The following is a 144,179-nucleotide window of genomic DNA, read 5'->3' on the forward strand; positions in this document are numbered from 1 at the left end:
TCTTTGTTGCGTGGGGCTGTCTTGTGTGTTGGGAAGTAACATCGCTGGCCTCCACCCACTATCCGACAGTAGCACTCCCCTACCCCGAAAGTTGTGACAACCATTCATTGTTAAATGTCTCCTGGGGGCAAAATTACCCGAAGTTGAGAACCACAGGGCTAGCGGAAGACCCTGGGAGGGAGTGTGGTGGGTGAGGGCAGTTGTGGGGAACTTGGACTACTCAGATCCTACAAAGTACAAGGTAGGGGAATTAACTCCAGGTTACTGTGAGTTGTAGATGAGATTCTTTTCGTTTTTATGAAAGGTGCTACAGGGGACTGTTGAATCACCATCTCCCAAAGGCAAATATTACTTTTTATAGAGAATACAGCCTAACCACAATGTGGAAAATATATACTTTTTCATCTGCCCTATAATTTTCAAGGCCACATCTCTTAAAATGAGGTTGCTTTACATTACATAGTATTACATATTATTCAGAGTGGATTTAACCCACCTACCTTGCTTCCAAATGTATCTTTTTTGCATCATCGCTGAGTGATATTCCTTTTAATTCTCTTAACTACCCAAGCATTTGACCAAAAGATTGAAATTTATTAGTTCGATACATAGATATTTTGGGTTACCTGATACATAGGTATTAAAAAGCTATATTGTCGTTTTAGGTACATTTTATTTTTCTGGACAATTTTATTCTTTAGCATTATGAAGTGTCCTTAATCATATTTAAATCTTGTTTTTTGGCTTTAATTGTCTGATATCAAGAAAAGAACTTTTGCATTCTTATTGTTTTCATGTGGCTGGTGTATCTTTGCCTATTTCTATTTATCCTTTCTGAACCACTTTGTTTTAGGTGTAGCTTGTATGTGGCATGTTGGTGTATCAGTTAGCTTTTGCTGCACAACAAACTGTAACGAAACTTGGTGGCTTAAAACAAGAGTCATTTGTCATGGTTCTGTGGGTTGGGCATTTGCTGTCTAGGCTGGCTCAGCAAAACTGATGGGCTTGGTCAGTAACTAACCAAATGATCTAAAAATACCCTAATTCACCAGGTGGTGCTAATTGTAAAGAACCCGACTGCCAATGCAGGAAATGAAAGAAACTCCGGTAAGATCCCTGGGTGGGAAAGATCCCCTGGAGGAGGAAATGGTAACTCACTTCAGTATTCTTGCCTGGAGAATCCCATGGACAGAGGAGTTTGGCAGGCTACAGCCCATGGGGTAGCAGAGTCAGCCACAACTGAAGTGACTTAGCATACCACACGTGATGATTAGCACACCATTGGTGAGGGCTAGGGGGATGACTGGGCCAATCTTTCATAATGCAGCAGGTTAGCCTACACACAGGGAGGACATGATTCTAGCTCAGTCAGAAAGGACAAGCTCCGAGGACTGAAGTGTCTGTTTGTGTCACAATTACTAATGCTCTATTGGCCGAAGCAATTTATATCAACAACCCGGACTTAAGGATAGAGAAGCGAAGTGAAGTGAAAGTTGCTCAGTTGTGTCTGACTCTTTGCGACCCCATGGACTATACAGTCCATGGAATTCTCCAGGCCAGAATGCTGGAGTGGGTAGCCTTTTCCTTCTCCAGAAGGATGGAGAAACAGACTCCAGTTCTTGATGAGATGATCTCTAACACCACGCTGCAGTCATAGTTGAAGGGAGAAGTCGTAGCCAGTTTTTACAATCTATCACATTCGGATTTTCCTTTTGATTCAATCTAAATATTTTTTCTTTTGATGTTGCTTTAAACCCAGTTACATTTATTACATGACTGTTAGGTTTGATCTCAATTTGCCATATCATTCTGTGCTATATTTATTCTGTTGTTATTTTTATTATGTTTCTGCCTGTGTGGCTGATTTGCTCTTCTATTAATTTTTTTGGTTTCAGGAAAAAAAAAAATATATTTTGGTCATGCCATGGGGCTTGTGGGATCTTAGTTCCCTGACCAGGGATCAAACTCATGTCCCCTGAAGTGGAAGTGATGAGTCTTTACCTCCGGACTGCCAGGGAAGTTCCCTCCATCCTTAACGTTATTGCTTTCAGCAAGTCTATTTGAACATTTCTATTCCATGCCTCCTTCCCTCTAAGTCACCTCCTGTGACCCCCTGCAACACTTTAAAAGTTTACCCTGAGAGTGTTGAATAAGGAAGTGAGGACACCTCCTTTACCTTCTGTCCTTCACTTTCTTAGACTCCTCTTCTCAGCAACAAAAAGGGCTTTCTCTTTCTTGCATTGCATGGACTTTCCTTACATCAAATCCTTGCCCTATTTACTCGCTCATTTACTATAAAAACTCTTTCTTACAGTCTTCTGGGCTTGGCTTTTATAAGCTTCTTTTCTCCTCCACAAGGCTTCCACTTCTTCCAAAAACCACAAGCACTTACTTTCAGGCTATTGTTTCAACATGGACTTGAAAGACTCTATTTTGAAACTTAAAAGGTTTTTTCAGCAGGATTCTGTCTATCCAAAGAGGATGATTTCCATTAGTTCAGCAGTGGGGGTAATGATGGGCCAGACCAGAACCAGGGATCAACAGGCAGGAAAAATTTATTGATTTAATATTCCCCAAAATGTTACACTTTGGATACACTGTAAGAAATTGTATGGAGTTTCATTACACAGAGGGCTTCCCAGGTGGCACTAGTGGTAAGAACCTGCCTGCCAATGCAGGCAACATTAGAGACGACGGGCTCGATCCCTGGGTCGGGAAGAACCCCTGGAGGAGGGCATGGCAACCCACTCCAGTATTCTTGCCTGGAGAATCCCATGGGCAGAGGAGCCTGGCGGGCTACAGACCAGTGGGTTGCCAAGAGTTGGACATGACTGAAGTGACCTAGCATTACACACATGGAAAATCAATGTTATTGTAAGTGAGTTTGGAAGCAGTGAAACATCTTCAGAAAGGATCACTAGGGCTCCCTAACATCCTGTTTTCTGGGCCCTCGTGGGCATACAAAAGACCACCGCTCCTGGTGTGATGGAGTCATGTGAGGCGTTCTAGCCAATGAAAGGTAATGGAAGTGAAAGGGCTGAGGCAGTGGACAGCTGCTGGTGTGACAAGTCCCCTCTGCCCCTTTGAAACGAGTTTCATGGTGAGACGGATGAACTGCAGGATCAAACTAGTCTGAACTATACAGACACTGCTTAGAGGACAGCTACCTACCCTGGAGAGTTGCTGGTCCACAGGAGACTCTGCGTGAGCAAGGAACAAATGTTTGTTATGTTAAGATGCTGAGATTTTTGAAATTATTTATTATCAGACCATTAGCTGGCCTATGCTTATATACCCTCCTTCTTTGGCCATTGGCCTAATGCCTAATAAATGAGGGTACAGGCTATTGAGGGCAAAGAGAGTGTGTGTGTGTGTGTGTGTGTTTAATATGGGCCATTTTCTAAGTCTTTATTGAATTTGTTAAAATATTGTTTCTGTTTTATGTTCTGGTTCTTTGGCCAAGAGGCATGTGAGAATCTTAGTTCCCAGATCAGGATCAAACTCGCACCCCCTCCATTGGAAGATGAAGTCCCAACCACTGAAGGGAAGTCCATGGAAAGTGTGTTATTTTGATAGTTGACTTTTTTTTTCTTTCTTTTTTGCAAGTAGTGAAACTCTTTCACTCATTCAAAAATATTCACTGAGTTGCCTACCAAGTGCTAAGAGCTGGAGATTAATAGTACACAAACACACACAAAAATTTTTGGCCCTTAAAGAGCTTATATAATGGTCAGAAAAAATCAAATCAAGTAACAAAATACTTGCTATGAGATAAGTGTTATGAAGTGAATAAACAATGGCTGAGTTGGACCTTAACAAGGGGTGGGGGTTCTAATTTAGATGGTGTGCTGGAGAGGAGGCATTTCTTCCAGCATATGAAGAAAGGGGTCAAGTATTCCAGGTCACATGAGGACAGAAAGATCTTAGAGTTTGAGGAACTAAGACCAATGTGACTGGACAGGAATAAATGAGGAACAAGCAGAAAACACAAAGTTGGAGAGACATATGGACATAGATCAGGTTCTGTCAGATACGATCAACTTCCCGGGATCAATGCCAGACAACCACACCAATGTTCATTTCCTTTTTCCCTCCATCTGCCTCAACAAAGGACACATCCCTCATCTTTCTGACAGTTAATCCCTCTTCTTAGACCCTCCCTGCTCTGGTCACACTTTCTGCTCCTCTTTCCATGCACTTGGCTCCTTTGATCGTCCTCAGCTCTTCTGATTCTTCATCCTCTCCCCAGTGCATCAGTCCTGTCAGCCAGTGTACAAAATACTCTATTTCTGTCTTAAGAAAAACATAATCTGGTATTATATTTCCTGACAGCTTCTGATCTATTTTGATTTGTGTTCCTTCTTGGGCTTGCCTGGTGGCACAGACAGTAAAGATGCTGGAGAGCTGGGTTCAGTCCCTGGGCTGGAGAGATCCCCTGGAGGAGGGCATAGCAACCCACTCCAGTATTCTTGGCTGGAGAATTCCCATGGACAGAGGAGCGTATTGAGCTACAGTTCATGGGGTCTCAAAGAGTCGGACACGACTGAGTGACGAAGCAGAGCCCAGCACAGCTTCTGATCTATTTCAGTTTCTTTGTGTTCCTTTCTAGTCCCAGAGGTTTACAATTAATTTGTATGCTCACTGTTGATTCCCAAATAAGATGTCTTCTTGGAGCTCGAATCTCATATACCCAATTGTCAGTTTAGGGACTCCATTTGAAGGCTTGGTAGAAACACTTTCCATCTTCTGAGCCCATCAGTGGATTATCCATCAGTTTTTTGTTTTTCTTTTTGGTCACGTCATGGGGCTTCTGGGATCTTCCTTCCCTGACCAGGGAAAAAACCTGGGACCTAGGCAGTGAGAGCGGAGTCCTAACCACGGACTGCCAAGAAATTCCTCATTTGTTTTTTGTTTTTTAATATATCAGGCAATGATCCCACTGACAGCTCAGAGGTTCAGGCCCCAAATCTGGGAGCCTGGCTCACTACCGTTAATGCTAGTTTTCATCATCTCGTGCCTGAATTTCTGAAATGGTCTTATGATTTGGCTCTCTGCTTCTACCGCGCCTTCCTCTAATACATTCTCTACATGATTATTTTATTTATTTTAACCCAGAACATTTTAACTGAAATAAATTCTAAAAAATTAAAGAAATTGTGGCCAAACTTCTATAACAAAAGCAGTATATATACTGTAAAACTTACACAAAAAGGGGACTTCCCTGGTGGTACAGTGACTGGAAGGAAAATTTCCTTGGAAGCAAAGTTATGACCAACCTAGACAGCATATTGAAAAGCAGAGTCATTACTTTGCTAACAAAGGTCTACCTAGTCAAGGCTATGGTTTTTCCAGTGGTCATGTATGGATGTGAGAGTTGGACTATAAAGAAGGCTGAGCACCAAAAAGTTGATGCTTTTGAACTGTGATGTTGGAGAAGACTCTTGAGAGTCCCTTGGACTGCAAGGAGATCAACCAGCCCATCCTAAAGGAAATCAGTCCTGAAATATTCATTGGAAGGACTGATGTTGAAGGTGAAACTCCAATACTTTGGCCACCTGATGCAAAAGCTGACTCATTTAAAAGACCCTGATGCTGGGAAAGACTGAGAGCAGGAGGAGAAGGGGATGACAGAGGATGAGATGATTGGGTAGCATCACCGACTCAATGGACATAAGTCTGGGTAAACTCTGGGAGCTGGTGATGGACAGGGAGGCCTGGCGTGCTGCGGTTCATGGGGTTGCAAACAGTCAGACACGACTGAGCAACTGAACTGAACTGAACAGTGACTGGAGCTCTGTGCTTCCAGTGCATCCCGCCCAGGTTTGATCCCTGGTCAGGGAACTAGATCCCGCATGTCACAACTGAAACTGTGCATGCCACAACTAAAGATCCCCAAACTAAGACCCAGCACAGTCAGATAAATCAATGAATTTAAAAATATTACACAAAAAGACAGCAAAAATGAAGAAAATAAAAAATAAACAAAAATATGTAAACATTTTCACTTCCAAAGAATACAGCTGCTAATGAAATTGTGTACAAGCCCCTGCATCGTTTTCTTTTGAAGTAAAAGGCTGACTCAAGAGTTAATGATTGGGAGATGTGAAGATGTAGAAACAAAGAATAGCTATTGGGCTGGGGAACTGGTAACAATTTAGACTATAATGCAGCCACATGGCAGAATCACTGAACTCACAGTTTCCTGAAAGATATAGATAAAGGCCTGACACATATTCCTAAATTTTGTAACAGGAAGCAGACTCTCTCCAGATGAAAACTGCTGACCATAAGAACATGGGCTCTAGACTGGACTGATGATGCTTGAAATTTCACCTTGATGTCAACTAGTCCAAGAACTGTCCATGAGCTGATCACACCCTGCTCCCTAGCCGTGGTAAAACTCTTCACTGTGGCCCCTCCACAGTGGGCCACACAGTCTTGATGGCAGAAACCCACTGTGGCTCCCTCTGCCTGGCAAAGCAATAAAAGCTACTCTTTCTACTTCACCCAAAACTCTTGTCTCCCTGTCTCTATGAAGAGTTGGCCAAGTTTTGGCAACACTAACAACTTACATAAAATCCTTCTAGATCTTTTTTCATACTACATAAATATACATATGTGCATTTTGTAATCAAAATGAGATATTGTAACATACGTATTGTTTTGTGACCTGCCCTTTTCAGTTAACCAACTCCACCTTTCCATGGCACTGTGTTTCCAGCTCATATTCAGTCCATCTATATTCACATTTCTTCAGTTGTCCTGAAATTTCATAGGTAGTCTGTTGAAATCAGGATTCAATCTGGACCCTATGTCCCTCATATTTCTTTTTATAGAGCAGGGGCTTTTTCCCCTCAACTCTAAATTTTTAAAGAGACAGGACCAGTTTTTCTGCACAATGTTCCACCTTCTAGATTTGCTTGGTTACTTTGTATGGTATCATTTAGTTTGCTCTTTTATCCCCTGCATTTCTCATAAATTGTGTTAGATGCAAAGAACTGAGAGAGTCAAGTTAAACATTTTTGACTGGACTAGATCAGAGATGAGGATATCGTATACTTCATATGACACCCCACGAGGTTGATGCACAGGGTGGTCTTTTAAACATGAATGGTATCATGTCACCATTGTTAAATGCCATTTATAGCTTCCTACTTATTCTACATTACAACTCTTCAACTTGGCTCACGATGGTCTGAAAGATTTGGTGCCTTACTTTTCCACTTTAATTTCCTCCAGTCTCTGCTTGCTTTTTAAAATTGCTGCTATGCTGTTTCCACTCCCTGAACATGGGAAGCGGAAGTACTTGCCTTCTAGGACCTTTGCCCCATGGTCTGGGAGACTCTCCCCCGCCACTACTTTCTCCGTTTCTCTTCCTTTCTCCTAATGTCAAGCATCTTATCAAACTGTACGCCCTTTTTCTTTTCTTTTTTTTTAAAATATATATACTTCATATAACTATTATTAACTTCTTTTGCCACTTAACTTGGCATCTTCCATCCAACCTGAGCCCCCTACAGTGGAAGCATGCAGTCTTAACCACTGGAACACCAGGGAAGTCCCTCAAACTGCAGGTCTTTTAAAGTTCACTTCCTTAAAAAGCTGTCTCTAATTACTTAATAATTGTAATTATTTAAACTAGCGTCGTTGGCGGGACCTTCATACCCTACATCCCAAGCACCTTGCTTTTCGTACCAAGATACTTTTGTCACATTGGCAGGTGACTCTTTACCAGTAGCGCCATCTGGGAAGACCCCCAAGATACTTTTTTGGTCCTCCTTAGTATCTGCGTCCATACCTGACAGTAAGCTGCACAAGTGCAAGGGCCTTGCCTGTTCGACTCACTGTGAACACAGCATCTGTGCACAGCACGCCGCCGACTGAATCACCATAGGTCACAATAACCCTGAAGCAGCGGGGTCTTGGGCAGGTGGCCGCAAACTCGCGTCAGTGCCCGTAATAGGAGTACTTCCCTGGGAAATCGTTCTAGTGCAGGAAATCATTTTTACGCAAGTAATTTTTCGGCCCAATTACCGAAGCAGTAGAAGGAAAGAGAAAATTCCACAGGTGGGGCAGGCTGGCACCTTCAGCCCAGGACGAGTGGGGCCCAGGTGAGCAGCCGGCTCCCCGACTCCCTCACGTGACCGCGGGCGGCGCGCCGAGTGCGCCTGCGCCGGAGCTCCCGGAAGTGGCCGGACCCGAAGCGCGAGCGGAGCGCACGTCCGTCAGCCGCTCAGTCCGCCCGGCCGCCGGCCCGGTACTCTGCGCGCCTCGACCCTCGTCGCCGTCCCGTGGTGTCTTTGGCCCGAAGGGCGGCCGAGGCGCTCGCCATGGCGGCGTTCATCTCAGTACAGCTGAAAAAGACCTCGGAGGTGGACCTGGCCAAGCCGCTGGTGAAGTTCATCCAGCAGACGTACCCGAGCGGCGGGGAGGAGCAGGCCCAGTACTGCCGCGCGGCCGAGGAGCTCAGCAAGCTGCGGCGCGCCGCGCTCGGCCGCCCGCTGGACAAGCACGAGGGCGCGCTCGAGACGCTGCTGAGGTGGGCCTGGGGCCGGGTAGGGGGAGGCTGTCGGCCGCCCGCCGCTTGCCTTACTTCCTCCGCCCTTCCTGACTCCTTGACACCCACGGCCGGGCCGGCCGCCCCACCCCGGCTCGGCCCGGCGCGTAGGTGTGGTCTGCATTCCTTCCTGCTGCAGGCCCCGGTGACCCTACCCGCTTCCCCTGGCTGTCCGCCGCGGGCCTCGGTCCTCCGGGGCCCGGCCCACCGGCCACCCGCGAGGAACGGTCCACCACGTATTCACTCTCTCTCGCCACATTTACTCAGAACTAGTTTTCTTCACTTTTTTTTTTTTTGGGGGGGGGGGTTGTCTGTGAGACACCTCCCTTCCTCCATTTTTGCCTCACCGGAAAACTTTGTTGGCCAGGTTGGAATTTCATAATAGTAATTGGCTTGAGGGAAGTGGCAGAATTGGGGCTCTGGAACTCACGTTTGTTACTTACTCCATACTGTCCACTTTGAAATGAGCCCTCTTCCTAAGTTCATCGCAGCCTAACGACAGATGGAGAATTCCATTGGTTAGGAGCTGCCATTATTTAAAATTTAAACTTGAATGACAGAACGGTCCAGATAGGTTCCTTTTAATCAGTTTGTTCACAAACAGGTATGCACATAATGGAGTAAATTTGTTATCTTAGTAAATATTTATTGAACTCAGGATGTATTTAATGAGAGTTTTTTTCTGTAGAACTTTGCAGTTAGAATGGCAGGACATTTTTATAGCACTTTATAGTTAAAAAAAATTATTTCGCCCACCTTTTAATCACATTTCCTGTGTCTAATGTAGTCTCAGTTCACAGGAAAAACACAGCTATGTTAGGACGCAAGTAGGAGCCGCTCAGGTTAAACTCACTAACTGAAAAGGCGACGGATATTGCTTCCTTAGTTTTAGGCATTCCTGGAGATGATTCTGCTTCCAGGATGTTTTCCTCTTAGGAGAGCTTTGTTCCTGTAATCCGGAGAGATGGCCACTGGCTCTCCTGTAATTACGGTGGTCTTAACAGTCAGGATCTTACACAAGAGTGCTTTTCTCCTGCGCCCTGGCAAAAGTCCACGGAAGCCTCTGATTGGATTGGCTTGTGCCCATGTGCAATGGTGGGAAATGGCCTAATCGCCCTCCTCTGAGTCACTCTGCTGGTTTAACTTCTCCGTGCAGCATGGATTAAAGTAGCATTATTATGGAGTCAGTTTTACAGAAGGAGGGTACTGAATAGATTACGACCCCTTGGTGGTAAATTTTAAATGATGAGACTTGGGTTTCAAAGATCATTAGCTTGATACTTAGTATAAGCTTTTTAAAAAGTTAACCTATGAATGCTTAGACATTCTTTATATTAACATACGTAAGAATATTTCCAAAGCAGTTCTTACCTAGACCTGAGTAGCGTTCAGTGAGGATTTTTCACTAGTAGTATTTAAAGTGGAGAAGGCAGTGGCACCCTACTCCAGTACTCTTGCCTGGAGAATCCCCATGGACAGAGGAGCCTGGTGGACTGCAGTCCACCACTCCAATGTTCTTGCCTGGAGAATCCCGGGGATGGCGGAGCCTGGTGGGCTGCCATCTCTGGGGTCGCACAGAGTCGGACACGACTGAAGCGACTTAGCAGCAGCAGTATTTAAAAAGCATGGGTCATGGTATAATGAAAACAAGAATGCATCAGGTTTGGTCTCAACACTTAAGGAGCAGTGGAGTCTTCAGAGACTTGACAGACAAGAAAGGATAGTGAATATTGGTAATGTGAGGTTTAAAACTTATTTCATTTGTGCATTCTCTTAGTATTTTCCCAGGCGTGAATGTGACAACTGTTCCTATGTTTTAGGGCTCTTGCAGAGATAGTTTGTTTGAAACTGTTTCTTTAGTCATCTCTGCATTATCCTCACGTTAGCACATTCTTGCTTTTCCAGTGGCGTTAGGGTAAGCTGATAGATATTAATACAGTGTATTATATTTTATAACGGAGCTATGTACAAAAGTAGCTTTGGTATGCATCCTGTTATTGGCGGGGTTCATCCAATTAGCAGAATGTTTTGCTTTTAATAATTATATTTTGATAATCGTATAAACTGAGCATTAATTTACATATTTTAACTTAATAAACTTTTTGAAAAAGAAGATTTAAGTTAATTCCTAAAGAACAGAAACCAGCTTGGTAAGTACTGGCACACAGCTCTACATGTATAGGTCCAGTGATGGACTTGTCTTTTTGTTTTTAGACGAACTCTTAAAATTTCCTAAAATACATGTTTATGTGTTGTAATATTAAAAGTGAATGTTATCCTTTGTAAAGTGACTTTAAGTACAAATTGGTTAGGAGTGCCTCAGTAAATATTGAATCTTATACTAGGTGATCAGATGGGATGGTTTTTTGGGCAGGGAAGCTCCAGATAACCAGCTTATACCAGTCTTTTGTGGTGATTAATTTCTTTGTAGAGAAAGCTTACAGTCTCCTTCCATGAAAAAGCCTGGTTGTCAGCTTTCTGAAATTTGATTGAAAAGATGGAGGGTGAGCAGCATTCATGTATGGAGTTTTCTCTGTCAGCCTATTTTAGTTTTATATCATATATGTTGCTGTATGAGGGTTGAATTCAACTGTATGTGGGAGATCTCAGATTATCAGTGAGTTAAATTATGATTTTAGTCTTGTGTAAAAAGTTGGTAGAGGGGTAGTTTAGATAGCTTAGGGATGGTATGGGCTTCCTGGGTAGCTCAGCAATGCAGGAGACCCCGGTTTGATTCCTGGCAGGAAGATCCCCTGGAGAAGGGATCGGCCACCCACTCCAGTATTCTTGGGCTTCCTTGGTGGCTCAGACTGTACAGAATCCGCCTGCAATGCAGGAGACTTGGTTTTGATCCCTGGGTTGGGAAGATCCCGTGGAGGAGGGCGTGGCAGCCTGCTCCAGTATTCTTGCCTGGAGAATCCCCAGAAGAGCCTGGCAGGCTACAGTCCATGGGGTCACAAGGAGTGAGACATGATTGAACGACTAAGTACAGCACAGCCATCAGGCTCAGGCTCCTTTCAGGCAGCCACTCTGTAAAAGCTAGAGTCCTCATTCCCAGGGTCCAGATAGCAGTTATACTCAACTCTTAGACAAGAGAATGGAGGAAGAGGGGGGAGGCAGAAGGCTCAGCCTTTAGAATGTTACCTGAAAACTGCCCCACAACACCCTCCTCTTATGTTATTAGCCATTATGTATGTCCACATCTCAGAAGGGTAGGAGAAGTAGAGGGATTTTTATTAAGGCCATGCATATGCTTCTGCTAAGTCGCTTCAGTCGTGTCCGACTCTGTGCGACCCCATAGACGGCAGCCCACCAGGCTCCCCCGTCCCTGGGATTCTCCAGGCAAGAACACTGGAGCGGGTTGCCATTTCCTTCTCCAATGCGTGAAAGTGAAAAGTGAAAGTGAAGTTGCTCAGTCGTGTCCGACCCTCAGTGACCCCATGGACTGCAGCCCACCAGGCTCCTCCATCCAGGCAAGAGTACTGGAGTGGGGTGCTATTGCCTTCTCCAAGGGCATGCATATACCCAGCTAAAATATGTGATTTTATTAGGAAGGAAGGATAGGTAATGATGTAGATGATTAGCACCATCAGTAGGCTCTGGTGGCTTAGCCAGTAAACAGTCTGCTTGCAACATGGGAGACCTGGGTCAGGAAGATCCCTTGGAGAAGGGAATGGCAACCCATTCCTGTATTCTTGCCTGGAGAATCCCATGGACAGAGAACCTGAGAGAACATATCTGAGAAACTCACACTTTGGCTTCACTTTCAATAGGCTCTCAGTTACCTTTGTCCCCACTTAGCTGCGCTTGGTGCCCACCTGAGCTGTGCTTGGTGTCCTGAACATTTTCCTGAGAGTGAGCCTGTCCTCGTAGTGGAGGGTCTGGGAGCCTCAAGATTTCTTCCAAAGGTCTTCAAATGACCAGGGATGGAACTCATGTCCCCTGCAGTGGAGGCAAATCTTAACCACTGGGCCACCAGGAAAGTCCCCTCAAGTTTCCTGTCTGGCTTCTTTGCACAGTTTTCCTGCTTTCTCTCCAGGCAGTTAGATTTTTCCGCTTTGTCTGCTTCATTTACTCACTTTCCTTCCACCTTTTAGGAAATGCCCTTGGAGCTTCCTGTATGCTGTTGTGCCCTTTGCCATTCTTTCTGTCCTAGTGCAGTCACATCTTTTTAATTTTTATTGCCTTTCCAGTGGAAGTTTGAGAGAGGGAGCAGAGAAGGTTGTTTATTCAGATCTCTTTGTTTAGCAAATAGCATATTTGCATTTTCAGCTTTCTTCTGTATTTATATCAGTTTGCATTCTCCTTGGCAAGTAAGTAATTTTTTTCCCTCCACATCCTCAGGAATACTTGCTGATTAATAATTTAAATAAGTTGCTTTTTGCTGAATTGATGGTGCGAGATGGTACCCAGTTTTAGGTTGCATTGCCTTGATATCTCTGAGATCCAGCATTTTCTGTTTGCTGGCTGGCCACTTTTCTTTTTCTGTAAATTGCATGTCCTTCTTTTTGCCCATTTTCTACATTGTGTTTTCCTTACTGATTTTTAAGAGTTCTGTACATTTTCTGGCAATTTATCCTTTTTCTGTTATTTATAGTACAAATATCATCTTTAAATCTGTGTTTTGTCTCTTATGTTTATGGTATCTTTTGTCACACAGAAGTCCTTGCAGTTTTTTTCATTGGTCTTGCCTCCTGTTATGTGGGATGTTAGTTCCCCAAACGGGGATCAACCCTCATACACTGCAGTGGAAGCTCAGAGTTATAACGAGTAATGAATCCTGAAAAGTGTTTTATTCTCCTCAAAACCTGTTGTTACAATTTTTTTCTTATTTCTGATGTTGCATATGATTACCCCCCACCCCCCAATCAGATCTCTTGAAAGTTCAGAGCCATCTTTTTTTTTTAAACCAAGTCTGCTTAATTTTTGGTTTTCTGCTGTTGTTCACTTCTTTTTCCTCTTTTTGTATAGAATGATTAGCTTCTCATCTTTTTTTGTTTTTCTAATACATCTATTTTAGGACTGTATGTTTTTTCTGAATCTGATCCAACTGGTTTTGGTATGTAGTATTCTTGTGGACATTTTAAAAATAATTTGTAATTTTAGTTTTCTTTAATGTGAGTCTTTTATATAGATTTTGTAAAATTTCTAAATTTGTGTGTCACTTTTTTGTGGGTTAATATGTAGTTTGCTGCATTATGGTACTGTGTTTTTCTTTGTAAAATAAAGTTGATGGAACTAGTTTCATAATTTCTGGAAATTTTCCCAAGCACTAGTGTTTTATAAATCAAGAAAGAAAATATTGCTGTTCCATTTTACTTCTCAGCTGTTGCTTACATTCTGATTGGTGGTGAAGGTATTGAGATAATATTAGCCCTAATGACATTGCTACAATTTGTTAATCAAATCGAGTATGGTGGATATAAAGATAAATAATACTTGACCTTTGATCTCAAGGAGTACCTGTAGTTGCCAGACCTTAGTTTGGCTGAGTTAATTTTATTTATGCTACATAAATGAATAAACACAAATTTAACAGGAAGAGTTAAAATCTTTGTTTGATAAATAAAATGGCTTGTCAGGACTGTCTTCATTATTTGTAAACCTGGAGGGAATTTGCTGCCATACTCCACTGCAGCAGTGCTTCTGTGAGTGATTCTTCATGAGGTAGGTTGGGCAAAGAAGGAAGTGTGAAAATAAGGTGCAGGAGGCATCCACTGACTCTAATCAATGTCTGGCTCAGCTCTCTGGTCTTCGGAATCTGGTTAGTGGGCTTGGAGTTGCCCAGCCCTCAGTACTGTCTGGAACTGAATGGCTTACGTGAGTTTGTGTTGCGGTATCACTTTCCTAATGTGGATTGGTTGTTCTTGGTCTCCATACCATCCCCCTAAAAAGTTTTTTTTAATTAGGATTTTTGGAGAAGACTCTTGAGAATCCCTTGGACTGCAAGGAGATCCAACCAGTCCATCCTAAAGGAGATCAGTCCTGGGTGTTCATTGGAACGACTGATGTTGAAGCTGAAACTCCAATACTTTGGCCACCTGATGGGAAGAGCTGACTCATTTGAAAAGACCCTGATGCTGGGAAAGATTGAGGGCAGGAGGAGAAGGGGATAACAGATGAGATGGTTGGATGGCATCACCGACTCAATGGACATGAGTTTGAGTAAACTCTGGGAGTTGGTGAAGGACAGGGAGGCCTGGTGTGCTGCAGTCCACGGGGTCACAAAGCGTTGGCCATGACTGAGCAACTGAACTGAATGGAAATTTGTTTTATCTTTGGTATATTAAAAGAAATATATTCGTTTGCTATTTTTTTTTCCCATGAGATTTAAAAAGTTGAGTTCTTAGATATTTGCTCTAGAGCCATTGAGTTTTTAAAGTACTAGAGAATATAAAAAACACTCTGCATATTTGCAAAATTAGAATCTGTAGCTCCTGTTTTTCCAACACGTGCTGTGTGTCTGAAACCGTCTCAGGTTGGGACTAGAACCCATGTGCTGGGCCTTGAACCCAGCTAAAACCCACACTACCTGGTTTTAGTGCTGAATGAAGTTGAGGTTCTTGACGCCTTGTGGCAGAAAGAACACAGTGAGAGACAAAGTGATAGGTAAGAAATGGATTTACTGGGATTCAGAGAGAAACATGCTCCACAGACAGAGTGTGGGCCATTAAGAGAGCAAGGGCTGCAAAATGTGGTGTGGTTAGTTTTTACAGGCTGGGTAATCTCATATACTAATGAGTAATTTCATTGCCTAAAAGATGATGCTGTGAAAGTACTGCACTCAACATGCCAGCAAATTTGGAAAACTCAACAGTGGCCACAGGACTGGAAAAGGTCAGTTTTCATTCCAATCCCAAAGAAAGGCAATGCCAAAGAATGCTCAAACTAACACACATTTGCACTCATCTCACACGCTAGCAAAGTAACACTCAAAATTCTCCAAGCAAGGCTCCAACAGTATGTGAACTGAGAACTTCCAGATGTTCAAGTTGGATTTAGAAAAGGCACAGGAACCAGAGATCAAATTGCCAACATCCATTGGATCATAGAAGAAGCAAAGGAATTCCAAAAAAACACGTACTTCTGTGTTATTGACTACACCAAAACCTTTGACTGTGTGGATCACAACAAATTGTGGAAAATTCTTCAAAAGATGGGAATACCAGACCACATTACCTGCCTCCTGAGAAATCTGTATGCAGGTCAAGAAGCAACAGTTAGAACCAGACATGGAACAACAGACTGGTTCCAAGTTGGGAAAGGAGTACGTCAAGGCTGTATACTTTCACCCTGCTTATATAACTTAAATGCAGAGTACATCATGAGAAATGCTGGACTGAATGAAGCACAAGCTGGAATCAAGATTGCTGGGAGAAATCAGTAACCTCAGATATGCAGATGACACCACCCTTATGGCAGAAAGTGAAGAGGAACTAAAAAGCCTCTTGATGAAAGTGAAAGGGGAGAGTGAAAAAGTTGGCTTGAAACTCAGCATTTAGAAAACTAAGATCATGGCATCTGGTCCCATGATTTCATGGCAAATAGATGGGGAAACAATGGAAACAGATTTTATTTTTGGGGGCTCCCAAATCACTGCAGATGGTGACTGCAGCCATGAAATTAAAAGACACTTGCACCTTGGAAGAAAAGTTATGACGAACCTAGACAGCACATTAAAAAGCAGAGACATTACTTTGCCAACAAAGGTCTGTCTAGTCAAAGCTATGGTTTTTCCAGTAGTCATGCATGAATGTGAGAGTTGGATTATAAAGAAAGCTGAGCGCCGAAGAATTGATGCTTTTGAACTGTGTTGTTGGAGAAGACTCTTGAGAGTCCCTTGGACAGTGAGGAGATCCAACCAGTCCATCCTAAAGGAAATCAGTCCTGAATATTCATTTGAAGGACTGATGTTGAAGCCGAAACTCTAATAGTTTGGCCACCTGATGGGAAGAACTGACTGATTTGAATAGACCCTGATGTTGGAGAAGATTGAAGGCTGGAGGAGAAGGGGACGATAGAGGGTGAGATGGTTGAATCGCATCACCAACTTAATGGACATGAGTTTGAGTGAGCTCCGGGCTTTGGTGATGGACAGGGAAGCCTGGCGTGCTGCAGCCCATGAGGTCCCAAAGAGTCGGACACAACTTAGCGACTGAACTGAACCTGTGGTTAGCAATGTCTCCTTTCTTTTGAAAAGAGTTGTTTCTTTGTGGAGTTTACTCCATACTATAAAATCAGGTATTAATGATTTCCAGTGACTACTGAACTTACATTTCTTTTTTTTTGTACTTAAATTTCATGTTACATAACCTATCCTAAAATGAAAGTTGCTCAGTCATGTCCGACTCTTTGTGACCCCATGGACTATACAGTCCATGGAATTCTCTGCACCAGAATACTGAAGTGGGTAGATCTCCAGAGTATCTCCCCAACCCAGGGATTGAACCCAGGTCTCCTGCATTACAGGCAGATTCTTTATCAGCTGAGCCCCCAGGGAAGCCATTCCTCCCTTGCCAGAGAGTCCAGCCATCTCAGCCTGGACAGCTGGCAGGAGATAAGGCAACTTTATGAGTCACCAGTTCCTGGTTCATGTCAGAGTCATGTCCCCTTTGCGACACCATGGAGTCAGCATGGAGTTCTCTAAGCAAGAATACTGGAGTGGATTGCCATTTCCTTCTTCAGGGCATCTTCCTGGCCCAAGGATCGAACCTGAGTCTCCTGTATTGCAGGCAGATTCTTTACCATCTGAACCACAAAGGAAGCCAACCTATCCTAAGACACTTATTTTACTTTGAGAATTCCATCACGTAGCTTTTAGGCGTTTAAATGTAGGATATAAATGCACTGTTACCCACACAAGTCAAATTTTGAGAGTTAACCCCAAAAGCTTTGGAGTAAATAGATATAAAGAAATTTGGTATGTTTGTGTAGCCTTTCTTTTTTCTTTGATCCATTTGCAGAGCGAGTATTTTCATCTCCTGCTGCTTCCAGTTTAGAGCGGAGGGCAGCAAATGAAGGCCTGCCCAGCTGCTTTTGTATGGTCTGGGGCACTCTCTAGCGGGTTGGCACTGGGAACCTTGGAGAGCTGGGTAGGGTGCTCCCCTCTGCCCCGTCCTCCCTTTTATTTTCAGTGTCCGCCTCCCTGGCCAGTAGCCAGGTCTCACTGCTGCTCAGGACTTGCTTAGGTGTCACTGCACATTGGGTGTTCTGCTTGGCAGTGAGTGATGTAATCTCGAACCAGGAATTGGTGACTCAGCAAGTCGCCTTATCTCTTGCCAGCTGTCCAGGTTGAGATGGCTGGACTCTGGCAAGGGAGGGAAGGCTTGCCATAATTTGAGTGTCACTGGGGCAGAGATAAAAACTGACTGCATTGACCACTACCCACCTCTGTCTCCTGGGCTTCTCACCGCCTGACTGAATACTCTTCCTTCAGAGAATTTCAGCTGATGGTAGTTAGATACCTGTCCCTAGAGATCCCATCATCTGAGGTGGCCCAAGGAGGTAGAAAGGGTGCAGGGCAGGGCAGATGTTTTCTCTTTTGTTATGTGGTAAAGGTACCTGCATATTAGCCTTGATTTTTGCCTTTGTTCTGGCAAGGCCTAGGATGTGCTCAGTCATGTCCAACTCTTTGCAACCCCGTGGACTGTAGCCCGTCACGCTCCTCTGTCTGTGGAATTCTCCAGGCAAGAATACCTGAGAGGGTTGCCATTTCCTCCGCCATGGGGTCTTCCCGACCCAGGGATCGAACCCACGTCTGCTGCACTGGCAGGTGGATTCTTTACCGCTGAGCCACCTGGGAAGTGCAAAGACCAAGCGTGGGGTCCCTGCTCTGTAGCCCTGCTGGCCACCGTGCTGTGCTGGCTCGCCCTTAGGGGCTCTGTGGCCTCAGAGTCTCTGTATTTGCTTGTCTCTTTATGGACACATTCTTCAGTAGTTCCTATTTGTTCTCAAAACAGAATCTCAGGTTTTACTTTTCAGAGATAAAAAAGTTGCTTTTTGAAAACTTTGTATTTTGCTGATTCTTTTGTTTGGAGCTAGCGATCAAGCTTAGCAAATAAGATCCAGTTCCTGCTCTCAGGGAGTTTAGAACTGATTAATACATAACTGACTGTGGTAAATTGTGAAGGGAAAATTTCGGGCCCTAAGTGATTGTCGGATTTCGGTGTTGACCATCTGGTGATGTCCATGTGTAGAGTCTTCTCCTGTGTTGTTGGAAAAGGGTGTTTGCTATGACCAGTGCGTTCTCTTGGCAAAACTCTATTAGCCTTTGCCCTGCTTCATTCCGTACTCCAAGGCCAAATTTGCCTGTTACTCCAGGTGTTCCTTGACTTCCTACTTTTGCATTCCAGTCTCCTGTAATGGAAAGGACATCTTTTTTTGGGTGTTAGTTCTAAAAGGTCTTGTAGGTCTTCATAAACTGTTCAACTCCTGAGAAATCTGTATGCAGGTCAGGAAGCAACAGTTAGAACTGGACATGGAGCAACAGACTGGTTCCAAATAGGAAAAGGAGTACGTCAAGGCTGTATATTGTCACCCTGCTTATTTAACTTCTATGCAGAGTACATAATGAGAAATGCTGGGCTGGAAGAAGCACAAGCTGGAATCAAGATTGCCGGGAGAAATATCAATAACCTCAGACATGCAGACGACACCACCCTTAAGGCAGAAAGTGAAGAGGAACTAAAAAGCCTCTTGATGAAAGTGAAAGAGGAGAGTGAAAAAGTTGGCTTAAAGCTCAACATTCAGAAAACGAAGATCATGGCATCCGGTCCCATCACTCCATGGGAAATAGATGAGGAAACAGTGGAAACAATGTCAGACTTTATTTTTTTGGGCTCCAAAATTACTGCAGATGGTGACTGCAGCCATGAAATTAAAAGACCCTTACTCCTTGGAAGGAAAGTTATGACCAACCTAGATAGCATATTCAAAAGCAGAGACATTACTTTGCCAACAAAGGTCTGTCTAGTCAAGGCTGTGGTTTTTCCTGTGGTCATGTATGGATGTGAGAGTTGGACTGTGAAGAAAGCTGAGTGCTGAAGAATTGATGCTTTTGAATTGTGGTGCTGGAGAAGACTCTTGAGAGACCCTTGGACTGCAAGGAGATCCAACCAGTCCATTCTGAAGGAGATCAGCCCTGGGATTTCTTTGGAAGGACTGATGCTAAAGCTGAAACTCCAGTACTTTGGCCACCTCATGTGAAGAGTTGACTCATTGGAAAAGACCCTGATGCTGGGAGGGATTGGGGGCAGGAGGAGAAGGAGCTGACAGAGGATGAGATGGCTGGATGGCATCACTGACTCGATGGACGTGAGTTTGAGTGAACTCCGGGTGTTGGTGATGGACAGGGAGGCCTGGCGTGCTGCGATTCATGGGGTTGCAAAGAGTCGAACACGACTCAGCAGCTGAACTGAACTGAAACCTGGGCAGTAGCAACCCGCTCCAGTACTCCTGCCTGGAAAATCCCACGGATGGAGGAGCCTGGTAGGCTGTAGTCCATGGGGTCGCGAAGAGTTGGACATGACTGAGCCGCTTCACTTTTGCTTTTCACTTTCCTGCATTGGGGAAGGACATGGCAACCCATTCCAGTGTTCTTGCCTGGAGAATCCCAGGGACGGGGGAGCCTGGTGAGCTGCTGTCTATGGGGTTGCACAGAGTTGGAAACGACTGAAACGAGTTAGCAGCAGCAGCAGCAAACCTGCTTTTAATCAGTAGTTTACCAGAGGTGTTAATTTGTCCAGTGGATGTAAACAATTACCTGAATAGGAAATAGTATTTTAAGAAATGCATTGGTTACCTAGGCAGAGGTTAGTTTGCTTTTAGACAATAATAGTAGACAAATATTTTTCTTTGGTGCTGAGAGTTTTTTGTTAACAGTTTTTTCAGTGCGTGCATTTTAGCTACAGGTTTACACATTAAAAGAGTATGTTAATTTTAAAATGGCTGACTGAAATGTAATTTGTGGCCCACTCAAAGTAAGCACGCATAATTTTAAGTATACTCTTAAACCAGTTGTGTTTATATAAATGTGTGTCATATTTAGCTTTGGTAGTTTTAGGTTTTGACTGGTTTTTATGTTGATTAATTATTTTTTATCATTCCTTTTTCTTCCTGATTCATGGAGATGTAATTGGCACTTAGCTCTGTGTTTGTTTAAGGTGTAGTACAGCATAAGGATTTGATGTAAGTCATGAACTGGTGAGTACTTTAAGTTTAGTGAATATCCATCATCTTATATAGATACAAAATTAAAGAAATAGAAATCTTTTTCCTTGTGGTGATAACACTTAGGATTTACCTCTTAACAACTTTCATATATAATATAAAGCACTGTTAATTGTATGTATCACACTGTGTTTGACAGCCCTGGTATCAGTAGTTACCCTATGACTAGAAGTTTGTACCTTTTGACTGCCTTTATCCGGTTCTTCCTCCCCTCAAGTCCCCACCTCTGGTAACTGAAAATCGGATCTCTTTTTCTGTGTGTGTGTGTTTTTGAAGTAGAATTGCCCCACAACACTGTGTTAGTTTCTGTCACACAGCATAGTGATTCAGTATTTCTGTACATTTCAAAGTAATCCTAGTATGTCTAGATGCCATTCGCCACCATACAAAGATATTACATAACTATTGACCACATTCCCCACACTGTACGTTCCATATCTGTGGCCCATTTATTTTCTGTTAGACATTTGTATGCCTAATCTCCTATACAATAGGGAAAAGACAGCTTCTAAAGTAAATGGTGTTGGGAAAACTGGACTACTTCTCACACCATGAATAAAAATAAGTTCAAAATGGATTAAAGACTTCTAGATGTAAGAGCTGAAGCCATAAAACTTCTAGAAGAAAACAAAATACACTGTTTGATATGAGTCTTAGTAATATCTTTTTATACCTCCTCAGTCCAGGGAAACAAAAGTAAAAATAAACAAATTTGCTCTCTTTTTCAGATACTATGATCAGATCTGTTCCATTGAACCCAAATTTCCATTTTCTGAAAACCAGGTAAGTCATTAATTTTAATTTGTTTTATTAAAGTTACATGTGATAATGGTAAATCACCCATTTCGTCTTACCCATGGTATTTTATTAAAATAAATGGTGCCTCTTCACTATCTCTAGGTTTTTATAACACTTTTAAAATGAAAAACTTAAAAAAAAAATTAAAAAATAAAATGAAAAACTTTTAAGCCCATCTGTTATGAATCTGTGCTGCTTTGAAGTGTCTCTTGGAAATTCTGTTTATGCTGTTCCTGAGTCACTTCTGTGATTAGGTAGTGCATTGGATTGCATTTTTCATCTGTAGGAAGTATGGACCAGGATAATCTGTGATGTCCTTTGTTTTGGTTTTTACAGAATAAAGTAGGAAACTATATGATTCAGGACGTATTTAATTTCAGTTTATGTGCTTTAAAAATTACTTGCCCAAGTTGCGTTTGTATATAAACTTGCAAATACTGTTATGATTAGGTGTTACACTGTAGGAATGTCAGTCTTTCTCTTTAAAGATAGATACTGAAAGTGCTGATGATTTCTTGCACTTATATTTGGGAGACTTGTTAAAAGTTTTTAATTGTTGTGACATTTCTAAATTTTAAAACAGTTTGTACAAAATACTTTAAGCATAAAGTTTTTACAAGTGAAGTAATGTGGTGAGACTTGCTTTAAAATACCCCAAGAGAAAAAGTATGTGTGTGTTGGTGTTTGGATTGGAAAGTGTGGGTAGGTGAACAGGGAAGGGCAGAAGACTGGTGTGTGTATGGGAGTTCCTTGTGTTCTTGTCTCTCCTTTCAGATGTATTGAAAATTTCTCTCAGCCATAGTTGAAAAATTTTGTATTGGATTGCAATGCATAATTTAAAAGAGGCTAAGTTCTTTTTAACCTTCACACTGTGGAATAGTTTAGAGTGAGATGCAGTTTTTAAGTAAGTAAACTGTTTATTCGTGTATAAAACACACACAGAACAGTTAACAAACAGTGTATAGCCTGAGTTGTCACGAAATGAATATACACGTCTAGCCATCACCCAAATGAAGAAATAAAATTTTATGTCATCCTGGAAATTCTCCTCCTTAAGTGCCTGTTCTGTTCAGGTCATTGTGCATTTGTAAGGACGAGGAAGGCCGTGTTTCCTGGAGAAGATAGTGCGTGTGTGATTACTGCTGGAGAGCGACATTGCAGATATCCTACTGCCCGGATTTTACTTCCAGAAAAGAACATTTCATGGTTCACAAAAAGGAAAAGGAGTTGGGTGGTTAGAGAAGATAGTGTTTTAGACAGATTGAAGCTTTTGTCCTTTTATTCACTGTGGATTTTTTTTTGAAAGAGACTTAATAAGTGAGATTCAGGAAGGTAACATAATTTTCTTTTTTCCCCCTCTTTCTTTCAAGATCTGCTTGACATTTACGTGGAAGGATGCTTTTGATAAAGGTTCACTTTTTGGAGGATCGGTAAAATTGGGTATGTAATCTTTAAATAAAAGTGACAGGAAAGTTGTTCTAACTATTTTGAGTTGTTTTAGTCTCCAAAATTGCTCTCCTAACGACTGTTTGTAAATAATGAAAATTTTTATGTTTTGTTTTCTTTTTAACTTCAACTTTTAATGAAATTTCCAAATACTTGTAGAGAGCCTACGTCTTGCCAGGCATTCTGCTAGTTTTAAAACTGAACAAGATAGTTGTATTCAGTCTGGTTGGAAGATAGCTGATCATTTTAAAGTATAGTGGGAAGTATACTAATCTCTGAAGAAACTTATGGGCATCTAGACAAGGAAGTAGTTAATTCTGCTCTTGAATGCACGTGATGTTTGAATGAATCCTTGAAAGATGAATTTGTTTTTTCCAGGTAGAAAATAATGTTACAGGTAGAATATCATAACCGAAAGTCAGAAGAGTGGAGGCTTTTTTTTATCTGCAAGCTTATCATGTTAATCTTTCTGTGTGTTAATTTTCTCATCTCTGAAGTGGGATTATTAAATGAGTGGAATACATGTAAAGTCCTTAGAACAAGGCTCAATAAATATTAGCTACAATGAATAATATTAATATTACATATAACTATAATATAATGTGTATGCATTGCAGGATATATACTATATAATATTAAATAACAGTGTCATATAGTATGTTACCGTATTAATACATATTAATATAATTATTGCTAAGAGTTGAAACTATGGGGGGTTTGGGGATTTTGGAAGGTGAAGTAGATTGTGAAGAGTTGCAAGTGTGCTATCAATTTGTGTTCTTCCCTCATAGCTTATTACACCTGGGCACTGTGAAAGGCCTTTATACATATTATCTAACTAAATTCCCTCTCAGCACAGTGAGAAAAGGCACTATTCTTACTAAAACTGGTTTAGAAAGATGAATGACTTTCTAAGATTTAATAAAACTAGATATGACTCAAAAAGCCTAAATCCAGAGACGAGAGAGAAACAGACCCATTAAACTGGTAAGGGAGAATTACCAGTTGAAGAGGTTAGAGCAAGTATTGTGTCCATGGGTTGGGGAAAGGATGGTTTTGAGAGAGGGTTCAGAGGTGAGAACTGATGGACCTGCTGGCTCTCTGTCAGAAGGAGTTGATGCTTGACTTCAACTTGACTCCAACTTTGTAACTTGGTTTGACCTATGGATAATTATTCTTTTCAATAGACAGGTCAAGTTTGACTTTTCTGTGTTATATCTGGGTAGAAATTTCTCTTTGGCATTTAGATGTAATGTATTTAACATTCAAAAGAGGTGGAGACGTAGATTTAGGAACAGTTTCCTTAAAAGATAATAAATTTGTTCTCTCTGGTAAACTGTAGGTTGGGAAAAGTATGAAAGCCAAACTAGGGAGTATAGCTTTCAGGGGAAATAAGAGGAAGAGTTTCCTGGGAATGAAGTTGAGAAAAGGCTTTCAGATCTTGGAAGAACCAGGGGAAAATAGAGACAGGATTGAGTTCCAGAAGAGTTTCAGAGGTTGCGCAGTCCGGTGGTTCCCAAACCTGGCTGCATGTTGCAGCTACCTGGGGAAAATGTTAGAAATACTGATTGTATTTACAGACAAAGATACAGTATGCCAGATGTGAAAGGAGGACATTGCAGGGTGGGCCACTGGAATTCATCTCTTTGAAAATGCCTGCATGTGAGTTTCATGTTGAAACATCATTGACAGAGTTGTGGAGGTCAAAGAAGGTTGTAAAATTTTCTAGCTCAGTCGATAAAGAATCCACCTGCAATGCTGGAGACCTGGGTTCAATCCCTGGGTTGGGAAGATCCCCTGGAGGAGGGCATGGCAACCCACTCCAGTATTTCTTGCCTGGAGAATCCCCGTGGACAGAGGAGCCTAGCGGGATACAGTCCATGGGGTTGCAAAGAGTCGGACACGACTGAGCAACTAAGCACAGCACAACACAGGAGGAGAAAGAAGTTTCCCTAGGGCAGGCTGAAGTCAGGTTTTGTTGGGTTGAGGAGTGGACCGGAAGTTAGGAAATGCGAACAACACGTGGGTGCTGAACAGCTCAGTTCAGAAAATGTGCAGTGACGATTTAGGGACAAAGGGATCATTGTGCTGAGAGAGAGGCAAGGTCAAGAAGAGGACTTACAGTGCTGCTGTGACAAGCAGATTATTTGGCTAGGCGTAAGGAGCAGGTATCAGTGGAACTAGGAGACACTTAAGTGAGATAGGTAAAGTTGATGAACCGAGACCCTAGAGGAGCTGGGATGGAAAAGAATTGAGCGCGTGTATAAAACGGGAGGTAGAGATCAAGGCATTTCTAGTAGCAGTTATGGCGGATTAAATGTCCATCAATAATGTTTAGGGTAAATGAAGCATGGGCTGCTCATTCCTTAGAATATTGTGTAATTTAAAGTATTAAGAATGATAGTACAAATATATATTTGTTGACATGGAGACCTGTGTCCCCTGAATATCCAGTAAAAGATATGTTACAGGTGAGAGCTGCTATATAACTCGGGACCCCAGAGTTGGTCTCCTTAGGACACCTTTTATATAAAACCCAAAGTGATTGCTGCTTCCTGGATAAGAAATTGTCAAAATAAAATAGCAGACTACGACGTGGGATGATAATGTTTATGGGAAATATAATAGGCTGGCATATATATTTTGTATGTAAAAGTTTACTTTTATCTGTTGCTTGGAGTATATTTCATTCTTGAAGTCTACTGACGGTCATATATTGGATGAGCTGTTTTCATATTTACACTGTCACTTTCTTGTACGGCTCTGTGTGTACGTTTACAAGTTTTAATTGATCCACCAACACATACATTCTGTGCTTTTATCATAGTCTCAAGAGTCTGCAAACTCTCAGTCTCATTATCTTATCTCTCTCGACTCCCCTCTTGCTGAGCGGCTCCTCTGCTCCCTTTGGTGTCTTCTATTCTTTCTTGAGTGTGAGCCGTTTGCTGTCTAAAGCTGCTCTATAACGATTATCCTTTAGGTTAGAATCATTGTTTTCTGAATATTGTGTGTTCCTCCTTCACTGGACTGTATTCTTTTTTTGTTTTATTTTTAGTTTTGACTGTGCTGGATCCTGCTGTGTGTGGGCTTTTTATAGCTTGGTGAGTGGGGGCTTCTCCTTGCTGTGGCTTCTCTCACTGTGGAGCACTGGCTCTAGGGTGTTCAGGCTGTAGTAGCTGTGGCCCCCAGGCTTAGTTGCCCCGTGGCATGTGGGTGGACCGCCACGGAAGTCCCTGGAATATATTCTTAGATAACTGTCTCAAAAAAGGTCAAAGATCTGCATCTCTCCTTGGGTGAAAATGTGGTTTGTTCTCACATGAATTTGGTTTGAAATACTGGCACCTAGTGCTTAGGTCAAGAAGCTTGGCTTCATTCTTGAAATTGTTTCACTTCGTTCCCCACATTCAGTGAATTCACCAGCAGATCCTATCAGATTTTCTGTGAAAGTTATTCAAACTACAGTCACTTCTCAGCACTTTTGCTGTCCCCTCTGTTTGGAGCCAGTCACCTCTCGTGCCTGCTGCAGCAGCTGACTGTCTTTATTCCTGGCTTCCGCCAGCGCTGCTTCCCTGCCGCCTGCTGTCCCCGGGTGGGCTGAGTGCACCTCTCTTCAAAACCGTTTACTTCCCGCCTCCCTCAGAGTAAGCGCGAAAGCATTGCAGCAAAACCTGACTCTGTTACCTCCTGACAACATTGCCTCCCATTTTGTCCCTTGTCTCCCCTTTTTTCAGCTATACTGGCTTGCATGTATATTAATATTAGTTGAATTAATTAGAATTATGTTTCTTCTTTGATAATTTCTTCATTTTTTCCCTCTCTTCTCTTTGGAATACTGAATTAATTGAGCCTACTTTTCTGAGCTACTCACTCAAAACTCACATTTTCCCTTTCTTTCCCTCTTTATGGGCTGCTTAGATATTTTCTAACCTTTCTTTTGAAAAATCATATTTTCATTTCCAGGGGCCTTTTCTTCTTCATGGATTATTCCTTTTTAATAACATCCTGTACTTGTTTTATGTCTTTGAGTCTCTTTTAAGGATGCTCATGAGGATCTTGGAAATGTTGCTTTCTATTATTGGAATTGTTTCTGTTTATTCTGGGTTCAGATTTTAGTTCACCTTGATCTTAATTTTTGTGTGTGTTCTGCTCCTGGTTATTGTAGATTGTTAATACATTTATCTAAGAAAGTAGGTTAGAGTATTCTTGAGTATTCTTGCCTTGAGAACCCCATGAACAGTTCAGTTCAGTTCAGTCGCTCAGTTGTGTCCGACTCTTTGCGACCCCATTGAATCGCAGCACTCCAGGCCTCCCTGTCCATCACCAACTCCCGGAGTTCACTCAGACTCAGGTCCATCGAGTATGAGAAGGCAAAAAAAATATGACACTGAAAGATGAACTCCTTAGGTCTGCAGGTGCCCAGTATGCTACTGGAGAAGAGTGGAGAAGTAACTCCAGACAGAATGAAGAGACAGAGCCAAAGCGAAAACAATGCCCAGTTGTGGCTGTGACTGGTGATGGAAGTAAAGTCCAGTGGTGTAAAGAACGATATTGCACAGGAAAGTTAGGTCCATGAATCAAGGCAAATTGGCAGTGGTCAAACAGGAAATGGCAGGAGTGAATGTTGATGTTTTCGGAATCAGTGAACTAAAATGGACTGGAATGGGTGAATTTACTTCAAATGGCTATTATATGTCAACAAGAGTCTGAAATGCAGTACTTGGGTGCAATCTCAAAAATGACAGAATGATCTCTGGTCATTTCCAAGGCAAGCTGTACATTATCACAGTAATCCAAGTCTGTGCCCCAACTGCGAATCCCAAAGAAACTGAGGTTGAGTGGTTCTGTGAAGACCTACAAGACCTTCTAGAATTAGCACCCCCAAAAGATGTCCTTTTCATTATAGGGGACTGGAATGCAAAAGTAGAAAGTCAAGAGATACCTGGAGTAACAGGCAGGTTTGATCTTGGAGTGCAAAATGCAGCAGGGAAAGGCTAACAGTTTTGTCAAGAGAACGCCATTGGTCATAGCAAACACCCTCTTCCAACAACACAGGAGACCACTCTACACATGGACATCACCAGATGGTCAATACTGAAATCAGATTGATTATATTCTTTGCAGCCAGAGATGGAGAAGCTCTATATGGTCAGCAAAAACAAGACTGGGAGCTGACTGTGGCTCAGATCATGAACTCCTTATTGCCAAATTCAGACTTAAATTGAAGAAAGTAGGGAAAACCACTAGACCATTCAGATATGACCTAAATCAAATCCCTTACAATTATACAGTGGAAGTGACAAATAGATTCAAGGGATTAGATCTGATAGAGTGCCTGAACTATGGATGGAGGTTCGTAACACTGTACAAGAGGCAGTGATCAAGACCATCCCCATGAAAAAAAAATACAAAAAGGCAAAATGGTCGTCTGAGGGAGGCCTTACAAATAGCTGAGAAAAGAAGAGAAGCGAAAGGCAAAGGAGAAAAGGAAAGATGTACCTATCTGAATGCAGAGTTCCAGAGAACAGCAAGGAGAGATAAGAAAGCCTTCTTAAGTGAACAGTGCAGAGAAATAGAGGAAAGCAATAGAATGGGAAAGACTAGAGATCTCTTCAAGAAAATTAGAGATATCAAGGGAACATTTCATGCAGAGATGGGCACAATAAGGACAGAAGTAGTATGGATCTAACAGAAGCAGAAGATATTAAGAAGAGGTGGTGGCAAGAATACACAGAAGAACTATACAAAAAAGATCTTCATGATCCAGATAATCACGATGGTGTGATCACTCACCTAGAGCCAGGCATCCTGGTACGTGGAGTCAAGTGGGCCTTAGGAAGCATCACTATGAACAAAGCTAGTGGAGATGATGGAATTCCAGTTGAGCTGTTTTGAATCCTAAAAGTTGATGCTGTGAAAGTGCTGCACCAATATGCCAGCAAATTTGGAAAGCTCAGCAGTGACCACAGGACTGGAAAAGGTCAGTTTTCATTCCAGTTCCAAAGAAAGGCATTGCCAAGGATGTTCAAACTACCGCACAATTGCACTCATCTCACACACTTAGTAGAGTAATGCTCAGAATTCTCCGAGCCAGGATTCAACAGAATGTTGAACCGTGAACTTGCAGATGTTCAAGCTGGTTTTAGAAAAGGCTGAGGAACCAGAGATCAAATTGCCAACATCTGTTGAATCATCAAAAGCGAGAGAGTTCCAGAAAAACATCTGCTTTATTGACTATGCCAGAGCCTTTGAATGTGTGAACCACAACAAACTGGAAAATTCTGAAAGAGATGGGAATACTGGACCGCTGTATCTGCCTCCTGAGAAATCTGTATGCAGGTCAAGACGCTTGCTCCTTGGAAGAAAAGCTATGACCAACCTAGACAGCATATTAGAAAGCAGAGACATTACCTTGCTGACAAAGGTCTGTCTAGTCAAAGCTGTGGTTTTTCCAGTAGTCATGTATGGCTGTGAAAGTTGGACCATAAAGAAAGCTGAGTGTCGCAGAAATAATGCTTTTGAACTGTGGTGTTGAAGAAGACTCTTGAGAGTCCCTTGGACTGCACGGTGATCCAACCAGCCCATCCTAAAGGAAATCAGTCCTGAATATTCATTGGAAGGACTGATGCTGAAGCTGAAACTCCAGTGCTTTGGCTACCTGATGCGAAGAACTGACTCATTGGAAAAGACCCTGATGTTGCAAAAGATTGAAGGCTCGAGGAGAATGGGACGACAGAGGATGAGATGGTTGGATGGCGTCACTGACTCAATGGACATGACTTTGAGCAAGCTCCAGGAGTTGGTGATGGACAGGAAAGTCAGGTGTGCTGCAGTCCATGGGGTCCTAAAGAGTCGGCCATGACTGAGTGACTGAACTGAACTGAGGCTAGAGTAGCTGGTGTGTGTGTCTGCTTTATGCTGCAGAGGCTAGAATTAGGTTGGGGGCAAGCTAAAAGCCGGCTGTAATTACAGGGGAGACTACTAAAGTGCTACATAGCAACGACTGTTTTGCTTTATGACACTTCTGTATGGCACAGACACACAGCTGTAATGCTATTCTGATTTTCCTGGGTGGTTTGTTCAGTGGTTTTGTCAGAAGCCTTATGATTATTTTGCTTGGTTTTCAGTATCTGGCACATTATGTGAGATCTTGAATGTGACTATGATTGAATTTGTTCTTCTGTGTGTGTGTGTGTGTATGTGTTTAAAAAAAAAATAACATAAAATATACTATCTTAACCAGTTTTGCCTGGAAAATCCCATGGACGGAGGAGCCTGGTGGGCTGCAGTCCATGGGGTCGCTAGAGTCGGGCACGACTGAGCAACTTCACTTTCACTTTTCACTTTCATGCATTGGAGAAGGAAATGGCAACCCACTCCAGTGTTCTTGCCTGGAGAATCCCAGGGACTGGGGAGCCTGGTGGGCTGCCATCTATGGGGTCGCATAGAGTCAGACATGACTGAAGCGACTTAGCAGCAGCAGCAGCAACCAATTAAAAAACATTTTTCCCCCCTCATTGTGTGGCTTGTGGGCTCTCAGTTCCCTAGCTAGGGGCTGAACCTGGGCCCCAGCAGTGGAAGCACTGAGTCCTCACCACTGGACTACCAGGGAATTCCCGGTCTTAACCAATGTTAAGTGTATAGTTCAGAGGTGTTAGGTGTATTCACAGTGTGAAACATATCTGGAACGCTCTGATCTTGCCAGTCTGAAACTCTGTGCCCTTTAAATAACAGCTTTCCTTTTCACCCTTTCCCCAGTACTTGGTGACCACCATTCTACCTTCTGTTTCTATAAGTTTGACTGCTTTAGACACCTCATGTGGGTGGGAACATAGAGTGTCTTTTTGTTACTAGCATGTTTTGCTTAGTGTAATGTCCTCAAGATTCATCCATCTTATGGTATGTGATCGGATTTCCCTACTTTTTTAAGCTGAATGATACTCCATTGTAAGTTTATACCATGTTTTGCTTCTGTTCATGAATCAGTGAATGCGTGAGTTGCTTCCTCCTTTTGGCTACTGTGAATCATTCTGATATGAACATGGATGTACAGATATCCCTGAGACTAAACCCTGCTTTCATTTCTTCTGGGTTTATACTCAGAAGTCGAATTGTTGGATTATGCAGTAATTTTATTTCTTAACTTTTTGAGGGATCTTTGTATTGTTTTCCACACGGCTGCAACATTTTACATCTCCACCAAAGTACACAATGGTCCTAGTCTCTCCTCATGCCTGCTGACAACTGTCCCACTCAGTTTTGTTTCTCTTTACTCAGTTTTGGTTGTGCTGGGTCTTTGTTGCTACGAGGGGGCTTTCAGTAGTTGGGGTGCACGGGGGCTACTCTCCACTGGGTGAGTGGGCTTCTCATTGCGGGGACCTCTTTTGTGGAGCACAGGCTCCAGGTACGTGGGCTTCAGGAGCTGCAGCCCTCAGGCTTGGTGGTTGTGGCTCATGGGCTCAGTTGCTCTGCGCATGGCATGTGGAATCTTCCCGGACCAGGGATTGAACCTGTGTGTTCTCTGCATTGGCAGGCGGATTCTTATCCACTGTACTGCTAGGGAAGTCCTCTATTTTGTTTGATAGTAGCTATCCCAATTGATGTGAGACGTGTAGAGTCTTAGTCAGAATTGTATTTTAACCAGATAGTCTTCTAGTCCTCTGAGAGATACATTATTAACAAAAGGAAGTGAGATACAGAAGGCCAGGTGGGAGTTTGTACCAAGTGAGAAACTGGTTTGAATGTCATGGGAAGGTATCATTTTGAGAGAGCTGATGGAAAAATGGGAAGAATTTATTTGAATTGAATTTGAAATGATGTGAGAATGACTTTTCATTTTGAATCTAATAGTGTGGATGTAAAGGGAAGGAAAGATGAATTTATTGATCCTTGAGTTTTAGGTGATGAGAATATTGTTGTGGAAATAGATGTCTGGCAGGGCAGCTAGAAATATGGGAGAAGATTATGGGTGAGAAAACAGGTCTGGAAACTTGTTTTTGTGAGAGCCAGTGGGATAGAGGTCATAGTATTTCTCTTTGAAACATTCATTTTCTTTAGAAAAAAAATAATCTGATGAATTTTTCCTTCTCAATCTTTTATAGCTCTTGCAAGCTTAGGATATGAAAAGAGCTGTGTGTTGTTCAATTGTGCAGCCTTAGCTAGCCAGATTGCAGCAGAACAGAACCTGGATAATGATGAAGGATTGAAAATCGCTGCTAAACATTATCAGGTACGCAGAACAGTAGTTACTACCTCACTGTCAATACTGAGTTGGATTGAATTGAAAATCATTTGCGATTAGGGTTTATAAATGTTTCTTTACGTACAGATGCTTCCTTGAAAAATAATGTACTTTTTAATGAATTGATACATTTTTTTGAAGTCCTTAGATAAAAGAACATGCTTGTAAACCCAGCTCTGTTTTTCCTCACTGTTGTACACCCAGCACTGTGCCTGGCACATAATAAAGGCTCAATAAATGTTGGGAGAAAAAATGATTAATCATTTGAGATAAAATCTTTGGCAAGTCCCTTTTAAATGCGTGACCTCATTTAAAATATTTGTACATTATTTTTGCATAATTTTTCTTAGCGAGATATAGTTAAAATTTCACCAGTGTCACAAAAATGAAGATCTCTTGGCAAGAAAATTTTACCTCTGAGACTTGTGGAGAGGTCATAGTTAAATGTGGTCAGACATGTAATGTTCTTAACTAAATGTAGATTTTGCATATGGTCAGTTACTAATATGGCCTCTTATTTGGCGACAGTGTAGTGTTAACTCAGCTTTTTATGCTTCAATTTAAGGAAAAATAAGTGGTTATTGTGAAGTGGTAATCTGTAATCATGTTTTCATGTTTTCTGTGGCTTTATCATTCACAGAGTGCGTTCATGTTCTCTTGCACACTTGGTGATGCACGCTGCATAAGGTCATTCTCGTTTTCCAGACAGGGGACCAGAGGGCAGAAGTGTTAATGCAGTGGTCCCCTGGAGTTTCAGGCGTTCTAAGTTTAGGGAATCCCAAATGGTCCTTGTACTGTCTCTCATGGTTCTGAAGTTTGCTTGTTTCAGAGGTGGAGTTCGGTCTTTTCCATTGTTTAGGGGAGTTGAAGAATGCTGTTCTAAGAAAGTGAGAGCAAAGTGTACTTTAACCACACAACATGCTCCCAGTTTTGGATGGGCACAGACGACAATCCTGATGCAAATAGCTTTCCTTTGTGAGGCTATAAGTGGCAGGTTTTTTAAAATGTGAAAATGAATTAAAATTTTATTTAGTTTTCTGTTCATTGTAAACTCCAGTTGTTGGCACACGAGATCTTAGAGGGGATCCTGGATGACCGAGGGTATATTCCCCTCCTGCTCACAGCAAGGCCCCTAGTGTGAGGGCAGGGGAGGCTAAGTCTCTGTCCAAGCCATTTGCTGCCAAGACTCTCTGCCCTTGGGTAAGTGCTTTAATCTGTAGCTCTCCAGTCCTTACTTGTGAATGGGAGGCCAGATCCCCTGGTTTGTAGTGTGTGATTCTGTTACTTTACTGAGCGTGTCAGCTCCTTGCAGACATCCATCTAGTTTTGTGGTGCTTTCTGACTGCAGCAGATGTGATGTTCCCTTCGGTACAGCTTAACCTTGAGTTAGCTCTGTGTAGCTTAACTGCATAACCCACAGCTCCTTTCAGTCCGAGATTGATGTCTTTCTTTTTCCCAGGGTCAGTTGTTTCATAAATGCAAAGTTATTTCCGTGTTAACCTCAGCGCAGTGCTCAGTTGTGTCTGACTCTTCTGTGACCTCATGGCCTGCAACCCACCAGGCTCCTCTCTCTGTGGGATTCCCAGGCAAGATATACTGGAGTGTAGCCATTTCCTTCTCCAGGGGATCTTCTGACACAGGGATGGGACCCATGTCTCTTGTGCCTCCTACATTGGCAGGTGGATTCTTTACCACTGCCACCTGGGAAGCTAAGCAAAATATAACAGAAGAAAAATCTGAAGGGAAACGTTTTACCAGGGAGCTCTGAAAGCCAAATAAAAGATCCTTAGCCTTGGATCGTCCTGCTGTTCCCCAGAGGACTAGGTATCAGTACTCTTTAATTATTTGAGAGATGAGTTTGGGACCAAAGCAAGAACATTTTAGGACTAAAAACATTTAAATAATATCCCTGCCTCTGTTCACACGTTGGATTTTGAGGAAGTATTTGCAAAAGTTGAATCAGTTTGTCGCATCAGTTTACTTTGTTGCTGTTGAATGTCTAATGCATGTTAAATCTTATTCTGTAGTGTTTTTAGAAAAATATTCTTATTGTTGGTAGGTGAGACGTCTTAGGTCTGTTTTTCATAATATAAGAATTTAAATACAGTAACTGTTGAGCTGAGTTAACATTTGAAGTGGTTTTGTGTCTTGCTGAGTTCTTACAGATTTTAATGAAATTCTCCTTTTCCTTCCTCTAGTTTGCTAGTGGTGCCTTTTTACACATTAAAGAGACCGTTTTATCTGCCTTGAATAGAGAGCCCACTGTGGACATATCTCCAGACACTGTTGGGACCCTCAGCCTTATCATGCTGGCCCAGGCCCAAGAAGTGTTTTTTTTAAAAGCCGCAAGAGGTAATTCCACTTTGTTCTCCATTTTGTTGCATGGAAAAAGAAGTGACAGGCTTTTAAAATAAGGTGATTATAATATGTTCAATGTAGAACTTTCATCTTTGACCCGTGGTTCATCGAAAAATTTCAACTTTCCTTTTCCGACCTGAAGGTGGTACAAACACACAGTTCAGAATGTAGGCTGTTTCTGAAGTCTTTTATGAAATGTGTAGTTATCATCTTAAAACACTGAATCCTGGAGTAGTAATTATATAGGTTTGTAACATTTAAAATTCATTCATTCCTCAGATATTTAATTACTGGGTACAGCTGTATGCCGGTCCCTGTGATAGGTTCTAGATGGAGTCAGCGCACAGAGAAGATTTCTGTTTTTAGGAAGCTTGCAGTTTATCATGGGGGAGATGATAAGCAAGAAGTTAAGTAGCCAAGGTAATTTTAGAGAGAGATAATTGCTATAAACAAAATAAGATGTGGTGATGACTGGTGGTCTGGGTGTGGGATAAGGATATAGGGGGAGTCACGCTGTTTTTAGATTCTTCAGTCAAGAAGAATTTCCTTGTTTAAACTAGACTTCAACTAAGAAGGAGGAGCCATCCCAGCAGAGTCCCTGGCCCTGCGAGTGAGGGAATAAGGAACTTGTTCTAAGGCGTGGAAGTTAGTGTGAGAGGGAAGAACAAGGGCTGAAGGTACAAGTGTGGAGGAGGTGAACATGAGAGCAGTCCAGCAGGTGGAAGCAAATGAACTGGAAAAGGGTTTCTTTTAAGATAACAGCTTATACTGAGGTAGATTCATATGCAGTAACATTCACCCTTTTAGCATATCAGCTCCTTGGTTTTTAGGCATTCAGAGTTTTGCAGCCATCCCTAACTGTCTTACTTTAGAACAGTCCCGCCCCCCGAAGAGATGCCGCAGGCACTGTCAGTCACTCCACTCCTCGTGCACCTTGGCTTCTGACAGCTGCTCATTTATCCCAACTCTGGATCTGCCTAGGGAATAATTAACTTGTACACAGGAGAATCAGTTTCATCAACAAGGATTTTGTAAGACAAATGTATAAACTTGTGATCTCAATGTCCTCACTGAGTTACCATGACATGTCAGATTATTTTACATTTATTTTCATTGAAGTGATCAATTTAATATTTTATTCCAGATAAAATGAAAGATGCCATCATAGCTAAATTGGCTAATCAGGCTGCAGATTATTTTGGTGATGCTTTTAAACAATGTCAGTACAAAGATACTCTCCCCAAGGTCAGTTATTGTTTTTTGTAAATACTTGGTTGTTTTGCATGTGGAACTATTTGGACATTTTTGTGTCTTAAGCAAGTTGAAAGTTACGATTTCTAAAGAGATTTGAAATTTAAGGGGAGGCATTTGAAGAATATGTTTGTAGAAATAGTTTTTAATTTAAGATGCATGACACTTTCTCTTTCATATTTAGCGAATGCCTTTGCTTCTGTTCTTTACAAAATTTATTTTTGCAAGCTAAAACTCTTTCTGAAAAATTGTGAATACCTGTCTCCAGTAATTTTATCAGATCAGGGCATTGTTTTGAATCATCAGTCCTTTGGTACAGCATGATACTTGAGCATGTTGATTATTCACTCTTTTAATTATTGTCCTGTTTTCTTAAAGATGAATCTTAAAGCACACAACAGACATAAAGACAAAAGGAAAAGGAAACTTAACAAATTCACCCCGTACTTTGATTAGAATTGGGTTTTGCCAACAGGGACAGAGAATTGAGCTGCTGTTGTACAGCTCAGGAAACCCGCGGACTAAAACCTCGTGTCACAGGAAGTATTAATTGTTTTAATGTTAATCTTTCTGAAGCAGCATTTGAAGAGACTAGTCAGTGACGAGCATTTGTAAATGATAAAGCAGACAATTAGACTGAGAAGTAAATTCAGTCTGCTTAAAAACAGAAGCTTACAGATTGAAATGTCTTAAGAGTCAACTGCTCTCTTTCAGAAGTGTTCAAGGAATTCATTTTGTCTGTATGCTAGCAAATGATATTTGTTGCATGCTTTTTATTAGGGAAAATGATTTATAAGTCATTCAGGAATCTTTATAAATTATGAAATTACAGACAGTTTTGTGGCAAAATAAAAAAGCACAAAAGTACATCAACATATGAGTGTTGAGAATGAGCAGAATATGAGCATCAAGGAATTTGAAGTGTGCTGGAGATTTAAAATCCACCAAGAGACCAGTAGAAGAATTTGCCTAGGACTCTTGGGTAGTAATAGTGTTGCTGTTAAGAGACTTGGGATCTCCTCTCACCTTTTCTTCATTTGAAAGACCTCGTGATCAGCTGCCCAGTGTACTGTTAAATCCTGTGGGGCCATTAGTTCAGTCCTGTCCTGGCGAGAAGACAGTGTCACCTACAAAGACTTGGAAACTACCTCTGCACCACTCCTGGTATTCCATGAAAAATCTCCTATTTAAGTACCCAGTTGCTCCAGACTTAACCTTGAGAACTGGCATGAGTGCAGTTTGAGATTTTAGATGTCTTTTATTTTTGCCTTTTGACTGATAAAGCTCATCAGGTATTTTCATATTCTAGTTATAAAACTGGAATATCTGCAAGTAGTGACCCAGGAAGCTAGGAAATTATTCACTGGGAGACAGGAAAGCAAACAAGGTAGTAATTCAGTTTTCATTTCTCTTATTATTATTATTATTTTTTGTCTAGACAGTGATTGTCTAGTATATTTCTTGGGTATTAAATGGCATGTACTTCCTAAAAACATTGAGCTTATAGGGTAGGGGTTGATATTTTGGAAGACCCTCTACTGCTTTTTGGTTTATGTTTTTGGATCTTCTAAAATTAGTTTTGGCTGGAACTTTTTTCAAAGCAAATTAGGGCAGAGTAACGCTTCATCATTTCAGTTGTTCGCTCAGTGCCTCTGTCTGCTCTGTGTTTTTGAGTGTATGGTATTGAAATGTTAGTCTTTATGTGATGCTACGTAATTTTTATATGGCTAAAAATCATTGTTATTAAAATTCTCTTAGATTGTGAATTTAAGTGGGAACTTACTTCACTGTCTTTTGTCTTTTAAACATGATGAAACAGTCAGCTATAGAACAGTTTCATTAGTATATGTGAGTAATGGTGTCTTAGTTAACTGAGAGCTGGGTAAGGGCTCACAAGCAAGCTGCTAAAGCCCTGTGCTTGATGTTCCTCTGTGAATGTCCATTCTACTTCTCTTTCTAATGCATGCTTTCCATTTTTCTTTGTAAACAAAATGTTGACTTCATGGCTTAAAGAGAATTGTAAAAACCTAAAGTGGCTACATTTAACAGTTAAAAAACCCAATTGTTAATTCTAATTGGAAGGAAAAAAACCTTGAATTCATTGAATCCAGTCCACACAAAATCATGTGGTCTTCTCTGTTTACACCTAATGACTAACCTATCTCTAAACTATTAACGGGGTGATTCTAATTTCTGTCTCCTTTTCCTTTTTCTTCCTGCATCCCATGTTGTCTGTGGTGGTTTGTGTGGTTGGACTCTCCCTGGTCAGTATTTTTATTTCCAGGAGGTGTTCCCTGTCTTGGCTGCAAAGCACTGTATCATGCAGGCCTATGCTGAGTACCACCAGTCTATCCTGGCAAAACAGCAGAAGAAATTTGGAGAAGAGATTGCACGGCTACAGGTGAGTTTCTTAGAAATAAATATTTAAGTCACTTGAATACTTGAATTTCCTTTTTCTTCTTTTTTAAGTGAGATTCCAAAGTTTGCTCATAAAAAGCTTTCCCACTCATTTCACCTGTCCATGAAGATGGGTGATTGTTTTTATTTTTTAGGCTATGAAGGAAATGGCAACCCACTCCAGTGTTGTTGCCTGGGAAATGCCCTGGGCAGAGGAGCCTGATGGGCTGCAGTACACTGCCTCACAGAGAGTCCGATGTGGCAGAGCAACTGAGCACAGCACAGCATACCTACTGTGTGCTTTTGGAAGTTTCCTATTTTATCTACAAATTTCATGTTAACTTTGCATTCAGTTCTCTTTTATTTACTCATGTTTATTTTAGTATAAAATACTCTAAATTAATTTTCATGCTCCAGAAAGGATGTGGAGTGCTTAACTTGTGGCATAGCCTTTGTCTATAATTGGGTCATACAATTCCATAGTTTGAGAAGTACAGGCGTAGTCTGTGTAAATAGAATCTTGTAATCAGCAGACTACCTTCTATGCTGTATCTGCCCTAGGTGTGTGAGTAACTTGCCATGACATCTGGGGCAGCTTTGCAGCAGGGGCGAGTGGTGTTATACGAATTGTTTGTAGTTTGAGAGTTAGTCAGCAGATGGTAGGAAGATGACTGTTATGGAAATTTAAGTATGGACTAGTATTAGAAGATACAATGCAAATCTTACTTAGGAAATTCAGTGTAATTAGTCTTTTCATGAGAAGAGAAACCCAAGTTTTATGAAAAAAATAAAATATATGCTTGTGTTATACTCCACATTGACAAAATCAGAGAAAGGCACACTCAGATTATCAAACATTTATTTGTCCAGGGATTCACTTTGATTGTAGTAACTTAGCATCATATGAAGCAGATGAAAACATATGCTTCTGAGAAAGGGGTTTCTAGGGAGTGTTTTTTCAGGGTAGTATATTTAAACTGTCAGGAGTATGGACTGAAAGAAAAGCACACAGCATACAAGTCGGAGTGTAAGTTTTATTCAGGGACTTTACGGAGGACTGTGGCCTGGGATCTCCAGTACTCTTGCCTGGAAAATCCCTTGGGCGAGGAGCCTAGTAGGCTGCAGTCCATGGGGTTGCTAAGAGTCAGACATGACTAAGCGACTTCACTTTCACTTTTCACTTTCATGCATTGGACAAGGAAATGGGAACCCACTCCAGTGTTCTTGCCTGGAGAATCCCAGGGATGGGGGAGTCTGGTGGGCTGCTGTTGGGGTCCAGCCCTGGTGGATCCAGGGAATTCGAAGGGTGGACGGAGTTGGCGAGGAGAAATTTATTTAATTAGAGATATAAGATTAGATTAGGAAAGAATAGTGTAGTAGGAAAATTAGTGGAGAAAAGAGGCTGAATAACTTGGTTTACGTGGAGAACTAATAAAACCTCGAGACAAGAGGTTTGCACCATCTACGTTAGGCCATTGGCACCCGTTTGAATAGTGGAGGGTGCCCCGCCTTGGGCTCCCTCTCGCGTGGGTCTTAGAAGCCAGGGCAAGTAAGTAGACATGGTGAGCCTCCACGCCCCAGATGGGAATTCAGCCAGAAAAGAAAGAAGACAAGGGGAGACCAAGCTGCTTCGGTGAGCGAGGCCCCAATAACTTTGTTTTTTAAAAGGACTTTATACCTTTCCCACAAATGATGTTGTGTACATTATCTTCTGGCCTTGGAGGCCTGTGAAACATTCTAAGACCTCTTTTGATGAAGGCTGCTCAACCAGAAAACTTATTTTCCCTTGAAGTGTTTTTCTTTATATTTCTAATCTATGTGAGCCTCAGAAAGTATCAAACAAAGTTACATTTTCAGGAAGCAAAAGTGCAATAAGTTACATCACAGAAAGAACCAATTAGCTCAGAAGTCTAATGTGGTCACTTTCAAGGCTACACTTGTTTTTTCTTACATTCTAACTATGTTAACGAATGTGCTCCCAGTTGCACAGTGGATAAGAGATGGGAACTTAGCAACAAGCATTGGCCCAATAATGAAATCCTGTACCAGCACTACTCTAATAACTTTTAACTCTTTGAAAGACTTTATGTTTGAGGCTTCCCATGCCTCTCACAGTTGGGGGGCTGTAAACAATCATACGCGTAGTTGTAAAAGTCCAGGTAAGGCAAGTTAGAGAGCCATCCGAGGGGTTTGAGCTGAAACACTCCTTTCAAATGCAGAAGACTGAAGCCCTAAGTTAACTTTTTACAGAGAGTGTCAGAAGAGTGGAAAAGCACAGTACAATACAATCAGGCTGACTCTGGTTTTTGGGGGTAGATGTTCAGGAAAACTCAGGGGGAACCCCTGAAGCCAGATCATGCCTTTGCATTTTGTCTGGCTTCCTTCCTTATGACCTTTGCCATGGGTGGGATTCCTCACGCCAGCTCCCAGCAGGCTGCCGTCTATGGGGTTGCACAGAGTCAGACACGACTGAAGCGACTTAGCAGCAGCAGTGGCCTGGGAGATGGCCTCTCAGTAGCTCCGAGGAACCTTTCTGAAGAGGTAGGGGAGAAACCCGCTCATATTTGATTTTGATGAGAGAATACCTCCAGTCAAGCAAACCTTTCAGTAAAAGATTCACAAAGAACAGATATCCCAGGTTAATGATTTTAGTGCTTTTCTGTGTATGGGAAGATACAGGAATCTGGATTCATTAACATTCTTCCTGAGATATACATCTGTCTGAGGGGCCTGTTTTTCCAGAGCGTAAGGAGGGCATCATCTTGTTTTTCATCCTGAATTCCTCTCTCAGGGTCCACTGTTGGTCAGCCACTTCAGTGAGTATTGACTAGATGGTAAACTGGTCTTTGTTTTACAGAAGTATAGCTTCTTTATTTTGGGGAGATTCTGGAACTTTTATATTCAAATGAGGATTCTCTATAAACCAGTTGTGTAAGATCTCCTTTTGAAATTTTAATCTAATTTTTAAAACCTCTTTGGAAAAAGGAAGCTATTTCAGATTCACACAGGAGATAAGGACTTCTTTCACTTTTAGACACTTTTTTCAGCTATACACCTGAAGAGTGTATAGCTTCAGTTACACAGCTTTAGTCATAGGTTAGAAGTTAACAACATAAGTACTTACTGATTCATGTCTCCAGGGGCTGTTCCTCTTTCCATTAGGCATGAGATATAATTTTCTTACTTGATTTGAGCTGAAACATAGGCAAAGAGAACAAAACAGATAAAAAAGATGAACAGTAAGTCACATTCTCTGCAGTCTCCTGCTCAGAACTCCCCATGTACCTGATAGTCGCACCGTTCAGTCAGTTTTGCAGTCATTGTTAACAGTAATGGGGAAAGCTTTTAGTCATGAGCAAGCCAGAAATGAAAAACAAAATTGCAGGACTCAGGAATATCACAGCAGTAGGTAAGATAGCAAAGGGAAAATTGCTGTGGGTGATTCACTTCTGGGGCCAAGAAAAATTGTACCTGGGCTCACACAGCTCGTGAGTGCGCTTCGTGGACAGTGTAGTTCATTAGGCTCCAGGAGATGGGTCTACTTGATCGTCCTGGTGAGTGTCTAAAGCTACCAAGGCCCAATTTTAAAAAAGAAATAAAAATGCAGTTTACCCTTGAACAACACAGATTTGAACTCTCCAAGTCAACTTATATGCAGGTGTATTTCAATGAATAAATAAATATTCTGCTCTCCATACTGGCAGCTTCTGAATTTGTGGAGTCACCCAACTGCTGGTCATGTACTGTGTTTAATCTGCAGACACAGAATCTGTAGGTACAGAGGGCCAGCTATAGGACCTGAGCATTCAGATTTTAGTGCCTATGAAGAGTCCTGAAACCAATCCCCCACAGATACTGAGGGATGCCTCTATATAGATATAAAACTGTGACTCAGATAAAATGGATACATACCAGATATTTATTTAATTCATTAATGAGTCTGATAAGATGATAAAACTGATTTTATGAAACTGTTGTTTTTTCTTTGTTAGATACTACTTTGTAGGTATTAAGGAGAGTGTCCTCCTTAGATACGTGCTGAGATAGTTGGGGATGAAGGGTTTGATGTCTGAAGTTCAGTTTCAGATAGCTATATAAAAAGAAAAAGTCTGTGTGTATGTGGGAAAGAGAGCGAATATGACGAAATTGGTAACAGTTGTTAAACTTGCCAGAGGAGGTGTTTTTTCTCAATTGTTCTGTTCTTTTAATTTTTCTGTGAACTTGAACATTTTCAATATAACAGTTGGGGGAAACAGGCATACAGTTAGCCGATCTCTACTTTTTCCCTTCTGTTTTACTCCCTACAGCCTTTTCCCCCACTGCCTCATAAGTAATTTCATATTTAATCCTTTCAATGTTTTTTTTTTTTAAATTCTCTTTGAAAATATAAGCAGATATGTACACACGTGCATGCACACTTAATGCACAGTCTTAACTCTCCTGTTGTTTATATAAGAGATCATAGGCCATGGGTGGCGCATTGCTAAAGAATCCACCTGCCAGTGCAGGAGACACAGGAATTGTGGGTTTGATCTCTGGGCTGGGAGGATCCCTTGGAGTAGGAAATGCCAACCCACTCCAGTATTCTTGCCTGGGAAATCCCATGGACCGAGGAGCTTGGCAGGCTTCAGTCCTTGTGGTCGTAAAGAGTCAGACATGACTGAGCAGCTGAGCATGTACATGCTGTGTGTAGTGTTGTGCATCTTATTTTTCTCATATAGCATATTGAAGCCCTCTCCATTTCATACAGCAGCAAAGAGACCTTTCTCATTTCTCTTTGGAGCTGCATTGTACTTCACTATATAAACCACATGTTACTGCTGGATACTTGGGTGTTTCCAAGATTTGTAATTACAAACCACACTGCAGTGATTAATTATGTGAATGTGGCATTTTGTATTTCAGTAGTTGTCTTAGCTCAGGCTTCCATAACAAAATACCATGGACTGGTGGTTTAAACAACAGAAATGTATTTTCTCATAGTTCAGGAGGCTGGAAGTCTAAGGGTGTCAGGATGGTGGGCTTACATACTGCTAGCCTGTCTTCTTGCTGTGTACTTTTATGGTAGGGGGAGACAGCATGCTTCTGGTGTCTCTTCTTACAAGGGCACTAATCCTTTCACGAGGGCCTCACCCTCGTGACTTCTCCATGATCTCCCGAAGGCCCCATGTCCAAGTACCATCTCTTGGGAAGTTAGAGCATCAACATACAAATTTTGAGGGGGTGGGGGTGGGGACACAGTTCAGTCCATAGCAGCAGGTATATCTTAAATTCCTGGAAAAGGGATTGCTGACATCAGAGTATAAGTACATCTGTAATTCACTGTATATTATATTCAATTCTTGGATCTTTGATCCACTTGGAGTTTATCCTGATAGGTGATGTGAAGGATGGATGCAATTTTTATTTTTTCAAATGGCTACCCAGTTGTCTTCAGACCGTTTAGTGCAATAACTTTCTTTGCCCCATTGCATTGAGATTTTGACTTTATCACTTACTAAATCCTTCATATGTATTTGGGTCTGTTTTTATTCTGCTATATTGGCCTGTTTTATCTGTTCATGTTCCAGCTACACCATTTGAATCATTGACACTTAAGAATGTTTTAATACCTAATTGGTGGTGATCATCTCTCATTCCCTGAATTTTCTTGATTGTTCCTGCTTATGCATCTGTATAAATTTTATTTAAGTATTTATTATGGAAAGCTTCAAACATATATATATATATATATATAAATAAGAATCATCAAATACCTATTACATAGTTTCAGTGATTATCAGTATTTTCTCTGTGTCTCATCAGTTCCCCCTTCCTCTTATTTTTTTGATGTATTTATAGCTATCTCACGTATCATTTCATCCTTAAGTTGCTTCAGTATATGCCTCTAAGATAGATAAGACTTAAAAAAATTAAAACCACAAAGTCATCCTATCCAGTGCAGTTAGTTCCAGTTCGTAAGCTAGTAACCTAATACTACCCAGACCTGGTTTAGTTTTCTTTGATTTCTTTCTAAAATGTGGTTTTATAGTTTGTTCAAATAAGGATTCATGTGCAGTCCTCACATTGCATTTGGCTGATTCGTCTCTTGAATTTTCAGTTTGTAATGACTTCTGCTCCCCAACTGCCATGTAGAATTGTCTTTACTTTTTCTTGTTTTGTATGTTTCTTACAGTGGTTTCTGTGAAACCTATTATCCCTTTCATGTTCTTTGCATAAATGTTTCAGTCTTTCTTTTCTTAAATGATTTCATATTTGTCTTCACTGAGTACTTTGGGTCTTGTTTCACGTTCTGTTGCTATCAGAGTATCACCCACTGTTACCTGAGTATTACCGACTGTTACCTTGCTATCTGAATAGCATCTCTGTTCATATTTTGTGTTCTTTTGGTACTGCGATTGCATCCTTACGTCTTTTAGCTTATTTTACCTTGTTTAGTAGGCTGTGTTCTTTCATTTGTGGCAACATTTTTTTTTCTTTTTTCTTTTGGCTGTGCTGCATGGCTTGCATGATCTTAGTTCCCTGACCAGGGATTGAACCTGGGGCTACAGCAGTGAAAGTGCAGAGTCCTAACCACTGGATCGCCAGTATTTCCTGTGGCAACATTTTCTTTGGTGAATTTTCCTTGTCTGTTGAAAAGTTACACTGCTCATTTTCACCCTTTTCCTTGTGGTTTCTTTGTGTTGAGGCAGATGGAATGCCTTTTTGGTTACTTGTGTTTGAATGAGCTTGATTTTAGTTGAAGAGGTCCCTGGGTGGGGGAACACTGGGTATCTTTCCAAGCCTTCTTGTATAGGGCCCTTCCCCTCTGGTTCTCAAAGCCTGGTGTAGGAAGGATTCCACTTTTGTGCCTTTGCTTTTCCAGGTGGTTTATCTGCTGTAAGTTTGTATTTTGTGGACGTTTTCTGAGTGCTCATCCCTTTTCCTCTTCCCCTCTTTTCTGCTTACCCAATATCCCTGTTCTTGTCGTTATCTGCCTTGTTTGGAGGAGGCCCCTTAGTATTCCTTTTTTCCTTTGACCCTTGTGTGGCTCCAGGAGGCCATTTGGCTTTTCCTTTATCATCAGCTGGCAGCTGTCACCTCATTGCATTTCATTGTTTTCAGATTTGCTTAACTAAGCACTTTCCCCTCAGGGTGGGCCCTTAGCCTTCCCTTGTTTCTCCTGCTCTGTTGCTCCTAATACCAATTTTGCTATTAAGGAGAGTGTTTGATCACATTTACAAGTCAAATTTGATGTACAGATTTAAAAAGTGGTTTAAATTTGTGTGTTTTCCCATCTCCTAGTTTCCACTAAAGATGTAGCTTTTGTTTGTTTTGGTTATCCTTATTTCTATTTCATATTAATCTTGCACAAATATTTTAAGATTTCTTTGCATTGCTAGTAACTGGATTATTATTTTTTGCTTATCTTTCCAGATTGGTGGTGGTTTATCTGTATTTTCTATGTTGATTTTGTATCTAAACTACCTTTTACTTAGAATAGTTGGTTCTTTTAGATTTTTCTGGCATGCAAATAAATATATCACCTGTAAATAATAAATTATTCCTTTTCTAAATTTTACACTTCTAATTTCATTCTTTTGTCTGGTTATTTTTACATGGTCAATGTTCATGATGATACTTGTGATCTTTGTTTTATTTCAACTCTAGGAATATTTTATTTTTCTGCTAAGCATGATATCAGCATTGAGGGTTAAGATTTTAACATATAAGGAACTGGATATTTATTTTTATTTTACTAAAATTTAAGAAATGTCGAGTGAATATTTTATCAAATGATTTTGCAACATCTGTGAGATAATTTGACTTTTTTAAACTTAAATTTATTATTTGGAGAATTATATAAATAGGTTTTTTAACATTAAACCATTCTTATAATCTTGTAATTTTGATGTTTTTACTTTATCTTTTGGTGTTTTTGCTTTTATGTCTTCATGTGGTCACTACAGATGTTCTTTATAAGCCTGCGACTATTATATATTCTCTAGTTGTGGAGTGCAGGGTTCTCCACGTCTGATAAATCAAACTCATTAATTGTGTTGTTCAGAACTTCTGTAATCTTAACCATTTTTGGTTTACTTGGTCCATTTATTGCTGAAACAAAGAGTGTTAAAATCATCCACTCTAATGATAATAAAATGGATAGATTTATCAGTTTTTTATTATAATTGTTTACATAGATGTCAAGTGAGTGTATGCTCCTTGGTTCTGTCTCGTCACAACAAAGATTTGGAGTGATGGACATTAAAGCCCTCTTTGTGTCACAGCTCTTGGGTCTTGGACAGACTGTGTTACAGCTCTCAAGTCTCAAACGGACTGTGTTACAGCTCTTAGACAAATCAGTGTTACAGCTCCGTGTTACAGCTCTATTTTATTTAGATAATAGCAGGAAAATCCATCCTCGAGACATGAGGGCGTGCGCCCAGCGCGCCGGGGAGAGAGGGCCCTTTCGCTCCTGTTATGTGGTGTTCCCTCCCCTGGGCTGGCCCTGTGTGAACCGGGCCAGCCAGAGGTGCTGTTTGTTCTGCCTGAGGTCCTCACTCCGGTCCTCGGACCTTCCTTTGTTCTGTTTTCACAGGCTTTTCCCTTCCTTGTCTTTTAGCCACCACCATTCTGGACTCCTGTTTCCTATTCTAACTACCTAACATAAAGGCTTTCAAATACAACATTTGTGAGTTTATATCTTTCTGGCAAATTGTCAGTTGTTAAACATTATATTACTGCATTTATCCTCAATAATCTATTATTTAGATTTTAGTTAATTGTTATTATGTATCCTCATTATCTACTGTATTTGGAGTTACTGTGCCCAATACCACCTAAGGAATTTGAGCCCTAAGTTTATGTAAGGCTTATGTTCATCTTTTGTATCACAAGGGCAAGTTTTAAAGAGAAATTCCGATTGTTGCTGGCATGACATGCTGCTTTGTTGTTCTCCTGCATTGCAGAGTTCTTTTCTGACCCACCGTTTTCATCCCACATGTAGCCCTTTGAGGTTTCTGCCTTCATGTGGGGGCAGGGTGGTGAAGGGGATGTTTCTTCTTTCTAGTTTGCTGTCTTAGGTAGTTTCAAGACCCCGTCTAAGTCTCCCTGAGGGCTTTTAATGCATTTTAATTGCTAGTCCTTTGGATACAGAAATACCCAACAGCCAGAGACAGCTTTCCTCAATGTCAGTTTATAGTTTTGATTTCTTTTATTCTCTTGGTAATTCATTCATGTCTTAGAGGGGTGTCTGCTGTGTATTCTTCATTTTTGATATTTTGGTATTTTTTGATAAGAGAATTGCTAGGTTATTCTGTTGCTCACAATGCTAGTAATGCTAGTCTTTAAAGATTTTTTTAAAAAAAACCAAAGCTTGGATATTTGTTGGAAAAAAAGAAAACTTTTTTTTTTCTTTTTTAACATTTTCTTGCTAGCATGCAGCAGAATTGATAAAAACAGTGGCATCTCGCTATGATGAATATGTCAACGTGAAGGAATTTTCTGACAAAATCAACCGTGCCCTTACTGCAGCAAAGAAGGATAATGACTTTATCTATCATGATCGAGTTCCAGACCTTAAAGATCTAGACCCTATTGGCAAAGCCACACTTGTGAAATCTACTCCAGTCAATGTACCCATCAGCCAGAAATTCACCGGTATGTCAGCTATTCAGAGGCACTTTAGTGTTATTTATTTTTTCTCCAGTTTAATCTATTTTTTGTAGCTAAAATCACATAGTTGCAATTGGATGCTTTGAATATAATTTTATTCATATTAAGTGAAATTTTAAGATGGACAGTAAATGGTAGTAAACCATAAAGTATACAACAGAGTCAGAAAACTTGAAACTGAGTAATTATAAAGACTTAAATGAGCACTTGTCTTTTTGTTAACATTTGTTATTTAAGATTCTGATATTAAAAATAAATGTATATAAGTATGACTAAGCATATAAGCTTCTGGAGTCATGGGTGTATCAGATAAGTAAATGTCATCATACCCTTGACTGTTATAGGTCTTTGCAATATATGGTAGCCTCTAGCTAATATTAGATCCCCAGGGATCTAATATTTCTAAGTTATTGGATGGTTATTTTAGAATTGGCCATCTGTATCTGTGGTTCCACAGCCATGAATTCAAAGCAACTGCTAATTGAAAATATTCACAGAGAAAATATCCAGAAAGTTCCAAAAAGAGTAAAACTTGAATTTGCAGTACTCTGGCAACTGTTCACATAGCGTTTACATTGTATTAAGTATTACAAATAAGCTAGAAATGATTTAAAGTGTATGAGAGAATATGTGTAAGCTGTATGCAGACACTGTGCCATTTCATGTAAGAGGCTTGAGCATCCTCAGAGTCTGGTACCCACTGAGGGACCTGGAACCAGTCCCCTGAGGACACCATGGGACTACTGTACTTACTTCTGTTTAACAAGCTCAAAGTGTTTACCATGTGCCAAAAGCTCTCTTAAGCACTTTAAAATATTAGTTCATTTACTTCTCACAGCAGCTATATGAGGCAAGTGTGGTTATTATCCCCGTTTGACTGCTGAGTATACTGAGGCAGAGTGGTGTAGTCATTTGCTCAAGGTTGCAGAGCCAGGAAGTGGTAGAGCTGGAAACCATGGTACTATGGTCAATTTTATCAATGAATGAGTATTATTTTCTCTTGTGTAGATTTTCTTCTCCCAAAGATCCCTTAAACTTAATGATAAACACATCTTTAAGAAAATTAAGTTTGGGGAAAAGCCTTCATTATCATTCCCTGTGAATACAGTGTTCTAAAAATTCTCTTTATCATTGTCCTTTCAATAGATTTAGTTTTGTTCTTTAAATGTTTGAGCACTTTTAAGGTGAATATTGGAAAGGAGATATGAATCGTCACTTTACAGTTTGAGTTTTTGTCTTAAAATTTTATTGAAATTGATTCTTCATTTTAGATCTGTTTGAGAAGATGGTTCCTGTGTCAGTCCAGCAGTCTTTGGCTGCCTATAATCAGAGGAAAGCTGATTTAGTTAACAGATCAATTGCTCAGATGAGAGAAGCCACCACTCTGGCAAATGGGTAAGTAGGGCTTAACTTTCGTAAGTTTATCTAAATTTCTGATGTTTCCTGGTGGGTTATTTATGAACATTGTACTTTTCTGAGCTTAGAACTGAATGTTAAGGGTATTTGAAACAGCAAATATATAGTGTCCCCAAGAAATGGACATTTTGGTTGTTACGAACATTGATGTACACATCTTTGTGTGGACATGTTTTATTTCTCATGAGCAAATAACCTAGAATTACAGAATTGTTGAGTTGTATAGTTAGTGTATGTTTATTTCACAGGAGATGGCCAGATGGTTTTCCAGAGTCATTGTCCCTGCGCCGCTTGAGAAGTGCTGTTTCTCGGCACCTCGTCAGAACTTAGCATTGTCAGTCTCTGATTTTAGCTGTTTTAGTGTGTGTGTAGCAGTGTCTCACTGTGGTTTAGTTTGCATCCCCCTGATGACTAATGATATTGAGCAACTCTTCATGTGCTTATTAGCCCTTCATGTCTTTCATGAAGTGTTGAAATTTATTGCTCATTTTTCTTCTTAATAATCTTAAAAGAGTTCTTTAGATATTCTAGAGGTAAATCTTTTGTCAGATACGTTACTGAGTTGTTTTTCCCCGGTCTTGTTTGCTTTTTCATGTTTTTAGTTTTGATGAATGAGTAAGTTTTGACCTCTATCCTTTTTCCAGCAGGAAGGGAGCATAAGATTTCATTATGTAAATGAAATAATAGAATAATAGTTGCTGTGCCATAAAACATGGAAATTCTGTATTAATATGTATATCAACTGTGTCCTCTTGACATTATGCCTAGATGATGTGAAATTGGGTGTTAGTTCTAGAAGGTCTTGTAGGCCTTCATAGAACCATTCAACTTCAGCTTCTTCAGCATTAGTGGTTGAGGCATAGACTTGGATTACTGTGATGTTGAATGGTTGCCTTGGAAATGAACAGAGATCATTCTCTCGTTTTTGCGATTGCATCCAAGTACTGCATTTCAGACTCTTTTGTTTACTATAGGGGCTACTCCATTTTTTTCTAAAGGATTCTTATCCACAGTAGTAGATAAAATGGTCATCTGAGTTAAATTCACCCATTCCAGTCCATCTTAGTTCACTGGTTCCTAAAATGTTGATGTTCATTCTTGCAATCTCTTGTTTGACCACTTCCAATTTGCCTTGGTTCATGGACCTGACATTTCTGGTTCCTATGCAATATTGTTCTTTATAGCATCGGAATTTACTTCCATCACCAGTCACATCCACAACTGGGTGTTGTTTTTGCTTTGGCGCCCTCTCTTCATTGTTTCTGGAGTTATTTCTCCACTGATCTCCAGTAGCATATTGAGCACCTACTGACCTGGGGAGTTCCTCTTTCAGTATCCTATCATTTTATCTTTTCATACTGTTCATGGGGTTTTCACGGCAAGAATACTGAAGTGGTTTGCCATTCCCTTCTCTAGTGACCACATTTTGTCAAAACTCTCCATCATGACCTGCCCATCTTGGGTGGCTCTACAATGGCAGGGCTCATAGTTTCATTTAGTTAGACAACTGTGGTCCATGTGATCAGTTTTGATAGTTTTCTGTGGTTTTCATTGTGGGTTTCGTTCTGTCTGTCCTCTGATGGAGAAGGATAAGAGGCTTCTGGAAGCTTCCTGATGGGAGAGACTGACTGAGGGGGAAACTGGGTCTTGTTCTGATGGGCAGGGCCATGCTCAGTAAATCTTTAATCCAGTTTTCTGTTGATGAGTGGGGCTGTGTTCCCTCCCTGTTGTTTGACCTGAGGCCAAACTGTGGTGGAGGTAATGAAGATAATGGCGACCTCCTTCAAAAGGTGCCTCTGACCCTGCAGCAGGCCACCGCTGACCCATGCCTCCGCTGGAGACTCCTGGACACTCACGGGGAAGTCTGGGTCAGTCTCTTACGGGCTCACTGGTCCTTTCTCCTGGGTCCTGGTGTGCACAGGTTTTGTTTGTACCCTCCAAGAGTTTGTTTCCCCAGTCCTGTTTAAGTTCTGGTGTAAGTCTCTGGGTCCTGGTGTGTACAAGTTTTGTTTGAGCCCTCTGAGTGTGTCTGGTGAGTATGGGGTTTGATACTAAACACAATTTTGCCCCTCCTACCGTCTTGCTGGGGCTTCTCCTTTGCCCTTGGACGTGGGGTATCTTTTTTTGGTGGGATCCAACATTCTCCTGTCGACGGTTGTTCAGTAGCAAGTTGTAATTGTGGATTTCTTGGGGGACTGGAATATAAAAGTAGGAAGTCAAGAGATACCTGGAGTAACAGGAAAATTTGGCTTTGGAGTACAAAATGAAGCAGGTCAAAGGCTAACAGAGTTTTGCCAAGAGAATGCACTGGTCATAGCAAACACCCTCTTCCAACAACACAAGACTGTACACATGGACATCACCAGATGGTCAATACCAAAATCAAATTGATTATATTCTTTGTAGCCAAAGATGGAGAAGCTCTATACAGTCAGTAAAAACAAGCCTGGGAGCTGACTGTGGCTCAGATCATGAACTCCTTATTGCCAAATTCAGACTTAAATTGAAGAAAGTAGTGAAAACCACCAGACCATTCAGATATGACCTAATCAAATCCCTTATGACTATACAGTAGAAGTGACAAATAGATTCAAGGGATTAGATCTGATAGAGTGCCTAAAGAACTATGGATGGAGGTTCGTGACATTGTACAGGAGGCAGTGATCAAAACCATCCCCACGAAAAAGAAGTGCGAAAAGACAAAATGGTAGTCTGAGGAGGCCTTACAAATAGCTGAGAAAAGAAGAGAAGTGAAAGGCAAAGGAGAAAAGGAAAGATATACCTGTTTGAATGCAGAGTTCCAGAGAATAGCAAGGAGAGATAAGAAAGCCTTCCTCAGTGATCAGTGCAAAGAAATAGAGGAAAACAATAGAATGGGAAAGGCTAGAGATCTCTTCAAGAAAATTAGAGATACCAAAGGACATTTCATGCAAAGATGGGCATAATAAGGACAGAAGTGGCATGGACCTAACAGAAGCAGAAGATATTAAGAAGAGGTGGCAAGAATACACAGAACTATACAAAACAGATCTTCAAGATCTAGATAAGCGCAGTGGTATGATCACTCACCTAGAGCCAGACATCTTGGAACGTGAAGTCAAGTGGGCCTTAGGAAGCATCACTACGAACAAAGCTAGTGGAGGTGATGGAATTCCAGTTGAGCTATTTCAAATCCTAAAACATGATGCTGTGAAAGTGCTGCACTCAATATGCCAGCAAATTTGAAAAGCTCAGCAGTGGCCACAGGACTGGAAAAGGTCAGTTTCCACTCCAGTCTCAAAGAAAGACAATGCCAAAGAATGTTCAAACTGCCACACAATTAATTGCATTTATCTCACATGCTAGCAAAGTAATGCTCAGAATTCTCCAAGCCAGACTTCAACAGTACATGAACTATGAACTTGCAGATGTTCAAGCTGGATTTAGAAAAGGCAGTGGAACCAGAGATCAAATTGCCAACATCCGTTGGATCATTGCAAAAGCAAGAGAGTTCCAGAAAAACATCTATTTCTGCTTTATTGACTATGCCAAAGCCTTTGACTGTGTGGATCACTATAAGTTGTGGAAAATTCTGAGAGAGATGGAAATACAGACCACCTGACCTGCCTCTCGAGAAACCTGTATGCAGGTCAGGAAGCAACAGTTAGAACCAGACATGGAACAACAGACTGGTTCCAAATTGGGAAAGGAGTGCGTCAAGGCTGTATATTGTCACCCTGCTTATTTAACTTATGCAGAGTACATCAGGAGAAAAGCTGGGCTGCATGAAGCACAAGCTGGAATTAAGATTGCTGGGAGAAATATCAGTAATCTCAGTTATGCAGATGACACCACCCTTATGGCAGAAAGCGAAGAAGATCTAAAGATCCTCTGGATGCACGTGAAAGTCGAAAGTGAAAAAACTAGCTTAAAGCTCAACATTCAGAAAGCTAAGATCATGGCATCCAGTCCCATCACTTTATCACAAATAGATGGGGAAACAGTGGAAACAGTGCCTGACTTTATTTTTTAGGGCTCCAAAATCACTGCAGATGGTGACTGCAGCCATGATCTTAAAAGACACTTGCTCCTTGGAAGGAAAGCTGTGACCAATCTAGACAGCATATTAAAAAGCAGAGACATTACTTAGCCAACAAAGATCTGTCTAGTCAAAGCTATAGTTTTTCCAGTAGTCATGTATGGGTGTGAGAGTTGCACTACAGAGAAAGCTGAGCGCCAGAGAATTGATGCTTTTGAACTGTGGTATTGGAGAAGACTTTTAAGAGAATCCCTTGGACTGCTTGGAGATCCAGCCAATCTGTCCTAAAGGAAATTAGTCTTGAATATTAATTGGAAGGACTGATGTTGAAGCTGAAATTCTAAAACTTTGGCCACCGGATGTGAAGAACTGACTCACTGGAAAAGACCCTGATGCTGGCAAAGATTGAAGGCAGGAGGAGACAACACAGGATGAGATGGCTGGATGGCATCACCGACTCGATGGACATGAGTTTGAGTAAGCTATGCAAGTTGGTGATGCACAGGGAGGCCTGATGTGCTGCAGTCCCTGGCATCACAGTCAGACGTGACTGAATGACTGAACTGATGTGAAATTATAACTATTTAGTGTATTATTTCTCTTTTGTCACTGACAGTATATCAATCAGGAGTGTGATAAAAGATCGCATTTTTAAAATAGAGTTTTTGACTTTTAATTGCTTAGGATGAAAGAAGTAAAGTTTAACCAGTGAGCCAAAGGTATCTAGTATATTTTAATGTAACTTTTAAACATTTTTGTGCTCAGTTCTGAATTGTGAATCTAACTTAATTCTCTAATGATGTTTTATTTAATTTTATCAATTCCTGATTTTCTGTTCTTCCTTTGTCTTTGCTTTATGTTTCCATTTACAGGGCTTATCCACTTTTTTGGAGTGATAACTCCACTGCTAGTGTTTGAAAGAAGGATTAGACCTTTAGATGACATAGTATCTCATTTTTTTAGGGTGTTAGCTTCCCTCAATCTTCCAGCAGCAATTGAAGATATATCTGGAGATACCGTACCTCAGTCTATATTGACCAAGTCCACATCTGTGATTGAACAGGGAGGCATCCAGACTGTTGATCAGTTGATCAAAGAGCTACCTGAACTTCTACAAAGAAATAGAGAAATCCTCGACGAGGTATGTTTTAAGAGGTTTGCTTTTCAGGTAAATAAAATACTCTTTGGCCCCTTGGTGTCCAGCAGGGATTGGGAAAGGAGGCTTCTTCCTGTGGTTTCACAGGGTAGCACTCATCATTCAGGTGAATTTATTGGGGCCCATAGTCTGCCCTTCAGCCTCAAGAGGAATTCTGAGTGAGAATGGGTTCATATGTCTTAAGGGTATATAAGTGCGCATTAATAAAACTTACATGACCATTGTGTGAAACTAGTATATTGTGGGAAATTACTATCACACAAACTGTTCAGACTTTTTCATTATTAAGGACTTTTTTTTCTTGTGAAAGATTCAGTCTCTGGTGAACAAGGAATCAGACTAAGGAAGTTAGGCCATCATATGTTTTCCAAGCCCACCATGCTCATCTTCAGATGACAAGGGCATTTTATCAATAGGAATGTAGCACTAACATTTGTTGGCTAAAGTCAACTATTTGCCAGTGCTGTTCTGCTTTTAAGGTGCTTTTGCCTCAGTTCTACTAATTGATACATTTGTTTCTTTAACTATAAATGTGTTCAAACTGGTTATTTTGCTTTTTTGACAGTTGAGGAGTCATGTCTCTTTTAGGTGACTTCTGTTATCAGTGCTTTAATCCATGCTGTTTCAATCTTTCAGTTAACTATCAGAGGAAGTTGTATTTACACTGTTTCCAAATACTTTGGGGCAAAGACAGAGTACTTACATACTATGATAGTGTGAACCTTGGGAATGAGAATATATACCTTCCAGGTTTACTTAAGGGCTTAACTAAAATAAAACAAATATCAATGTGAAAAAAATCTCATCTCATAATTAGGGAAAAACTGGCTTTATTAGTGTGTATGGTATGTGTGTTTTCTGCCTGTCTTATGAGGTATTTTTGTTTATTTTATCTTCTAACAGCCTTATGAGTTAGACTCATTATTATTCTCTTTGTTGTAGTTTCATTTTATAAGTTATTAAGTTGTGAAGCTGATAATGTTTTTGAGTGTTTATGTCTCTGGTAGCAAATTTAATTCTAGTCTTGGTTTTCAGATAATTTGAAGTGTCCACTAATGTATTTTCTAAATGATAAATTTTTCTTGCTTGGGATCTGTTGGATCCTTTCCATCTTAGATTCATGGGTTCTGTTTCTTCAGTTATTCTTTTTTCTCCATTCTCTCCTAATGAATTCCTGTTAGATTGATGGCAGTGCCTCTGAGTCCGTTCTTCACGTCTTCTAACGTTTCTGTTGCTTGTTCTCTGTGGGGGACTGTCTGAGGCTAGCCTCCCAGCTCACTGATTGCCTGTTTAACCCTGCCTTTTGTGTTCTTCAGCCGCTGTATTGCATCCCCCCTCCCCCCCATATTTTTCATTTCCACAATAAGGATATTTAATTGGTTCTTTTCATAAATCACCTACATTTATCTATATGTGTCTTTTTTTCTTTTTTTTTTTTTTTGGTAAAATTCACATAATATAAAATTTCACCATTTTGGTCTCTTTTAAGTGTACGATCCAGTGGTTTTTAAGTACATTCACAATATTGTATGAGCCCCAATACAGTCTAATTCTGGAACATTTTCATCACTTCCAAAAGAAAGCCTGTGCTAGTTAATAGTCACTCCTCTTTCTCCCATTCCCCTTGCTTTTGGCAACTACAGATCTGACTTCTGTTTGTATAGGTTCATTCATTCTGGACATTGCAGATAAGTGGAATCAAGCCTTTAGGCTTGCCCGTTTCACTTGGCATCTTTTCAGGGTTCATTCATGTCACAGCACTTGTCAGTACTTCATTTCTTTTTGTGGCTAAATATTCCATTGTGTGGATGTATCATTAAGTATTTTATTTATCCATTCATCAGGAATAGATCCTTGGGATGTTTCCACTTTTTGGTTATTCAGAATAATGCTGTTACTTGTGAACAGGTTATGTTTGAACACCTGTTTTCAGTTCTCTTGGGTTACATACATAGGAGTGGAATTACTGGGTTGTACAGTAATATTGTGTTTAATTTTTTGAGGAACTGTGAAACTGGTTTGCAAAAGTAGCTGTGCCCTTTTACAGTTTACCAACAGTGTATGAAGGTTCCAAATTTCACATCCCTGCTAACCCTCATAATTGTCTTAAAAGAGAAAGAAGCCATCCTTGTGGCTATGAAGTGGTATCTTACTATGATTTGATTTGACCTTATATGTAGAAAATCCCAAAATTAGTAGGAGTTTAATGAGGATTGTATTGAATGTTTAGATCAGTTTGAAGAATATCACTGATCTTTAACAGTATTACGGCTTCCAGTCCATGGACAGAGGCTGTCTTTCCATTTGATTTCTTTCAGCAGTGTTTTATACTTTTCACTCTCTAAGTATTTTACTTCCTTGATTAAAGTGATTCTTAGTTATTTTATTATTTTTGATGCTGTTATAATGGAATTATCTTAATTTCCTATTTGGATTCTTCATTGCTAGAGTATAGAAATACAGCTGATTTTGTGTGTTGATTTTGTTTTCTGCAACTCTACTAAATTTGTTTATTATCTCTAATAGTTATTTTATGGATTGCTTAGGATTTTTCATATAAAAAGGCATATCATTTGCAACTAGCGATGGTTCTTCCTTTCCACTTTTGGATGCCCTTTATTTCTTACTGTAATTGCGCCAGTTAGTTCAATCCTGATTTAAGCATTGAGAGTCCTCAGACTTGATCAATATCTTCGGGGAAAACATTGCAGTTTTTCACTGTCGAGCTATTAAGTTTTTCATCGATGGCTGTTCTCAGATTGAGGAAGTTGCTTTCCGTTCTTAATTAGTTGAGTGTTTTTATCATAAAAGGGTGTTGGATTTTGTCAAATATTTTTTCTGTGTCTCAAGATAATCACATGGATTTTCTCCCTTCATTCTACTAATATGAAGTATTACATTAACTGATTCTTAAGTGTGAACCACCCTTGCATTCCTAGGTTATGCCACTTTGTCATGGTGTAGAATTCTTTTAATGTGCTGCTAGATCTGGTTTGGTAGTATTTTGTTGAGCATTTTGCAGTTATATTCATAAGGGATACTGGTCTGTAGTTTTCTTGTGTGTGTGACTTTCAACTTGTGTGTTTTTGTGATTGTGTCTTTTGCAAATACCATATGGTAATAAGATTTTTACTTTGAGCTTGACAATCTCTTTCTGGACGGTTAAATTATTCATATATTTAGAACCATATTTTTCTATAACACTTGTCTTTCTCTTTTGATTTCTGTTTTCTTTCTTTGGTTTCTCCTCACCCTCACTTTCTATGGTTTTATTGAGTTCCCTCCATTTTTTCTCACCCCCCCCCCCCCCGCTTTTTAACAGCATGAAAGTTGTATACTTACTTTTCTTTTTTATAGTTTATTATGATGTGTCTGGGCATGGGTTTTCTTTTATTTAAGTTGCTTGATATTCCATGGGATTCAGTGAATTTGAGAAATTGTGTCTTTCATGCATCCTGGAAAGTTCTTAGTTTTCACTTCTTTGAATATTGCTTTTTCCCAGTTGCCATTATTATGTCTTTCTCCATCTCTGATGTTGAATCTTCTCAGTTTACTTTCTGGGTCTTCCAGCCACTTGTGTTTTCTGTTGCTCTGTGCTTCCTTCTGCCTGATTTCTTCTGGAGTGTCTTCCAGTTCACTAGTTCTCTTCAGTTACATTCCAGCAGTTTTTTTAGCTATCAGTTAGCTTCCTAATTTTATAACTTCGTTAATTTCCAGAAATTTTATTTGGCTCTTTTTCAGTTCTTCTCATCTTCTTTCTCCTGTCATACTTTTACTCTAAAACATATTAAATATGTTTAGTTTATATTCTTTATCTTATCTCAGGGTCAGTAGTCTTTGTGGTTTGGTTCTGTGATTTGTTATTTTTTCCTGATTTTTTCTCATACCGGTTTGTTTCCTCTTATTTCAGTGTTTTTGTTTGTGTGTTTCCTGTATTTTAAAACTTTTTTGGGAGGGTTTTGTGTGTGTGTATGTGTGTGTGTGGTTAATCTTTTATTTTGAAATTCATTTTAGGAGTTTGTGTCATACAGGTAGTCATTTCCATCCCTAAGTTCAGGCTTTTGATTAGGAATCTTGAGGTGATACTTCTTTTCTTTTCTATATAGAGCCAGGGTTCAGATGGTCAAATTCCCTTCAGTTGGTCAGTTTTCCTTTAAATACTCATCCACTGAGTGTCATCTATTTGGAAGTCCCCATTTGAGGGAAGAGAGTGCCTTTGATCTGATCTCCTACTCATATTAGCCCCACCTGTGTTTCCTGTCTCCTGTTAAATGTACACTCTGAGCCACTAGAGAATGTGTAGTTGGTGAACTATGGACAGTAGGCCAGCTCCACCTTGTGGCCTGTTTTATATGGTTCACTAGTTAAGAATGATTTTTACCACTTTTAGAAAACAGTTATTAAAAAAAAAAAAAAAGAATATGTGAGACTGTAGTCCCCAGTCCTAAAATATTTACTCTAACGTTTGACAAACAATTTGCAGATCTCTGCTCTAAATGGTCAGGCATTAACAGGTACCATTGACTCTAGCACTTGAGTCCATTGGTGGATTAGCACTTTCTTACGTTTCTGCCTCTACTGTCTTGTTTTCTCAGCTCTGCATTCGAAAGGCTTTTTTTTTAATGTTAATTTTCAGTTTGTTGTATTGGGTTGATGTCTAAATCTTTTATTTGTATGAATTAATCAGTTTTCCCTTTGTTTTGTTTATGGCTTCAAAGTTCTAAAGGCTTTCTGTTTATTTAATCTTAAAAAAATCATTTAAAAGTAGTTTTGGTATATGGATATACATAATCTCTTAGTCCTCTTAATTTCACTGAGTAAGGTAATGGCTAACTTAGCCTTAAGTTTTACAAGATGTTTTGTTCAGTATATTATGACTTGGATTTCTACAGTGAAAATTATTGTACTAATTTATATTCTAACCAGTACTGTAGGAATAGCCCTAGCTCACTAATTCTCACCTATATTGAGTATGATCATTTTAAAAATGTTCTAAAGTTTTTTACACCAGAAATGATATTTCACTGTTGCTTTGCGTCCTTTTTAAAAGTCATTAAGGTTGTTGGATGAAGAAGAAGCGACTGACAATGATTTAAGGGCAAAATTCAAGGAACGTTGGCAAAGAACGCCATCCAATGAACTTTATAAGCCTTTAAGAACAGGTAAAAATGTCCCTAAATGACTTTCACTTGAGTAAGTTCTCATCTTGTATCCACAATTTTTGCTTGATTGAATTAGGCTCCATATGAAAATCCAGGTGTTTTGCTTCAGTTCCATGTAAGATAAAAAATAACAAGGATGTTCACCATGATAAGTTCAGACTCTTAAGAAAGTGAAAATATTAAAATGATCCTGTAACTCTTACTTCCTGTTCCAAGCTTTCTGCATATTATAAAAGAAGATAAATGAGATCTTATATAAGTATATGGTGTTGTGATTTCATTTCATTTAGTAGTGATGCTGCTGCTGCTGCTGCTAAGTCGCTTCAGTTGTGTCCGACTCTGTGCGACCCCATAGACAGCAGCCCACCAGGCTCCCCCATCCCTGGGATTCTCTAGGCAAGAATACCGGAGTGGGTTGCCGTTTCCTTCTCCAGTGCATGAAAGTGAAAAGTGAAAGTGAAGTCACTCAGCCATGTCCGACTCTCAGTGACCCCATGGACTACTGCCTATCAGGGTCCTCCGTCCATGGGATTTTCCAGGCAAGAGCACTGGAGTGGGGAGCCACTGCCTTCTCCAGAGCAGTGATACCACCAGGTAGTAAAAGAGGAGTTTTAAATTAACCTGAGGCCAAATTATTATTTTTAAGACTTTGATTGTGAAGATTTTGTGCTTGTTCAGATAAACGATATCTAGACTTGCTTTATTTCTCTGTAAAAAGTATTTAATACTATTGTGAATTTTCTAAAAATGTATCTGCTTTTCTTATAAGTCAAATTTAAAGAGTGATCCTTTGAGACAGGAACATTTTTGAAATAAGTTGTAACAGTTTTTGGAGTGAATGTTATCTTTCTGTATTCATGAGTTGTAGAAAAAGATTAATGTCAATTGGCTTTTATTTAGTGGATTGTAACCACAAAGGTGTTTTAAGGTTATAAAACACTAGAGATGCAAAGACTGACAGGAGCTCAGTTTCTGTCATCTGGTACTTTCGGGCTGGCAGGGAGACAGGTAAAATTGGGGAACAAAATTGAAAGTACAACCAGCTTATGCACTTCACTGTTAAAACCATTACTGTGCTCTGGTAACATTGTTTTCTTCTTCTACAGAGGGAAACAACTTCAGAACCGTTTTGGATAAAGCTGTGCAAGCAGATGGACAGGTGAAGGAGCGTTACCAGGCTCACCGAGACACCATTGCACTTCTGTGTAAGCCGGAGCCGGAGCTGAATGCCGCCATCCCTTCTGCTAACCCGGCGAAGACAATGCAGGGCAGTGAGGTGAGGATGTGTGCTTTGATATGGGTGGCCGGCCGCTTCTGACAGCTATGTTCAAGCCATTACACACAGTGAATTGCCCAGTTTTCTTCTTACTGACCTTTGAAAAAAAACTGATGTACATGGAGGTGGTTGTGTTTAGAGCGACATGATATATATACACTGTGTAAACGTTATATTACTATCCATTTATTGAATGTTTCCTCTGTGAGCTCAGTGCTGTATATAGTCACAGTGTTTAATTCAAATTTGATAAAAGGGAGCGACTTGGAAGTAAAGGCACTTCTTTGAGGGGGAAGGACTGGATTGGCCAGATCCTCCTCTGGCCACATTCTGTGTTTCTTGCATCTTTCTATATGCCACCTTCTACCATATTTCCCTGGGCCTACCTCTGAAGGGAGGGTTGTCAAGGTGTGTATGTTAAATAGTGGATCACATTGGCATGGTATTTCTGCTGGGTACAGGCTCATGGGAGCGTGATTGGCTGAGACCCTAAGGGGATGGGTGTGACTGATCACTGTGAGGTGAGATAGGGGCCCTGAAGCACACAGGAAAGTAAGCCAAAGGGCAAGAGATACTCCTGAAACCTTGAAGGAGGTGAATTTCCTGTGACAGTAGTTCTCAGAAGTTATCATTGTCATTTCTTATCTGTCTTTGCTCAGAAGCATTTCATGTATTCATTCAGCCAAGAGTTAATGGACAGGCATCTGCTGTGTAAGGCACTGCGCTCGGTACACACGATGGCCAGCCCTCACTCCCCATTCACAAGCAGGCGTAGGAGAGGAGACATACACAGAGATAACCGGGATACAGGTAGAAACTGAGACGTGTGGGGGCTTTAGGTGACGGAATTCTCAACGTTCCAGCATTTGGAGCCCCTTGCCTAGGTGGCTCCTTAGGACATTGGCACATTATGAGAACAGAGGACAGGCAGAAAGGTGAACAGGAGTAGGATCCGAGAGTGAGTGTATGCAGAGCAGCTACCAGAGGTTGAGTGGAAGCCAGCCCCTGAAGTGAAGGGAAAACGGCATCAGGGGATATGCACAGACCCTGGATCTCTGGTTGGGGGCCAGAGAGAATGACCACTGTGAAGTCAGATGCTTTGAGGATGTCGAGGAGAAAAGGAAGGTGGTTGAAATATTAAATTTGTAAAGAAGAGACACCCATAGAACAGCAGCATGTCCTGGCTTCTTTTGATTTTATTAGAACTCTCTTTAATGTCCCCCTTTTTTTCTTTTTAGTGTCACATACACAACTCAGAACTTACATGGCTTTCGTTCTTTGATTCTGCTCTCTATAGAAAAGGAAAAAAAAAATTTTTTTTTAAATTTGTAATAGCTGCTCTGTTAATCCAGAACAGTATTACATAGGGGAAGAAAAGTTTGACAATCAATATGAAGTTATTTTATTGAAACTAGATTTTCTGCATGGAGGTAACCAACAATTTTCAGTGCTGTATATATTCATTCATCATGTATCTTTATCAGAAAAGGCAAGCATCATTTATTTATTAAAGTTCCTTCAGATAGTTGTCACCATAGTTGATGACACATTAGCCAGAGTTCTTATGAGAAACACCCAGCCATTTGAATTGCTGATTATTAACGTGATACAAAGTACCTGTTTTATTAAGAGGTCCAAGCATAATGGGTAGGGCTGTTTTTTCTTTCTTTCTGAAGAGGCCAACTATCTAGTTATTTATCTGTTCTGTTTGGGCAGCTGTTTTTAGGTACTGAGAGGATGTTAGTTTCAATACTATATAAGACAGTCTGTTTCAAGATAGTCCTGACTTTCAGCTTTGTTTACTAGACTATTTTTAAAAAAGTTAATTCTGCATATTCCTATTTCTCCCCTAGCTTTATTTCACTTGACTTCTATAAAATTTTTGAACTTCTGTTAGGCATAACATACGTATAGAAGAAAATGACATTTCTTACTTTCCTAATGGCCAAGCAACCTTCACATAGGGTTAAAGTCAAGGTTGAGATTCCATTATCAATTTAAATTTATCAAGAGGTAAAGCTATCAAAACCTTTTCGAATATATATGCTACTGTATCCCCCAACACAAACTGTGTTACATGATTATAGAAATCCTTATAATTCAGCAGAATAAAGGATACTTTAATTCTTGGTCTGTTCCTCATTTTTCCTCTGTTCTTGTCTGAGTGCTTCTGTGCTTAAGCCTTTTTAGTCCACAGTGCATGCAAATTAGAGAATTAAACCGTGAGACATAACCAACAGTTAATAATAATGGCTCCTACTTATGGAGCACTTAGCCTGTGTTAGAAATTGCATTAAGCACTTATATGGACTTACTTCAGCCTTTCCAACTGTCCTGACATAAAGGTACTATTATTATCCTTGTTTTGCAGATGAATTTTCCAGGTAAACTGTCCTTGGTTATACGGTAACAAAGCCCATGACATTCACTAAGGGAGTATAATCAAAGAGTTGAAATATTGTTTTCTATGTCATCATGTTTCACTTTGCTGGACAGCTAGATTCCTTCGTTTCTGTATTGCAGTTTTGATTTAATTTTGTGTTTTGAATGGGTAGAAGAATGTTCATGGTTCAGAAGGTTCCTGTAGAGAACTCTCAGCCCTGTTCTTTCCACCTTATTCTCATCTGCTCTGTATACGTAACAGTATTCATTAGTGTCTGGTCTGTGTTTAGTGCTTTTGTATTTGTGAAAAATACATATGCACACAGATAAACATAACGTATTATGTGTGTGTATAGCTTTATATTCTGATTTCCCTTCTCATTGAAAATGCGACATACAGTGTATATGCTTTTTTCCTTTTTTCATTTAATAATATGTCCTGGAAGTCATTTGCAAGCAAGACTTTGACCTGCTTGTCTAACGTCAGATTCTACTAGGCCCCTTTAATAGACTTTGCTGTGCCCATCCAGCCGTGATTCTTTGCCCTCTTCTTCCTTTTAGAGTGTCTGTGGTTTGATGCTTCTTAGACCTCTGGGAGTCATGTTAGAACATGTTAAGAGACTCTGCATTTAAGAGAGGACACCTAGGAGATAAATGGTGGTTAACAGAGGCTGAAATGTAGAAGAAACTTGAGGCTTTTCCTCAGGTTTCAGTTTTCACATGGGAAGGTCGCCCTGGACCCTCCTGTCAAGCAGCTGATGACTAAGGGCATGGACTGCAGAGCAGGACAGCTTCTTAGGCAGGGGCAGTAGGTGAGGAGACCTTTGGAGCTGAAATTGCTGCTGGTAAGAAGCGAGTCAGGGGTGGAGATGGGGTTCTTGGACGGTCCCTTCTTTGCCCACTTTCTTGCTCTGAGCATTCTTGGTCAAGCAGAATGGGGGCTTGGGGTTTCCCAGGTGAAGTGTGAAGAGCTGTGAGTGAAAGGGAGCAGCTCACAAGGGCCTTACAGGGCAGGCACTTGAACCCTGAAACACTATTACCACATAGGGGTGTTAGGCATTTATGAATCATGTGGCTGTTAGGCAGAGACCGCCTGGACTGAATGAGAGGCAGAACTCATGATGTGAAGAGAGATAGGACCTACCCCTTCTTTCTCTCCCAGGGTTTAAAATCAGTGTATGACTTAGAGCTTTCTGTCTCTCTTTTTCTCTCCCCCTCTCGAGTGCTGTCTCCATGTATCGTTATCTCTATTTTTATCTCCATGTCTCCCTCTCTCAATCTCACTATGTTGGCAAAATAGGGTATCTCTTGACAAAACACACCTTCCTCTACATCATCGTGAGGACACAGTAAAGTATAAACGTGGTTAGAGAGTGGTTTGGAGTCAGGCAGACTTAGGTCTCAGGTTTCACCTCTGCTGCTTTAGTAACTGTGTAACCTCAGGCCGGTGACTTAATTTTTCTGAGACTCAGTTTCTCCATCTGTGGAATAGAGGTAAGAAATACATACTCTATGGGATTTTGTAGGGAGTGCATTAAATTAAATCTGTGAAGTGTTTAGGATCGTGCCTGGGGCATGATAAATGTTCAGTAAATCTGTTTTCATTATTGCTGCTGCCATTGCAGGCTGAACCACTAAAGGTACAGCAGTGTCTGTATGTAAGTAAACCTGATGTCTGAATTATACTTGGCTCTCTGAGAAATCATCTCTCCCTGACCCTGGTGAACCTTTGTATAATTCCCTTCTGGTAATTGGCTTCTGGTTTTTTTTGGGCAATTCAGCTAAAAGTTTTTTTAAATTGTACAGGTGGTGAATGTCTTAAAATCCTTATTGACAAATCTTGATGAAGTAAAGAAGGAAAGAGAGGGGCTGGAGAATGACCTGAAATCAGTGAATTTTGACATGACGAGCAAGTTTCTGACTGCTCTGGCTCAAGATGGTGTGATAAATGAAGAAGCTATTTCTGTTACCGAATTGGATCGAATCTATGGGGGTCTCACAACTAAAGTCCAGGAGTCTCTAAAGAAACAGGAAGGACTTCTTAAAAATATTCAGGTAAAGTTTATATACTTTAGTAAGATTTTTATTTAAAAAATTACAGAAGGGATCATCTGTATACAGGAGGGATAATCTGGACTAAATCTATCTATTTAGGATTGTGTTTTTGGCAAGTATTCCATATTAATAGAAGCCTGTAAACTGTTGGTTATATTTTCATGCCCACTGAATTTGGGGTAATTTTACTAATGGAAAGCTATAAAGTACTGTGCTACTCCAAAGGGAATATATTAGGTAAATATCTAATAATAACTCAATGTAATCATAGGTGATTTTCATAGTTGGAAAAGTATCAGTAAAAATGTCATGAGTGATATTAATTTCATAAATATATATAACTGCATAAATCTTTCTTTTCATAAGGTCTCACACCAGGAATTTTCAAAAATGAAACAATCTAACAATGAAGCCAATTTAAGAGAAGAAGTCTTGAAGAATTTAGCTGCTGCGTATGACAACTTTGTTGAACTTGTGGCTAATCTGAAGGAGGGCACAAAGGTATGAAGCACACAAAAAATAAGAGCTAACTGACCAGTGTGGCCGTGAGGATATAGTTTAAGAAGTTAATTGGTATTTCCAATTGGACCAAATCATTCTTCATCTTGAATTCTTTAGCTTTCATGACTTTGGCCCCCGAGAGCTTTGTTATAAGCGGGAGAAAGCTTAATGAAGGTGGTGGATTTCATGGGAACTTTGCAGAATGAGTATGCGTAGACATTCATTTCAGGTAGCAGGATTTAGCAAGAATCAGCAATACTTTGTTACATGATAGAAAGTCGGCCAATCTGAGTGAATTATGAGGGAATAGGAGTCGTAGTCAGAGCTGATACGTGATGGGGAAGGGGGTTGGTATGACTTTCATAGTCTCTGCCGATGGTTTAGGTGATGATAAATTTGTGATATGCTTCTGTCTTAGAGTGCTTACTGAATATGTTTCAGTATTTTCTAGCCTTTCCTTTAAATATTTTTGGGGAAATGCTTATATTTGGTTTGACCAATTTTGGGGAGCAAGTGATTTTTTAAGTTTTTCAAGTACGTAATTCCTTTTGGTACTTTAACTCTACAATGATGACTGAATAAAGTTATCTCAGTTTTAATACAGTAGGTATAATGTAAAACCCTCTAAAGAGAGCACAGAAATACTGCCAAAACCTTCCAAAGAGAGAGGATAGTAAAATGCCATTTTAATTTGATTTAAAATGCTTTGTTGAAATAGGTAAGCTGAGAAAACTCTCCAGAGTGCTTTTGGAAATCCTTCGAAAGGTTTCTGAAATGATGCCTGCGTTTCTGAAATGAACATGCAAATCTAATGTTTCCACTTAAATAGGTTGTTTTTATTAAGTAGTAGATTTTTTTCTAGGAATTGGGAACTTGTTCACAATCATGAAACTTAACTTGTCACTGAATTTTTGGTGACAGCACTTTCTAATGATTATTTTATTTATTTTTTTCAAAATATTTTAGGTCATATTTAACAATAAGGTACTGGACTTAAGTGGTATGACTGTCTCTCATGCAGAGGGTTTTAGTTCTTTAGCTGTTACTGACAAATGAGCTTTAAATTGTGTTCCTCTTAGATTAAAAATTGTTCTGGTTTGTCACTGATGTTTGTTCTTTGCTTGTAGTTTTACAATGAGCTGACTGAAATACTTGTCAGGTTCCAGAACAAGTGCAGTGATATAGTGTTCGCACGGAAGACAGAAAGGGATGAGCTCTTAAAGTGAGTTTATTTTCTGTATCAAATTGTACTTTTGAAGTATTTTTCTTAAAAAAAAAATTATATTCTTGCTACCTCTTTTAGAAAAATCACATGTGGATACCCTTGTGGTGTGTTGGCAGTGTGAGTTAGCAATTTCCTTCATTTCCTCTGTGGTGGTTTACAAAGCAACAGGCAACCAGCTGCATGATTCAAGAACAGCAGGATGTAAAGGAGCACAAACTCTAGATGAAGGGAGAATAGTGATGTCACAGAAGTGATGGCAGCACAGCTCACGTGACTTTCTCAGGGAATGCCAGCAAACACGAGCAGTTTACCTTGAAGAGGCAGATGGGGTCCTTGAATGGAGCTGCAGGCACAGCATGAGGGAGAGAGGATTTACAGCTCAGTAAATGTCAGCAAAAGCACTTTCTCTAGGGCCTACTGGGCAAGCAACATAGTACTCACTCTGCGTGGAGTAATGGAGAGCCGACTCAGCATTGTGCCCATTAAGATGGGAAAGAGCAAAATTTAACAAACTAATAGATGAAAAACATTCACCAGAATAGCACTGTCACAGACCAGGCGAAATTTTACTGTGAGTTAAAAAAAAAAGGCTAGGAAACAATCACTAAGGATTGCCACAAACAAAGCCAGTACTCAAGGAAGATGGTAGGGAAACAAGAGGTCATAAAATATGAAGTGTCAGGATTTAGGACACAATTGGAAGAGAACAGAACCATCACAGACGTGAGATGAAATGAGGAGGAGCCAAAGCAAGAAAGGCAGGGAAGAAAACACAGGAGCAAAGAGTAGCAAAGAAGGAATCAAAGAAAATGAAACCAGAGCAAGGAACAGGATTAAAAAAAAGTAGAGAAGGTGGGCAAAGAAGATCTAACATACATAAAACTGAATTCCCTTCAAAGAAGAAAATCCCAAACAGTGAACAGAACAAATACTTAATGATATTACTCAAGAATATTCTTAGAATAAGTCCTGTTGAAAGGGTATACGTCATTTGGTCAGGAAAAACGAGTAAGAACTGTTAACACTTATTGGTATTAAGGCATATACATTATTAGCCTTCAAAGATAATGACCAAACTTCCCTGGTGGCCCAGTGGTCAAGGCTCTGTGCTCCCAACACAGGGGGAATCGGCTTGATCCCTGCTTGGGGATCTGAGATCTCACATGCACATGGTCTGGCCAAATAAATATTCTTTAAAAAAGGAAATGGCAGAATCCTATTAAGGCAGTCAGGCAGACAGATCAGCTCAGTTTATAAAAAGGTGAAAAAAACCTAGGCTGGCATCACTGCATGCTAGAAGAAAGTGGAATGATTGCTATTCAAACTCAAGGAAAGCAAATATAAGACAAAGATTTTATATCCGGCCCACCTGTCCTTCAGGTATATTCAAAGTCAGGTGGTCATTAGCGATGAATATGAAGAACCCAGAGACTACTACTCAGGAGCCTTTCTTGAGCCCCTCAGATGACCTCACCATTATTCTCATTTGTCCGTGCTTAAAACAGTTTCCAGTAGAAGAATGGGGAGAACTTAAGAGCTATTTCCTTCCAGCCCCAAGATAGAGCAGGGCCATTTGTTATCAGCTTTTCTACTAAACCTTTAAAAAGCAAATATTTAAAATCTTTTAAAAATGGTTTTAGAGGTTAAAAATAAACCCAAATTAGTTTTAGTAGTAAGTAAATCTGAAAAGAGTAAAACTGAGCAGTCTTTGGACCAGTTTTATTTATGAATATGGATGTGAAAGTTCTAAATAAAATGCTTGTCGTTCGTATTCTCCGGGATATTAACTAATGAAGGAACATGAGCATGACCATGAGTACAGTGATTGGTTTAGTATCCTTACACCTAAGGAGAAAAAGATGGTCTTCACAGATGAGGAAAAAGCATGAGGAACTATGTACATTCCCCCTAAAGACCAGTGCCACCTGTCAGTGCTGTCATTCCGTGTCATATTGGCAGCGCCAGCCAGCACCATTGGGCAAAAGGCGATGAGAGAGACAGAAATCGTGAACTGCCACTGTTTACAGACTTTATGATTGTGCATCTTGGAAACCTAAAAGAATCAGCAGCCAGACTCTGCAAATAATAAAAGAATTGGTGATTGTGAAAATAATTTGTAGCCATCAAGAGCATTCATACAAGTAAAGACATGGAAGATACAGTGGAGGGAAAGACCTCAGTTAAATAGTCACGAGAAAGTAAAATACATAAGAGTAGATTTGTCATATATGAGACCTGTATGAAGAAAGCTTTGAAACACTGTTCAAGGACACAAGAGAGGATTTGAGCAAGTTATAAGACATATCATGTCCTTAGATAGGATGAGACAGCTTCATGAAGATGTCAGTTCTAAATAAATTTATCCATTCAACATAATTTTGATTAAAAAAAAAAAAACACATTTTCGTTTAAAAGTCAACAAGTTGTTCTAAAGCTCAAGGTGAAAAAAGTCAAGAGTAGCCAGGAAAAACTGCATAAAAATAACAGTAATGGAAACTAATTTACCAGATTTTAATATATATAATATTGTCTCTAATTAAAACACAGTACTGGCACATGATTAGACTAAAGACAGAAGATAGGAAGAGATTTAAATCCCTAAGTGAGTTTAGTGTTTTAAGAAAAAAAAATCCTAAATCATAGAAGTTAAGAAACAAGTGCCTAGTCATTTAGGAAACGAAAGTTATTTTTACAACAGAATAAGTTCCAAACAGATCATACTTGAAATGTATAAAATGAAATGAAAAGAAAATGAGAGAAATTTTTAGTAAAGCTGGAATAGGAAAGGTCTTTGTGATTCTGACATAAAATCCAGAAGCCATTAAAGAAAAAAGAGTAAGTTCATCATAACATGATCAGCAGAGTCAAAATGTAATAAGCTGGCGGAAAGTGTTTGGAACTTATTCCCGGGACAATAGGCAAATTTACCAAATTTATAAAGAAAACTGAGATACTAATGAAGAGGGGAAAAAACCCAATAGAAAAATTGGCAAAGGATGTGAACAGAAATTCTGCAGATGAAATAAAAGTGACTGTTAAGCATATGAAAAAATACCTCCCCTCATTCAATATAAATATGAGTTAAAATTACTCTGAAATGGCATTTTTCAGACTGTCAAAATTTGGAAGTTTGATAGCGTGCTCTATCGGCACACTTTGGGGAGCAAGTCTCATTCTGCTGTGGGAGTGCACAGTGGGGCAACCCTTTTGTGGGACACGGTAAGGTCTGAATTGCAGACCCATACAGTATTTAATCCAACTTCCTTTTAAAGGATGTTTTCTATTTACCAATATACAAAAATCTCTTAAGATGAATAATTTATGTTAAAAAAAGATTACAGATTAGTGTGAAATATGCTTTTTGTGTAAAAAGGGAGAAAATAAAAATGAGCATTTGGATTGGTTTATTTTTGACCAGAAAGCTCTGAACAGGTTCATAAGAAAGAATAGTATAGTGTCTGTGTGTTTGTGGGAGTGAATGGTGGAATGAGAATTTGTAGATAGTGGTCTGTCAGTTTTTGAATCAAGTGAATATATTTCCATTTTGTAAAATTATACCAAATTTAAATAATTATGGAGATTCTGAATTATTTTTATAGTCACCATCAAGTAGTCTGTAATTTTATTTTTCAGATTGTGTTCCCATCCTTGGCCCCCAAGGATGCTGAACTCTTGGTTCAAATTCAGTCTAGTAGAGAAGCCCAGTTCATGAAACAGATAAAGATGGATCTGTGATTTACTAGCTTTGTTTTATATAGTGGCTAGGAAATTCATCTAGTGGCTAGGAAATTCATCTAGTGGCTAGGAAACTCTCATTTGTCCTATAAATGTGTTAATTACTGCAACCGTGTCTGGTTTTTCAAAGGAAAGAAAGATGTTTTATATCTATATTCATGTTAGATATTGTATTTATGATTGAATATACTCAACTAATTAGGTAATTATTAAGATAATTATAGATGAGTAAAATACTTAAACTATTAAATGTATTATATTTACTATATATGGGATACATATATAGACACACATATACTAAATGTTTCAGAAGCTGACCTTTTAAAATTTTAATATGGGCTAAAAGCTTGTAGTTTATATTGTAAGCATTTATTACGGATTATAAACATTTAGGAAGTATTTGTGATTTCTTGATGAATGTGTGTTCATCTTTTTTATATATGGAGTGTCTAATTTATCTTTCAACTGGGCTTGTTTTTGAGAGTGAAAGTGTGGTCTGGGGACACTTGCTGGAATCGTTCCATCAGGACAGCAGGGCCTGCCGCAGACACTTGAGGGCATGTTGTGTTTGTTGTTCTGTGCTTGTGAGTCAGCACAGTGAGAAGTTGATCAATACCAAATATTTCATAAGAGTGTATTTTACTTTAGGGTTTTGTTTATCGGAATTTGGGGATAGATTCCAATTTACTGTTGGAGGAGTCTTTAAATTTTTTAAAAAGTTTTGATGCTGTATTTTAGTGGTGCTTTCAACATCTGTCTTTAATGAGATTACCTATGTGAGGCATCTTTTAACTTAAGGTATCTCAGTGCCGTGTTTTGGATATCTTCAGAAAATGTTCATCAAGAAATTTCCATTGTTTTCTGTAAACACTGATACACAGTGATTAAAATATTAGGTAGGAGATTGTAAACAGTTGTGGTTTTCTGATCAGTTTTAGATTTTTATGTTAGGAGTTTCTCATCTAGGGGCTGACGTCTTACTAGAGAGAGGGCAGTTTCTTAGGACTGCTTGCTCAGTTTAACATGTTCCTTACTCTGGCTATAATTATGGGCTCTGGAAAAGTTTACCTTTTCCCCTTATCTTCAGAAATAGAATTATTTTATTCAGTAGTAGGAAGAAAGATGATTTCAATTAGTTCTTGCCAAGGACAGAAATATATAGTATATTTTAAAATACTATCATTGTTTTGATTCTGTTTTCTGTGTTTCATACATGAAGAAAAGAAAGAAAAATATCTGGATTTTACAGATGTTGGTTTTCAAAATTGTGTTAATTTCTAATGCTTCTGTCTTTAATAAGGGACTTGCAACAAAGCATTGCCAGAGAACCGAGTGCTCCTTCAATCCCAACACCCACGTATCAGTCCTCTCCAGCTGGGGGGCATGCACCGACGCCGCCAACTCCAGCACCAAGAACCATGCCGGTCAGTAAGCAACCATTACCTTCTAAGATGGAAGTTTTACGTGTTTGTGACACTTTGCTAGCTGTGAAGGATAACACAGACTTTACCTTGTAGAGCTCTGGTGGGCACCACTTTGATCAGGTGACCAGCCTTCTGATATTTTGCAGTATAAAGAATACGCATTCTTTATTCATGGATCACTTCTGAATTTTTGCTAAAAAATGTTTACCTTGAGTTTAATGAAGTCTTTGGAACCAACTTCCAGTTTATAGCAAAGACAGTGATAAAACCATAAATTAAATCGTGCTGTTGGAAACACTTGGACAACCTAGAACAGGAACATTCTTTGAGACACTTGTCTTGGTTTTCTAAAGGCGAATATTATAGAAAGAGAAAAGGTAGATGGTGAGGGCTTCTAGATTAAAAGAGAGGAAAGACTCCCAAAAATCAAATGTAGTACATGGGCCTCAGTTGGATCTTGGTTAAAACTCTTATAGGTGTTTTTATGAAAAATAAGAAAACTTGAATGTAGGGTGGATACTCAGTAATACTAGGGAATAATTATTAATTTTGGAGTAACTATTAATTTTCTCAGGGTGAAATGGTATTGTGATTATATAGGAGAATATTAGGACTTGTATACTGAAATCTTTAAGGCCAGTGTCCTTAAGTTTGCAGCTTAACTTTCAAATGGTCCTGCAAATATGTAGAGATAAATAGAATATAATTATAGGTAAAGCAAAATTGGCCAAATGTTAATAATTAATAAATTTAATTGGTAATTATGTGATTATTTATGATAGTACTCTTTTAAGTTTTCTGGTGTTTGAAATTTTAATATGAAAAATCATGGGGCCAGGAGGAGATAAGAGAGAAAAACGCTATCTGATCCGTTCCTTCCTCCTCCCTCAAATGTGTGACCACAGATGGGAGCAGTAAATGATTAAATATTGGGCATCAGGAAGAGAGCAGTGCTATGGAATATCCACAAATTGGAGAATTATTTTTCAGCTATGGTACATTCCTGGAGTGGTGAGCTCACATTTAAGAATGGGAATTGGAAACGCATTCGGTTGGATTCTGGAGTTTCTCGTACACTCTCACTCATTCTATTTTATTTTCTTCATGTTTGTCACTCATTTTAATTGATAGCAATTTGACAGAAAGCTGACCTGTGTTGTAGTCAGTGCCGACTTTTTCTTACAGCCTGCTAAGCCCCAGCCCCCAGCCCGGCCTCCACCTCCTGTGCTGCCAGCAAATCGAACTCCTGCTTCAGCTCCGGCTACAGCTCTAGCTCCAGCCCCGGCTCCGGCAGGCACTGGGACCACTGTACCAGCTCCATCACAGACTCCTGGTTCAGCTCCCCTGCCTCAGGCCCAGGGACCCCCATACCCGACCTATCCAGGGTATCCCGGGTAAGACTGAAACTCTGTCTGTCCTAGTGAATTGGCTAATGTTTCTAACTCTGGTTAGTCTTTTAAAAACAAGGTCACCCATTCTCTGAATGGAGGTGTCCCATAGACTACATTGTCAGCTCACATAGAAATACAGTAAGTTATAGTCACTTTGAGCAGTTGAATAGCCATTTCCCAGGTTTATTTAATTTGTTTTTAGTTTTTACATGTTGGGTTTATAGTAAACATACCTTTGGTATGGAATTCAGAATGTGCTTCCTTGGTCATCTTTATTTAGGTGTAAACAGACAGGTGCCTTTTCTGGACTTAGCAAGACTGATAAGGCCTTCCTCACATACCTGTACTCTGACGTCTTGACATTCCTATCAACTCTTGAACCAGGAATCTACCTAATTATGGCATATACTTAAAGATCAGCTGTCTTTGTTATTTTTGTAATCTTAAAAATCCAGACAGTTAACTTCCTTTTAAGATGTCTACCAGACTTAGTAAGTAAATTGTATCTTCCAAATGTTAAACCTGTGAAACCAGTATAAATCTATGAGCATTGCCGTAAACATTGAATCTTGTAAAACAGGAATGGACTTTGATTGCCACAGTAAAATGAAGAGTCTCTGTTCTTATTCTTGGTGATGGTTGAATATTTAATCTTATTTCCTTCAAGAGTCTTTACTTGGGTAGTATTAAGTACTTTTTTCTTTCATTTCAGTTAATAACAGGATAGAACTCTTTTCTCTAGCAAGTACCTAGGAACAGCTGTTTTTTTCTCTCTCCACTGTTCTCTAATAGACTGAGAAATAGAGGAAAATGTGGTTTTCTTGAAAAAAACTTCATTTTAGAATAATTACTGTATGGTTCATTTTCTAGTATTTGATTTACCGATGTAGCTTTTTTTTGTTCTTCTTCCCATCAGGTATTGCCAAATGCCCATGCCCATGGGCTACAATCCTTATGCGTATGGCCAGTATAATATGCCGTATCCACCAGTGTATCACCAGAGCCCTGGGCAGGCTCCGTACCCGGGACCCCAGCAGCCTTCATACCCCTTCCCTCAGCCCCCACAGCAGTCTTACTATCCACAGCAGTAATATGTCAGCTCAGAAGCTCAGCTGGTTCAGTTCAAAGGGAAAGAAATACCAACCCTGCAATAAGTGTACTAAACTCTACGCTCTGGTTACTATAACGTCCTCTACTGTACTGAATGCAGTGTATAATTTCTGTCTGCGGCTAGAAGCTGTGCCCCAGTTCCACACTTGATTGAACTTGGGCGATTTGCTGCTGTTGCAGTGTAAACACTAAGTATAATAGAATTTGAATTAAATTACATTACAGTTCATAAAAGTTGAAAATGAGAAATTAAACCCACCGGTGAAACGTTTGAAATTATTACACTTAAGTACGTGATTGGAACATCAGATGCTTACAACAGTGGTTTAAGTACGGATATACAAGAAAACTAAGTTATCTTTCTCTCTTGGTTTATTGATTTGGTTTGATTTTCCTTACGCTATTTTGCATAATCAAAACATTGTAAATCTTTTAATTTAAAAATAAATTCCTTAAGAACAGTTGTTATTGTTATGTTTTGTCATTGATTCTCATTGCTGTCTAATTTCTTCCTGGTACTAGATTCTCATTTTATGTGTACATAAGTTAAACAGATCCTGTGTTAAGTGCATGATTGATGCAAGTTAATAGTCAGGTTCAGTATATCTTATAGGAAAACCAAAAGAATAATAACCATACTTTATCTTTCATATGCTGATTAGTAAATTAATTTTGACATTTATTTTGAAAAATCTTATAATGTGGAAGAAACAATTGCTACCAAAGATTCTTCAAATATTCAAGTGAATATGTATATTTAATGTTTTATTACTAACTTCTCCAAGAAATCAATACAGATTCTGGTAAAAAATTTTTTCCTTTTTTCATAATCTGGTTAAAATAAATACATGTCATTAATAGTACTGTCTAATGTAATGGAATTGTTTAAAGAAAATTTACTGTACCCTTCTGTCCTTTTTTTCACCTTACTGTCTTAACCTAGTAACATTTATTGCACAATGTGTATGAATAGATATGATAAGCCCTTTCATTTTTATGCTCCTAAAGGATTGGACTATTTTATAATTCAGGGAGTACACAAAACAGTTGTTGGGAGCATATGCCAATTCTGGAATAGGCTGTGTATTTAATACTAGTCTGTGCTGTTCGGATAACTCAGTGCTGTATAAACCTCAGTGAGGCTTGCCTGGTGGAATGCACAGGCGTGCGTCATGAGAAAGTGAGAGAGGAAGGAGCTGTCTGACACCCCAGTGGGGTCTGTTCTTTGTGAGGCTCATATCTGAACATACCAGCCATCCGAGCAGCATTCCAGTGAATCTGTGTGTGCTTATTTTCAAAGTTTTAATGCTAACCTTTTCTTGAATTGTTGTTTCATTTAAATGATGCTGTCAGTTGGTCCATTGTTGTTTTCATTTGACAGTTTGGGTTTATATTTTTAAATGTGGGGCTGAAGGTGTGATTGTAAAGGGAGCTAATTGGTTTAAAATATATGTATATTTAAAAAAAATCTTACTTTGTTGTTGTATGTAGAAAACATGAAGGCATGTTACTTCAGTATAAATGACTTACATGCAATACTGAAATTGCTTTAAAGTTCAGTAGTTGAAACCTTGGCAAAATAGTTTTTTACATATCATAGCTGACTTCTATTAATATGGAATCATCAGAATATGACATGGACTTGTTTGACTCTTGTGTAAATGGCACTTAAGTTCCTCCTCCTTACGATTCAAGGTACCATCACCAACAGAAAATACTCAGTGAGATTAGGGGTATCCCAAATTGCTAGTTTATAATTCTCACTAATACAGAAAAAACCAAAAAACAAAATTGGCCTGAATATTCTCTTGGGGAAAGAAGGCACTATTAGAAAAGAGTAAGTGCATCAGAGGGCCAAAAGAGAAGTTACAAAGCTGTTTGGCTCATTTCCTGTGCTGGGCTGGGCTTGTTCTCAGAGCCACAGGAAGATGGTTCAGAAACTTTAGGAAAGGCGCCTCCATAGACCCTCGTGGCAGCCTCCCCGGCTCCCTGCCCATTCCCTCCTGTCTGTTCCCTCCTCCTCTAGAGGATGCAGATGCTTTCTTCAGGTCACCTGTGTCCACAGGTGACCAGGTTTTCACAGTCCTTCGTTGCTCAATGTGTCTTCATGGAGCTGTCTAGTTCCACTAAGGTGACACGTGAAAAGTTTTTCTTTCGTCTGTTTTGCATCCTAACAAACAAGGAAGCCCTCACTGGAATTATTTTTGTTGCCAAACTTTTTTATCCTTTGCTTTCTGTGTTCCAGAAAATACCCTACAAAGTTATGGATAATGCTTTTTATTTAAAGGAAGGAGAGTGTCACTCTGGTTCAGGTATGTTGTACCTATGTTTATAGTTAGGCTGTTTGATTTCCTAAAGCACACTATTTCTGTTTTATTTCTTTATACTGGGCTTTGGAATGCTATTTTAAAATGGACTGTAAGTAATGATCTGAAAAGCTGGTCTGAAGTGGGGATAAAAACTAACATTTCTTACTCTTAGTTTGAGACAGATGGCTTGATTTCTGAGTCTGGTGTCAAATAATGGTGTACTCCTGTGCCCCTCTGTCTTTATTCTCATTTAAGAATAATAGTCATATGCCATTGCAAGCCAGTCAGTCTTTGTGAGATCTGTGTACCCAACTTCTTTGCAATTTCTAGTCTTCCTCTCCCCAAATATAAGTAGTTAGAGAAAAAGAGTCACTGATTTTCTATATCAGTCAGCAACCTTTCTAGTCAGATTTAAAAAATGTTTTCCATTAGAGCTTTATAGTTTGCAAAAGTGCATTGTACACAATTTCTAGTTTCATAAACATGGCAAAATGCACTTCGTTAAGTAGGTTTCAGTTTGTTAATGGGGAGCTTTTTTTTTTTTGAATGATCAGTATGTCTTAGAAGAATCTGGCTACAACCTAGTGCCATCTCTCTTTTTTGTGTGACACTTTTGCAGCTATTAGTTGCTTCACAGTACAGAACAGGATACAAAGTAGGAGAAAAACTGCATTTTAATTACAAGTTTAAAAGACTTTAGAACTAAATGGTTGGTTATAAGATTTACATGGAAAGGCAAAGAAGGAAAAATTATATTTTTAAAGAAAAAGAGAATATTCAGGCTTTATTTCTGGTATGAAGTTTATATTTTTTAAAAGAAATCCTATATTATCACGCCAGAGATTTTAGATTCTTTTCTGGTTACAAACATTGCTGGTAGTTGGATTATATTTTTTATTGTATTCATTTCTCTTAGGGGGAAAATTGTAAAGAAAAGGGTCCAGATGAAATGTATCCTAGAAATAAAAGTTGAAAGATTTTTACTTCCTTGTAGTATGAATTCTTATTTAAAATATTCATCCTTCAGCTTTAATATTTCTCTTAATTTCTTCATTGAACAGTGGGTTGGGAAATTAAAAAAATAACCCACTTGAACTAACCGCATGAGACTTATAAAAAAGACGACAGTGTTTAAGTGTTTTCTTACAGCTGTCAACCTTGTAGATGATCATGGTTTTCAAACGTCCCTTATGATTGAACGCAGATCTTTCAGATGAGTAATCTCTTCTTCAGGCTTCCCTGGTAGCTCAGCTGATAAAGAATCCTCCTGCAATGTGGGAGACCTGGGTTTGATCCCGGGGTTGGGAAGATCCCCTGGAGGAGGGCATGGTAGTCCACTCCAGTATTCTTGCCTGGAGCATCCCCATGGACAGGAACCTGGCAGGCTGCAGTCCATGGGATTGCAAAGAGTCAGACACCACTGAGCGACTCAGCACAGCATGACGCAGTCTCTTCCTCAGGTGTCATTTTGGGGGTTACTTTTTGGAATTGTTTGGCAAGATTACCACAGTCAATTGGTCAGGGAAAAGGGGATGGTGAAAAGTGGTCATCTTTGAAAACATTTGTATTTTCTTATTTTCTTCCTCCTTCTTCCCTGTTTCAAGATCAGATGCAGCTGTTTTACTGTGTAGCTCAGAATACGCAGTTTATCCGAGGATGTGTTGATTTTGTATGTCTCAAGTATGTTGGAGTTGAACAAATTAGCTCCAGGAATGAGTTGAGAAGCTGAATCCCTAATACGTGTAAAATCTTTGTTGGTTGGTTTTCACTTACCTGGCTTCTAGGTTGGAGACTACCAAGTTCTCCCTGAGGGGCTTGGGAACCTAGATGCGTGGGGTGGGAGGACAGTGGGGATCTAACGGACCCTCCCCGGAACTGGGGTTCACCTGCAGCTGAACTACAAGCAGCTCTGCGCTGGGGCTGTTAACGACTGCAGGGTGGCTGGGCTTGGCCTGAGTACAGACAGGAACTGGGCTGGAGCCAGTGCCCCAGAGAGCGCCTGGCCCCTGCTAATGAGGGTCCCCATCCACTGACCTTGCCTTTGTAGTTAATTATCCATCTGGGTCACATCCAAGTCGTCTGCCTCAGCACTCTGCCCACAAGGGACCCTGGCTTGGGTCAGCTCTGTGGCTCCTGAAAGCCTTCCTTTTTGCTTAAAAGTTGCTTATGTCCTTTTTAATCAATGACACCAAGTGAAGCAAGTAAATAGGTCAAGTCTATTACCTTTGTGTTTCTTTTTAAGTTTTCCTGTATTTATAACTGTTTTAGTCTCTACACATTTTTAAGCCATGTAATTCATATGTAATGACCATCTTTCCATTTTCACTTTTTAGTATATTTTACTATTAATACCACTGGTTTTTTCTTTCTGGATGTATTAGTTATGGGTTTTTTTTTGGCAATCCAAGAGGAAAGTTTAATTTACAACTTGGTTAAAGTTATTAATATAGTTATGTGATCTTCTGACATTTTGTGTGTTTGGAGTATTTTTTCTGTTTCCTTTTCCAATCTTTCATTGCTTGGATTGTGTTGTCTTTTTTCTAGTAATTTGGAACACTACTACTATTTTCTTCCTTCCCATCCCCAGGAAGATTTTTTTTTTTTTAAATACACGTTTGTAAACAGTGTTTGGACTTAGTGTTAATGTAGTAGTAGTCTTACACTATGAACTTTGGATTGTTAGCTTGGTTGCTTCTGGTTTTTGATGGTGACGAATAAAGCTGTTTCATGCCCAGGTTTGTTTCCCTCCCAGATTTTGGCTCCAGTGGCTTCTGCTCCCAGTAACCTGTGATGCTGTGTCTTCACCTGTGTCTCCAGTTTGGGGAACTTTGTCCCGTGGTTCCACATCTCATCTGTCTGATGCACTCTTTAGTAATTCACCTTTCTGTCTCTAGTCCACTGCTGCTGTGTTCCATCGATGTCATGGTTGCCTCTTCTTATTTCACGTATCAACTTGCTCAGCATCAAGCTATGTGCTTACTGGTTCTAAGGACTGTACTGAGTCTTTAAGAATTCATTTGTTGCAGAAGAGCCCCGTGAAATTGGTGTTTTTATTCATATTCACTCTATACAGGGAAGTCAACTTGGAGAAGCTGGGCAGCTTGCCTGTGGTGACACGGCTGCTGAGTAGCTGAGCTGGGGCTCTTTGCACAGCCGCCTGTGATCTGAGCAACTAATGACGGCCTCTCCCTGCGCTGGCACTGCTGCTAAAAAGAGCTCACGTCTGCTGAGTGCTCGCCACGATCCAGGCCCTCTTCTAAGCAGTTCAGATCCAGCAACTTAATCTAGTTGAGCAGTCAGTATTGAGGTGGCCACTAATTTCATTACATTTCGTAGGGCAGGAGGAAACAGGGCACAGAAGGATTGAATGTCCTGGGGCTGGCTGGTGATGGAGCTGGGATCTCACTGAGATGAAAAGTTAAAGGCAAAAAACCCACCAAAACAATCCACAAAAACGGAAGGGGTCATATTCCACTGTATATGCCTGCCGCATCTTTACCCGTTCCTCTGTTGATGGGTGTTTAGATTGCTACCATGTCCTGGCATGGCACCATGTAAATAGTGTTGCTGTGAACACTGGGGCACTGGGGTGCGTGTATCTTTTTGAATTGTGGTTTTCTCTCTGTATATGCCCAGTAGTGGGTTTACTGGGTCATACAGTAGAAACCGGCACAACATTGTAAAGAAACAATATACTTCAATAAGAATTAATTAAAAAAAAACAAAAAGTTAAAGGCTTTCTAGAGTTTCTCCTGTCCCTTGGAGTCTTTTTATTTTTAAATTTCCTTATTTGACTGCACTGGGCCTTAGTTGCGGCACTCAGGGCCTTCAGTCTTTGTTGCAGGATCTAGTTCCCTGACCAGGGATGGAACCCGGGTCCCCTGCATTGGAGGGGCTCAGAGTCTCAGCCACAGGACCATCAGGGAAGTCTGGCATCTTTGTTTTATAGGGCATTTGCTCTCGTTTCTTACATCCATCTATCCATTCACCTATTCATTTTTTTCTCCCCAATAATTAAAAATTAAATATCAAAAGGCTATTGACTAGGTGCTGGGAATACAGCTGTGCCCTCAAGGAATTTATATTCTGGGAAAGAGTGAAATTGAACTGGAAACAACTATAGGTTTAAGTGTGAACTTGTGGGAATTCTCCCATTTCCTTCCTCCTCTCAGTGCCACAAGGTAGCTTAAATGCTTTGCATGTTTCTGACCCAGGGTTGGTTTGCTGGGTGGGGAGCAGAAGCTGGAGTCTCTGGGGCCAGGAGTTGAAGCAGCAACAGCCCCGAGGGGATAGGTTTTAGGACAGCATTTTTAGAAGGTCACAGCGGGCCCAGAGGGTATCATGCTCTAGATGAGGCGAAGCGTCCGTCTTTGAAGGGACCATGAGGCTGGACAGCATGGAGTGGTAACCCAGGACCTGCCGCTCCCTTGGGTGATAGTGTGGGAAGTCAGTAATGACTGAGACTGAATTTCTCATCACCCTGTGGGATGGGCTTCAGAGTCAGAAATGAATGACTTCAGTCAGTAGATATTTCTTCTGTACCTTTGCCAGCTTCAGTTCATAGCTGCCTACTGCATTCGGGCCATCTCTGGGAGAGCAAGGGATGTTGATGCCACTCATACTTGCACCCATGGTCTGAGTGTCCAGGTTTGTCTGTGAAGTCTAGAACTCTAGGTAAGGCCCTTTCGCTAACAACACTGCATTTATTTGGTTGGACTGGCTGAGGCCCCACTGGAGAACTGGAGAGCAGAAATAGCAGGGCTCCTGGAAACTTCTTGATCAATCGTGTCTGACTCTTTGAGACCCCCTGGACTGTAGCCCACCAGGTTCCTCTGTCCAGTGGGGTTCTCCAGGCAAGAATATTGGAGCGGGTTTGCCATTTCCTCCTCCAGGGGATCTTCCTGACTCAGGGATTGAACCCACATCTCCTGCACTGGCAGGCAGATTCTTTGCCTCTGAGTCACTGGCCAAGTCCCTGGAAGCCTCTACTGGTGTTCAAAAGAGTGATCTGAATGCTTTCACCTGCTGGTCAGATACGCGGTTGGCAGGATGGAGGGAAGGTAAAGCACCCATGAGACAGTGCTGAGGAGACTCATGTTTCTCTGCTTGAATCCTAAGGTGGCCCCAGCCCAGTCATGCCATGTAAGGCCCAGGCCAAGGGGTTGCCTCAGTTGTGGGGAAGCCTGTCATGCTATGGTAGCAATGAGCCCACTGGAAGCTGTGGATGTTGAAAGATGAAGCTCCAACTTGGTCCCAGGAGAAGAGTCTGCATCTCCTCACGGCTCATTCCTGAGGCAGCAGGTGGGTGGTTGAGAAACCATAGGTGTAAATGAAATCCCAGGGACCCCAGGGCTGTGCTCTCAGAACAAAGGAGGCTCAGTGGGTGAGGCAGACTCCCCTTCAGCTTCCAGGGGCTGCACCCTTGCATACACACAGTGGGCTGCTGGAAAGTGTCCACACCCACCGGTCAGGAGAGGTCAGAAGGGCCTTCCAGAGAGTTCTGGACTTCACAGACAAACCTGGACAGGACAGGTGCTGACAGACATGAGCGGCACCTCCCATCCCAAGCTCTGTGTGACCCACCCTCACCCTCACCCCTTCTCCAGGCACCAATGCTGTAAAAGCTGGCACTAGTGAGTGTGGGGAACCAGGCTCTGCCAGAGGCCAACACATGGGGATGTGCCTCAGACCCTCGGGAAATGGGATGGAGCCTGCATCCCAAGTGTAAGGGTGACCCTCGGTCCATCCTCATGGGGTGGCCTGGGCACCCTGGGGAGAGACCTGCTTAGGAAGGACAGCAAGGTGAGGCAGGTAAGGGACACCCTGCTTGAGAAAGAGTGTCCTGACGAGTCCACTGCATGCTGTGGGGAGACCTGGGACATTAAACAGGTTTTCAGCCATAGACAGAACTTGCAGTTGGTGAGATGGCCGAGGAGGGCTTGGAATGATCAAGAAGCCAGAAGGAGCCTGCAGGGCAGAGGCAATGGGACACCACTGCTGGTTCTTCCACTGCGTTCACCCGAGATCTCGGCTCGGATCTTTACGGTCATTGCTCTTAGCTCTCTGTCAGGTAGACTGCCTGTCTCCACCTCAGTTCTTCTTCTGGGGTTTTATCCCGTGCCTTTGTCAGGAACTGCGGTGTTTTGCTTCACTTCCTGTGCTTGTGGTCTCGGTTCTGCAGGACTCGGGACGGTAGCTCCTCTGGCTCTGCTGACTCCCCGGGGTGGATGGGCGTGGTCCGGGGCTCCTGCAGACTTCCGGGTGGGCGGGGCTGGCTCCATCCCTCTGGCGGGCCGGGACGTCAGACGTGTTTGTTGAGAGGGCTGCGGGGTCAGGACTTGAGGCAGGCTGTCTGCTGATGGATGGAGCTGCGTTCCCGTCCTGTTGGTTGTTGGTCCTGAAGGGTCCCGCACCGGAGCCTAAGTAAGGGCTGGGGGCGCCCGCCAGGTCGCAGCGCCCAAACGGCGGCCTGCGGAGAGCTCACGCTGAGGAGCCTTCCCCGTGGCTCGACCACCAGTGTCTGCTCGCGCCTTCCCAGGACACCCTCCAAGACCCGAGGTAGGCGCGGCCCAGGAGCCACTGCTTTTGCCCTGAGTCCCAGCGCACAACACGCCTCGTGTGCCCTCCAAGCGTGGAGTCTCTGGCCACTTGCCTGGCCGTCCAGTGATGAGGGCTTCTTGCTCCCACTGTAGGGGTTGCGGGTTCAATCCCTTGGTTGCCCTGGTCGTCGGGGAGCTAAAATCTCGCAAGCCAGGCAGTGTGGCAAAAAACAAACAAAAAACCTCCATAAAAAGCAAAACCAAAAAACCCCACAGGAAAACCAGTGAAGTCTCTTAACACGCTTCCCCTAGCCCTGTGTGGCACTCAAGCCGCACCGGCCTTCCAAGTCAGATGCTCTCGGGGTTCCTCCTCCCGATGCCAGACCCCCCGGTCCCTGGAGTGTGACATGGGGCTCAGAACTCTTACTCCTGTGGGAGAACCTCAGCGACAGAATTCTTTTCCAGTTTGCAGGTCACCCATCCAGTGGGTGTGGGATTTGATTGTATTGGGAAAGCACCCCTTCTACTGTCTCATTGTGGCTTTGCATTTGGAGATAGGGATCTTTTTTGGTAGGTTCCAGTCCTTTTTTGTCTGTGGTTGTTCTGCAGTTAGTTGTCACTTGGGGGTTTTCCTGGCAGCAGATGAGCTCAAGTCTTGCCACCAGCCATTTTATCTCCTCCACCCCTTCCCGCTGTGTCTAGATGGCCAAGGGAGACCCCTCCTCACCTGTGTGTGTGTGTGTGTGTGTGTGTGTGTGTGTGTGTGTGTGTGTGTAGCAGGGAGGCAGTGGCAGGGCCGGTTGGGCAGTGAAGTGTTTATTTATTCATTTTTTGGTGGCATGCAGGATCTTAGTTCTCTCACTGGGGATCAAACCCATGACCTGTGCAATGAAAGCCCGGATTCTTTTTTTTTTAGATGTTCTTTATTTCCTTCTGAATTATGTTATTCCTCACAATTCTTTTGTTTTCTTTTCTTTTTGACTTTGGCTGCGCTGAGTCTTCGTTGCTGCACTCAGGCTTTCTCTAGCTGCAGCGAGAGGGCACGGCTGTTGTGTTGTGCAGGCTTCTCCCTGTGGCGGCTTCTCTTGTTGCATAGCGCTGGCTCTAGGCGCTCCGGATCACCAGGTGTGGCCTGCAGACTCTAGAGCAGGGGCTCAGCAGTTGTTGCTCACGGAAAGCCCGGATTCTTAACCGCTAGGCCACCAGAGAAGTCCCAGCAGTGAACTGTTTAGATGAAGGCCACATGTGGGGGGCCCTGGGGTGTGAAAGGGTGGCAGCGAGAGAGCCCCGCTGGCAACAGAAGTCCCAAGAGGGTTTGGGTAGGAGAGGGGCAGCCACGTGAGGTTTGGGGAGCCCAGCAGGGAGAAGGGATGCATCTGGACGTGCTGTGGAACTGCTTGGTAGATGAGAGCCTTGTGGCAAGTGGGTCGGACACTCTGGACTAGGGGTCCTTTGTTGTCATGTTCTTGGGTCATTCTCCACGATTAGAAGGTAGTCCTTGGCTAACCCCTGGGTCCTGCTCACAGCTGCCCTTCCCAGAGGACAGGCTTCCCCTTCAACTTTTCATTCCAAGTTGGGGTCCTTGGCTAACCCCTGGGTTCATTCACCGGGGTCTCCCGGGGTCAGGGGCCTTCTCACAGTTGATTTCATCCTGAAAGTCCCCAATTTTCAAACCACCGGCAGCACTGAGCGGAGGTTGAAGACTGGTTGGTAGAAGCAGCCTGACCTGGGCTGGGTCCTGTGTGATTCTGGGCGGGCCCCTGGGCTGTAAGCCTCTGCCTCCCTGATGGCAGGAAAGGAGCAGCGTCCCCAACACCTGCTCGGGTAGGTGCTGCTGGCTGTTGTAATGGTTTCGAACACAAACTCTCCATCACTTGGGGAGAATTTGGTGAAAGTGTTGGCACTTCTGTGGCTTCAGGCTTATTTCTGTTTGGCCGCAGTTTACATCCATTTCTGGCATGTTTAGCCAGGATGCAACAGGAAGCTGGTGTCCTGCTTTTCAGAGTAGTGTTGTTTCACTGGCCATTTCATCCAGATTCCTCAGTTCTCACACCCTGGAGCTAACACAAGCATTTCCCCCTGAAACACTACAAAACTGGTAAACTCCATGCCTCCTGAGGGTAAACCACTCCATGAGTAAATTAAGGTGGATAAACTACTTGGGTCCCATAACCCCAAAGGGTCCTCCAGGGGATGGAATTCAGGAAGTAGAATCCTCTACTAGAATGAGAAAAATTGGAGCTTTGTATTTACTAAGCTCTCACTGAAATATGGCTTCCCAGGTGACTCTATAGTAAGGAACCCACCTGCTCATGCAGGAGATGCAAGAGATGGGGTTCGATCCCAGGGTCGACAAGATCCCCTGGAGAAGGGAATGGCGACCCACTCCAGCGTTCTTGCTTGGAGAATCCTGTGATCAGTGGAGCCTGGCGGCTACAGTCCGTAAGATAGCAAAGAGTTGGACACGCCCGAGCGACTGAGCATGCACACAATTGAAATACAGAATTTCCTCCAATTATAAATGACAACAAAAGGTCAAATCCTGACCGGTGTGTTACTGGTACCTGTGATATATCTCTTCTCGAAATCCTAGGTATTTGTATATTGTATTACAGTTGCCACTGATTTTTCAAAATGTCATTTATACTCATCACTACTTTGCATTTATGATAAATAGACCTGCCATGAGGTCTTGTTATTTACTGTCAAAAAAGCACATATAATATTAGTATAGACCCCACTTGTTTATAATAATTGGAAAATAAATCTAAATAGAATTGGTTCCCTTTGTAACTCTATATATTTTGCTTTATGAATTTAGGAAGAGGGTCCATAGGCTTTGCTTGACTGCCCATTTGGTTCACAGCAGCACGAGAAAATGTATTAACCTCTAGATACTGGAAAGCTTTCTGGGTAAGAGCGGCAATTTCCACTGAGACCACAGGAGGGAACTATTTCCCAACTAATGCTTTAAAAGCTCACAGCAGGGATTTTTCTTATTCCTGTTTTAACTCTTGTTCCAAAATTGGTTCCAGTTTTTTTCGTTACTGTTAACAATGTAATTGAGGCCCCGTGATGAGGCGCTAAAGCTGATATCCCGCCATGAGCTGAGGCACCTAGGTGTTGTGAGTCTAGGAAGATGTGATAAGGAAAACCGAGTCTCCTACAGATGAGAACTTGTTTAATGCCCACAGCTCGTTTGCTGTCTCTCCCTATTCCCAACCCTGCAAACAAAACAAAACAAAACACACAACCAAATTTACGAAGCAGAGAGTATACTTGTCTTGCTGTTCTGGTAGGAACAGACCCTCCATTAGGACAGAAACAAAGCTGAAGGGTTTTCATTAAGTCGGCGGCTGTCAGAAGTGGCTGCACTTGTCTGTGTGGAGGGGAGGGCAGAGGCGGGAGATGGAGTAGGAGGGAGGTACTTTATTATTTATTTCTTTTAAACTTTTTTGTTTTATATTAGAGTATAGCTGATTAACAATGTTGTGATAGCTTCAGTTGCACAGCAGAGCAACTCAGCCACACATAAACGTGTATCCATTTTCCTCCAGACTCTGGGAGGGTCTTTATACAACCGGAACTTTATAGGCACAGAGAGACTATGATTCTAAAACAAATCCCAGGACCCAGCCAGGCCTGCAACTTGGTGACATGGTGGTTACCCCAGGGCTGATTTTAATGGGAACAATCTTACACTATGTCCTTTGACCACACACGTCAGCACATAGGTCACTGGATGTATTTAAGGGCTCAGAATGAAGGTCTGAGACTGTCTCACTGTAAAGGGCAGCAGCCACTTTTACAAATGAGCCTGGGTCAGAGGAACAGCTATGCGAACCCTCACTTGCCCCCACATAGAAGCAGGGTGGGACTGGAGGAAAATGATGTTGTGGGTGGGGTCCCTACCGCAGAGGCTGGCTCTGGGCTCCAGCCACCTGCCACAGTGACTTTAAAATTAACGTGATTGCTCACTCTCTCTCCCTGCTCTTCTGACCTTTAAGGATTGTTGGCTGTTATTACATTTTTAAATTATAAAATATTGCTGTCTGTGCTAAATCGCTTCAGTCGTGTCCAACTCCTTGCAACCCCACATGGACGGTAGCCCACCAGGCTGCTCTGTCCATGGACTTTTCCAGGCAAGAATACTGGAATGGGTGGCCTTTCCCTTCTCCAGGGGATCTTCCCAACCCAAGGATCGAACCCAGGTCTCCCACATTGCAGGCAGATTCTTTACTGTCTAAGCCACCAGGGAAGCCCTATAAAATATTAGCTTTATTTAATATCACAATATTGAATAATCTCTAGGAATATGGGTACTCCATCCCTTTTGGTTCAGTATCAGCATGATTTAAAAAAAATGCTTTTTGGAGGATAGTTGATTTACAATGTCGTGTTAGTTTCAGCTGTACAGTAAGTGGATTAGTTATGCGTATTCACATAACCACTCTTAAGATTCTTTTTCCATAAATGTCATTACAGAGTATTAAGTGGAATGCTATACAGTAGGTCCTTATTAGTTACCTATTTTATTTATGGCAGTGGGTATATGTCAGTCCCAATCTCTCAATTTATCCCTCACCCTCGTTTCCTCCCTGGTAACCGTAAGACTGTTTTCTACACCTGTAACTGTTTCTGTTTCATAAATAAGTTCATTTGTACCATTTTTTGGGTTCTGCATATGTGATACTATATGATATTTGGCTTTCTCTGACTTCACTCAGTGTGACGATCTCTAGATTCATCCATGTCATTGCAAATGGCATTGTTGCTATTTTTTTGTATCTGAGAAATATTCTGTTGTCTATACATACCACACCTTCTTTATCCTTTCCTCTGTCTATGGACATTTAGGTTGCTTCCATGTCCTGGTTCTTGTAAGTAATGCTGCAGTGAACACTGGGATGCATGTGTCGCTGGGTATCAGTTCAATTCAGTCGCTCAGTCGTGTCCGACTCTTTGCAACCCCATGAATTGCAGCATGCCAGGCCTCCCTGTCCATCACCAACTCCCGGAGTCCACCCAAATCCATGTCCGTTGAGTTGGTGATGCCATCCAACCATCTCATCCTCTATCACCCCCTTCTCCTCCCGCCCTCAGTTTTTCCCAACATTAGGGTTTTTTCCAATGAGTCAGCTCTTCGCATCAGGTGGCCAAAGTATTGGAGTTTCAGCTTCAACATCAGTTGTTCCAATGAACCCCCATGACTGATCTCCTTTAGGATGGACTGGTTGGATCTCCTTGCAGTCCAAGGGACTCTCAAGAGTCTTCTCCAACACCACAGTTCAAAAGCATCAATTCTTTGGTGCTCAGCTTTCTTTATAGTCCAACTCTCACATCCATACATGACCACTGGAAAAACCATGCCTTGACTAGATGGACCTTTGTTGACAAAGTAATGTCTCTGCTTTTGAATATGCTGTCTAGGTTGGTCATAACTTTCCTTCCAAGGAATAAGCGTCTTTTAATTTCATGGCTGCAGTCACCATCTGCAGTGATTTTGGGGCCCAGAAAAATAAAGTCAACCACTGTTTCCACTGTTTCTCCATCTATTTGCCATGAAGTGATGGGACTGGATGCTATGATCTTAGTTTTCTGAATGCTGAACTTTAAGCCAACTTTTTCACTCTCCTCTTTCACTTTCATCAAGAGGCATTTTAGTTCCTTTTCACTTTCTGCCATAAGGGTAGTGTCATCTGCATATCTGAGGTTATTGATATTTCTCCCAGCAATCTTGATTCCAGCTTGTGCTTCATCTAGTCCAGCATTTCTCATGATGTACTCTGCATAGAAGTTAAATAAACAGGGTGACAATATACACCCTTGACATACTCCTTTTCCTATTTGGAACCAGTCTGTTGTTCCATGTCCTGGATACATTTGGCTGTTATTTTGATTCCGAGCACTGCTGTTTCTTTCAGTCATTGCTTCCTTCAGGCGTGCATGGGTGTCTTCATCTACCATAGCTGACCTTTCAGGCTCCATCCTTGATGCTGAAGCCACAGCAGAGACCCAAGGGCTGTGGCTTCTAGTTTCGTACAGAACTCTGCACATGGGTCCAGGTGACCACTCTGAACATGGTTCTTTCAGATGTATTATCACATGCCAGTCAGACAGGTTGTAGATTTGCTCCAAGCCTCAGTTTCCTCTTGTATAAAATGAGAAAGATATTATACCTACCTCAGGAGATTCTTGTGAGAATGAAGAAAACCAAGGGTGTACATGGCTAGCACCATGCCTGGCTGTTATCACTGAGGACCATAGCTTGGTCCTCGAGCGTGTGGTGTACTTGAGATAAGCAAATGGCCCAGAGTATGAGTGGCTGCAGCTTCAGCTGGGCTTTCTGGCCCGGGTACCCCTGTAACCCGGGAACTTAACCAGTGCCCTTCACTAACGTGCCCTGTATTTATTTTGAGGGATAACAGTGTGACACGGTGGTCACGGGCTCTCGGTGGGTCTGACACTTACTCGCTGTAGGACTTGAAGCAAATCACTTGGCCTCTGTGATTCAGCTCCCCCAGATGGAAAATAGGTCCAGTAACACTTCCTGCATGAAGTGATGATGAGCTGACACATGAAAAGCTCTTAGAATGGTCTCTGGTACGCAGCGAGTACTCAGAATTATGAGCTATTATAATTATTACCGTTATTGTTCTAGGCGACTTGCTAAATGTTCTCTGATAACAAATATAGAGGTTTGCGTGGATCTACTGGACGGTCTAGACCAGTGGTCAGCTCCGTGGACCCTGTCTCCCCGCAGGTTGACCTGAGAACTGCCACCCCCTCTCATCTTCCCCTGTCCTTGGGAGGTGCCTTCCACCCACAGCCCCTTAGGGGAGCCAGTTTCAAGGACACAGCCTTGAGAGAGTAAGGTATTGGGGTCATCTGGACGGTGTATGTTAAGGCCTCTGTTTAAACTTGGAAGCTTCTGGCAGGTGGGCAGGGAGATGCCCTCGACTGCGGTGCCCCAGACCAGCCTCATGTGTAGGTTCCCTGGCTTGTCACGCCTGCCTCCTCCCCACCTGGAGTGGCTGCCTCTTTCCTTGGTCTTTCTCTGCCCTCTGAGTATAAGGTTAGTTTTTGAAACAGGGAGACAGGCCTGGGACCCTTTGCTGCAGTGCTTGTGCCTGGCTGGGCTTCCCAGGTGGCGCCAGTGGTAATGGATCTGCCTACAAGTGCAGGAGACACGGGTTTGGTCCCTGGATCAGAAAGATCACCTCGAGGAGGAAGTGGCAGCTCGTTGCAGTATTCTTGCCCAGGACAGCCCATGGACAGAGCAGCCTGGAGGGCTACAGTGAATGGGGTTGGAAATGGTCGGGCCCCGCTGAGCGCACATGCACATTTGTGCCTGGCCACGCCTCTCCCCCAGCATCGAAATACAGAGAAGCTGTGGGGCTAAAAGCAACTGTGTTGCACATGCAGTGAGGGCAAATTCTGGACAAAAGATACAGAGAGACTGAAAAACCCAACCGCCACTTTTGAAGAGCCTGGAGCAAAAGCAGGTACTGTGCACGCCCCCTGCACACACCACCTAGACGGTGGGCAAACCATCTAAGCACCCCTCTGGTCTGACCCCTGGACACACCCCTACCCTCATGCCATGTAAGGAATGAGCTCGCCTCCCCCTGCCACTCCGCCGCTCCACCAAGGGACTGAGAGAGCAAGGGACTGCTGTTCTTGCCCCACCGCTTCTGCAGCAGGGGTCCCAGTAGAACCTCGTCTGAATTTCTTGTCTGGCCTCCGATCAATTTCTGTTGATTGAGGAAGGCCAGGAACCCTGGTTGGTAACACTAGCACGTGCTCGTGGGGGTGGGAGGGTGATGGTGGTCCAGTGGGTGGTGATGGGTATGAGTTGAGTGATGGAGGTCTAGGCAGGGAATGGTGATGAGTAGCTGGTGATGATGGTGGGGTGATGGGTTGGCAGCGATGGTGCTCAGGCTCCAGGAGAGCTGCGTGGTGGGGTGGGAGGGCTGACCCTTCCCTCTGACTCCCTGGAGGCCCTCCACGCTGTGAGAGAAAACAGGACCAAGTTCAGGAACCAGGTGTGTCCCCGATTCCAGTGCAGGTCAGGTGCAGAGAAACACACGACACGGGGCAGTTTCCCGGCAGGAGCCCAGGTGTTCCCCCCGCCACCATTGGTCCTGGCTGGGCTGGCATTCTGAGCAGCAAGGCGAGTTGTGGTGTGAGGGCTAAGACTTGTTTCACTCACTTTTGGACATGCCTACACTATATTTGACAGTCTCACCTCATATTCAGTTTTTTTTTCCTCTGAGAAATCACAGGGACTTTAAAGATATTGTATGAATGTTTCTTATAACATCCCTTTGATGTTAAGGTCAGGTAAGAGAACCCTAACTTTCCAGGTGACAAAATTGAGGTGATTCTGCAGGTCACATGTTTCTTAAATTATTGAGGGTTTACAACCCTTCCTGTGGCTGCAGAATTAATTTTTGTTGGAAAAAAAAAGAGAAAGGGGCCATTTTGTTCTATTTCAACCTCCCCTCAACTATGGCAAAAGAGACGACAAGAAAAAGTCTCCTCTCTTCCAGAGACTCCTGCTGGGCCCCTTCTCTCCTGTGTGTCTGTGACCCTGTTTCCTTTCTGATGAGAGCGAGGTACTGGGCTGTGGGGTCTGATACTATACGAGGGAGTGGGGAAATGGGAGCAGAGAAGACATTTTTTTTTTTTAAATTTTATTGAGGTGTAGTTGATATACAAGGTTGTGTTAATTTCAGGCATCCAGCAAGGTGATTCAGTTATAGGTGTATAGTCATATTCTTTTTCATACTCATTTCCATTGTAGGTTATTATGGGATCTTGAATAGAGTTCTCTGTGCTATACAGTAGGTCTTTGTTGATTATCTATTTATATATATATTAGTGTGTATCTGTTAATCCTAACCTCCTAATTTATCTCTTCCCTACTCCCTTTCACCCTTGGTAACCACAGTCCATTCTCTATGTCTGTGAATCTCTTTCTGTTTTGTATATAAGCTCATTTGTATCACCCTTTTAAGATCCCACATATATGCGGTATCATATGATATTTGTCTCTGTGTCTGACTTAAGCTTTCATTTTGAATTTTGGTGAGTGAGTGTTGTTTGTACTACCCTTGTCATATAGGGAACCATTTCAGAGAGGGGAAAAAAAAACGCACCTAAGCTGTCTTTGAAAAAAAAATTTGCTCCACATTCCATAAGGCTGAGCAAAATCACATTTTCCTTGTGAAAGCAGTCGCAGTTTCACTGCGACTTCCATGACTTGGAAGATAGACTGTGGCTGCCTTTCCTGGCGGTGTCCTGTCGAGCCAGGCCCAGGAGACGTGAAGCTGGCCTGCACGTACGTGTGTTTAAACTGGAAAAGAAATAGAAAGGGGCGCTTTAGCAAATGCTGCGCTCCACAAGCCTGCTTCGTGGGACTGCTACTGGCGCATGTTAAACCTCAACCCTAGGCTGCCAGCAGCCCCTCTGACGCCTCTTTGCAGTCACTTTATGGATGTGATTTAATCCTCAGGACTCTTCCTTTCTTTCCTCTGCTGAAGGAGCTCGGTACTCTCAACTCATTAACTTGTGCTCCTATTATTTGCCTGCCGTTGCAGTCCTCTTCTTGCAATAACGCAGCATCTCGCTGTCAGGGGAGGTTGCAGTCACAGAGGTGGCCTCGACGGGCCATCGGCAGTGATGGCAAGGTTGCAAATTTAAGAAGAGCGCACACGGCAAAAATGAGAAGCAGCAGGGCAAGTGCTGATGAAGGCTTTCTGATATTCCCGTCCTGTGGTTCCACGTGATGTGTGCGCTGGGAAGGGGGAAGAGTTAGGAACATTTTGGTGCTTAGGGTTGAGATTCTTAGAGGCCTAGCCATGCTGCTTTGTGATGTGGGGTCTTTTAAAAGAATCGGTTCAGTTCAGTCGCTCAGTCGTGTCTGACTCTTTGCAACCCCATGAATCGCCGCACGCCAGGCCTCCCTGTCCATCACCATCTCCCGGAGTTCACTCAGATTCATGTTCATCGAGTCCGTGATGCCATCCAGCCATCTCATCCTTGGTCGTCCCCTTCTTCTCCTGCCCTCAATCCCTCCCAGCATCAGAGTCTTTTCCAATGAGTCAACTCTTCGCATTCATTAAAAAAATTTTTTTGGCCATGTGTGGCACTTGTAGGGTGTTGCTTCCCCAACCAGGAATTGAACCCGGGTCGCTGCATTGAAAGTGCCAAGTCCTAACCACTGGGCTGCCAGGGAACTCCCAGTGGTGGTTGGTCTTGGGGCATTTGTTCCAAAGACACCCAAGGGACCTGTTCAGTGCAGAGGAAGACGTGGACCCCATCACGAGGGAATGAGCAGGCCCTTTGGGAGAGAGGTAGCAAGACGGTGGAACCAAGGAGAAATGTTCCAGATAGTAGATGTCAGTGGGAGGGGAGATTAGCTCTGCTGGACTGGATCAGATCGAAGAGGAAGAGATTGTCACCAACCACTTGCCAAGGGCCCCAGGAACGCACGTGGAGTTGGACTTGGGTTCGTAAGCTGCTGCGTGAAGAGAGAACACATGCCCCAGGGAGCTATGCAATGCTGGGTGAGAATGGCTCCGAGGGGCTTCACGGTGGCTTTGGGCTTGTGTTTGGCGATTTGAGTACAAGGAAGTGAGGTCTATTCTGGGATAGTGTTGTTAGAAAGGGGCAGTTTGATGACTGGGCGTCTTAATACCTTTCGTCTAGGAGACGGGAGGAATGGAGTGGGGAGTAGAGACGTTCTTGAAAAAGAAGCCATGGCAGCTCTCTTCAGCCCCAGGAGGGGAGATGTGGTCCTTTTCCTGGTTGCACAGTGTCTCTGTTCCTCCCTCTATTCAGGTATGATATCCGCGTGGTATCATTGTCAGAGTTCTCAACTGGTGTTGATATTCTATGAAATTGTTTATCGGGGGGACATCACGACCTAGCTGGTAGCAGCTGGGACAGTGACTAGCTGAAAGCTCCCACGGCTTCTTTCATTTTTCTTAAAATACTTGATCTGGGCCCTGAAGGATGGGTAGGAGTTTTCCAGGTCAAAAAGGGAAGCCATCTCCTACAGGGAGAGGGTGGGACTGGATGAGAGAGAGGGAGTGTGGAGTATCACAAGAGGCTGAGGACTCTGTGGGTGGCTTGGGAACCAGACAGGAGCATGTATGTGGGAAACAGGGGAAGAAAGGCCCTGAGTCTAAGCTGGCCAGGTGGGAAGGGCTTTGGGGAAGCTGCGGAGCTCCAGCTACAGAGCTCAGCTGTAGCCCAGCTACAGAGCTCTGACATCTCTTTAGGCCATCTTCATCAGAGTGCTCAGGTCAGAGTGGCTGGTGGACAGGTGTTCATGACTTAGGATGACCTTCATTCTTTCTGCACATGGTTCTTGCCTTCACACCCTGTACAGCCATCAAAGCCCAAAAGTAATGCTACCCAAAGCAGGGATATCCTTCTAGGAGTCCAGGTATGCTCTCTTGCAGTAACCCTTGGGCTACTATAGGCACTGAGCTGGAAGGCTTCTCCCCGCACATTTGGTCTGCTCCCCTGCTTCCGCAAGGCGAGCCTGAAGCCACACAGGGCAGCATACTGGCTTGAGATTCCGTAGCGAATCGTGACAGGATGATTGACCTCACACCTCCTGCTGCCTTGCCTCTGCTCTTTCAGAATGTGCCTGAGTTGATGCTTATTCACCAGAGTAAATATTGGGGCTCCACCTGGCTGGGTCACTGCAGAGACACTCTTCCCCTGACTATACACAAAGATAAAATGCAGCAGCCAGAGGTATTGAGAGGAATTCCATTGTGACAGGACCCTGCTGGCGACTTTTCAGGGGCTGTGATTCCTAAGCTCTAATAACACTTCCAAAGCCGTTTTCTTCCCACATGATCTCTGTGCCAACACCTACCTGGCTCCCTTATCGCAGTCCAGGGCTGGGTCTTCTCCTGCTCCTTCCTGCCTCCCATCTACTTCTTTCTGAAATGGACTGGCCTGGCCTTTCTGTCCAAAGCCCCCGTCTCCTCCTCTTTCTCAGCGCCCGTCCCACCTTTCTATCAGCCATGATTGTGTCTGGTTACATGTTGCAGAAACCTCGCTACAGTGGCTAAAACAAGTACAAGGCTTCCTTTCCTCCCTCCAGAACAGTCTGTCGCAAGGTGCTCCGCAGCTGGGGCGGCAGCTCCTTCTGCTTCTCCGCTCTGCCACTGAGGCCGTGTAGGAGAAGGCAGTGGCACCCCACTCCAGTGCTCTCGCCTGGCAAATCCCACAGATGGAGGAGCCTGTAGGCTGCAGGCCATGCGGCTGCTGAGGGTTGGACACGACTTCACTTGCACTTTTCAGTTTCATGCATTGGGGAAGGAAATGGCAACCCACTCCAGTGTTCTTGCCTGGAGAATCCCAGGGGCAGGGAAGCCTGGTGGGCTGTCGTCTCTGGGGTCGCACAGAGTCGGACATGACTGAAGCGACTCAGCAGCAGCAGCAGCAGCAGCAGCAGCTTTCTTCATTCTCACAGATGGATGCTGCACCTTTAGGCATCATATTTGCATTCCAGGCCAGAAGAGGGGAAATGGTTGAAGGCAGAAGACATATGCCTGATTAATGATTTCTTTATTATTATTATTATCTTTATTGAAGTATAGTTGGTTACAGTGTTGTATTAGTTTCTGGTGTGCAGCAAAGTGATTCACACACACACACACACACACACACACACACATAGAGAGAGAGCTTCCCAGGTGGCTCAGTGGTAAAGAATCCGCCTGCCAACATAGGAGATGCAGGAGACCTGGGTTCGATCCCTGGGTTGGGAAGATGTCCTGGAGGAGGAAATGGCAACCCACTCCAATATTCTTGCCTGGAGAATCACATGGATGGAGGAGCCTGGGGGCTACCGTCCATAGGGTTGCAGAGTTGGATACAACTGAGCAACTAAACATGTTTATATATAAATATAAATACATAAACGTATAAGTATACACACACACACACACACACACACACACACACACACATACACATACTCTTCCACTATGGTTTATTACAGGCTATTGAGTTAAGTTTCTGTGCTATACAATAGAACCTTGTTGTCTATGTATTCCCTGGTGGCTCAGAGGTTAAAACCTCTGCCTGCAATGTGGGAGACCTGGGTTTGATCCCTGGGTGGGGAAGATCCCCTGGAGAAGGAAATGGCAACCCACTCCAGTATTCTTGCCTGGAGAATCCCATGGATGGAGGAGCCTGGTGGGCTACAGTCCACGGGGTCGCAAAGAGTCGGACATGACTTCACTTTCACTTTGTGGGAAAAGGCAATGGGAGCCCACTCCAGTACCCTTGCCTGGAAAATCCCATGGACAGAGGAGCCTGGTGGGCTGTAGTCCGTGGGGTCGCTGACTTGGACACGACTGAGCGACTTCACTTTCACGCATTGGAGAAGGAAATGGCAATCCACTCCAGTGTTCTTGCCTGGAGAATCCCAGGGATGGGGGAGCCTGGTGGGCTGCCGTCTCTGGGGTCTCACAGAATCAGACACGACTGAAACGAGTTAGCAGCAGCAGCAGCGGTAGCAGCAGTTTGTACCTACTAATTCCAAATTCCTCCTAATTTATTGGACAGCAACCTCCTTCCTTCTTTGGTAACCGTAAGTTTTTTTTCTACCTCAGTGAATCTGTTTCTGCTTTGTTCCTAGGTGGCGCTAGTGGTAAAGAACCCACTGCCAGCGCAGGAGACATAAGAGACGTGGGCTCGATCCCTGGGTTGGGAAGATCCCCCTGGAGGAGGACACAGCAACCCACTCCAGTATTCTTGCCTGGAGAATCCCATGGACAGAGGAGCCTGGTGGGCTACATAGTGTTGCAAAAAGTCAGACTCAGCTGTTGCAAAGAGTCCATAGTGTTGCAGAGAGTCCCAAAGTGTTGCAAAGAGTCCATAGTGTTGCAAAGAGTCAGACTCAACTGAAGTGACTTAGCCCACAGCATTGTATTTTAGATTCTACTTTGCCAACAGAGGTCCGACTAGTCAAGGCTATGGTTTTTCCTGTGGTCATATATGGATGTGAGAGTTGGATTGTGAAGAAGGCTGAGCACTGAAGAATTGATGCTTTTGAACTGTGGTGTTGGAGAAGACTCTTGAGAGACCCTTGGACTGCAAGGAGATCCAACCAGTCCATTCTAAAGGAGATCAGCCCTGGGTGTTCTTTTGGAAGGAATGATGCTAAAGCTGAAACTCTAGTACTTTGGCCACCTCATGTGAAGAGTTGACTCATTGGAAAAGATTCTGATGCTGGGAGGGATTGGGGGCAGGAGGAGAAGGGGATGACAGAGGATGAGATGGCTGGATGGCATCACCAACTTGATGATGTGAGGCTGAGTGAACTCCGGGAGTTGGTGATGGACAGGGAGGCCTGGCGTGCTGCGATTTACGGGGTCAGAAAGAGTCGGACACGACTGAGCAACTGAACTGAACTGAACTGATAAGTGTTATTATATGAAATTTGTCTTTCTCATCTGACTTCTTCACTCGGTATGATCATCTCTAGGTCCATCCATGTCGATGCAGATGGCATTATTTGGTTCTTCTTGATGGCTGAGTAATTTTCCATTGTATATATGTACCACATCTTCTTTATTTCTTAAAATAAAGCATATAGGAAGTCAAAGAATCATTGATCCACATTCTAAAATTCAAACTTTGTGCCCGCAAAGTTATTTGATGTCATTTTAATTCTTGTTTGTTCAATCAGGCTCCTGTGTGCTCAGCAAAAACAGTGTAGAGGAGGACTTTAAAATAGTGATGCAGCCCTTATCCTCAAAAAGCTGACTACAGTTACAAAGGCATGACACAGAACTTCACACAGAACTTCTGTATCTCTTTATATCAGGAAGACGATTACTTTCCCAGAAGCCCCTGCATTAGACTGCCACTTGCATCTCATTAGCCAGAAATGGTCACATGGCCATCACTAGCAGCAGGGGATCCTGGGGAACTAAGTTGTCACCTTCCAACTCTGAGAAAAAAAAAATCAGGGTCAAGTTAATAAAGACAGAAAGAATAGATATTGTATAAGAATTTGGCAATGTCTGGTATATACAACCTCTAGATTTTGTATCACAAGAATTTGGGCATCTAGTTTGGAAGAAACAGGGCTCTTGTCCATGCTGGGTTGGGGGAGAGAAGCTGATGGAGCAAAGTTAACCCTCATGTGAATTAGTATTTACTTAAACAAGCATGATTCATTCTAGAACATATTGATTTGTTCTTATTTTGTAACATCTTAACCTTTTAAAAAATCACTTTATTTTTTTTATTTTTTAAAGAGAGCTTGGGAATAGGCTATTTAATTAATTTATTTATTATAGCCATGCCCTGTGGCATGTGGGATCTTATGCCCCCACCATGGACTGAACCTGCAGCCCCTGCTTTGGAAGCAGGAAGTCTTAACCACCAGACTGCTAGGGAAGTCCCCTTTAAAAATAAGTTAGAAATCTAAATAGACATTTAGGATATGTTACCTATAAGAAATGAAATATTTCTTCTTAATGGATTCTACTCAACATCAGGGCTTTGCTCTGAGATAGTTCAATTCAAAGAAGACAAATTGCCAAATGTATTCTACTTAGAGTTGCTTTTCTCTTATTATGCACTAAAATAAAATAGTTACAGGGAACAAAAACACCAAGCTCTTGGTACTATAATATCAATTCTCTTTTTTGTCATTGTGCACATAGGCGTTTGATGTTCCTACAGTGGGTGCATACCAGTCGGTAGTGATCTGTTCTTTTCCACTTAACATTATCTTACTGACAGGGCTTAATGGAGTGACAGTTCATATGCTTATTTTTAGTGACAGTGTAATATTCTGATATGCTAGAGCTCATTTAGCTATTCCCCTTTGATCAGATGTTAATATTTAACAACTGATACCTCATTAATATCGTTAAGTCAGGAGAGACCAGGCTATAGAAACAGAGTATGTACTTAAGACCCCTGCTGGGCCTGGCGTTCGCCATTGTTGCTGGTTTGTAGAGTAGCCAGGGGTCTCTTTGCTGCTGGTGGGGGATTTGGTATGAATATTTAGTAACTGATATAGAAGGATGGCAGCAATTCAACGCTGTGCTTAGTCGCTCAGTCGTGTCTGACTCTTTGCGATCACCTGGACTGTAGCCTGCCAGGTTCCTCTGTTTATAGGGATTCTCCAGGCAAGAATACTGGAGTAGGTTGCCATGCTGCCATGCCCTCCTCTGGAGGGATCCCCCAACCCAGGGATCGAACCCAGGTCTCCTGCATTGCAGGCAGATTCTTTACTGTCTGAGCCACCAGGGAAGCCCAACAATTCAGTAACCAGTTGTAAATAGGCATTTTTTTTTTTTTTTTGCTACACTAGGTCTTCGTTGCAGTCTGCTTCTCTTGTTGTGGCGAGAGTCCTTGGGCTCCCGAGTGCACAGGCTCAGACTGTGGCTCTCAGTCTCTCTGGTTGCAGTGCATGAGATTAGCTGCCCCGCGGCAGGGGGGATCTTAGTTCCCTGACCAGGGATAGTGGTTAAGAATCTGCTTTGCAATGCAGGGGACCAGAGAAGTCCCCTGTAAATTAGCTTTAAGTGCGTAGTAAGCCATTCCAAAGCATAGTGACTTAAAAAAAATACATCCCACCACAATAAGCTCATGATCCCGTGGTTCTGCAATTTGTGCTGGGGTTTGAGCGGTTCTACTGGTCCTGACTAGGGTCAGTCATGTGTCTGTGCTTTGCTGCCGGTCAGTTAGACTGTCTGCCTCTGGGTGTTGCAGGTCCCCTTGGGTGATAGAGGTGACCTGACCGTATGTATTTCATCTTCCAGAAGGCTAGATGGAACTTTCCACATGGCTCGATGAGCATTCTATAAAAAAGGAGCAAAAAACCACTGAAGGACTCCTGAGGCCCAGGCTTGGAATGGGAACGATGTCAACTCTGCCACACTTAATTGGCCAAAGCAATTCCCAAGGTCAGCCTCAAGGACAAAGAAATACTCTCCACCTCTGGAAGGAAGATGCTGTGCTATCACACTGAAAAGAGGTATGGATACAGGGAGGAGCATACTTGGGCCATTTTTGCAAAAACCAACAGGCTGTTGTGTATCAGAATGGCAGGCCAAGTGTCACTCTGTTAGAAACGAAGCATCTATAGTATGTATTATTCTGGACATTACATATGTTACTGCTGGGAATATATCATGTTCTTCCTGATGATTTTAGCATTCTTGACATTAGAAGAATGCTTGTACAGGGGAGCAGGGTTGGAAGACCTTCACTCATTCTGGGATCATTCGTTTGGCCTCTCTGTGCACAAGGTTGGGGCAGGGCGGAAGCGTTGGGCACATTTGTCTGGAGTCCAGCAGGGAAGGTACACAGCAGAGCCCAGCGTGGACTGTGGTTTCTGTTCTGGCAGTGATATGTGTGGAGGGGTCTTGGCCCAGGGAGAGGGATGTGGGTGGAGCGTGTGTGCGTGTGTGTGTGTGTCTTGTGTAAGGCAAGGCATCCCAGGGGTAGGTAATGACTGGCTTTATTTTATTTCTTTTTATTTCTGACTGATTGATTGTGACGGATTAATTGGCCGAGTCGTGAGCCTTGTGGGATCTCAGTTCCCTGACCAGGGATCGAACCTGTGCCCCCTGTAATGACAGCGTGGAATCCTCACCGCAGAACCACCAGGGAGTTCCCTGTAATGACTGGCTTTAGATTTGAAAAATGAGTCAGCCAGAAGAGGAATGTGGTGAAGAGTGAATTCCAGTACGCACAAGGCGTTTCTTTCACCCAGATAATCAGTGAGGGCACTCTGGGGCAGGGAGTGAGCCCGAGGGGGATTGCACTGAAAAGCCGGGCCAGGTCCCAAGTGCCTTCAGCCTGCCTTTGACCTTTATCTTGGAGGCAGTGCAGGGCCGCTGGTGACTGCACGTTTTATTGTGAGGGTTCTCAGGACTGGAGCTGAAGAAGCGACTTTGACCAGTGCAAGCTATTTGATTCCCTGCAGTTGGGAGCTAGCTTTTGTCCTAGAAGCAAAGGAAGAATCACTTTTTTTTTGCTTTTGCTTTTTCTGGGGCCATGCCTTGAGGCATGAAGGATCTTAGTTACCCCACCAGGGACTGAACCCATGTCTGCTGCAGTTCTGCAGTGGAAACATGGAGTTCTAACCACTAGACCGCCAGGGAATTCCCTGGACTCACTTTTCTTCTCTGAACTCACCTTGGTTCTCTGAGAAATCACACCAGGAGAAGTAAACGTGGCCTCACTCTCACATCTTCCATCAAGATAAGATCTAGATGGAACAGTGATTTAAGTATTAAAAAAATAAGGTCATAAAGTATTAGTAGAAAATATGAAAATGGTTTTAATCTCAAAGTGGACAAGACTTGCCCAGAAGTCATAAGAAAAGAGATGGATGTATTTAACTACATAAAGCAAAAATAGAAATAGAAAACACCTGCATTGCAAAAAAACACCGTATGCAAAGTGGAAAAAACACAAAAACCCAGCAGATTAGGAAAAAATATTTGCAGTGTGGCAGCCCTGCTCTCTGGTAATTTAGTTTTTCCTCCCTGGGTCACGAAGATCCCTGGAGCAGGAAGTGGCAACCCACTCCAGTATTCTTGCCTGGAGAATCTCATGGACAGAGGAGCCTGGTGTGCTACATACAGCCCATGGGGTCACAAAGAGTCGGACACAACTGAGCGACCAACATATAACATTATTTTGTTGAAACAGTTTTTTTCTTACTATTTCAAAATATCATCTTTATCGTATGTTAAATGTCTATTTATTTGTGAATCTTCTGGGGAGAGGGCTTTAAATTCTGTTCCTTTAATCCATCTGTTTATCCTTTCCTGTGCCAGTACCATATTAACTTAATCGCTGTAGTATTCTGTGTGTGTGTGCGCATGTGCTCCTTGTGGCTCCAGGGACTATAGCCCACCATGCTCCTTTGTCCATCTGGAATTTTCCAGGTTAGAATATTGGAATGGATTGCCATTTCCTACTCCAGGGGATCTCTCTGAACCAGGGATTGAACCCAGGTTCCTTACAACTCCTGCACTGGCGGGCGGATTCTTTACCACCAGCACCACCTGGCAAGCCCCATAGTATTAAAGTGTGTCTTAATATCTGGCAGTCCTCTCATGTTACTTTTATTTTTTATTGAAGTAGAGTTGATTTACAGTGTTGTGTTAACTTTAGGTGTACAGTGCAGTGATTCAGTTAAACATATATACATATAAGTGTATGTGTGTGTATTACGTTTCTTATAGGTTACTACAAAATATTGAATATGGTCCCCTGTGCTATAGAGTAAGTGCTTGTTGGTTATCTGTTTTATATACAGCAGTGAGTGTATATTAATCCCCTAATCCTAATTTATCCCTCTCTCCTCTTTCCCCTTTGGTGACTGTAAGTTCATTTTCTGTGTCTGTGCATCTATTTCTCTTTTCACATGCTTTAAAAAAATTTTAGATCATTTTTGGCTGCCCTGGGTCTCTGTTGCTGCACATGAGCTTTCTCTGGTTGTGGTAAGTGAGGGCTACACTTTGTTGGGGTGCACAGGCTTCTCATTGCAGCGGCTTCCCTTGTTGCAGAGCATGGGCCCTAGCATGTGGGCTCAGTAGTCGTGGCATCCCAGCTTAGTTACTCCGAGGCACGTGGGATCCTCCTGAGCCAGGGATCGAACCCATGGCCCCTGCATTGCAAGGCAGACTCTTAACCACTGGACCACCAGGGAAGTCTTTTCAAATGTCTACTTTTCAAAAGTCTTTTTTTTTTTAAATTTAAATTTTATTTTTTTACTTTACAATACTGTATTGGTTTTGCCATACATTGACATGGAGACTTTTCTTAAAAAGTCTGCTTGGATTTTGCTTTTTTTTGTTCTGCATATGAGGGGTTTCCTGTTTGAGAATATGGTACATCCTCTCATTAGTGCAAGTCCTTTTTTGACATGCATCCCTCAGGGGAAATTTTAATTTTTTTCACATCAACTTTGCACATTTAGGTTATTTCTATATATTTTATCCTTTTTGGTTGTTACAAATGAGATCTTCTTCCTTAATAATCTAACTGGCTATTAAATTCTTTCTATTAATTTTATAGTCATCCAACCTACAAAAAATTTGTATTGTTTTGGGCTTTTATTAGGGCTTTTATTAGTCAGTAATCATACCAACTACAAAGACAAATAACTTTGCTTCCACTTTTAAATTCTTTGTACTTTATATTTCTGTTCACTGTTGATTGCATTGATTAGTATTTTCAGAACCATTTTAAATAATGGGCTTCCCAGGTAGTGTTTATAGTAAAGAACCTGCCTTCCAAAGCAGGAGATGTAAGAGACTCAGGTTTAGTCCCTGGGTTGGGAAGATCCCCTGGAGGGAGGGCATGGCAGCCCACTCCAGGATTCTAGACTGGAGAATCCCATAGTCAGAGGAGCCTGGAGGGTTACAGTCCAGGGGTCACAAAGAGTCGGAAACCACTAATCGACTTAGCACGCATGTACTGTGGTGGACATTCTTGTTTTGTTCCTGGCTTTCATGGAGTGCTTCTTGTATTTTCCCATTAAACATGAGGCTGGTTTAAAAATTGAAATAGATATTTATCTATTATAATACATTAGGGAAACATCCATCATTAATAGCCTTTGGTATAGCCAATTCCTTTGGCTAGTCAAGTATCTGTGTATCTTTTCCCTATATAGAGCCTCCCCGCCCCTTAACTGGGGGCAGAGTCCCATTTGGTTCTGCTTCTGTGTGAAAGGCCAGGATCTCTGGGTGAGGCACGGTCCTGCCCATCAGATCAAGACAGTCTTCCCTTGGGACTTCCCTTGTGGTCTGATGGCTAGGACTCTGTACTCCTGATGCAGGGGTCTCAGGTTCAACCCCTGGTCAGGGAACTAGATCCTGCATGCTGCAACTAAAGACCCTGTGTGCCACAACTAAGCCCTGGAGCAACCAAATAAAGAAATATTAAAAAAGAGAAGATAGTCTTCCTCCTGATTTGTTTTTCAGAAATTGTCAGATGGTCTGATCTTCATTTTATAAGAGATTGTTTTTTCAATCCACAATAGAAGATCAAGTTTAGAATCATAATTTATTTTGTCAAATTTCTGGGTTTTTAAAAATAAAATTATTATTGAGGTTAGTTATGTCAGAGAGGTAAGAATATACACTAGGAGTGAAAATAATGAAGAACTTTAAACTTTTTACAAATAAAATATTCAGCTCTTTATTGAAGAACTTTGGCTCTGAATGTCTCAGCACGAATCATACAGACTCGCTTGGTGAAGATATCTGAGGACCAACAGAAAAACAGGCTGTTTCTTCAGAACATTTCCCCCCACACCAGCGAAAAAAGATAGTCTTCCTTGATCTGGTGGTCTTTGAACGAAAAGGGAAGTGATCTAATCACAGTGTGGCCAAAATGTGGTAACTCAGTGGACACAAGTTAATACAATGTCAACCCCATGTTGGAAAGGGAAAATGGGGAATATGATAGACACTGGTCCATGGCAGAGATTACACTGGACTTCAGGCTTCCCAGGTGGCTCAGGGGTGAAGAACCTGTTTGCCAGTGCAGGCAATGTAAGAGACTTGAGTTTCATCCCTGGGTCGGGAAGATCCCCTGGAGAAGGGAATGGCTATGCACCCGAGTATTCTTGCCTGGAGAATCCCCGGGGACAGAGGAGCCTGGTGGGCTACAGTCCACAGGGTCACAGAGAGTCGGACATGACTGAGCGACTAAACGTGGCGAATGTTCCCTTTTCTGTCTGTGGAACATGTTTCATTGCTGAGTCCATGTGGACCACCTTTCTCTGCTCCCTGGAAAAATGCATTGTCCTCTGAAATTCCCACTTCTGCCTAGGGAAACTTTCTTTCTTATCTTTTATTCTTCAAGGCCATAAAAGTACTGACTTCCAGTCAACTTAGATTGCTGGCCACAGACAAAAAGTCCCTCTCCTAGCAGAATTATATCCCCTTCCATCTGTGTTTGTGACTGGCTGGCTCTCTACTGAGTTCATCACTCTTGTAACGTTGGGTGGAAGGAAAGAAAAAGACAGCATGTTTTTCTCCCATAGTTTGTATATTAACACATATATGTGGAATCTGCAAAGATAGTTCTGATGATTCTATGTGCAGGGCAGCAAAGGAAACACAGACATTAAGAACAGACTCTTGGATGCAGTGAAGGAAGGAGAGGGTGGGATGATTTGGGAGAATAGCATTGAAACGTACACATGGCTGTCTGTAAAACAGATAGATAGCCAGTGGGAGCCCGAAACCAGCGCTCTGTGACAACCTGGAGGGGCGGAGGGTGAGGGAGGTGGGAAGGGGTACAAGAGGGAGGGGATATATGTATGCCCATGGCCGATTCATGTTGCTACATGGCAAAAACCATCACAATATTAAAGTATTACAAATTAAAGATAAAATATAAATTTTGTACAAAGGTAATAAATACTCAAAATACCAAAAAAAAAAAAAAAAAAAAAAAGGAATTTTCCCCAGGGCTTCACCGTCACTGGCAGGTTGTCTGTCTTCCAAGAAACCACCAGTGATGGTTCAATGAAGAGCTTTGCATGGAATAAATAGCAAGGGCTCAGATGACCAGCTTGTGAGGCCATATCTTATGCAAGATATGCATCATTGCTGGGTACCTCTTTTACTCAAGTGTTAAAATGTAAAATATGACCCATGGCGATTGTAGTGTGCCCTCGTTGTAAGATGGAAATCAACTTCAGAGATGTTAAAATGGGCAAAAAATGTGCACCTTAGAATGTGATAAGATACCACGCCTGTACATTAAAAATTTTTTTTTTATTAAAAAAATGCATTTATTTCTTTGGCTGCGTCAGGCGTTAGTTGTAGCACGTGGACCTTCGTTGCATCATGTGGACCTTGGTGGTTCACGCCCTCTCTAGTTGTGGTGCGCAGGCTCAGTAGTTGTGACGTGAGGGCTTAGTTGCCCTGTGGCACATGGAATCTTCCCAGACCAGGAATCGAACCCGTGTCCCCTGCACTGCAAGGCAGATTCTTAACTACTAGCCCACGAGGGAAGTCCGGCAGGTCTGCACCTTTGCCGTGGGCTGTCCCACTGGCTCCGCCTGGAAAACATCTCATTTATGCTCTGCTACCTGAGGCTCCCCACCTGCAGGAAACAAGTTTTGTTTCAGGTAGGGTGAATTGTTCTGTCATCTTCTAAGTTCCTTTCCCGCTTGTGTCCCAGGTGGCTGCTCCAGCCCCGGGAGCCATAAGCACTGTTCTAGTAGCAGAAAGGAGGGATGGGAATATACAGGGGCATTCTCCTTCCCTGTAAGTGTACGTCCAGGAAGTTCCTCAGACCATTTCTGCTTTATATCCCACTGTGTGCAACTTAGTTACACACTCACCTGGGAGAATGTAGTTTTGTTTTAGGTTGCTTAGTCCCCTGCTAATATTCAGGTATTTGATTACTGTAGAAGGAAAGGATGAAACTTGGGAACAGCTATTTCTTATGGAGCATTTTACCACTGACCTTGTTTATTTTTTGACTGTGGAGCACAACTTGTGTGTTCTTAGTTCCCCACCCAGGGATTGAACTTGGGATTCCCGCAGTGAGAGCACCGAATTCCGACCAGTGGATGGCCAGGGAAGTCTCTCAGCTAACTGTTTCTAAAGGTTTATAAGATAGTCGGTGAAAAGGTTCCTCTCTTTATTACAAATGAAATCATCCCAAGAATGTACGCGTGTATGTGTGCTTAGTCGCTCAGGCGTGTCCCACTCTTTGTGATCCTTTGGACTCCAGCCTTTGGTGTTCCTCTATCCATGGAATTTTTCAGGCAAGAATACCGGAGTGGGTTGCCATTTCCTCCTCCAGGGGATCTTCCCAACCCTGGGATCGAATGTGCGCCTCCCATGCCTCCTGCATTGTAGGCAGATTCTTTACCCGCTGAGCCATCATTAAATGCCTTTTAAGCATCTCTGGAGATGATTAACCCCCAGCCCCCAACTCAGTCTGAGCCCCTTCTCCATAGGACATGGGCCGTCACTCTCAAGTCTGTAGCAGCTTTGCACAGCAGAATCAAGCATTCATTTCTGTGATTCCTGAATTCAAATCTGGCCCCAGTAGCAGCAGATCCCACCAGGGCGACTACCGGGAGTCTAGCACCTAACTCGGAACCTGATACTTAGTGGGCACTCAGTAAATTTCCAAAGAATACCCGAGCGAACGAGCAGTTTGTGTTTTGTGTGAGGTTTTTCAAGAAAATAGCTAGTCTTTCTCTGCCCTCTTCCACCAGCCCCTGGTTCCCTCCCATATGCAGCAGCTTGGATGAGATAGTTAACAGGATGGGTGGGCAGCTTCTGGTGTGAAGCCTGCAACTTCTCGGCCCACCTCCTGGAGTCTGTGTGGACACGAGGAGCTTTGCATTAACAGTGGGCTCTGGGTGGGGGAGCCCACAGAGCTGCCGGCAGGCCAGGCTGGGGGCCGTTAGCACTGGGGACAGGGCCAGCTAGAGAGTCTTGCCAGTTATGGCCAGTGCAGGTGGTGGGAGGGTGCGCCCTGGTTCGCACGAGTCCCAGGGGACTGGCGTGTTCGCGCACATGGCAGGCCCGGCGTGACCCTCCTGCCTGGTGGGGCAGAGAGAGGCTGTTTAGCATTTTTTGATGCTGGCGGGAGCAGCAACCTGAGCTGAGACATCTTTTCTTGCCAACTCATTAAGGATTGGGCTGGAGCCACAGGAAACCTGCAAACTCAGGCCACTTAGCAGGAGAGAGGCCCTGAGGCGTGTCCTCACCTGCTGGTACTCTTACTTCTTCATGGCTTCCCTCTTGTTCTCTGGGGATTGGGGTGGTGATGCCAGGGGTTACTGGAGGAAAGAGGGTGGGTGGCAGGGAGAAGGCGGCACCCAGGCTGCCTGCCTGCTTGAAGCCTCAGTGACTCCCTGCCTTTCTCAGAGACCCTCAGGTCTGAGGGGCTGCAGATCTGCAGCTGTAGACCTCCTATCAATCCAGAATGTTCTCTGGCCAAGTTGCTTCAGTGTCACCAGCATTTTTTTTTAAGATCTTTTAAAAACATTTAAAATTTTATGTATGGCTGCACGGGGTCTTTGTCGCTGCATGTGGGCTTTCTCTAGTTGCGGCAAGCAGGAGCTACTCTCATCCTGGAGTGTGGGCTTCTCACTGCAGTGGCCTCTCTTGCTGTGGAGCATGGGCTCTAGAGCGTGGGCTCAGGCTTAGCTGCCCTGCAGCACGTGGGATCTTCTGGACTGAGGATGGAACCCATGTCCCCAGTACTGGCAGCCAGATTCTTAACCTCTGGACCACCTGGGAAATTCACCAGCAGTTGTGGAACTCCTGCTCCATTCTGGGACCTGCGTGTGGAGATCAGAGATGTAGGCAGATGCTCTGGATGTGAAGAGACCCAGGCACTGATAGAAGCATATCCTTCACAGCACGTGTGCCCAGCAGAGGGTGCCTGGGCTGAGACAAGTATCTGGGAAACTTCTAGGGGGAACAGAGGCTTGCGCAGGCTTCACAGATGAGTGATGCTTGACAAATGGATAAGGGTTTCTGCACAGAAAAGTCACAGGGGAGCCAAGCAGCATGGCACAGTTTGAGAGCTTCCATCCCTCATGCTACTCCTGGTTAAAGCATGCCGCTCACTTATCAAGCTCCAGGGAAGGTTCTCGGTATTTTCAATGCTCCATCTTAGTTCTCAGAGAACCTCTGAAAATGAAGAACCAGTGTCTCATCTCACCATTCAGGGCCTGGGGCACTGGGAGGTCAAATGACATATCCAGGATTCACCTCAGTAGGTGAATGTGTAATTAAGGGGCTTAACTATCTAAGTAGTTAGTAAGTAGTTTAGAGACCTTCTCCAGCAGCCCAGTGGTTAAAGCTCTGTGCTTCTAATGCAGAGAGTGTGGATTTGGTCCCTGATCAGCAAACTAAGATCCCACATGCCACACAGTGTAGCCAAAAAAAAAAAAAAAAAAGCAAAAATATTATAAAAATAAAATAGTTTGAAATGGATATGAATATTCTAAAAAAGTAGTTAATAAGCAGTGAACCAGGCTTGTAGAATCTAAAGCCCGCAGTGATGATAATGATGATAGCAAGAATTAGTCATCCCACTCACTGCATCCTCACTAAGTGCCAGATACTGTGCTAAGTGTTATTTCAGTTAGTTTCCAACAGAGGCAAGTCTGCCCTGTTTTATCCCCACCTCATGGCTGAGGACACTGGGAAATGGTTAAGTGACTTGTCCTGGAAGAGATGTCCTTGACCAGTGGCTGAAGGTTTGCTCCCAGGCAGCCTTAAGGCAAAGCCCATGTTCCTAATCATTGTCCTTTTCTGATTTCTTTTCCTGGAAGGGTGGAGTGAGGGAAGGCAAGTGGAGCAGCAGGCAGAGAGGCCTCAGACCCTGGAGCACCCAGGCCCACGGCCATGAGGCGGGGCAGTAATAGAGCTGGGCTGCCTACTGCAAGAGCTGCAGTGGAGCCTGCTTTGGAAGGGTGGCCCCAGGGTCTCCTCCACGAGTCCAGCTGGAATCCATTCTCCTTGAGCTCCACTTTGCTCCTCTAACTGGACTGTCCAAATCTCTAGATGGGTGCTGTGCCATCCGCCTCTCCATGGTCTCTTCAGGGTCACATCACGATTGAATGGCGGTAGGGGTGGGAGGAACCAGTCTCACTGCTCAGGCGTCCCTGGGTGGCCTTGGTCCCATCCAGAGCAGCCTCTGTCCAGTGAACCTCATACTTCCTGAGTTTGGCACCTTAGCCCACAAGCCTGCTCCTCTCAGCCTCCCCGTCTCAGTCACTGACAGTACCAGTGTGATGGTTAATTTTAAGTACCAGCTTGACCTGAGCACAGGGCACCCAGATATTTGGCCAGTCATGTTTCTGGATGTTTTTGCAAGAATGTTTTTGGATGAGATGAACATTTTCATTGGTAAAGCCGATTGCCCTCCGTAATGTGGGTGGGCCCCATCCAACTGGTTGAAGGTATAGGGAATAAAAAAGATGGGCGTGTCCCTGAGTAAAAAAATTCTCCAACAGATGGCGTTGAACTTCATCACATTGTCAGCTCTCCTGGGTCTCAGGGCTGCCCGACCACACTGCAGATCTGAACTGCAGTCCTCATAATTTCATGCTCCAGTTCCTTATAGTAAATTTCCTTCTCTCTCTCTATATATATACACATTCTATTAATTCTGTTTCTCCGGAGAAGCCTGACTAATACAGTTGCCTTCCTAGCAGCTTAAGTAGAAATGGAGGCGTCATTCCCTCTCATTAGCCCTGTTACTGAATCAACCACCAAATCCTTGGATATCACTTCCTGAAGCACTCTTGTGCCCATCCTATTCTCATCACGTCACTACCACCTCCTAGGTCAGGGGGTCATCCCCACGCCCCGGGTGGCAGCAGCACCCACTAGTTGGTCTCTGAGATGGTCCTGCCCCTTCTCCACCCATTGTTCACAGCAGTCCGAGATCTTACAAGGGCACGTCTCACCCTGGCACTCAGCGATGAAGTCTCTTCCGAGGTGTCCCTTGGTTCTCAGGAGAAAGCTGTGATATCACTTAGATTTTGCTGCCTAACAAATGATGCCAAACGTAGTGGCTGTAACTAACAGGCGTTTATGGCTTACGATTGGTGACTTGGTTTGGACTCACTTGAGTGGTTCTTCTGGACCTGTCTGGGCTCACTCATAATTCTGGGGTCAGCTGGTGGGTCAGCTGGGAAGGGGCTGGTCTAGCATGGAGTCAGCTTGGATGGCTGGACTTTGATCTACATAAGATCTGCAGAAGCTGAGAAGGTTTCCAAGAGAGAAAGGGGAGGGGAGAGGGGGAGAGAGATAGGTAGAGAGAGAAATAGAGAGAGAGAAAAAAGAGGCTCAAGGTACCCAGAAGCCTGGGCTCAGATCTGGCATATGGCTTCCTCTGCATTCTTTAGGGAGAAGGCAATGGCAGCCCACTCCAGTACTCTTGCCTGGAAAATCCCATGGATGGAGGAGCCTGGTGGGCTGCCGTCTATGGGGTCGCACAGAGTCAGACACGACTGAGGCGACTTAGCAACAGCAGCAGCAGCAGCATTCTTTAGACTCAAGCAAGAGAAAAGTCCAGGTCAGAGTTAAGGGGTGGGGGAGTGGATTCTACTTCTTGATGGGAGGAACCACAAAACCACATTGTGGAGGGGCTAGGTCCCTGTGGGGGAATAGCTGAGACCACTTAAAGTTCGTTGCTGTTGTTTGGTTGATTGGTCGTGCCAGTCTTAGTCACCGCATGAGGGATCTTTAGTGGCAACATGTGAACTCTTTAGCTTTGGCATGTGAGCTCTACTAATAGTTCTCCCACCAGGGATCGAACCTGGGCCTCCTGTAGTGGGAGCACAGAGTCTTAGCTACTGGACCACCATAGAAGTTCTGTAGCCACTTTTGCAACCAACCACAGCCCCACACCCTTACCCTGGCCTGTGCCGTTCTTTGTAATTTGGTCCTGTCCTTCTTGGCATTCTTCTCTCCTTCTTGGCATTCCAGCCCCAAAAGCTTCCTTCCCATCTCTGAATCTGCCCAGCTCTTCCTGCTCCAGAGGCTACCCACATGCCGATCCTTTTGCCTAAAATGCTGTTCCTTCATTCAGCTGAACAGTTGGTCCTCATCTTTCAAGTCTCAGCTCAAATGTTGCTTTTTGGGCAAAATGTTCACTGACTAATCTGTTCACGATGCACACCATTCTTTACTCAGTACCACTTACAACAACTGGCATTAAATAATTATTGTTTTGAATAATTTGTGTCATATCTGTTTTCTCATAGCCTGTAGACTCCATGGACTTTAGTTAACTCATCTATTTACCAAATGTTTATCGAATGCCAGTTCTGTGCTAGGCATTGTGCTGGGGATGTGGGCAGTGATAAACACAGACCCAGTTCCTTTCTCAGGGAGCTTATGATCAGTTGGGGGCACCAACGGTAAGAAGTAACTACTGGTTTTTCCCTGGCAGTCCAGGGGTTAGGACTTTGTGCTTCCACTTCAGGGGGTGCCGGTTCGGCCCCTGGAAGGGAAACTAAGAGCCGACATCCTGCATGGTACAGCACACACACACACACACACACACACAGAATAAGTAATTACAAAGCACAAGTAAAACTGCTGTAGAGGTAGTTCTGAAAGGAGGGTTATATGATGCCATGGGGGATTTGATAGGTAGGGAGGGCGAGGAAGGCTTTGCTGAGGGCTGAGATGTGAAAACTCAATGTCAACTAGGCAGAGGCTGAGAGGGCAGGGTGGACCCTCTGTGACCAGACGTCTGGTGGCAGGGAGAAGGTGGGGTACGGATGACTGACAAGGAAGGCTGGAGGGCAGGGAGAGAGCGGCTGGACTCTGTTATAGCGCAGGCTTGGGGAGTTAGCACTGGGGGTTCTCTGAGTGGGGGGCTGCCTTGAAAAAAATCAATTGATTTAGTTTTGGCTTTTCGGGGTCTTCATTGTGGTTTGAGGGCTCCTCATTTTGGTGACTGCTCTTGTTGAGGAGCACGGTCTCTAGAGAGCTTGTTCAGTGCTAGTTGCAGCTCCTGAGCTCTGGAGCATAGTGGCTCACGGGCCTAGTTGCTCTGCAGCATGGGGGACCTTCCTGGATCAGGGATCAAACCCATGTGCCCTGCACTGGCAGGCCAATTCTTATCCACTGTGCCACCAGGGAAGTCCTGGGGGCCACTGGAACTTGGCATTGAACATGATGAGTTTAGGGTAACTTGGAGATATTCAGAGTTTCTCTTGAGCAGGTAATTTTTCAGGGTTGGCATTCAGAAGAGGGGTCTGAGCTAAAGACCTGTGTGAGATGCTGGTAACTGAAGCCAAGGTCATATGTTGGTCCCCCACGGGTAGCAGCGTTTCATTCTCGGTGTGCTTTGGATTCCTTTGGCAGTCCGGGTGTGCCTGTGATTTTAAATGTGTGACATGACATGTAGAAGGTAACAATGGAGACCAATTATGTTGAAACACAGCTATCAAAATAACTAAAAGTAAGTTTGTGATATAGATGTATAGATGCTTCTTTATTAACTCATTAAATAACGATACCCAGTGGCAGTTGTGATAATTGCTCTAATTGCAGAGTAGTGATGGATACAGATTTTGAGACAACCGCAACAACTGTTGTGTGGGATGAAGATCCCTGGGATTTTTCTTGGGGATGAGGTGACAGGTCCTGCTAATTTGCATTCAGAATTGAAAGAATTGCTACCTTTCAGTAAGAGGAGAGTGAAAAGGAAGTTGCAGGTTTTTTCACATTCAGGTTCACTGACTCCCCCTACAAGGGGCTTGGGGACCCCCGGGTCAGACCCTTGGTCTCGAGCTAGAGGAAGAGAGTATGTAAGATGTTAGGGTAGTGTCTTGGGCTAATAAGCAAGGGAGGAAAAGGCTGAAAAGGCCTAGAAGGGAGTCCTGGGAAGTGGGAAAAATGAGTTTTGTCTGTAAAAATCTATGGAAAACCAGTGATCCATGAAAGGGCTGGTCAATTGCATCAAATGCTGAGAAGCTCCATGACATGAGGACTGATAAGTGTCTATTGGATTTGGTGGCTTTGCAAAGAATATTTGTCTTGTTTGTGGCTTAATTCCTGGTGCATGTCAGGGCACGTGGGCATTTGGCCTCTGTTGAAGGAGGGGAGGAGTCTCTCCTCATCGTATCACATGGAAACTTGTCTGCCTGGTGGGACAGTAGTGGAGCCTGCAGGCACTTGCTGCAGTTGGTTTCCTGACCAAGGGCTCCCTAATCTTCAGAGACTCTGTAGGGATCAGCGGGCCCCCGGAGTTTCGGAGGCTCTCATTGGTGCACCGTGCCCTTGGGATGGAAGGAACAGTGGCTCCGCCCACTCCAGGAGAGTTGGCTTTGAGGCTCTGGACCTCAGGGTGGAACTGGGGAACACCCCCAGTCACTGGGTGCTCCCGTCAGTACCTGATACTCAGAGCTGAATGTGTCCCACTGGAGGTGACTTCCTCTGGGAACTCAGCTTAGTCTGCGTTCTCCACTAGTGCCTGGCGTTAGTGGGGTGAACCCCTGTATTTGAGAGGTGCTCTGTGTTTGTGGGGAGGTCTGGATTACCACTGCAGATCTCAGGTCACTTGCCCAAGTCTCCCCACTTGAAAGCAGATTCCTGTGAAGTGGGTCCCTTCTGCTCCAGCGCCGTGGGCTGATGGACCCTCACTGAGCCGTGCGGGGTCATCAAAAGTGAAGGGATCATTATGAATTTTTGTCAGGAAGGTCTCACTGTTGTATGTCTGACCTGTTTACAACAGTGAAACAGCCTGTGGTGGTGGCTGAGCTGATGCAAGCAAGAACTTGGCAATGACAATAACATAGCTTGGGATTCAGTGAGGATTTAATACTCTCAGTTCAAGGGGTTTCAGCCTGTGTTCCAGCGATCCCAAAGGGCTCCAGAATGGAGAAAAGAGAGGCCCACCAGGTGGGACTCAGGACCTGCACAACCAGCTGGAGCATCTCCGTTATATATTGGAGCATCTCTTCTGTGCCCTGAGCCCCTCTCCGATATCACTGGTCTGAAGAAGGAATTCTGCTGCTGGAAATTTTGAAAGTCACTGATTCAGCCCAACTCTGTAATTTGATACAAATAAACTCAAAGAGGTAGAAAGCTGAGCCCAAGGGAGTGTAGATAGTTGGTAGCTTAACTAACATTGGGGCTCAGATCACACAGTCCTTTTTTTTGTGATCTGCTTACAGAAATGCTTATGAAGTCATGCATGTCACTGTTCATTCGTATATGTAGTCACCATGCTTATACTTGACGCGTGCACTGTTTCTCCTAACTGTACATCCCCATGGTGAGTTTGTTTGTTCTGAAAGGTGTTCAGGGAAGGGTGTGCTTAGGATTCTTAAAATCTGGTAGGTTTTTTTTTTTTTTTTTTTTTTTTTTGCTTATTTGGCTGCACCGAGTCTAAGCTGCAGCACGTGGGGTCTTTATTTGCAGCATGTGAACTCTTAATTGTGGCATGTGGGATCTAGTTCCCCAAACCCAGGTCCCCTGCATTAAGAGCTTGTAGTCTTAGCCACTGGACTACCAGGTAGGTCCCTGGAAGCTCTTTTTGACCCTTCTGGCTGATGAAGTGCAGGTAAATTGAGCAGATCTTGGAAGAGGTCAAGTGTTTTCCACATACAGAGAAAAGAACCCCCAAAGGAAATAGTCTGACTGGGTTAATAAAGGTCCAGCATTCCTTGGGGACCTTGGAAATTAATCTGACAGCTAAAACCTCAGAGAAATGAATGAAAATTGTGAAGCAACAGCTCTAAATATTGAAAAGTCTATAAACAACTCCTGAGCCACCTCCTGAAACTGTGACAGTCTCCATGATAACTTCAGCTGCTTTGTGCCAGGCTGGCCCAACCTGGATTTCTTCCAGCTTACATCCAGAAAAGCCCTGCAGTGCCTTCAGCCATGACCAAGAGTGGGGGATGAGGCAGGCACTGAATGGAAGGTGCCTGGTTGTGAATTATGCACCAAATCCCCTCCCACAGTGAGGGGTGTGTGTGTGTGTGTGTGTGTGTGTGTGAGAGAGAGAGAGAGAGAGAGAGAGAGAATGTTTCAACGTATGTGGCATCTCAGTTGGACTGGAGCATACAGGCATCCTGAGTCTTACAATGTTTTCCTTTCGTAATGGGATTTGGAGTAATAGAACATAGTAGGCTCATTTATCAGAGAAGGCAATGGCACCCACTCCAGTACTCTTGCCTGGAAAATTCCATGGACGGAGGAGCCAAGGCACAGTGCATGGGGTCTCTGACTGAGCAATTTCACTTTCACTTTTCACTTTCATGCTTTGGAGAAGGAGATGGCAACCCACTCCAGTGTTCTTGCCTGGAGAATCCCAGGGATGAGGGAGCCTGCTGGGCTGCTGTCTATGGGGTCACACAGAGTCGGACACAACTGAAGTGACTTAGCAGCAGCAGGCTCATTTATAAGCCTAGAACACTTGTTTTGTTCAAGTCCCTCACTTTTCACACCAGGCCCTCTGTGGACCAGAGAGAGCTTACAGAGTTGGCCCCTTCCTGTTCTGCTCCAACAAAGCCCCATCTTAGCTGCTACTTGTCTATTTTCCCACGATCTTGAGAGCAGGGACTCCTCTCATTCAATGTTTTTTTTTTTAAGTTTTTTTTTTTTTTTAATTGGAGTATAGTTGATTTGGAAAAAGTGGAAGGTGTCAGTCTCTCAGTCATGTCCAACTCTTTGTGACCCTATGGACTGTAGCCCACCAGGCTCCTCTGTCCGTGGAATTCTCCAGGCAAGAATACTGGAGTGGGTAGCCATTCCCATCTCCAGGGAATCTTCCAGACTCAGGGATTAAACCTGTGTCTCCTGCATCACAGGCAGACTCTTTACTGTCTGAGCCACCAGCGCAGCCCAATGGTTAATTTCTGCTGTACAGCAAAGTGATTCAGTTATATATATCTGTATATTTAGTTTTATATGTCTCTCTCTCTCTCCATCTTCACTCGTTTTTAGATTCTGTTCATTACAGAATATTGAGTAGAGTTCCCTGTGCTATACGGTAGGTTCTTATTAGTTATCTATTTTATATATAGTAATGTGTATCTGTCAATCCCAGCCTCCCAATTTATCCTCTCCTCCCTTCCCCCTTGGTAATCATAAATTTATTTTCTGCATCTGACTGTATTTCTGTTTTGTAAATAGGTTCATTTGTACCAATTTGTTAGATTCCACATGTAAGTGATACCATATGATATTTGTTTTTCTTTTACTTCACTCTGTGAAAATCTCTAGATACATCCATGCTACTGCAAATGGCATTGTTTTTTCTTTTTTATAGCTGAGTAGTGTTCCGTTGTCTGTATACCCATTGTCTATATGTCTTCATCCATTCATCTGGTGAGGGACACGTAGGGTGCTTCCATGGCCTGGCTATTGTGTGTAGTGTTGCAATGAACATTGAGGTACATGTGTGTTTTTGGATTATGGTTTTCTCTGGGTCTATGCCCAGGAGTGGGATTGCTAAGTCATATGGCCCTTCTATTTTCACTCTTTTCTTCTTTTTAGGAATGTTCATACTCTTCTCCATAGTGACTGTTACCAATTTACATTTCTACCAACAGGATAGGAGGGTTCCCTTTTCTCCACAGCATTTACGGTTTCTCCAGCATATATTGTTTGTAGATTTTTTGGTGATGGCCATTCTCATTGGTGTGAGATGGTGCCTCATTGTAGTTTTGATTTGTATTTCTCTAGTAATTAGTGATATGGAACATTTTTTCATTGCTTATTGGTCATCTGTATGTCTTCTTTGGAGATATGTCTATTAAGATCTTCTGCCCACTTTTTGATTGGATTGTGTCTCATTCAGCGTTGATGCCCAGTGCCTGGCAGAGGGTCTTGGCACACTGAAGGTGTTCAGGAAATTTTTGTTGATGGATTGATTGAATGAATGAAGTAATGAATGAGATTTCTTAGGAGAAATCTTCTGAGTCAGATTTTCCATAAGGAGAGGTAAGAGGTCATGGGAAAAAATTCTGAGCAGAAGTCAAGCACTGTTTCCCCTTTCCAAGTTAAGAAATAATAAAGCTTTCCATTTTATGATTTCAGAAACATGTTCATTTGATCCTCATGATAACTGGCGAGAAATATGGGGAGGTATTTGTTATTCATACTTCCCAATGAGGAGACTGACGTTCTGGGAGGCTCAGCACTTGCTCAAGGCCACACAGCTATTGACAGGCCAAGGTCAAGTCCTCTAGGCATCAGCTGGAGCCGTCTTCCTTATTCTAGAAGCAGGTGTCCTGTTGGACTGTCTTAGGAAAACCTTGCAGGAAACCTCTGAGTGAGAGAAATGATGGCCAGGCATTTGGTAAAAGAAAACCAGAGTCAGCATCTGGCTAGTGCTTTCCAGACCCTTTGATGTGCTTTGCTCACAAGTCTTGTCATTGGTCCCCACTGCACCCCTGAGATGTGCCACTCACTTTGAATAGACAAGGTCATTGATTTGCTTCTATCCTCTTATGGATAAATGATGGGGTTGGAGCAGCGCCCAGGTCCCGTCACCTGAGTCCTAGCTCCAACAACTGTAGGCCAGGCATCAGGCCAGAGGTTGACAGGGCAAGCCTGAGAGCAAGAAGACCTCCTATCCAAGGAGCCTAGAGCCCATTTACAAGGTGGTGGACACTCCTGGACTAACAGCTTGACGCTGGGAAACTGAGGGGCAGGTTTAGAAGCTGAAGATAGAAGTTGAGAGAAGACAAGTCCTGCAGATGATGGGAAAGCAAGCAAAACTGGAGGAACAGGAAAGAAATCCATGATTTTTTTCAGCAGGACATGGGTGGGAAAAGATGATGTAAGCTTAACATATGTAGAGAAACAGAACATATAGTTCTCCCTGTGAAATGCCTTTTAAGTGGCAGAATGTAAAGAGATGTTATTTTTGTATTTGTGACATTTTAGGCTTCAGCTACTTGCAACTGAAAATGAAAAGAGAAAAATCTCAAAGCAGCCGAACTTATTTGTTATCAAGTTAAGGAAAATGACAGAGGAAGGACACAATACTTAGCTGCTAATTACCGTTCTTTGACAACCCATGGAGACCATCCTTAGCTTATTTCAAATCAGCATTCTCAGCTAGTCATTTATATCACTGACATTCCTGCTGAGGGAAAGGTGGTGAGAAAAGACCATGAAAACACATCAGGAACCATGAATCACAGCAAGTTGAAGAAAATCGGCAGTATCTCAGAGTGCCAGCCCTGGACCTAACACACAGCTCAGAGCATCGATTCAGAGCCAGGGCTGGGGCCTCGGTGGGTTTCCTGGCCGTTGAGTCCTCTCCATCCCCAGATGGGAAGGAGGGCTCCCTCCAGGCCTCAACCATCCAATCTAGTTCTTCTCTTTGTTTCTGACTGATCTCAGGTTTAATTTTGTCTTCTAGAACTTCTGATAAATTTCTGAGTAGTAAATAATACATTCCCCCCACCCCCCGCCCCGACCTTTTCCTCTGTGAGAAGAGAGCAGGACCTTACAATAAATATTTTTGTGAAAGAGGATAGAACCAGATGTTTGGAGGATAGGAAGGAATTCAAAAGTGATGTCCCGTGGTTGAGTCCAACTCTTTGCGACCCTATGCACTGTAGCCCACCAGGCTCCTCCACCCACAGGATTTTCCAGGAGAGAGTACTGGAGCAGGTTGTCATTTCCTTCTGCAGGGGATCTTCCTGACCCAGCGACTGAACCCAGGTCTCCTGCATTGTAGGCAGATACTTTACTGTCTGAGCCACCAGGGAAGGAATTAAAGGATGATGATAAATAAAATGAGCCTGGTAGCACCTAATGAGTGACTCTCAAACTATCATGAATAGCTGCTATGGTTAATTACTGTCCCCCCACCCCCAAGTCATGCATTTCGGCTGCATCCCCACCAACTCCTCCTCCACCAAGAACTGTTTCTGAATCCTTGGACTTCCCTGGAGTGGTTAAGACTCCATGCTTCAAATGCAGGTTTGATCCATAGTCGAGGAACTAAGACCCCAAATACCATGTGGTGCGGCCAAAATAAGAAAAAAACCCAAAAGCGATATTCTCAAACCTTCATGTGAATGGGTTCAAATGCAGACTGGAATGTAAATGTTGTCTAATACTTTTGAATTTGTCAGATATATAATCTTCAAAATGCTAAAAATGCCAGTCATACCAGCATAGAAGGAATATGATTGATGGAACTCATTAATTAACAAGGGCATCGAAGGTTGTTAAGGATGTTCCCGAGAGGCTGATGATCTCAAGGTCTACAACTTCCCGAGGAAGGACCCTCCTTGGTGACAAGGCTCTGCAGTGTGGTCACAGCTTCTGTCTTTTGCTGTCTTGACCCCCGAGGAGGTGGCAGCTGGGTGGAGGCAGTATCCCCCCATCCCCTGCCCCAGGGTGCAGAGAGCTGCGGGCACCCAGCTTTACTGTCCTTAGATCTGAAAGGAGCTCTGGCTTACCCTCACAGCTCTGTGCAGTTGTTACATCCAAGATGTAACAGATTCTTCTGAGAGGGAGATGAGGCTGTTCTCTTGGGAAATCTGAGTTGAATGGGATTGATTTTTAGGTGGCAGCTCTTTCTCAGGTGGGTTGCAGATGGAAACAGTCAAGAGATGAGACTGTGAGTAAGCATTTTGAAGTCAGACTTGAGTGCCTTGCAAAGACTTTTAGACACTCACTTGATTCATCTGCACACGTAGTGGGCGTTCAGAACCTGCTGAATGAATCATTTCAAGACGGTCCCTCAGGGCAGCAGAGATCCCTTTGTTGGGAGGGGGTGCAGAAGGGCAGGGAGGAAGCGGGGGAAGTGTCATGCTCATTGTTTGAGCAATTTCTTGTCCTCTCACCCCCATTTCATATTCCACCTCTTCTAAGAAGATGGATTCGGCAGTATTTCCTCCTATTTTCCTCTCTTTATGATGACATCACTGTCATGATCCCTGTGGCTGGCAGTTCTCGGTGACTCACCACTTTGCTATTTTGGTAGCTGTGCATTTCAGGGGATAATTGCCTCCCCCTCCTCTGGAGCACCACACCTGTGCACATTTGGAGGATTCCAGAACGGCAGCGCTGTGCCAGGCAGCAGCTCCTGGAGCGTGGTGATCAAGGTGAGAGTAATTATGAATGAAGGAGGGAAGTGGCCCAGTGGGTGACAAGACGGGCCTGCGCCCCCAGCCAGGACCTGTCAGTCAGTCCCGACATCACCCCGAGGCTCAGCTCTTCTTAGACACAAGGACAAGAGGGAATCTGTCTGGGAATGAAGGCTGCTCTCCCCAAACCAAGCTTGGCGTGGGTGCTCCAAGTGTTGAAATTCTCACGGTGCTCCTGCGAGAGAGGGGACCTCTGAGAGAAACTTCCAGAACATGGTGTTCTGGAGTTTGGTGATGTCCTTAGTGGGAGAGAGGGTTCCTTCCTTTTCTGGAAATTCCCTCCACTTTCAAGGCAGCCAAGGTCTCTTGGTAGGCTGTGTTCAAGTTGGCTCAGTGACCTGAGACTCTGGCTCAAATGTGTTTCCTTTTAGACCTGTCCTGCTTGAAGTGACACCAAGTGACCCCTGCTGGCTCCAACTCTCTTGTAATAACCTTCTCTAGAGGCCACAGAAGTAGATGTTTTTCTGGAATTCCCTTGCTTTTTCTATGACCCAACTAAAGAACAGCAAAGCAGCCACAGGGTAACTTTAAACATACCTGCTCAGGGTATATCTTTTTTTCTTGCTGTTGTTCAGTTGCTCAATCGTGTCCGACTCTGCAATCTCATGGACTGAAGCACACCAGGCTTCCTTGTCCTTTACTATCTCCCAGAGTTTGTTAAAACTCCTGTCCATTGAGTTGGTGATGCCATCTAAGCATCCCATCCTCTGTCGTCTCCCTCTCCTCCTGCCCTCAATCTTTCCCAGCATCAGGGTCTTTTCCAGTGAGTCAGTTCTTCACATCAGGTGGCCAAAGTACTGTAGCTTCAATTTCAGCATCACTCCTTCCAATGAATATACAGGGTTGATTTCCTTTAGGATTGACTGGTTTGATCTCTTTGCTGTCCAAGGGACTCTCAAGAATCTTCTGCAGCACCACAATTCAAAAGCATCAATTCTTCGGTGCTAAGCCTTCTTTATGGTCCAACTCTCACAGCCATATATCTTTTATAATGATTTAAAATTCTCGTTTAATTTATTTTCTTTTACTAATTTAGAATATTGTGTTAGTTTCACATGTACAGCAAAGTGATTCAGTTGCACATATGTGTGTATTCTTTCTCAGACTCTTTTCCATTCTAGGTTACTACAAGATATTGGATACAGTTCCTTGTGCTGTGCAGTGGTCATTTAACTCAATTCACTGAACTTCCCTGTATCTTCCTTGTGCTGTTTTGGCAGCTGGACTGATGCACCAGTCCTGTCATATCTGTAAGCTGGCCCCAGTCACGTATTAAGAGGATTGTGGCATTTGGTGAGGATGGAGAACTCTTCAGTGAGTAGGGATCACCAATTCCATAACACAGGGATTTTGTCTTAGAGACTGAAAAATCCCACTAGATCACAAAGGGTGAAATCCTCTGCTGTTAACTTTCCTGACATCCGTGACTTGTCTTCCAGGGAAAGCTGTGTGAGTTTTGAAGCAGGGACAGTGCATTCTTGCTCACTGACTTCCTTGTGGCACGAGGCACCAGACTTTGCCCACAGGGAGCACTCTGTGATTCCTCAATGGGATTTGAGGGTTTAGGCTTGATCCTGAACCAGCCTCACTAATTCATTCATTCATTCATTCCATACAAATTAATTCAGGATCTACTAAGTACTACATGGCAAATAGATGGAGAAACAGTGGAAACAGTGCCTGACTTCAATTTTTTGGGCTCCAAAATCACTGCAGATGGTGATTGCAGCCATGAAATTAAAAGATGCTTACTCCTTGGAAGGAAAGTTATGACCAACCTAGACAGCATATTAAAAAGCAAAGACATTACTTTGTCAACAAAGGTCCGTCTAGTCAAGGCTATGGTTTTTCCAGTAGTCATGTATGGATGTGAGAGTTGGGCTATAAAGAAAGCTGAGCGCTGAAGAATTGATGCTTTTAAACTGTGGTGTTGGAGAAGACTCTTGAGAGTCCCTTGGACTGCAAGGAGATCTAACCAGTCCATCCTAAAGGAGATCAGTCCTGGGTGTTTGTTGGAAGCTGATGTTGAAGCTGAAACTCCAATACTTTGGCCACCTCATTCGAAGAGTTGATTCACTGGAAAAGACTCTGATGCTGGGAGGGATTGGGGGCAGGAGGAGAAGGGGACGAGAGAGGATGAGATGGTTGGATGGCATTACCGATTCGATGGACAAGGGTTTGGGTGGATTCCTGGAGTTGGTGATGGACAGGGAGGCCTGGCGTGCTCCAGTTCATGGGGTTGCAAAGAGTTGGACATGACTGAGTAACTGAACTGAACTAAGTACTGAGCATTGTTTTGTTTTTGTTTTTGTTTGTATGGGGATCAGCTTTAATATGGGGCTGGCCTGTCTGAGGGCTAAGAGAGTCCACTTTGTTTTCTTGTTGGGAGTGGAATCTCAGGGAGATTGTCTAATTCCAAAATGAATTGTGAACTAGGGAGTCATTTCCATTCTTCCCAGTCTCTGCTTGGCTGCTGACAGCTCGGGGAGCTCTTGCTGGACCTGCTGGCCATCCTGGAAGGTCCGTTCTAGCAGGATTGGGCCTTGATGTATGGCCCCAGAGAGAGGTGGCGGGCAAAGTTCTGAGAGTCATCAACCCAGCAAGCACATGCCCCTCCTGATTCACCACCTCCAAATGCTAACACGGAAGCAGAGAGGTCTTCACCCCTACATTTACATGGAAAGTGGGCATGTCGGGGAGACAGACCAAGGCAAGGACCCCTTAAGCAAAGCCCCCATGAGCTAATGAGAGCAGCAGGAAGAAGGGAAAGGGCAGGGTGGGGAGGTCAGAGGTGCCTTCCACAGAAGATAGCACTGTGGAGACACTGGCCTGCGGAGCCTCATGACCCGGGTCGGGTGGTGTGACCAGCACCAGGAGTGTCGGGCCTGGCCACGGCCTATGGGAAGCACAGCTTCAGAAGCTGCATTTCTGCATTTGGCTGGAGGATTTGAATGTTGCCATTTAATTCAGAAATGAGAGCAGGACAGCCACTCTATTAGGACCCAGCCTGCCTGGCCTGGCACCCGCCTCCTGGGAGCCCGGTCAGGGCTGGCCACGCACCCAAACTCTGTGAGCTCCAGTCCTCCAAAGTCCCCGAGAGTCCCATGCAAGAGGGCTGCGTTATGAGGTTGCCGTCAGTAATATTCCTTTTTGTATATCTACCACGACTTTCTTATCCATTCATCTGCCAATGGACATCTAGGTTGCTTCTATGTCCTAGCTATTGTAAACAGCGTGGCAGCCTTTTTTAAAAAAATTATTTTATCTAGGATTGCCATTCAAATATAAAAAAATAGAATGGAAAAGTCCTTGGGAAGAATCAAAGCAATGCAAAATGTGTTTGTTACCTCTCTGCTTCTAATGCTTTGACTTATGGCTCTTTCTCATGGCCGATTATGGCTTCCAATAACAAAGGGATGTACTAGGCAGAAAACACTTTCAAGCCTCCAACTGAGGAAGCTGGAATTAGGAATATTCTTGGTTTAACAAAGTTTGTGGTTTATATTCCTTTATGTGGGAATTCTGATCAGGTTAGTCTGGTCAAAACAACCATCATTTTTTTAAAAGCCTTTTTTGATGTGAACCATTTTTATCTTTTTTTTTTTAAAATCTTTTGGCCACTTGGCATTCAGGATCTTCCCTGAACAGGGATTGAACCCATGCCCCCTGCACTGGGACCACAAAGTGTTAACCATTGGACCACCAGGGACGTCCCTGATTGGGACCATTTTTAAAGTCTTTATTGAATTTGTTACAGTATTGCTTCTGTCTTATGTTTTTTATTTGGGTTACCAGACATGTTATATCTTAACTCCCTGACCAAGGGTTAAACCGGCACCCCTGGCACAGGAAGGAGAAGTCTCAACCACTGGACCCTACCAGGGAAGTCTCTAAATGACCATCTTGAATAAGCACAGTCCCTAACTCATCACACTCTCAGGCCCTTGGGACCTCAGCCTAGGGACTGAGCAGGAGTGTCTGCTGCCCATCTCTGTCCTGGCACACCTACTCCCCACTTGCTGCTGTCCCCCCTTCACCCTGTGGCACGAAGCCCCCAGGGCCGGGGACTGGGTGCCTGCCTTTCTGTGCCCTGAATGCCTACAGGGTGGGAACAAGGCCGGCTCTGCAGAAATAAAAGCCACCACCACCAAGTACCAAGGAGGGGAGGGGGTGCACGTGCATAGCCCACTGACAGCCCTTGAGCTGGGCCGTCAGTGTCGCCTTCCCTGGAGGGCCATTCACAACTGACAGAACAGCTTCCAGAGGCTTTAACAGAAATCAAAAGGTGGCAGGAGTTATTACCTCGCCTGCCTCTCACACCCTTTCTCCCACCTCCCAGCTTTTTTTAATATCAGGGTCTGCTTGTTTGGTCTCTGGAAGCCCGCACCTATTTGAATACTTATCATCTCTTAGAGCACAAATAACAGTCCAGGGACAGCAGGAGAGGGAACTTGAGCCTTCCTGACAATGAACTTGCATAATATGGAGCCACTCATCACCCGCCTTGGGGCGAGTGATTGGTTTCTGGGTGTTCTCTCTGAGGAATAGCATTGTCTTCATTTGACAGAGGTGAAAACTGAGGATGAGAGATGGTCAGCGTCTTTCCCCAAGGCCACACTGTAAGTGGTAAAGTCAGATTTGAATTTCAAGGTCAAGTATAGAACCACCCCCCATATGGCCCTGGAGCAGGGGTTTCTGTGGACTGTGGCGAGGGTGGGGGTGTGTGTGCAGCAGGCCTGGGCAATTCAGAAGCAGAGCTGAGGACCAGCTTAGCTGCTAATGATTAATGTTGATGAGTCCCTCCAGCCCCTCTCGCTCCTTGATATTCAGCCTGGTCTCTGGACCAACCACATCTGCATCACCTAGAAGCTTGTTAGCAGTGCAGAGTCTCAGGCCCCATTCCAGACCTGCTGTGTCAGAATCTGCATTTTCACAAGACCCTCCTGTGATTGGAAGGCATGTGAAAATCTGAGAAGTCCTGCTCCAGAGATGTCCAGGGGGCTTCTTCCAGAACGAAGCCTCAGACAGCAGTGACACCAACAAGCCCATGCTGTGTGTCTCCACTGACAGAAATTCCCCTGCGAGTGGTGGAAAAAACCAAACTCACTCCTAATATTTTTTATCAAGGGAATGAGCAAAATTGCTCAAGGAAATGCACTCAACGACTGCCTGAGAGTCGGGCGGATCCGACAGGCTGCGGACGCTAGGTGGCAGTGGATGGACAGGCTTTGGCCGTAAACGGGTGCTGTCACCGCCAAGGGTCAAAACGAAATGATAAAGGCGTGGGTTGGGGTGGCTGAGCACAGTTGGGTCGTGAAAGGAGATTGTTGGGATGATATTAAAGAAACTGAAACTTCACCAGCCAGTCTGGGAAAGGCTGTTTTGTGGAATGAGAGATTTGGGCAAGAGTAATTGCTTCTTTTTTGCCTCGAGCTATGTTAAACACACAATCTTCCCACAGGGGAGGGATGTCAGCAGCTGGGTACCGTGAAGCCGAAGGGAATTAAGAGTGGGAAAAAGTTCCCAATCCGCTTCGTTCTGCTCGCTGAGGTCAGGGAGGCATTGGTAGCCAGGCTGCAGCACAGGTTAGTCGAGGTCACTGGTGGGGAATAAGAGCATCCTTTCCCACCATGCACTGGGCTCGCAGGACAGGCCCACCTGCTGCCCAGATGTTCTAACACTCTCTGAAGGCAACAGAGCACAGATCTGCTTCTTTCCTGTGTCTAGCTATTTGGCTGAATCCAGACTGGAGAAAAGAATATGCAGGGTTATTTTGGCTTCTAAGGTTCTTCATCCTCCATATATCCTCTGGAACTAAAGTCTAGGGTGGAGACCTGTGACGCCCGTGTTCAAGGAACTGGAGTCCATCTTTGGTGTCTAAGAAAACAAGGGCAAAAGAAAGTTTCCTGAAATTCTCCAGATTGTGAGAATACTGTATAGACCCTACCTTTTGTTTTCCATCCTGTAGTGATTGGTTCCAGAAGAACTCTCTCATTTTTTTGGTCTGTAGATCCCAAAGGTTGGAGCACTTTGTTGGGAATCCATTCAAGACAGTCATGTTTTCCTGAATGTTTGGTGGGAGTGCCATCTGAAAATATCTTGAAGTTCTATCAGGTGGGTGGAAACACGTTATTCTAAGAGATTTCAGGGTTTAAGTTCAGAGTCTGGGCTTTTCCTAATTATCCTCTATCTCTAACCAAGATGTCAGCTTAGCTGGAAGACTGACCCCTGCAGAATTCTGCAAGCCTACTGGAAATAGGACGGTAGAATTACAGAACAGATGTTAGAGATGATCCTGTCCCTGTCCTGTCATGTTCAGATGGGAAAACTGAGACCCGGAGTGTTCCATTTGGTTTCTTTTGGCAAACTTTAAATGAGGGCCCACTCTGTGCTGGAGACTGAGGCCAAACAAAGAACCTGACTCACGGTCTCTACCAGTTAATAGATCAACTTATGGCCCAGGTGCCTTGATGGTGAGCGGTGGTTACAGGTAGGGAAGAATGGCTTCCTGTCTCCCTCCTCCTGTTCTTTTTTTCCCCCTTCATTATATTAGTTTCCCTTTTTCTTTCTCTCTTCCTCTTTTTTTTGAATTGTGATGATTTTTTTCAGCCCTCAGGGGCTTTGTATTTACCAGGCAGAAGTGTGCAGGCAGCAGTATTAGCAATTCCAAGGACATGTTTGATCATTTCTGTCCTTTCCAAAGGCCTGGATACAAGACGTAGTGCTTTCAGACCCGAGGAAGAAAATTTTGTTGTATTTTTTTATTTGTAGGAACTCGTCTTGAATTCTGAGGGGAGTGTGTGGAAATAAACCAAGCTAGTAAACTTAAAGACTTTTTTTTTTTTATGGCCTGAGGAAATACATCTTCTGTAATAGATAAACTCAAAAATATCGTCCGAGTGATACTGTCCCAACTATAATCCAATTGCAGTTTATGGTAGGCTTTTCAAATTCTAAAAAAGGTGAGAACCTCTCCTTTTTTAGGGTTTATTTCTTGAATAGGTTTTGTGGGTGGAAAGAAGGGGTGAATTCAAAAATAAAGATGTTACCAACCATAGCTGGAAAAATGGCTAGGGAAAGTCTGTTCTATTACACAGTGATATTCAGTAACATGAAAATTGCATGCAAATAGGTCCCTAGGCTTCCTCACTGTGGACAAATCTGGTAAAGGCCACTGTCTGAACATCTTGTGTCCTGGCTGACCAAGAGGAAGATTTAGAGACTTAAACATCAGGCTCCTGAAGTTTGCATATAATTGAGCTTCCAGGTCCTTCAAAATCTTACATTTGATTCACAAACTCAGGCATCTGCTACTAATTAAAGTATCAGGGTATAATTATACCCTTTCTTATTAGTAGATATGGAATCTGACAGTTGCTTAGATACAAAATAAGCAAGCGCAGATTGTGTTTCTGTGCCCCTCACAGGCTGGGGAGACAGAACAACAGAATTTTCAAAAGCTTGGCATAAAAGGGTCTCATTGCCCAGAAAATGTAAAGTTCTGAATCATTGTCCGTAGATTTGCCTGGGAACAGATGTTAATCCCATTGCAGGTCTGTGGTGGGAGTTGTAATATCATTTAGTGATTTCCCTGGCTTGGTCCCCTCACTTCTGTCCTGCACTCCAGCTCCCCAACAAAAAGCATCCAGCTCTCCCAGGGACAAAGCAGTTGCAGCTTTCTCAGGGAGTTCTAGGGCCAGAAGATCTGACTGGAATGGCAGGGCTATGTCCTGGTCAATTTTGACTCCATGTTGGAAACTGTTTCTTTGACTTGGTTTTCTTTTCTTTTTCTTTTTTCAGTTCTACCAGTTTATTGCTACCAACCCATCTCCTTCAACCCTCCTCAGGCACGCGTGCTCAGTCATGTAACCTTTTGGACTATAGCCCGCCAGGCTCCTCTGTCCATAGACTTTCCCAGGCAAGAATACTGGAATGGGCTGCCATTTCCTTCTCCCTTTGACTTGCTTTTCTTTGCTTTTGTTATTATAATCATACATAATAGCCTGCCTCAGAGGACCCTGCCCCTCAGCCTGACTGTAAACTGAAGTGCTTGTAGAGAGAGAATCTGACCCTGTCCACCTGTAAATAGAAGAGATTAAAATACCACTTCTAAAGATGGACTCTTCTTGGAGATGTTTTGCAAGACTGAAAACATCTTTTTCTATGTACTTGCTCACTGCCTCTCCCTCTCTATTCTGCGTTTTGACTTCAGTTTCTCCTTGCCTCTCCCTCTCTGACTCTATAAAAGAAACTGGCACCCATTCCCCGACAAGATGGTTACTTTGAGACATTAGTCTGCCATCTTCTCCATCAGCCAGCTTTCCGAATAAAGTCATATTCCTGGCTTCAACATCTTGTCTCTCAGAGTCACTGGCCTGTCATGTGGCGAGCAGAGTGAGCTTTGACACAGTAACAAGTTGACTTTGGCTTCAAGGATTTGGCATCTGGGGGAGACTTCTGGTCATTTTAAGATATCCTCTCATCCTGCTCAGTTATGTCTTCACAAAATATAGTTAGAAAAATTCCCTGCTGACCTGTCAGCTGCAGGAATTCAGGGATCAGGACTTGTTTGGAACACTCCTGTATCTCCAGGGTCCAGCATGGCTCTTGGCACTTAGAAGACGTTCAATACCTAGTTATTGGAAGGATAGATTCTATTGATTCTTTCATATGCAAGTCCCCATTGGGGAGGTGTTACTTTCAACTTGTGCAGTCATTTACTTCCCAGTGTGTATGATGCCACTGGTTCAGGACTACTGCCGCCCCAGAGCTAAATGCTGCCTGCCAACCTGTTTCTGTGTGGCAAGTGAATAGAGAATGGTTTTGACATTTTTAAATGGTTGGTGAAAAATTAAAATAAGAATATTTCATGACACATGAAAATGATATGAAATGCAAATTTCAGGTCCATAAATAAAAGTGTTGTTGGAACACAATTATGCCGTATTGTCCTCGGCTACTTTCGACGTACTGCAGTGGCAGAGCTGGGTTGTGGCAACAGAGACTCATGGTCTGGAAGGTCTAAAATATTCTGGAAAAAGTGAGTTGGTCCCTGGATTTGATCATTCTGGGAGTTAGCCTTTGATTTTGAGGGGAGTGGGATGCAGGAAAGAGGGTCTGTAGGGGTGAGTGAGGGAGGCAGGTTAACTGGGAGGAGAGAACAGCCTGGAAGTCTGGAATAGTACTTCTCCAGCTCCGGCCTTTCCACAGTGGAAGTTTCCAGTTCCTCACTGTAATTCTGATGAATGCCCTCAAGGAACACAGTGATAATCACTTCTTAGACTGCTGCACTGTTCGGATGGATGCAAAGGACTGTATCTTTCTGCTGTTTCTTGGTCGTTGTAAATCCCTAGTTCAGAAATGCTCCTCCTTTGTCAAAGACATTAGATTTTGCCTCTCAGACAGGTGTTTGGGTCATAAATCTGTACATGTGAGCAACTGTGAGCTGGAACTTGCCTTTCAAGGCAATTGACTTCAGTTTTCAGCCACCCAGCAGGCACCCCATGCACCTGCACCACATTTTAGCTTCCCAGAAGCCTTGAGCCCACCACTTCTGTTTCTAAACTCCTAGCAAGGGTGGAGCCCTTCCCTTTCAGAGAAGTGCCTTTGTGATTAAGCCGGCGAGGATGCAATCAGCCTAGTTAAAGCCTTGATAATCCACTTGATCCGCCTCAGTTATCCTTCCAAATCCCAGAAGTCATCTTGTGGAACCAAGCCATGTTTCCCTGGGGTTTACAAGAGCATCTCCTGGAGCAGATGGAATCAGATCATTCTCTTATTAGCCATCTAAATTCTGTATTAAAGTCTAATTTTTCCAAGCCCTATGCTTTATTCAAAAAGAGATTTCTTTTCTCTGGGCTAGTTCCAACCTCTGGCTTCCTGGAGGCCTGGCTCATCTAGCTCTGGGTTTAATGCCCCATGTCTCCTGATGGTATATTTATGGATTGGAGGATAGATTTGCTTTCTGAGTGACAGTGATTAACACTGGCATTGTTTACCATAAGTAAACCTGGGTTTAGAAAATCATAGCCAATAAGAGGATTGCCATGTCTTTTTAAAGGGTTGACTACCAAGGCTTCCTGTAGGAAGCCTTATCTGATCTAAAAGTGTTTATTTATTAAATAAACTTAAATATAGATGATTTATAATGTGTCAATTTCTGCTATACAGCAAAGTGATTCAATTATATATTTATATAACCTTCCCAGGTGGCACTAGTGGTAAAGAACCTGTCTGCTGATGCAGGTTAGATGTAAGATACGTGGGTTTGATCCCTGGATTGGGAAGATCCACTGGAAGAGGAAATGGCAACCCACTCCAGTTTTCTTGCCTGGAGAATCTCATGGACAGAGGAGCCTGGCGGGCTGCAGTCCATGGGGTTGCACAGAGTTAGACATGACTGAAACAACGTAGCACACAGTATATATATCTTTATATATATTCTTTTTAAAATATTATTTTCCTTTATGGTTTATTATAGGATATTGAATATAGTTCTCTGTGCTATATAGTAAGAACTTGTTGTTTATTCATTGTATTGAAAAGTTTTTTTTTTTTTTTTTTACCTGTTTTTGTGGCTTGTGAGATCTTTCAGTTCAGTTCAGTTTAGTCACTTTGTCGTGTCCGACTCTTTGCGACCCCATGAACCGCAGCACGCCAGGCCTCCCTGTCCATCACCAACTCCTGGAGTTCACCCAAACCCATGTCCGTCGAGTTGGTGATGCCATCCAGCCATCTCATCCTCTGTCGTCCCCTTCTCCTCCTGCCCTCAATCCGTCCCAGCATCAGGGTCTTTTCCAATGAGTCAGCTCTTCACATGAGATGGCCAAAGTATTGGAGTTTCAGCTTTAGCATCAGTCCTTCCAATGAATGTTCAGGACTGATCTCCTTTAGGATGCACTGGTTGGATCTCCTTGCAGTCCAAGGGACTCTCAAGAGTCTTCTCCAACACCATGGTTCAAAAGCATCAATTCTTTGGCACTCAGCTTTCTTTATAGTCCACCTTCACATCCATACATGACCACTGGAAAACCATAGCCTTGACTAACGGACCTTTGTTGACAAAGTAATGTCTCTGCTTTTCAATATGCTGTCTAGGTTGGTCATGACTTTCCTTCCAAGGAGTAAGCGTCTTTTAATTTCATGGCTGCAGTCACCATCTGCAGTGATTTTGGAGCCCAGGAAAATAAAGTCTGACACTGTTTCCACTGTTTCCCCATCTATTTTCCATGAAGTGATGGGACCGTATACATGATCTTCTTTTTCTGAATGTTGAGCTTTAAGCCAACTTTTCCATTCTCCTCTTTTACTTTCATCAAGAGGCTTTTAGTTCCTCTTCATTTTCTGCCATAAGGGTGGTGTCATCTGCATATCTGAGGTTATTGATATTTCTTCCAGCAATCTTGATTCCAGCTTGTGCTTCAACCAGCCCAGCATTTCTCATGATGTACTCTGCATATAAGTTAAATAAGCAGGGTGACAATAGACAGCTTTGACATATTCCTTCTCTGATTTGGAACCAGTCTGTTCTATGTCCAATTCTAACTGTTGCCTCTTGACCTGCATACAGGCATCTCAAGAGGCAGGTCGGGTGGTCTGGTATTCCCATCTCTTTCAGAATTTTCCACAGTTTATTGTGATCCACACAGTCAAAGGCTTTGGCATAGTCAATAAAGCAGAAGTAGATGTTTTTCTGAAGTCTCTTGCTTTTTCCATGATCCAGCTGATGTTGGCAATTTGATCTCTGGTTCTTCTGCCTTTTCTAAAACCAGCTTGAACATCTGGAAGTTCACGGTTCACGTATTGCTGAAGCCTGGCTTGGAGAATTTTGAGCATCACTTTACTAGTGTGTGAGATGAGTGCAATTGTGTGGTAGTTTGAGCATTCTTTGGCATTGCCTTTCTTTGGGATTGGAATGAAAACTGACCTTTTCCAGTCCTGTGGCCACTGCTGAGTTTTCCACATTTGCTGGCATATTGAGTGCAGCACTTTCACAGCATCATCTTTCAGGATTTGAAATAGCTCAACTGGAATTCCATCACCTCCACTAGCTTTGTTCATAGTGATGCTTCTTAAGGCCCATTTGACTTCACATTCCAGGATGTCTGGCTCTAGGTGAGTGATCACACCATTATGATTATCTGGGTCATGGAGATCTTTTTTTGTACGGTTCTTCTGTGTATTCTTGCCACTTCTTCTTAATATCTTCTGCTTCTGTTAGGTCCCTACCATTTCTGTCCTTTATTGAGTCCATCTTTGCATGTAATGTTCCCTTAGTATCTCTAATTTTCTTGAAGAGATCTTTAGTCTTTCCCATTCTATTGTTTTCCTCTATTTGTTTGCATTGATAACTGAGGAAGGCTTTCTTATCTCTCCTTGCTATTCTTTGGAACTCTGCATTCAAATGGGTATATCTTTCCTTTTCTCCTTTGCTTTTCACTTCCCTTCTTTTCACAGCTATTTGTAAGCCCTCCTCAGACAGCCATTTTGCTTTTTTGCATTTCTTTTTCTTAGAGATGGTCTTGATTCCTGTCTCCTGTACAATGTCATGAACCTCCTTCCATAGTTCATCAGGCACTCTATCATATCTAGTCCCTTAAATCTATTTCTCACTTCCACTATATAGTCATAAGGGATTTGATTTAGATCATACCTGAATGGTCTTGTGGTTTTCTCCCCTTCTTCAATTTCAGTCTGAATTTGGCAATAAGGAGCTCATGATCTGAGCCACAGTCAGCTCCCGGTCTTGTTTTTGCTGACTCTATAGAGCTTCTCCATCTTTGGCTGCAAAAGATATAATCAATCTGATTTCAGTGTCGACCGTCTGGTGATGTTCATGTGTAGACTCTTCTCTTGTGTTGTTGGAAGAGGGTGTTTGCTATGACCAGTGCGTTCTCTTGGCAGAACTCTATTAGCCTTTGCCCTGCTTCATTCTGTACCCCAAGGCCAAATTTGCCTGTTACTCCAGGTGTTTCTTGACTTCCTACTTTAGCGTTCCAGTCCCCTATAATGAAAAGGACATCTTTTTTGGGTGTTATTTCTAGAAGGTCTTGTAGGTCTTCATAGAACTGTTCAACTTCGGTTTCTTCAGCATTACTGGTCGGGGCATAGACTTGGATTACCATGATATTGAATGGTTTGCCTTGGAAACAAACAGAGATCATTCTGTCATTTTTGAGATTGCATCCAAGCACTGCATTTCAGACTCTTTTGTTGACTGTGATGGCTACTCCCTTTCTTCTAAGGGATTCCTGCCCGCAGTAGTAGATATAATGGTCATCTGAGTTAAATTCACCTATTCTAGTCCATCTTAGTTCGCTGATTCCTAGAATGTCAATGTTCATTCTTGTCATCTCCTGTTTGACCACTTACATTTTGCCTTGATTTATGGACCTGACTTTCCAGGTTCCTATGCAATATTGCTCTTTACAGCATCGGACCTTGCTTCTACCACCAGTCCCATCCACAAATGGGTGTTTTTTTTTTGCTTTGGCTCCATCCTTTCATTCTTTCTGGAGTTATTTCTCCACTGATCTCCAGTAGCATATTGGGCACCTACCGACCTGGGGAGTTCATCTTTCAGTGTCCTATCTTTTTGCCTTTTCATACTGTTCATGGGGTTCTCAAGGCAAGAATACTGGAGTGGTTTGCCATTCCCTTCTCCAGTGGACCACATTCTGTCAGAATGTGAGATCTTAGTTCCTCAACTGGAAATTGAACCTGGGCTCACAGCAATGAAAATGCTGAGTCCTAACCATTGGACTACTAGGGAAATTCCCCCAAAGTTTTATTTTTAAAGTAACATAGGAAATGATTTGTGAAAAGAAAAATCAAGTTGCAACTTTCTAAATAGTGTCATTTGTTTAATCTATAATGTGCCAGACATTTCTCTAGGTATTCTGTATTTATTTCCTCTAATTCTTACCCAAATCCTGCAGAGTAGATGATACTCTCTGCATTTTACAGAGAAAATTGGTACTTAAATAAGATGAATGAGTTGCCTGAAATTCTGGATAGGAAATGGTACAGTTAGGATTTGAACCCACGAAGGGGTGACCTCAGAGCACATTGCATAACATCAGATGACACCAGCCCGCTGAAATGACACTTCAACCACTTCGTTCTTTAAGGACAGGCAGAATTTATTTATAATCTTATAGTATTGTGATCAGAAAAGATGCTTGATATGATATCAGTTTTCTTAAATTTACCAAGGCTTGCGTTGTGGCCCAGCATGTGGTCAATCCTGGAGAATGGTCCGTGTATACTTGAGAAGAATGTATACTTTGTTGCTTTTGGATGGACTGCTCCATAAATATCAATTAAGTCCAGCTGGTCTAAAGTATCATTTAAAACCTGTGTTTCCTTATTAATTTTCTGTCAGGATGATCTGTCCATTGATAAAGTGGGGTGTTAAAGTCCCCCACTATTATTGTGTTACTATTGGGATTTCTCCTGTTATGGTTCCTAGTATTTGCCTTGCCTATTGAGGTTCTCCTATGTTGGGTGAATATACATTTATTTTTTTTTTTATTTTTTATTTTTTTTAGTATACATTTATAATTGTATCTTCTTCTTGGACTGAACGCTTGATCATTATGGACATCAAGGACAGGCAGATTTATAGAAAGAATCAAAATACAAAGAAGTTAGCAAGCTGGACTGCTAGAAATGCAGACTGAACAAGTGTGTGTTTATTTATCTCAACTTGTGCAGGGATCATGAAGCCCCATATTTTCTTTAGCTAAATGTTTCCATCTCCTTCCTTACTGGACATTTAAAACAGAGTTGAAAAAAGAGTTGAAATTATTTATTAATTGTTTGGATAGATTTAAAATCCAAAAGGCATAAGAAGGCGTATTAAAAAATATAGTGCAGTATTGTAAAGTAAAATAATAAATAAATAAATAATTTTTTTAAAAAAAGAAAAATCCATTCCTCACCCCTAGGAGATTTCTCCCAAGCCTGATCCATATAGGAAAGTGATGGTAATATGGTGGACTAAAAAATGGCTGTAGTTCCTCTCCCTCCCTCTATTCATACCTCTTTGCTTTGTGATCTTGAAGCTTCTCCCAGCAAGAGGTGGAGTGTATTTCCCCATGCTCTGACCTTGGGCTTGCCCTGCGGCCTGCTGTGGCCCACGTGGCGCATGTGACCCAGCGTCAGGCCCCGGCCTAGGCCTTGAGGGGCTTCTGTGCTTCTTTCGTTTCCTCAGAAACTTGCTGAGTTACCACGTATGCAAGCTCTGGGTCAGCCTGCTGGAAGGGGAGGGATCCCTGGAATGATGAGTCATGCAGGAAGTGCAAAGGCAAGGAGCACCAAGGATGTTTGACGTGTATGGAGAGCGGTCAGGAGGCCAGGCTGAGGGGAGAGTGTTAAGAAATGAGGTTGGAGCCTTGCCAGCTGTGATAAGGCCTTTGAGTTTTATTCTTAGGGTGTGATAATGTTACTGACCAGGGTTCTCGGCCTCCTAAATCAGTAGAAATTGACTAGAGGCCAGACAAGAAATTCAGGCAGGGCTCTCCTGGGGCCCCTGCTACCGCAGCAGGGAGCCAGACATACAGGTTCCCTTGCTTTCTTGCTCCCAGAGGTGGTGGGTGAGCTTGTTCTTTATATGGAGTGAGGATAGGGGTGTGTCCAGGGGTCAGGCTGGAGGGGTGGCTTAGGTGGTCTGCCCGCCCCTCTGGTGGTGGTGAGTGCAGGGGTCATGCTCAGAACACTCCTTTACTCCAGGCTCCTCAAAAATGGCAGTTGGGTTTTTTGGTCTCTGTATTTTTTGTCTAGAATTTTCCCTAACTGTGCACGGAGTTATACAGTTTCTTTGTATCTTGTTGCTCAAGGAGAGGTGTGTCCAAGTGCAAGTGCTGCAGCAAAGGATCCCAGATCCCAGCCTGTCTCAACAGCAAGGAATGAGCAACTCAGTAAACAAAGAATGTGGGGGTGAACAGTCAACCAGGGAGCAAGAAAGCGCACGGTCCCTAACAGGTACAATGAGCAGCACTGTCATGGACCTGTGGTCCGGGATTTGCAACTCAAAGAGCAAATCCTGAATTGTTCAGTGAGCAGGGCTGGGGCTCGGTTCCTTCTGGGGCTCAAGACCAGGGTGGCTCCTCTGGGCTTCCTGGAGCCTGACATCTGCCTGGGGAAGGTCATTACCTCCTCCAGGGCCACCCCAGAATAGGTGGGCTCCATCTGCGCTTCTGGGTAATTTGGATTTCTAAAAAGAGCTTCCCACAGAAGAAGTCAGATTGAGCTCCATTCTCTGGAAGGGCAGGGGATGGAAATGCCAGGGTCTTGTTGGCCAGGAGGACCCCCACTGAGGATGGGGAGTACTTGACTTTGGCCTTCTGCCCCGAGAGGCCCACAGGTAGGTGTCTTCTTTGGAGTGAACCTGGGAGGATGCTCAGCTGCAGCCCAAACCCTCCAGCTGCCCTTTCACCCAGGACTGCTCTACTCTTGGAGAGAAGGCACAGGCCGGAATAGGGTCCATGGAGGAGGCTGCAACCATCCACATGATGGCCTCCGAGGGCTGCCTCCATCTCGCCTGTCCATGCACTGGTACCCAGGGAGGCTGAGCACCAGCTGGCCCCAGAGCGTGGCCCTCAGCTGGCCAATGGCTCTGACCCCTGCCTTCCCTCTGCCTGGCCGTGGGAGCTCGAGACCCAGCCTGCCTCTCACCTGTCTGCTTCCAGGACTCTTGGCTTCCCCTTCTAGTTGAGTGGTCTGTGAACATGTGATGGTCCTGGGCTTACCTCCCTCCCTGGATTTGGCGAAAGGTCCTGGGGCACCTCTGAGCTCCCTTCTTCTCCAGAGATGCTGTGTCGGCAAGAGAAGTGTCACATTCTGTACAATGGGCTCTTCTGAGCCTTTCTGTTATCATTTATGCTCATATTTTGAGGGTGAAGCAGTGAAATGCCTTGAGGGTTCAGAAGGTGATAGCAATATGTGAACTAGGGCAGCTGTCATACTAGGGCAGGTGTGGTGGGACCTGGGGTGAAATGGGGACGGCATATTCTAGCTAAAGGCCTTTAAGTCCAATATTAAACATCTTGAGCAAAACCTGCTCTTGGTCATGTCAACAGGCTGCCTGTTAGAGTCCCTCAAGAATTAGAATGAGTTTCACATGAAACCAGCCTGACTGGCTGAAAGAGACAATCATCAACTTCTTTTTATTTGTATTTTTGGTTGTGGCGTGTGGCACATGGGATCTTTTTTTTTTTTTTAACTTAATTTTATTTATTTATTTATTTATTTTTAAATTTTAAAATCTTTAATTCCTACATGCGTTCCCAAACATGAACCTCCCTCCCACCTCCCTCCCCACAACATCTCTCTGGGTCATCAAATCCAAGTCCCCTGCATTGGAAGCTCGGAGTCTTAACCATGGGACTATCAGGGTAGTGCCACAATCATCAACTTTTTATTTTAGTAACCTCATGTGAAATTCTTCAGTGGGTCCCTGAACTCCTTTTTCATTCTCCTTGGGATAGGGCTTTTGATTTTCTGCTCCCTGCTGAGAGTGGTTTTCAGGGACAACCCCTCAAGCAAATGCTGCTTATGGCTGTTGGGCTGATTGGCTCCATATTTGGTGGTGGGTTGAGACGCAGGGAGAATTTGATATTCTACAATACCGTTTCCCTTCCAGGGATGGCACAGCTTTCTTCTTGGGGTTCAGAAGTGTATCTTCCATTCCTTGGCCTCATTTTGAACTTTCTTACAGATATCAATAAGCTCAAGGAAATTAGAGTGGATGAAGCCATTGGAAGTGGGAATGGAGAGCTGGGTGGATCTGAAAGATGTTTAGGAATGAAAATGGACTTCATTGTATTGGATGTGGCGGAGTGTGAACTTTCTGGGCTGATGCCCAGGTTTGTTTTGAGTTAGATGGGTTGTGGTACCATTTTGTGAGAGGGGGGCTTCTTAAAAATAGCAGATGGCCACAACTGCCTTGAGTGGCTGTCTATTCCTAAGTCATTAACTATCTGGATACACTGTTTCCTCAGGAATAATCACATCAAATGGTCCTTGACAGGAACATACAGAGAAGGTTGGAAGCTCTAAGTATTCACAAACGAAATAATTTAGAACCTCCAAAGGAAGGCCCCTGGAATGCCAGGGCTGGCTGCTGTCCCCTACCCTGGGCTCTTGAGCTCAAGCCATGGAGACATCATTGATGTGAACAAACAGAGAATAAATTAACTTGCTTTGGAATGAGTGATTGGATCCCCCTCAAACTCGAGTGCTTGTGTTTCCTGAAAATTTAATTTAATTTTGGTCTGAGAGAGTGCCTTGCTCTGCAGCACTGATCTTCTTTAATGGCTGATGCCCAGAGGATGAGGTGAAACCCTTCTGGCTCCAGGAAGAGGACAGGGGTGACACATGTTTGCCTGGGTCCAAATCTTAGAGCCTGGATTCAGTTCATCCCTCCCCAAGCTGCCCTAGCAGCCAGCAGCACATAGAGTTCCTCCAGTCACCTGTGGGCAGCCTGTGAGGACACCTCTCCTTGGGCAGGATGTGGGAGAAGGCCCACCATCTTCACCTCCTATGGGCAGGGCTACCCACACCTTGGGCTGAACATTTCAGTGCTCCTTGCTGGTCTATGTGGATAGAGAAGTTATCAGTGCAGAAAGAATTGATTTGGGCCCTAGCAGAGAGCTAGGCTTCAACAGTATGTGAACCATGAACTTCCAGGTGTTCAAGCTGGACTTAGAAAAGGCAGAGGAACCAGAGATCAAATTACCAACATCTGTTGGATCATCAAAAAAGCAAGAGAGTTCCAGAAAAGCATCTACTTCTGTTTTATTGACTACGCCAAAACCTTTTACTGTGTGGATCACCACAACTGTGGAAAATTCTTAAAGGGATGAGAATACCAGACCACCTGACCTGTCTCCTGAGAAATCTGTATGCAGGTCAAGAAGCAGCATTTAGAACTGGACATGGAACAGCAGACTGATTCCAAATCGGGAAAGGAGTACGTCATGGCTGTATATTGTCACCCTGCTTATTTAACTTATATGCAGAGTACATTATGAGAAATGCCGGGCTGGATGAAGCACAGGCTCAAATCAAGATTGTTGGGAGAAATATCAATAACCTCAGATAGGTAGATGACACCACCCTTATGGCAGAAAGTGAAGAATAACTAAAGAGCCTCTTAATGAAAGTGAAAGTGGAGAGTGAAAATGCTGGCTTAAAGCTCAACATTCAGAACACTAAGATCATGGCATCCGGTTCATCATTTCATGGCAAATAGATGGGGAAACAATGGAAACGGTGAGAGACTTTATTTCCTGGGGCTCCAAAATCACTGCAGATGGTGACTGCAGCCATGAAATTAAAAGGTACTTGCTCCTTAGAAGAAAAGCTATGATCAACCTAGACAGCATATTAAAAAGCAGAGACATTGCCAACAAAAGTCTGTCTAGTCAAGGCTATGGTTTTTCCAGTAGTCATGTATGGATGTGAGAGTTGGACTATTATAAAGGCTGAGGACTAAAGAATTGATGCTTTTGAACTGTGGTGTTAGAGAAGACTCTTGAGAGTCCCTTGGATCTCCAGGAGATTCAACCAGTCCATCCTAAAGGAAATCAGTCCTGAATATTCATTGGAAGGACTGATGCTAAAGCTGAAACTCCAAAACTTTGGCCACCTGATGCGAAGAGCTGACTCATTGGAAAAGACCCTGATGCTGGGAAAGGTTGAAGGCAGGAGGAGAAGGGATGAGGATGAGATGGTTGGATGGCATCACTGACTCACTGGACGTGAGTTTGAGTAAGCTGCAGGAGTTGGTGATGGACAGGGAAGCCTGGTATGTTGCAGTTCATGGGGTCTCAAAGAGTCAGACATGACTGAGCGACTGAACTGAACTGAGAAGCAAGAGAGTTTGACATATATAAGCTTCCCTCCCCTTAAATGAAGAAGTTACTATCAGGAAATGAGGTATTTTCAGATAAATGTGTATTTTCTAGAGTATCTCTTTTAAAAAGTACCTCCTTACGTTGTTGGATTATTTTTTGAAAAGAATGGTTTAAAAATGTATGATGTGATTTCAACCTTTTTAAAGCAGAGTACCTTAAGAGCTGTTCAGTCCTAAAATATCCTTTTTTTGCTATACCACATAGTTTGTGGGATCTCAGCTCCTGGACCAGGGATTGAACCAGGGCCATGGCAGTGAAAGCCTAGAGTCCTAACCACTGGACTGCCAGGGAACTCCTCATCAAATATCTTTTTTTTTTTTTTATGGGAAAATTCAAGCATGTATTAATACAGAAGTGAAAGAATTATACTATAAACCGTATGTACCCAGCGGCCAGCCTCAGCAATGGTCAATCCATGATCCTTATTCTGTCTATGTTTTCTGCTTCTCTCTACCCTAGGTTATTTGAATTCACCCTGTTTGTGGTGACCTCAGGTAATCACTAGGACAGAATCCTGTGGTCCATGCAGTGCACATCCCCTTCCCTGTATTTCTTATGTCTGTGTCCTTGCCTTCGCGAGGACTCTCTCTCGTTTGGCTCCTATAATCTGGCCTGGAAAGGAATAGAGCCAAGGGAGTTAAAGTTCTATGTTAAAAAAGAGCACATAGGGTTTGAGAGAGTCTGTCCTCCCTGGATTTCAGTACTGGGTTTATCGTGGGTGTTCACAGGCTGTTACTGGAAATTGAGGTTTTGGACCTTTCGTCTCTTATAAAGAGAAGATGTTCATTGTGCTGTCCTACTGCTCTTTTTTTTCCCTTTGAAAATGAAGTAATTATTAGTGGGATGCAAAGAAATGGGGAAATATTTATTTTTGAGAAAGGTTTTGAGACCTAAGTGAGGAATTCGGTGTATGTGCAATAGACCATTTGTTGCATGGATACGATGAAGCTGGTCTTACTGTGAGTTCCAGCACCATCTCTTGTGGCTTCAGTTGGGAGCCATTTTGAGGAATTGCTCTCAGTTTTGCCCCAAATGCCCCCAAACCATTGTGTTTTCTATCACTCCTTGCTTTCTACTTGCTGTCTCTTAAAAAATTATTTGTTTGTTTAGAAAGTGCTGTGCAGCATGTAGGATCTTAGTTCTCTGCTGCTGCTGCTAAGTCACTTCAGTTGTGTCTGACTCTGTGCGACCCCATAGATCTCTGACCAGGAATCAAACCTGTGACCCTTGCAATCGGAGCACAGAGTGTTAATCACTGGACCCCCAGGGAAGTCTTCTATTTATTTTTAAAAATTTTTATTGGAGTATAGTTGATTTACAATGTTTTATTAGTTTCTGCTGTACAGCACCGTGCATCAGTTATATATATACATGTATCCACTCCTTTTTAGATTTGTTTCCCATGTAAGTCATTACCAAGTATTGAGTAGAGTTCCCGGTGCTATATAGTAGGTCTTTATTAGTTATATTTTCTTATATAAAGTAGTGTGTGTATGTCAGTCCCGATCTCCCAATTTATCCTTCTCCCCTTTCCCCCTGGTAGCCATAAAATTGTTTTCTACAATCTGTTACTGTTTTGTAGATAAGCTCATTTGTACCATTTCTTTAGATTCCACGTATAAGTGGTATCAAGTGACATTTGTCCCTCTCTCTCTGACTCGCTTCACTTCGTGTGATCACCTCTAGGTCCCTCCATGATGCTGCATATGGTGCTGTCTTCTTAGATGACGGGGTTGCTCACTGTCACAACTTTTTGCAGTGCTTCTGCTTGTATAACAGAGGGGAACTGAAGGTTGGTAGGTTGGCCAGATAGCCGCAGCTGTCACAGCTTCAGTCTATCAATGTATGTGAAACTGAATCCCTAAACCACTCTTTGCAAAAGAAAAAAGTGCATGAGAACTTTCCTGAGCTCAGAGGTGTGTCCCCAGTGACAGGCTCTGAGGACAACGGTGTAGACAAAGTTTAAGCAGCTGGGGTGTGATGGGGGTAGTTCAGTAAAGTGGGGTCATGAAGATGGGAAGCAGAAAGCTTGAGGGTCCTCCAGGAGCTCTTGATGCCTTGCAGTCAACAGGGGCTAATCCCACCTACAGCACCTTCTGCACAGGTGTCACCCTCCTGGAGTGTGTGGAGAGCAAGTCTGGGCATCCAAAGGTATGAACATTCCAGCCATTTGGGGGGATGTTTCCAGCATCTTTAATGGAAAAAAACAGAATGCAGAAGCTGCTTTCTTCATCCATCTTCTCTTCTTTGTTTCCTCTTAATCTCTGTCTTCAGCATTTTCCCTTTTTTTGTTATCTGCCTTTCACAAATGTTTGGCAAAAACTTTTCTTTCAGGAGGAAAACCTGAAGGCGTGCCATGAACCGTTGGACTCGAGGGTACTCTGATGGGTTTTTCTGGGAAACAAAACCTTTCTTAGGTTATGTAATCATCTGCCATTCATAGGGGACAGAGCCGGTGGAGGGGAAGTTCTGGCAAAAGGTGGAGCAAGTATCATAGCAGACACCTCTGTGGGTGCAGATTTATGAAATGCTTTCTGTCACATTGGGACGGAGTGGCAGGTGGGTGCCCCATTTTTCAGATGAAGAATGTGAGGGAGAAATTCAGGAGTTTGGTCTGGGCATTTCCCATCTTTAGGTTTATCTGTTGTGTTCCTTCCCTAACCTGTCCTGGGCCCCCAGAATTCTTACTCTCCCTGAACACCCCCTCTCCAATTCCTTTCCCCTCTTTATTTTTTAACTGCACCATGCAGCATTCAGGGTCTTAGTTCCCCAACCAGGGATTGAACCTGTGCCGTCTGCACTACAGGCCACTAGGGAAGTCTCCCAATTCCTTTCCTGTGATTCTTCACTCTCCAGACTTCCCCTTCCCATGCTGGACTCAGCTTCCTACCACAACCCACTGTGTGCAGCTCTCAGTCTTCTTCAACTTGTAAGTTCATCCAACCAACTTATCTCATCCAACTTGTAAGCTTTCAGG

General features: G+C 42.9%; 1 protein-coding gene and 2 long non-coding RNA genes across 4 annotated transcripts; 2 read left to right on the forward strand and 1 right to left on the reverse strand.

Moving 5' to 3' along the window:
- Positions 1 to 2,537: 2,537 nt before the first annotated feature.
- On the reverse strand, positions 2,538 to 8,146 carry LOC132658205 (uncharacterized). The gene is made up of 2 exons (XR_009597495.1): positions 7,799 to 8,146; positions 2,538 to 4,850 (listed from the first exon to the last, which is right to left on the reverse strand). It is a non-coding gene; the product is annotated as an uncharacterized LOC132658205 (long non-coding RNA).
- An 89-nt stretch (positions 8,147 to 8,235) lies between these two features.
- On the forward strand, positions 8,236 to 78,070 carry PDCD6IP (programmed cell death 6 interacting protein). 2 transcript variants are annotated; one of them, XM_027957967.2, is made up of 18 exons: positions 8,236 to 8,539; positions 21,514 to 21,568; positions 22,954 to 23,023; positions 32,128 to 32,255; positions 34,466 to 34,619; positions 35,770 to 35,870; positions 38,146 to 38,277; positions 47,690 to 47,912; positions 49,199 to 49,322; positions 54,325 to 54,502; positions 59,568 to 59,679; positions 60,786 to 60,955; positions 65,144 to 65,392; positions 65,759 to 65,893; positions 67,021 to 67,115; positions 72,154 to 72,277; positions 73,463 to 73,671; positions 74,585 to 78,070. In XM_027957967.2, exons 1-18 carry the CDS (start codon positions 8,331 to 8,333, stop codon positions 74,757 to 74,759), a joined length of 2,643 nt encoding a protein of 880 aa, XP_027813768.2. In that variant the 5' UTR covers positions 8,236 to 8,330; the 3' UTR covers positions 74,760 to 78,070. The 2 variants fall into 2 exon arrangements, with proteins under 2 accessions (XP_027813768.2, XP_014957713.3); XM_015102227.3 differs by having other exon boundaries at positions 38,161 to 38,277.
- A 5,296-nt stretch (positions 78,071 to 83,366) lies between these two features.
- Positions 83,367 to 98,297, forward strand: LOC132658204 (uncharacterized). The gene is made up of 2 exons (XR_009597494.1): positions 83,367 to 83,645; positions 97,299 to 98,297. It is a non-coding gene; the product is annotated as an uncharacterized LOC132658204 (long non-coding RNA).
- Positions 98,298 to 144,179: the final 45,882 nt, after the last annotated feature.

This window comes from Ovis aries, chromosome 19, assembly GCF_016772045.2.
Source record: "Ovis aries strain OAR_USU_Benz2616 breed Rambouillet chromosome 19, ARS-UI_Ramb_v3.0, whole genome shotgun sequence".
NCBI classification, from domain to species: Eukaryota; Metazoa; Chordata; class Mammalia; order Artiodactyla; family Bovidae; genus Ovis; species Ovis aries.

What these genes read in the sequence shown, in the direction of transcription:
- PDCD6IP (XM_027957967.2), top strand. Translation starts at nt 8,331, where the DNA reads ATGGCGGCGTTCATCTCAGTACAGCTGAAAAAGACCTCGGAGGTGGAC. An exon ending in TCGCTGCTAAACATTATCAG is followed by an intron (nt 32,256 to 34,465) that starts GTACGCAGAACA and finishes TCCTTCCTCTAG; the next exon opens with TTTGCTAGTGGTGCCTTTTT. An exon ending in CATCAGCCAGAAATTCACCG is followed by an intron (nt 47,913 to 49,198) that starts GTATGTCAGCTA and finishes TCTTCATTTTAG; the next exon opens with ATCTGTTTGAGAAGATGGTT.